General features: G+C 35.1%; 1 protein-coding gene across 2 annotated transcripts; it reads right to left on the reverse strand.

The window, feature by feature from the left end:
* Positions 1–9,438: 9,438 nt before the first annotated feature.
* Positions 9,439–79,906, reverse strand: IBTK (inhibitor of Bruton tyrosine kinase). Of its 2 annotated transcripts, none has more exons than XM_045543940.1 (29): positions 79,724–79,906; positions 73,270–73,960; positions 70,426–70,522; positions 69,196–69,320; positions 65,118–65,228; positions 63,725–63,895; positions 61,773–61,890; positions 61,506–61,686; positions 59,390–59,513; positions 57,355–57,532; positions 55,704–55,878; positions 53,925–54,527; positions 52,965–53,051; positions 52,035–52,117; positions 51,909–51,946; positions 51,350–51,446; positions 46,537–46,638; positions 44,258–44,375; positions 42,255–42,315; positions 37,906–38,027; positions 36,162–36,274; positions 32,487–32,635; positions 30,927–31,090; positions 29,165–29,257; positions 28,451–28,591; positions 22,082–22,231; positions 13,057–13,128; positions 12,000–12,132; positions 9,439–11,209 (listed from the first exon to the last, which is right to left on the reverse strand). In XM_045543940.1, the coding sequence occupies exons 2-29, from the start codon at positions 73,588–73,590 to the stop codon at positions 11,078–11,080; spliced, it is 4,059 nt and encodes a 1,352-aa protein (XP_045399896.1). In that variant the 5' UTR covers positions 73,591–73,960; positions 79,724–79,906; the 3' UTR covers positions 9,439–11,077. The 2 variants fall into 2 exon arrangements, with proteins under 2 accessions (XP_045399896.1, XP_045399895.1); XM_045543939.1 differs by having other exon boundaries at positions 55,704–55,881.
* Positions 79,907–144,179: the final 64,273 nt, after the last annotated feature.

Raw genomic sequence — 144,179 nt, forward strand, 5'->3', positions numbered from 1 at the left:
TTGCCATTCATTAAATCCCCGTTCCCCAAAGAAATAGAATGACTCCAGTCAACATTTGTGGTTTGATTCCATCTGAGTATAATCTTAACATTTCTTAGTAAATCAGTGTTTTAGTTCTATAAAAAGTACAGATAATCCTCAATTCGTGATGGGGTTACATCCTGACAAATATTGTAAGTTGAAAATGCATTTAATACACTTAACCTACTGAATATCATAGCTTAGCCTAGCCTACCTTAAAAGTGCTCAGAACACTTACATTAGCTTACAGTTTAACAAAACCATCTGGCAACACAATACACTGTAGAGTGTCATTTGTTTAAGTCTCAGGATGGCTGATCAGGAGCTGAGGCTCCCTGTTGCTGCCCAGCATCCCACAGGAGAGCATATCTCTAGCCCAGGAAAAGATTAAAATTCAAAATTCAATGTACAGTTTCTGCTGAATGTGTGTCACTTTTGCACCATCAGAAAACTTGAAAAATTGTAAGTAAAATCATTATAAGTTGGCGATTTCTGTATAGTACTTTGTAGTCATTTCTTAATTGAAAATATATGTTTATGAGATGCAATGGTTAAAAAAAAAAAAAGAGGTAAAAAAAAGTAGGATTCCTTGGGAAAAATAAAGTGCCTATTTTCTCTCTGTGCTTTGACCTTTGCCTGATTTCCATTGTGTGCATTCACTAACCCTTTACCATGACATCTTTTGTGAGCTATGGTCTGAACCAGTTCTAGAGATCTTGAGAGTCTGTACGTTTTATCTGCCTCTGAAGCCCACATTGTAGGATTTGGTAATAAGTCATACTGACCAACATAGGATTTACTGGTTCAGATTCCCCCTTCTGAGAGTACTTGCTGCCAAAACTCCTTGAGTCTGCCTAATCTCAATACAAAATATTGAAATAATTTTAAAATCAAACAAAAATCCCAGAACTGAGAAACATATTTGCTGAACTGAAAAAGGCATTTGAGGTTCTCAACAGCAGAATGGATTAAGCAGAGGAAAGAATCAGTGAGCTCAAAGATAGGATATTGGAAAATATAATGTTAGAGAAGAAAAGAAAATGAAAAAGAATGCAGAATAACTACAAGATATAGAAAATTATCTTAAAATAACAAATTTAAATATTATTGATGTTCAAGAGAAAGCTGAGCAAGAGCCAGAGGTGGGAAGTTTATTCAAAGAAAGAATAACAGAAAACTTCAAAACTTGAAAAAGATATAAAAATCCAGGTACAAGAAGTTCAGATTACCTGCCAACAATACTAAATGTAAATGGACTAAGTTCTCCAATTAAAAGACAGGGTGGCTGAATGGATAAAGAAATAAGACTAAACTATATGTTGCCTCCAAGAAACCCACTTTACCTATAAAGACACATAGACTAAAAGTGAAGGGAGGGAAAATGATATTCCACGCAAATGGAAACTAAAAAAGCAGAAGTAGCTATATGTATCTCAGATAAAACAGACTACAAGTTCCATACTGTAAAACAAGGAGACAAAGAAGGTTGGTCACTATATAAAAATAAAGGGGTCAATCCAGCAAGAGGATTTAACAATTATAAATATCTATGCACCCAAAAAAGGAGGACCCAAGTATATAAACTAAACATTAACAGATCTAAAGGAAGAAATAGACTGCAATATAGTAATATTAGGGGAATTCAATACCCTACTTGCAGTAGCGAACAGATTATCCAGATAGAAAATAAAAAAGAAACATCTAAACTACACACTAGATCAAATGGGCCTAACTGACATTTATAGAACATTTCACCCACTTGCTGCAGAATACAGACTTTTCTCATCAGCACATGGAACATTCTCTAGGACAGACTATAATTTAGGGCAAAAAACAAGAATCAACAAGTTCAAAAAAGTTGAAATCACATCAAACATCTTTTCTGACCACAATGAATTGAAACTAGGAATCAGTAACAAGAGGAACATTGGAATCTACACAAATGCATGGAAATTTAACAACATGCTCCTGAATGATCAATGGGTCATGGAAGAAATTAAGGAGGAAATTTAAAAATTTCTTGAAACAGAAGAAAATAGAAATAAAATACACCAAAATAGTGCTAAGAGGGAAACTGATAGCAATACATACCTACATCAATAAAGGAGAAAGACCTTAAATTACCAACCTAATGATGGACCTCAAGGAATTAGAAAAGCAAAACGAAACCAACCCAAATTTAATAGAAAGAAAGAAATAATAAAGATCAGAGTAGAAATTAATGAAATTCAGACTAAAAAAAATACAAAGATCAACAAAACAAAAAGTTGATTTGTTGAAAAGGTAAACGAAATCAACAAGCCTTTCATTATACTACAAAAGAGAAAAGACCCAAATAAAAAAAAAATCAGAAATGAAAAAGGAGACAAAACAATTGATACCACAGAAATACAAGCATCATTAGAGACTATTATAAACACCTATACACCAACATATTGGAAAACTTAGAAGAAACAGATAAATTCCTGGGCACATAAAACTTACCAAGATTGAATCTTGAAGAAATAAAAAAAACTTGAACAAGCCAATAACAAAAAAATAATAAAAAATCTCCCATCAAAGAAAAGTCCGGGATCTTATACCTTCACCTCAATCCTACCAAGCATTTAAAAAAGAATACCAATTCTACTCAAACTCTTCAAAAAAACTGACGAGGAAGAAATGCTTCCAAACTCATTCTACAAGGCCACCATCACCATGACACCAAAAACCGACAAGGGCAAAACAGAAAAAGAAAACTATAGGCTAATCAATATCCCTATGAAAATAGATGCAAAAATCCTCAACAAAATACTAGTAAATTGAATTCAACAACATATTAAAAAGATCATTCACCATGATGAAGTATTTATCCCAGGGATACAAGGATGGTTCAACATATACAAATCAGTAAATGTGATATGTAAAATTAACATAATTAAGACTAAAAACATATGATTAGTTTGATAGATGTTGAAAAAGCATTCAATAAAACTCAACATCCCTTTATGATAAAATCCTCAACAAACTGAGTATAGAAGAAACTTCATCTCCTTTGCTGGTGAGAATAGAGAAGTGGAAACCTAGGCATCTAACAACTACTTTAATATAGACTACCAAGTAAAAACCCTGTTTCTGACCCCCTGCCTTTATGACCCCCTCTAATTTCTGATTCTTTCTGGGGTTCTGTGAGGCCAGATCTGCTCATTTCTCCTTAGGACTCCTATTACATTCTGTGGGTACCTGCCTTGGCTTTACGAAGTGATTTTCATTCATCCATACACATTCTGTCTTATACTCTGGTTCAATCTTAAAGACATTTTCTATTTTGATCAAAGGTAAAGCTGTGTTTACTTCTTGTCTTTCTGTTGTTTTGAGGTGATTTTCAAGAGGAGGCTGAAGATGTCTTTTCTTTGCTATCTTAAAACTGGAAATCCTAATGCACAACTAAATTGTGCCTCCAAAGTCTCTACTAAGTGAAAAAAAGAAAAAGTTACATCGCCTCGAAACCTTTCTTTCGTTATTTCATGTGCAAAGTAAGGGACTGGGGGTTTCTTTTTTTCAGTTACCTTTTAAAAGGGTATGTTTATTTGCCATTTCAAATGCCATCTATTTTTAAAGGAGCATTATTTATTAGATTTTATCTTTTAGGAGCTCCAAATACAACCGAGGTTGAGCTCCACAGCTACAACACATTATAAATATTTTGAAAAATATTTGCATTATAAATTCATATTCACAAGAATTGTAAAATGTATCTAGTTCATTTTCTATGCAAATTAAACTCAAAGATAACTATACCAGGAATGGGATCTAAAAAGCACATACACACAATGTATAAAAGATGGGTGAAGGGAGAGATTATAAAACAGAATAATTACTTGGCAACTGATGGTTTATCTTGAATATTTGAAAATAACGTTGGTCCTATAATTTCTCCCATATCTTCTTAGTCTGAGCCATTTAATATTTATTTTCTAACAGACAATGTAGCTAAAAAAACTTATTTTCTTAACAGAATTTATAATTAAGATTAGTAAACTTAAGGGCACCCAAGGAAATCTCAAAATCTTTTTAAGCTTTAATAAATATTTGAGATTTTAAAAAAAGAGTAAGCAATTTACAAATATCCTTTGACTATTAATGCAAAGCCGCTCTCCTCCATTTGATCATAAATTTAAGGCTTTTAAATTTGTATAGCAAATATTTTCCACTCTCTTCATTACCAACCCTCATTGTGCTACTAAAAATATCTCTATCTAGACTATCAAGCTTGTGCATTATCTTCCCTTCTTTCACCTCAAAATATTCTACTTGCCATGCATCAGAATCAAAAGGGGGGCTTGTTTAAACACAGATTGCTGGGTTTCTGATTCAGTAGAACTGGGGTGGAGATTTCTCACAAGTTCCCAGAGGATGTTGATGTTGCTAATCTGGGAACCAAACTTTGAGAACCACTGATTTATGGTTATCCTCGATTTCTTTACCTCAATTTAAGAAAAATAAGTAGCATTTCTTTCCTTCTCAACAAGTTTTACTTTGTACTCTTGGTTCCATCTTCATCCACATTCTGCCATTATTTTCTCTATGTTCAGCTTCTTCAATCTTTCTACATGCATAGACCTTCTAGATGCAAAGACCTCCATTTATAAAAGAAATGTACACTAAGTGCCCCATCTAGCTACCATCTTATGTCTCTTATGCATCTATTCACTGCCAAATTTCTAGATAAAATATCCTTGAACCAAAACCTCTACATTCTCTTACTTCTCTCCATTAGTCAGATCATCTTTGAATCAAAGTTCTAGCAGGAAACAGATGGCACTCTCAACTTGGGCAAATTATTAATGAATTCTTTATAAAAGCATGGGCAGGATGTAGGGAAACCACAATGGATACTACAGTAAGCTGGGAACAATGGGAGATTCTTTGCCATTCTTAGGCCTGAATGGGTGAGGGGAAACGACATCATCAGAAGCTGGAGAGAGACAGTGCTGTGTGGAGAGGACTACCTGATAGGAGCAGTGATCTTTCCATAAGTATGGCTCACAGCATCATGGAGGTGGGAGACAAAAAAAAAATCTTCATTCTCTCCTGCCAATATGCTATGTTCTGCTACTGCTAGTGCTCCAAAACGGCTTATACAACTTGATGCCAGAGGGAAAATGAGCTGACTGATAAAGTCCTAGAGTTCAACCTCACCAGACAGAGCAGTGTGGAGAAGAATGGAGAAAGGATCTGAGAGGCAAATAGGAGATATCCAACTTGGTTACCTTTTTTGTTCCTTAGCATCTATTCTTGCTCTTTATATAGGTGACAAATTTGCATTCTCCACACAAGGAACATACAAAGTCCTATGACATATGATTTTATAAGAGATTAGTATAAATTCATATGCTTCTCCTGTATATATGGAACATTCTCCAGGACAAACCGTATGTTAGACTATAAAACACAACTCAGTAAATTTAAAAGGATTGAAACAATACAAAATACATTCTCCAAATTTAACAAAATTAAAAATCGACAAAGGGGTATTTGGGGGATATTCTCAAATATTTGGAAATTAAACAATACTTTTAAGTGATCTCCATAGTTCAAAAAAATCAAAAGGAAATTAGAAAACATTTTGGACTGAATGAAAATAAAAACACAGGCATATAAAAATTTATGGGATGCAGCTAAAGTTGTGCTTAGTGGGAAATTTATAGCTCTAAACTGCCTGTATTTGAAAACAGAGATCTTAAATCAATGATCTAAGCTTTAATATCTGGAAAAAGGATGGCAAATTAAAACTAAATCAAGCAGAAAAAGGAAATAATAAAGATCAGAACTGATGAAACAGAAAATAGAGAAAAATCAATGAACTTCAAAATTGACTCTCTGAGACACCTGTACCCGAATGTTTATAGCAGCACGATTCACAATTGCAAAAATATGGAAACAACCCAAATGCCCATCAATCCACGAATGGATTAGTAAACTGTGGTATATGTATACCATGGAGTATTACTCAGCTATAAGAAATAATGGTGATACGACATCTCTTTGGTTCTCCTGGAGAGAGTTGGAACCCATTATATTAAGTATCCAAAGAATGGAAAAAGAAGCATCACATGTACTCACCAGAAAATTGGTTTCCCTGATCATCACCTAAATGCACATCGGGGAAGGATACCAATTGGATATCAGACTGAGACGGGGGTGAGGGGAGGGGATGGGTGTATGCCTACATGATGAGTGCCTTGCACACCATCTGGGGAATGGTCATGCCTGAAGGTGCTGACTCGGGGAGGTGAGGGGTGGGAGGAGGGGATGGAGGTATGACTACATGGTGAGTGCCATGCACACTGTCTGGAGAATGGACATGCTTGAGGCTCTGACTCAGGGGGATGGGCGGGACATGGACAATGTATATAACCTGAGCTTTTGTACCCCCATGAAGAGCTGAAATTAAAAAAAAAAAATTGACTCTTTGAATAGATCAACACTGATATATGATCAAGGAAAAAAAAGAAGAAAATACAGATTACTAAAATCAAGAATGAAAGTGGGAGGGACATCACCACCAACCTTACAGAACTAAAAGAATTATAATGAAATAATAGGAACAACTTTATGCCAACAAATCAGACAACTTAGATGAACTGGAAAAATTCCTAGAAAGACATAAATTATTGAAACTGATTAAAGAAGATATACAAAACTTCCACTGGTCTGTAACACATAAATATAAAAAAAATCTTCCCACAAAGACCATACCCAGATGACTTCACTGGTTAATGCTATCAAATATTTAAATAAGAAACAATATCAATCATTATAAACACAGAGAAGAAGTATTTCTCAAGGTATTCTATAAGACCAGTATTACATTTATACCAAAGTCAGAAAAGCTACCAAAAAAAAAAGAAACCAGTGACCAATATCCCCAATAAATATAGATGCAAAAATCCTCAACAACCAAAAATCAAATCCAGTAACTCGTTCTGAGGTGCTGTTAATGGTCCATCACTTGACCTACCTACTGGTAAATCATTGAACTCAATATTTTGTATTGTACACTTACCTGTTTGTGTTATGGTTCAAAATTTCAAAAGCTTTAACTATACATATACAAGAAAGAAAACAATGCCTAGTCTATGTCCTCAAAGTATCAGTAATTTAATAAAAGACAAAGATTAATAGAGAAAGAATGGCAGAATATGACAAGTACCCTAAAAGGCATAGTGTTAACAAGGATATGAGAACATAGTCAATCCATGTATGCTGTTTTTATGTTGTTTCATTTTTGAGAGGGTAGGGCGGCAGGGGGGAACCAGAAAAACTTTATAAAGGAAATAGAATTTGGATTGCCTTAATCATGGATACGTAGAATTTCAAAAGTGAAAAGAAAAATTTCAGCAGAGATTGGCATAAGCAAAGCTTGAAGCATATTTGGGAGAAACATCAGGTCAAGTATGGCTCCACCACTGAATGTACAGATAAAAAGAAATCATTTGAACATCAATCTGAGAAAATACGAACTAACTCTAAGTGTAAAGGGAGTAACTTAAATTTTCAGAGCAGGGTAGACATGTTTGGGGAGTATTAGTTTGGAAACTAATTAATATAATGGATTGGACCAGGGAGACAAAGGAAGGGACAAAAGTTAAGGGACTAGGATAGAGATTCTCAAACAATTTCTCAAACCTTTCAGGAGCTGGTGAGATCAAAATTGTTTTCATAGTAATATATATGTCATTTGTCTTTTTCAATCTCAATATCTCAAGTTTTAAGAGGCTATGTGGTATGTGGCACTGCAACAGATTGAATTTGCAGAAGAGGATGAGAATTCAGGGGTCCTCTATCAATTCAGACGGTAAGGAACTAAATCTGAAACAGATATATATTTTTATCTGTAAAACAATCTTTCCTTACTGATTTTTTTATAAAAGTTATTTCTCAAAAAATGTTATTCATATTAGCATGTGACGGTTTATTATTTTTAAATGAATTAAATTTTAGAAGTTTGTTTTAATTTTGAATGGTATTAAATATGGATAGATAAAATCCATATAAATAAAAGCTCTTTGGAGTTCTCAATAATTTTTAAGTATATAGAGGGGTCCTGAGACGAAAAAATTTGAGAATTTCCAGAAAGAAATAAGGACATAAAACATAGGAGTAATGGTAATAAGAATGAAATGGAAAAGATTAAATGAAAGGTAAGAGACAGAGTTGATAGAAATTGAATAATCAATAAATGTGGGGAAAATAGGGGAAAAGGCAAAGAGGAATCCAAAAGTTCAGTGTGGGTGACTTGGGAGAATGACTGATTAAGATATAAGTAAATGAAAAAAGATGAGTTTGGGGGTGGCAAGAATTCAGTTTCAACACAAATTAAATACTGGTCAGGCAACCAAATAGAGACAGCTAAAAAAATGAAATACATAAAGCCTGAGATACAGTTTTGTGGTTACGTGTACAGGAATGACCAAGTGGTTTTGGTATCTTACGTAACAGCATCATCTCAAGCAAAAAGATATATAGGCATTACCATGAATATCTTGGATCACTTGCCCCCAGTTGCTTGGTCAAAGGTTGTTGCAGTTTGTTTTGAAAATGGTTCTTATACTGCCAATTCTGGAAGTTTTGGGGTTACATTTATTTTTAAATAGTCTTTTATACTTTCTTAGGCTTGGCTAAAGTGCTACAGACAATTAGTAATTTCAGAGAGGCAATCTAGTGTAGTTATAGGGAAATCATACTAAAAACATGACTTCATTCTCATTAGTCACTTTCTCAGGAGTTTACTTTCTTCAATTTATAAAACGAAGAGAATATAATCAATAAGCCTTCTTCAGATCTAAAATTTTATGAAACAGCTATCAATCCCCTTATTATGAACAAATAGATATACTCTAGCCTCCAAAAGAGTTATAGCCAACCAACTCAGATGTTAATTAGCAATATATTTTTCAACTGATTACATGTTGTTCTTGTATAAAGCAGAGGTTTCTTAAATTTATTTTAAAAAGCTCTTTAGGACTTGAAGAGGAGTCCTGAATCCTACTATCTTGTCAACAAATTTGACTTTACTTGACCGGCAGTCCTCTTGATTTTGCAAATTTTAAGCATATTCTGCCTCTGACAACTCCCTCATCCCAATGCCCTACCCAGTCATCACCTTTCTAGGCTTAGGAGTTCTAAGAGTAAGTTTTGGTTAATCTTAAAGACCTCTCTATCCATTGACCTTTGAAATTGGCCGTTTTTAGTTTTTCTTCAATTCTATTGGGTCTTTCTTGAAGTTATGAGATTACAGATGAATGAATCACTGCAGGCAGAATAATGTTATTTTTAAGGAAAAAACCCATAACCTTCCTGGGCTTTTTGGTAGCAATATATCAGGTTGCAATTTTAATGGAATAATTTATGAAGAAATACAGTATACAGCAGTACTTATCTTTCACTTTACTAGCAAAAGAGCTCCTTTTTGAACTCACAGACTCAGTCAGCCCTTACCCCTCCCCTTCACAACCTATCCAACAAATACCCATTAGGGTGCTTCCCAGGCAGCATGTATACAGCAAGAAAATTATCACTTTATAGCATCTTTAAATATTATAGATGTCAATTTGCACAGAAAAATCAAAGCTTCAAATGAAATAAATCAATTACTTCAGAAGGCCTCTTTACTGCAATAAAACATTATAAAATTCATTTCTTCTCAATTTACTCAAACACACATAATATAAAACTTTTCACAGGTTCAAATTTGGAAAACTTCTTTTGTAAGCAGTCTTAGAATGCATACAGCATCAACTTAAACATATTAGTGTAGCATATCAGGAGGAATAATTAGTAATTCTTCCTATAATAGATGTCAACATAGTACAAGGTATCAAACACATTAGTAGTAATAGTAAAATGGATCAAGATTATTGTTTTATTACACATTTCCTTACATGTCTGGTGCTTTTGGGTAGAGCTAAACCTGACATAATTGAGTCAGTTTCAGTCATCATTTCATCAACTGAATTATAGTCATGAATTGCCTAAAACATTCCCCTAGGTTTATCTTTCAGAAACTAGAATATTAAGCTTCGCAATTTGTCTATGTACTAGAGCACATATATAACATTTGTTTTTAAAAAATTTAAACACTCAAAAACAAAGCAAACATCATACTTTATATAAAGAAAACAATTTTTGCACTAGATGTATAACACAGGCTCACAAAACTTCTGTTATACAACATTGTAAAGGTAATCATAATCCAATCCTCTTCCTAACTATTCAATTCCTGTATGTATAATTAAGCATTTATTTTAGAAAATTTTAACACTGAGAAATTGATTCTCTTACAATTACACTTTTATAAGATTCTCCTTCCCCACCAAAAAAAACAACCCACTAGGACTCAAACTCTTATAAAGAAACTGTTATCTTGGACTAAACAGTCCAGAATAATTAGTGTTCTTATTCCCTCTCCACTGTACTTCATTGCTTAATGCAAACTGAAGAATGAGCCGTCCAAATTGAATATGGTGTTTGAGCAAGTCCAGCTTTAAATAGACCTAGAACACATTCACAGCCTGATGAAAAAAACAACAAGAATGGAGACACAATTATTGCGGCAAATACAAACTCTGGCCATTAAAGGATCAGAAGTAATGACTGCTCCTATTTTAAACTCATCAATGCCATATTAAAAAAGCAGAGTGACAACAGAGATTGGCAAAATCTTCTAAATTCTCAAATAAAAAAGTTACTTTTAATACACTGCACTTAAATTTTACAATTCACTCATATTTTTCTTTCCATGATTATTCAGAAAAATCAATTCTATTTAACCGTAGCCTAATACGTTTTTCTTCTCATACAGTTTTACATAAAAAGTTACTAAAATCACAATTCTGAGGAATTTTTTAATCATACAAGCTTAATCATATATGCTTAAACTGCATTAATTAGATCCTTCTTATTCTATCTAAACTGATCTGTTACCAAATCTGTAAGAACTCTTTCCACAGCTTTTCTGTATACTACTATAATAATCATAATTGTGAAAAATGCATCTCAACTCCATAGTGAACTAGCATCCATGCTTATTCCACATAGGTACTGCCAGTGGTCCCTGTGGTGTCCTTTCAACAATGACAAACTCATCAGGGTTGCCAAATGCTTCATAGAAAACCAGTAAATCTTGTATTGCACGTTCCTCAATCTGAAAAAAAGGAGGGGAAAAAAGAAGACTTCTTTACTCTTTTACTTATAAACTGAGCAGGAATATATTAGTTTTCCAATTTCCTTTTCCACGGATATAACACAGTGGAATTAAATCAGGTATTCTGCTATTTCCTTAGCAAGGAGAAAGCTTGAGGTCTAAGCTAGAATAATGAGATAACCATCCTCTCTTGAATTTGAATCTTAGCAGAAGGAAAAAGAAACTAAAAATCGTTGCTAGAATCCATTCATTCGAATAGATTTATTCTGTGAAACACTTTCTGTTATTGTACAAGTACTCTCAGCCTTGCTTCTGAACTCCATAGTGCTACTGTGGGTCCTCTCTGTTTCCAAACCTGGTTCTCTGGTCTTTTAGCTAAATCTGTGGAATCTTAAGAGCCCTCAAATGAACTCTCATTTCCTTAAGTTAGCCAGAGTTGGTATCTGTTGCTTACAATCTTAGAACTCGTACTAATACAGAAGCCAAGTGTAGCACTAGATATTGCCAAATTGTCTAATAGTCACTTTTAAAATCTAAAAGAGTCCAAAGCATCACAAAGCTAAAAATATAAGCTTTATAATAATTTATTAGTCATAAATTATCCTGAATACCTTCAATTAATATTTAAATTGCTAGGTGCTTCAGTTTATTATTACATGACATTTACTTTTTTATTTGGTGGCTACAGTCACCTGCCCAAAGCAAACAAAATATAATTTTCTTAAAATCTAAGAATGAAACGTAGTGTGAGTTCTTCCCTAAAGTAAACCCTAATAGGAAGGTTATTTACCTGAATCAGAGCCAACGGTTTTTCTCGACTTCTGATAAGAGCTGCTTCTTGTTGTAGTTCTTCTTCTACAATAGATGCAAAAGTGACCGGGGCTACCACAGAAGGAGCAGTCATCGAGGAAGATAGCCAGGGACTGAAAGAATAATATCGAGTTTCACTCATCTTCCTAAATTTTTGCATGCAAAATTTCCTCTGAAATACCAGTAACACTCTTTTGCAAGGCCACCTTTTTTTCCAGTGACCTACAATATAAGGGGGCCTGGAAGCTCTTGCAGAGATTACAGAATGATGAGGTGAGAAAGAGAGAAAAAGAGAACTAATATTTTATTTGGCTCAGAGTTACAGAGAAAATTTTAGAAAATGTCAGAAAATGGGGGTAGAGCAGAAACAATATAACTAAACAGAAGGGTAATTAAACTCAAACTGTGGAACAGACAGTATTCAGATAATTCATTCTACTCAACCCCATAAGTATACTTTTTTTTCTTTTCAAAGGATATTATTTATTTATTTTTTATTTCAGCTTATTATGGGGGTGCAAAAGTTCAGGTTATATATATTGCCCATGTCCCGTCCATCCCCCCGAGTCAGAGCTTCAAGCGTGTCCATTTAACTTTTCTTTCTTTCCTTCCTTCCTTTCCTTTCTCTCTCTCTCCTCTCCCCCCTCTCTCTCTTTCTTCCTCCCTTCCTCCTTTCTATCTATATTAAGACAGAGTCTCACTCTGTTGCCCAAGGCTAGAGTACCATGGCATCAGCCTAGCTCACAGCAACCTCAAACTACTGGGCTCAGGTGATCCTCCTGCCTCAGCCTCCTCACTAGGTGGTACTACAGGCGTGAGCCATCACGCTCGGCTAATTTTTTCTATTTTTAATAGAGATCGGGTCTCACTCTTGCTCAGGCTGGTCTCGAACTCCTGACGTCAAGAGATCCTCCCACCTTGGCCTCTCAGAATGCTAGGATTACAGGAATGAGCCACTGTGTCCAGCCTTAACATTCTCCTTTAATGCTTAACGACAACTTAGCTTTGGAGGCCCAAAATTAATCAATTAACCTTACTTGGGACTGTCTAGAAGTGGTAAATCTGAAACGTGGTTGCCTTCCGGTCCTGGGGTACCACGAGCAGAGCATCTGCAAAACAAATGTCAAAACTGGAGATTAAAGCTTCTATTACTGTTAGAAAAACTGCTTATTAATAGATATAGAGGAGGAACTATAAGCTCCTGACTCAGTAGACAAATGAGCACAATCAAGGTTACCTTTAAAATTGTAAATAAACAAAATAATCTTTAGATGTTTATAAAATCTTGTATACAAAATACCATGGAGGAAGATACTGCAAAATATGATTTTTCTAATAATATATAATATATACATAAACTAGACAAACCAAATATATAGAACCAGATAATTAACAGCCAAATTTTGTGGGCAACTATTAATAATAGACTTTGATAAGCTAGGGATTTTAGATAGGACAGAAAGACAAAACATGACCTCTATCTTCTAAGAGTTCAGAAGCTAGATGAGGAAACAACATAAAATGACATATAAAACAATGCAAAAGAATTTAAGATAGTAACAAATTGAGTTACAGTGACTATAAGGACCATAAAAATCAAAATGTTTAATTTAATCATTTGAGAGGGCCTCATGGAGAAGCACTTGAGAAGACAATAATAAAGGAGTATATGATGAGATGGATAGGAAGCATTCTAGTAAGGGGAAAAATTTTAAAAGGTATTATAGAGACTTTCCTAATTGTGGAATTTTAGAGGTAGAAAGGTCCCTAGAGATTATCTAGATTAATCCAATAGCCTCCTTCAGAAACGAGCAAACCGAGGCCTAGATGGATTTAACAATACAAAGTCAGAGAGAGAGAATAAACAGCCTAGAATACTGACTTCCTGATTCATTTGCGCACAGTTATAGAGTATGAGCCACGATTATGGTAGGTGCTAAAAATCAGGCTGCTTAAAACTCAATCTCGTCCCCTCAGAAAATTTTGGTGCAAGAGATTTTTAAAAATACTTAAAATAATAAAAAAACAATGTATGAGAGTATTGTAATTGATATCTATACTAATATGTACAAAGTAGTATGAATTCATAGAAGAAATTAACATAGTAACATTATTAACATAATAGGGAGGGTGGCAATATGCCGATAGTTTCACTGAGGAAATGACATTTAAGCTGAGGAGAGTGGCACTGAGATAGAATTTTGGTTGCACAAATATATGGAACTGCCAAAGATATTGGTGACTTAAGTAAAGTTAGACTGTTCTGTTCAATAAACAAAGAATGACTGGATTCAGTGTAAGAAATAGATTTAAAATAAAAATAAAGTTAAAAAGAAACAATAAGGCCAGAGTATAAAATACACTGAAAGCTAAAATGTTTAGACGTAATATGTGGGCAAACAAATTTACTAAGGGCCTAAGTACTTCATATATATAATTGCATTTAATCCTTGAAATACCCTGTGAAAAAAGCATATATTATTTCTATTATGCAGATTAGGAAAAAAACTCAAAGAACATTATGTAAGCTGCCTGATTCAAAAATTGGATAACAGAAAGATACCACCATCCAGGTCTTTTGATTCAGAGTACAGTGTTTTTTCCATTATCAAATAGCTGCCTTTATTTTTACTGTTCCCCCTTAGTCTGGAATACATGTCACTGCAAATGTCTTTTCATTCTTTAAGAATTGGCTCAAATATCACCTGCTCGCTCCTCCTATAGAACTTCAATCACTATTATAAAGTATCACACACTGTTATTATTGTTTATACAACTGTCTTAACTATTAAACTAGTCTCTCAGGGTACAGGACTGTGTTTCATTCATCTTTTTATCTCAGTGTCCAGCAGAATACCTGAAACATAGTTGTTTATGAAAAAGTAATTACAGAACAAATGATTGAAACAGAAATTCAAAGGCTTTTTTTTTTTTTTTAGTATGCGATAAAGAAAAGCAAAGTTTTGGGGTTTTGTTTTTATTTAGTTCCTTATTCCTTTAAATTACTGACAACTTATTCTTCCAGATCCAGGTACTAAATACAAAATAAAGTGAGAATAGGTCTAGTTATAGGGTTCTAAGTTTTAATGAAGTTCTATGGCTTGAAACTTGTTGAATCTTTACCTAACCTATGACACCCAAAATAAGAGAAATTCCCAGGGTAAAGTAGAAGATGACCTCAGGCCAGGGGGAAAATGAAGTCAAGGAAATGAACAAGAAAGCTTTTGGGATAGACTTGTTATGAGATGATAAGAATCTACGTGAGAATAACATTAAAATAAAGGGGAAAAAATCTACATTTTGATAGAACAGATAATCATCTTAGACAGAGACTAAATGCAAAGTCCTTTGGTTAAGTCCCCTTAAAAATGGTCTTAAAGTCAGTCCAAGGCTAGATATTAGAAGCCTTCTAGGGCATTAATACATAACATAGAATAAATACAGATAATGACTTTAATGGTGCTCCAAAATCATCCTGGTGTTCTAGAATCAACTAAACTGTTTTGACACTTTCAAAGAAATGCAAAAATATTGTAGAACCAATTACTTAATTGCTAAGTAATAGGCATACTATCTCATTTAATCCTAGCAATACCCTGGTATTCAAAAATGGTATGTCACTGGTTCACAAAACTGAATATTAAGACTAAAGTGTCTTATAAAGATAGGCCTTGTTAAATCAAAGTGAAGATGCCAAAGTTTAACAACTTATGTACGTAGCATTTTATAATTTATTTAATAGTTTCATATACACTATCTGATATAAGCCTACAGTAAACCTGTGTGATAGATATTACTACTCTCATTTCTCGTATGATGAAACTGAGGTACAGAAAGGTTCAGAAAAGGCTATGATATTAGAATGAAACTCAAATCTGTTTTATAAAACTATACTTCCAAAATTCTTTCCACTAATGGTTTTTCAATAGACAATTATAAATTTATTCTAACAACTTCAGAGTCCATCAAAATTTCACCTTAAAATGAAGCAAATTTATTAAATAAAATAGAGCTATGATGAAACAAATATCAAAAACATGCTAAGTTTTCAAATAATAAATATAGCATCGTTAAGCTTTAGATATTAACAACACAGAAACAGACATCTCAGGAGAATCTGTATAAAACTTTGCCTCATGAAAAGGTTAACTAAAATCTTCTTTTAAAGACTTGTTTAAAAAAAAAGACTTGTTCAAACTGAACAATATTAATATTGTCAAATTTAGACTTTAAGAGGACCAAATTACTTTTTACTTATACAGTTGGGCTTTTTTAAAAAAAATTTGTAATAGCTTAATTAAAGATTTTTATATAAGATTATAATCACAGATGATTTTTGTCTCACAAGTAGTTTTTCTTAATAATTAAAAACACAAGCTCACATTTTCCATCCAGAATTACATAAGGGGGCATTTAAGTGAAAGGAAAATGAAAGAAAACACATGAAATAAAAAAAAATGTAAGTAACAAACCAATATTATACAAATCCCTCTTTTACACTTTAACACCCTCAAATGACATTGTCATTCTTGCCCTAGTCTTTAAAAAAAAAAAAAAAAAAACATTTTCTACAATTAAAGCAAGAATTATGATTTGTGGAATTTTCTGAGATAAGCCCCCATACCCCTGCCATACTAACCCCCAAAGGATCATAAGTGCTCCTATCTTCTTGTTTTAACTCCCACTGTTTCCTGTTTACACTGCCCCTTCTCCTCTCTTATTTCTCCTTTTAAAACTCCCACCCTATGTTCAAAAGCTTGTGACAATGAAAAGGATTAATAATTAAGTGGCCTATTTTTTCTAATATTTACATGGTCATAAACATGATGATGAAATATTTAGAACTGAATACTCAAAGTGTTTATGAACTAAACCAGCTCAACTCCTTCTTCCTCAATGAGGTCTTCCTGACAACTCTAGCCCATTGTCATTTTCCCTTCTTTGAAACATTCATTTGGCATTTAATCATATGTTGCCTTGTGACCTCTTTATTACTGTTATATTGTATTGTAATTTCATTCTTGTTCTGTCATTTAAGTTTCATGTGTGCATATTTGTTACCAACTAGATTTCAAACACATTAAAGTATATTCTTCTTTTATATATACCCAACAGAGGCCAGTATCAGGTGTCCCATAATTTGCTGCATTAATGTTTTGCTTTTGTCTGTAACATTTTATATTTCCTTTTTTAAAAAACCTTACTTCTGATTACATATTTTCTATGCTTAAATAAAAACTGAAACTCATTATGTTTCTTTCCTCAGAATCACCATAAGTGATAGCCACAGGAATTTAAAACATAGCTATTTAAGAGCCCTGATGTTATAGCACACTCTAGTGATCAACTATGAAACTACAGCTCCTTAATATTTTAAGAGTTCTATAAGTTATTTATCCAAAGAAAATTTTACAATTCCAATAGATATTAATATTTAAAATGCAAAAATATTACAAAAATGATCTTAATTTTATCTTCAAATTTATATATATGTATGGAATGCAACATAACTCACTACATTAGCAACAAATTTTACTTGAAACAGCTACAGTTTTAATTCATTTATTCATTCAGTCATTCACCAGTACACTAAGCATCTACTATATGCTAGGAACCATTCTGAACATTGGTGAAACAATGATGAGTAAAGAGAGATACCTTCCTTGCTCTCATTGAACAGAGTTAAATACATAGACATGAAAATACTTGTACAAACATTAAAGAATCACACTAATAAATTACAATTGTGGAGAAGTACAATGAAGAAAAAGACCTATGAGAACATATAACAGGAAAACTGCTCCAGTAAGGTAAGTCAGACTTCTCTAAAGAATATGACTGAATAGAAATTGAAAGAAGAGTCAGAGTCAACTAGTCAAAGTTAGTAAGGAAGTGGAAAGAAGTGTATTTGAGAACTAAGAGAAGGCCAAGATGGCTAGAACACAGAGATTGTGTTACAAAATAAAGCTAAAGAAGGTTGGCAGGAACCAGATATGCCTTGAAGGTGATGTCAAAACTTCTAGCTTTTAATCTAAAAGCAGTAAGCCCTGTATTTTAAAAATACACTGGCTCAATATATTGGAGTAAAAGAAGAAAGGCTATGACAAGTCCAGTCAGGAGGACTCAGGTGAAAGCACACAGTACTCGGCATGAGGGTGATGGCATTGGAGATAAAGTTTGGATTTGAGAAATATTTAAGAAATAAACTGGAATGCCCTAATGATAGACTATTAGTAAGGAAGATGGATGTGTTAAAGACTTGAAAATGCTATTTATTGAAGAAGAAAATTCATTAAGAATGGGTTGTTTTATGTTTTGTTTATATTTTTGTTTGATTTTGGTTTTATGAGATTGGTATGAGGAAAACATTAAGTTTGGTTTTGGACATAAAGTTTGAGGTGTTTCTGAACATTCAAATAGGATGGAAAGATCAGGTAGACAGTTAAATATCTAAGTCTAAAGCTTAGATGATAGTTGTGGGCAGAAGATACAAATTTTGAGTCTTTAGTATACATCTGATAACTGAACATATGCTCATAAAATGGAAAGTGTAGAAAGAATATAAAGTGAAATGAGAAAATGACCTGTAACTGAACTTCAAGTGTGATAAGTCATATAAAAAGTCCATAGTGTTGGCAATATGAAGGTTACTGCTGAACTTAGCCTGGAGTATTTCAGTTTAGTAATGGCGCTGGAAGCCAGAATGTGTTAAGAAGTGAGTGGGAGTTAAGAGCTCTTTTGAGAAATCTGGCTGTGAAGGGGGTGAAGAATTGGTAATGATAAGGCAATGGCTAGAAGAAAGTATGCCCAGACCACATGAGAGAGACCTGAGCACATTCAAAACCAGATGGGAAGAATCTAGTTAAAAGGAAAAAGCTGAATAAATACAAGAAAGGAAAGGAACAATTAATAGTTTAAGGCTGCTAAAGTGGGAATGGTTACGATAAAAGCATTGGTATTGACCTAAGAAAGGAGAGATAACTTTTCTATCAAAAAACAAGAAAGGGGCCGGGCGCAGTGGCTCACGCCTGTAATCCTAGCACTCTGGGAGGCCGAGGTGGGTGGATCGCTCGAGGTCAGGAGTTCGAGACCAGCCTGAGCAAGAGCGAGACCCCGTCTCTACTAAAAATAGAAAGAAGTTCTACGGACATCTAAAAATATATATAGAAAAAAATTAGCCAGGCATGGTGGCACATGCCTGTAGTCCCAGCTACTCGGGAGGCTGAGGCAGAAGGATTGCTTGAGCCCAGGAGTTTGAGGTTGCTGTGAGCTAGGCTGATGCCACAGCACTCTAGCCAGGGTGACAGAGCAAGACTCTGTCTCAAAAAAAAAAAACAAAAACAAGAAAGGATAAGATGAATATAAATAGAGGCATATTTGTGTGTCTCACAGTAGGAAAACAAAGAAGTTACATGTATTTCTATTTAAAAACATGATCTATAGGATATCATTTATTATACAACTAATAGAACCAATGATATTCTTATATTTTTCTTATATCAAAAGGACTATATTCAGTTTTTTAAAATATAAATAATATGGAAAAATGAAACTAGGGTCATTACAGAGATACCAAATACCCAATTTTTTAAAAAGAATTTTTTTAATTTTTAAAAATGTAAAAGATTTTCATTTAATTAAAAAAAATTTGGGATAAAAAAACCCTACTAATGAGAGAAATATAATAGTGACTATTTCAAAATGTTTATTATAATTATGCATATTATGTATGTCTTAATGGAATATATGTATAAAATATATACGTATTATGTAAGACTATATGTTTGTATGTGTAAAAATGGCACTCAAATGTAGTAGGACATAAACATCACTTTTACCGTGAGAATTTAACAACCCTAGGAGATTACCTGTCACTTAGGAATGGAATAAATAATCTTACCTCAGCATCTTTTAAGAAAACAACTAATAAGACACTAGATAGTTTTAAATTGTTTCAGTTCAGTAGTTTTCAGTTTACCATAAAATGTTCAACAAACATTTGTCAGTATTTCATTTTTTTTCCCGAAATACATTTTTGAAGCTAATTTATTTAAAAGTATATATTCAAATACTGTTAATACATTGAAGATTATCAGCATATTAACTTCTATTGTCAGGTGTATTCATTTTAATAATTCAAGAATAAAGCTTCTTCTACCATCTCTTAAATGAAGAGTAATCCTAGAGAATGCCAAAAGGATTTGATTCAAAAAAATCATTTTTAACTACTTACTTAATTCAGTCAGGATTTCTTAGTATTAGATAATTAAAACAAAATGTAGAAATAAACTGTTGAGTCTAATATACTTTTTCTTCATAATGCTATATATACTTCTATTTATTTAATTACTTGTTTAAAGTTTTTCTTCTCTTTTAGACTGTAAATTCTATATAGGTAGGGGCTATGTTCATTTTATTCACCACTATAACTCTATTACTTAGCATAATGTCCAATGTAAAGCAGATAATCAATAAATATTTGTTTGCTAATTTTAAAACTACAAATGTCTTACATTGCACCTAATTTTATATTGATCAGCCTATCATAAACATTAAAATTTTATGTATAAATTAATATGTAAAAAGGCTTAATCTCTTTCTTATGTTAGAGCTCCACTTAAGATTTTTATTTTAAAATAGCATTCCACTGTTAAATGTGTTTGAAAAGTTAGGGAGGTGGACCAGATGACTTAAGATCCTTCCTAGTCTCCGATTTTCTATATTATATGAAAATGGCTCAAGAACTTTGCTCTTAAACATACATCTTGGTAATAAGGAAGCCAGTTATAGTATCAACAATAAAAATATGTCTAAACATTTCATCTAAACCAGTAGTTTCCAAACAATTGTCAGAAGACTTCTGACAGTTCCTCAGAGTTGCTTACAAGGCAAATAAGGTGAAGTTAAACTAGCATATTTCCCAGTCCCTTCTCTTTAAGTCAGAGAAGTTTATGTTATTGTTTGATACAACAGAATTGGACATAACATTTCATTTTTATTAATAAAAAGGGTTTAGGAGAAAAGAAAAAGGTTTGACAGTGAGTACAATAAAGGGTTTATCATTATACAAAACAGAACATCAGCCTGGTCATAACTGTATTTTTAATCACATTTTTGTTTTGTCTAAAACATTCTAGGGAGTAATATCTTTGGGAGTTGTCGTGTTAGCAGATATAAGAAAAAAAATCTCCATTCAGTTAAACAACTTGAAATTTTTTTTTTCTTCCAACATCAGCCCACCTAATGCCCCAAGATTGTTCCCTTTTGACCAACAATTAAGACAATTTATACACCATGCCGGGGAAGCTATTTTGTTTTTAAATATTGCTTTTAAATTATGGATAGATTTTCATGTTTCATGGAAGCATTTAAAATATCAAACATTTGTTTAAAGTACATTGAACTTTAAAACGCAATCTCAAAAAAAACAGCCAGAGAAACAACTGGAATACCCAAAAGTCTGTTGACAGATATACAGATAAACAAATTGTGGTAAACCCACACAATGAAATACTATTTTGCAATAAAATGGAATCAACTGATACATATCACAACATGAATGAATCTCGAAATAATTTTGCTGAGTAAAAGAAGATTTTAAAAGCGGTACATAACTGTATGATTCCGCTGATGTAAAACTCTAAAATATACACCCTATACTGACAGAAGCAGATTAGTATTTGCTTGCTGAGGGGTGGGGGAGGGGGTTCAGGGTAGGGGATAGGCAAGGGAGGAAGAGATTGCAAAGGAGCACTGAGGAAACTTCTGAGAATGATGATTATGTTCACTATCTTGAATGTGGTGATAGTTTCACAGATGTATACATATGCCAAAATTTCACAATGTATACTTCAAATATATGAAGTTTATTTTAAACCAATTATACCTCAATAACTGCTTCAATAAAAAAGAGGGGAAGGAAACACACATGTTAATTTTAATTATGAATGTAAAAGAATGTATAAAAATCTGACTCAAATCTTTAAAGATTATTTCAGACATAAAACTACCATAGACTGTTTTAACGTAGAAAATGTATTAGTTTTAAGTTTAGTTTATTACCTTACAACTTTTGGAGTCTGAGAACTTTCAATTCCTTTAAAACAAACTTTTTTTACATGATCTCCTGAACTATGACCAGTCACAGACTTTTTTTCTTCTACTAAAAAATCACGGAATGACTTGGATGATACTGAATGTTGAGAAGATGCCCTGCAACAGAAAGCAAGCATAGAGCATGTTAAAACATCCATTTTGTAAAACGACATTCCTAGAAGTTATAAGGGAACAATAATGTGTAACATTGAGAATGGATAACAAAAATTTTACAATGGTATTATATAATTACAGTGTCCACTGTGATGTCAGATCCTTGCTGCCAACTGTTAAACAATCAAAACTATGCCATAAGAAAAAGCAATCAACGGAAACCAACTCGAGATAATCTAGATGTTGAAATTAGCAATGATATTAAAATAGCTATTCAAACTATGCCACAGATAACAATAAAAGAAATGTTCAGAATGAATTAAAGAATAGGTAAGCTCAACAAAGAAAAAGAAACTATAAAAAAGAATAAAATGGAAATCAAGAATTTTTATCACAATATTTAAAAAACAAAATTCATTGAATGAACTGAAGAGTCAGTTCATTTTTTGAATATGAAGAACAGGGAGAAGAAAAGATTGATTGAAAAAAAAAATAAGCCAGCCATGGTGACTTATGGGATAATATCAAAAGGTCTATCATATGTATAATTGTCATCCCAGACGCAGAGAGAGATATGGGAAACAAAAATATTTAAGGAACAATGCCCAAAAATTCCCCAAATTTGGTGGAAAACATCAATTTAAAGATTCAAGAATTTTGGCAAACCCCGAAGAAGATAAATATAAAGAAAACCATACTTAGGCACATCATAAACAAACAGCTAAAAACCAAAGATCCTGAAAATCCTGAAAGCACCCACAGAAATACAACACAATATAAAAACAACTAGCTTGTTACTAGAAACAATGAAGGCCAAGAGACAATGGAAAGACATTTTTAATGTGATGAAAGGGGGAAATAAATGTTAATCCAGAATTCTGTGTCCATGTGAGTGAGCATGGAAAAGGATCCTCTCCAAGTCAAGCCCTGAAATAACTACAGCCCTGGCTGAACCTTGATTGCAGCATTGTGGAAAATCTTGAGCCACAGGCAGCCAGCTATGATTCCCGACCCAAAGAAATTATGAAATAAAAAATGTTGGTTGTTTCAAGCTGCTGTTTAGGGAAAATTTGTTATGAAGCAATAGATAATACAAGATCTAGAGGAATTAAAAAGCCAATAAGGAAATATAAACAACTTGATGCAAATAAATTTGACAATTTACGTGGAATGGACAAATACCTAAAAAAAAAAAAATTACCAAAGATAACAGAAAATCTATATATACCTATGCCTATTTTTAAACATTGAATTAATCTCACCAGTTTTTCTGAATTATAAAAATCACCATAGAAGATAAGGGGGTTTCCAATAAAAAAAAGACAAACTTTATATGGAAATACAAAGAACCTAGTGATTAGCCAAAGCATTCTTTAAAAAAAAAAAAACAAAAAACCCCACAAAGTTGTAAGAAGACAAAACAAATCACAGTAATCAAGACAGTGTGCCATGGTTTGAATGTTTGTTCCCTCCAAAACTCCTGTTGAAATTTAATTGCGATGTGATGGTATTGGGAGGTGGGACCTTTGAGAGGTGTTTAGGTTCTGAGGGCTCCTCACAAATGCATTAACGCCATTATCAGTGGGAGTGGGGTGGTCCCTCTCGCTCTCTCTCACCCTTCTGCCACATGACACCTTCTACCATGTTATAATGCAGCAAAGAAGCCCTTGCCAGATGCCACCGTGATATTGAACATCCCAGCCTCCAGAACTGAGCCAATAAATTTCTGTTCATTATAAATTACCCAGTCTGTGTTATTCTGCTATAGCCGCACAAAACGAACTAAAACAGTGTGATCCTGGCATGAGGACTGAGAAACAGATTTCTTTAAATAAGTTCTATTGTGCTTTCCACTGACTATGCCATAATTTGAAACAGTGTTTTATTTCCCACAATTTGACTGTCCTAACTCATGGGCTTTAGCTATTTTCCATTTTAACTGCCACAGAAACTTTATGGAGAAGCATTTGTAGACATTTGTATCTACACAAAAATTAACCAGGATTTTGTTCTTCAGCTAAAGCAGCCCTAAAATTTTGCTTTAAAAAATAAAATCTCTAGCTCTAAAAAGTTAAATAACTAAAATTATTTTATATAAGTTAGCTCTAAATGGAATTTGGAAGAACTTACATTCAGACGTCAAGCCAGGCCACAAAGACTGTGCATTCTTCCACACATGATGACTGGTAAGAAATGTTCTATTATTTCTCCAACTAAAACATCTGATATTGAAAAGTGGCCAAATCCCATATACACTTGCTGTTTTCACATTAAATTTAAAATTCAACTGGTTAGAATTTCATTTTAATGGAAAAACCAGTTATCTTTAATATTTTCCACTGCCACACCCAACTGCAGGCAGCAGTACAACTTTATACTGGGAGTTATATAGACCAGGTGAGTGATTTTGTGAATAGACTAGTGAAAATCCTACCACAAACACAAGCAGATTTAGAGAGCTAATTTGTGACTTGCTAATGAATTGCACATTAACCATAATATTGTCATAAACATAGTAAAAAAAATCTGCTAAAGAAATAAAATCTCACTGGATGATTCTTCAGATGATGAAGACGTATCTCTACATATTAAAAAATTTATAGATAAATCACCACAGTCATGAATACATTCTGTAAATAAATCTGTAAATCTGATTAAAATGTTAATTTCAGATTAATTTACTTTTTCAAGGCAGAGCAAAGTTTAAATTTTTTTAAACCAATATGTATAAGGGATGTTCTCAGGAAAATAATCAATTCCATTTTTACTTCAAGCATATATTATATATATTTATATCCTATGTGTATCTGATTAAAAATCAAGTGATATATTGAATAATGTGGTTACCTCATAATTTTAAAATTATACAAAGCAATGTATGACATTGTATTCACTCAATAATTAATATTATATCTAGAGCTCAATTTTAAATACCTTGTAGCCTTGTAAGAATTCAAGAAAGAAAATTATTCAACAAGGTTATTTATACTAAACATGTATCAAAGTTCCTAAATACTGAACATTAACTATTTTATGTAAATGTATTCTTTAAATTCTACAAATGTTTCTGATCTATGCCATTAACTTAGAATAAAATTCCTATGACCTAACAAATTATATGTATATATTTTACATATATATTTATTTTAAATATAGATGTATATTCATATAGCATATTTATATATATCATATATATTTTACAAAGCTCACTGTTTAATGAGTACAAATAAAAGCAGTACACATATGCAAAAGAAGTTCACAGAAATGAAAAGATCCTTAAGATAATAAAAATATAGTCATGCATCATTTCACTGTGCTTCACAAGTACTATGTTTTCACAAATTAAAGGTTTGTGGCAATCCTGCATCAAGCAAATCTATTAGCACCATTTTTCCAACAGCATGTAAATATATACCTCACAAGCAAAAAATTAAAAGGCTGCTCTTTAGAGAAACTGACAGACTAAGGAGACCAACAAGCAAAGATACGGAGATAACAGACATAGAGAATGAGGGTCTCCAAAGGATACAGCTAGGTCATTCCACAGTTACACCTATTAGTAGACCTGTTTCACATAGGCACACGGAGCTTCCAGTTATAACTTAAAAACAAAATAATCCATCAATAAACCAATAAAGTAAAACATGATAAAATAAAACATATAGAGAGAAGAATGAATAAAACAGGAATGTAAGTCAATCGCTATTTTTAACTTTCTATAAGTATGATTTTTTTTTGCTGCTTGGCTCCTTTTGTTCAATATTATATTGGTGAGATTTATCCACTTTGTTGTATTTAGTTATAATTTGTGCTTTTTTAATCCCCGTGTAGTATTCTACCATAAAAATAAACTGTAATTTATCCATTTACTGCTGATACTTAGGTTGTTTCCCATTTTGGCTATTACAAATAATGATGATATGAATATTCTTATACATGTTGCCTGGCATACATGTGCATATATTTCTCTGGGTATATACTAAAGAGTGAAAATGTTTAGAGTACAGAGACCTTCAAATATAAGAATGTTAAACAGAATATTTAAAAAGGTACCATCAACAAACAAGAAAAAACTCTTGACAATTAAAGATTTAGTAATTTTAAAAAGTTAGGGAAATGTTCCAGAAAGTAGAACAGGAAGACATATATGTGGACAATACAAGACAAAAAGAAAATTAGAGAAGTCCAGGAGGACCAATATCTGAGTAATGTGAACTGTAAACAGTGAAGAGAAAAAAAATATCAAAGTAATAGTACATATTTTCCTAGAACTTAAAGACATTCTTCCCCTCCCAATTAAAAGAGCCCAAGTACCCAGCACAATGTATCAAAAAAGACTTACTTCTTGATACATTACTGTGAAATTTCAGAACACCAGGGATAAAGACCCTATAAGTTTCTGGGGGGAGGGAGAGGAAAGGTGGGAGAAACAGGAGGTAACTTAAAAAGAATCAAGAATTAAATAGTATTCAATTTCCCAAAAGCAACAAGAAAAAAGGGGGAGGGGGGCGGGGGAATAAATTCTCCAAATGATTTCCAATTTAGAATTCTGTTCCAATCTATCAGTCAAGAATAAAGGAGAGAATTTCATGGATATAAGAACTCCAAAAATATATGTTCTATATACCTTTAATCAGAAAACTACTGAAGTTGTACTACCTCAAAACAAGCGGTAAACCAAGAAAACAGAAAAACACAGAATCTAGGAAACCGGGAATCAAACAATGGAGGGAAGAGAAGAAAATTTCTAAGATGACAAGGAAAGTACCAAGATGACAGATATTCAGTAGGCCTGGAAAAGACCCAGTTCAGACCACAGAATAACATATGGCACTAAGGAAGACACCTCCAAGAAAACAAGTGAAACTTCTTTTGTTCATTTACTTTTTGCTTTTAAATATGGAAACTGATTGATGGCATGGTTAAAACTATATTATTAAACCCAAAGCTTACTCACATGCTTATTAGTTAATTCTCCCAAAGTACAACATATTTAGTATTTTGACAGCTATTCCAAGAACTCTTTCTTCCTCTTGGTCTTTCCATACTTTTGTTTAAGGACAGCACTACTCAGTGTTGCAACAGTTACACCATAAACCCTACAAGGCCAGTGGCCAAATGTGTCTGTTTATTGCCTTATCATTAGAACCTAGCACAGTCCTTTACATAAAGAAGGTGGTTAACAAACACTGATAAATTTAAAAATTCTGCTAGGCCCATTCTCTCAAATTTTACCCTCTTTTCACTTTTACTTGGGTTTTCCCACATCTTGTTTTACTTTCTTTTCAGTGACCATGCTTTGGATCTACTAGTGGCCCTGACAGACACTGATTTAGTTCCAATAGTAGCACTCAGAATAAAACTAGTTAACCACTTTCTTCAAAATAATTTACATTTTAATTGAGAAAAATATTCCCTCTTACAAAGAGAACAATGTGGCATTAGAAACATCGAAGGGATTCCCCCAAACCAAGGGTACATGCCAAGATCTCCCAAATCCTTGTGAAAGAAGAGGGTTCTGATCACTTCCTTGCACTACACAGCATCCGCATACTTCTCTAAAACTGGTTTCCAGATATTATGATATAAATTATTACAAAGAACAAGGAAGGATGAAAGGGAAGCAGGAAGTACAACCTATTTGACACATCTCAAAACTGTTATCTCACCTCTTTGGAGATTATTCCTATTAATGCTGCCACTATGGGTAAATTCTAATAGCGTAAACTTGTATGACACAATGTTAAGTAAACAGCACTGTTTAAACAAGTAACAATAACAAGCTATGATTATAATCATGTAAAGATATTTATGATACTTACAGAAGGACCAAGAAATTACGGTAACATAAAGAAATTAGTTTTCTTTTATCAAATTTATCTATATTTTATTGCTCACAAGAAAATTTAAAAAATTCCTTTAAATCACTTTAGCAAGAGAAGCTAATTAGAACACCAAGAAGAAATTATATCCACATATGAAAAATATTTCCATATTTGAAAACCATGATGTATACATCAAAACATCCCATATTAAAATAAGACAAACAAGCAAAAAAATATTCTTTTGTTTCCCAAGTTCTAATTTAACTTAAAAGCAAGGGGTGGGGGGATGAAATATTTGAAAAGACTTTAGAAACGTGGGGGGAACTCAAAAGCCAAGAACTACCTTAAAAGCTAATGCACATATCTATACTAATTTTAATAACAAAAAGGAGCATACCATGCATTCACTGGTTTGGGCGCTTTTGAAGGAGTGGTTAAAACTGTTTCCACGCTATTCATTCCTGAATTTTCTTTGGTAGTCAATGCAATCATTTTTCGTTGCTTCTGAGAAAGTTTAACTCCATGCGAAATCATTTTGCTAGAAATTAAATCAATTAGTTTTCCTGGTTTCTTCTGAGAAAGTTTAATTCAATGAGAAATCATTTTGTTGGAAATTAAATTAAACAAATTAGCATTAATTTTTGATTAATAAAGGTTACAGATAATAATGTTTACTATTTATTTGATATAATTTTACTAGTATTGGATCAAAATTCTCACAAGTTTCAACAGTGATAATATCAGTTTGTACTAACAATGATTAATAACTATATGAACCATCCAACGTATCATACTTTTCAAGGGGAACTTGTATCACAAGTCTTAAATCTTTGGTTTTTCTTTAGAAATAGTCCACAATGATCATTTTAGAGGCAAGTTTTTGGCTGTAATACTGTATTCCACAAGAACTGGTCTATCAACTCAACGCTACCTTTAGCACATACTTAAGAAATAATATTATGGAGGCTAAATTAACAAGAAAAGAACTTATGATCAACTATAACATCAAATGCAGAAAAATAATAGGAAAGATCCAATAGGTCTTTCTAATTCTTAGGACAGAAATACAACACAAAATGATCTTTTCTTTTTTATGATTGTTTTAACCAACCCTAAATTTGACTTTGGTGTAGCTCCACGTTTTTGTCTACTTTCTTCTATTTCCATGATGGTTCTGAGATCCACAACAGGAGGACTGACAGGACTAAAAGACACAAAAAGTTACTTTATAAAACATTCATCTTCCTATAAAGCCCAACTTCCAAACTTCACTGAAACTGCAAATTATATTTAAGACTGATAATTACAGTATAATTTAGGTTATTTTGTCAGTTATGGCCAACCTTACAAAGGATACTTTGAAAAAAAGTTATTTTTACATATATATACATAAATAACAACTAAAATGCATCCAAAGTCATAAGGTTAAGTGATAAAACTGAAATTCTTATGTAAAAGAAGGAAAAAAAGTCAAACAATAGAAAGACTCTTAAGTTATCTAAATCAGGTAGAAGAATTCACCAAAGTTCTAATTATATTCTTATCCTTTATTTTCTTTTGCTAAAAAGAAATTCTACCTCTTATTCCCACTAGGCAATACATCAGAATGAATGTAGAAACGTTTGTCTATTTGTTAATATTGAGAACATTTATTTCACATTGCTGCGCATTTTGTCTATGGCATGGCACTGAAATAGACAGACAACCTATATTGTTAACTTTATACCAAGCTATTCTTAAAACATGTTTAACAAAATATTCTAACATTAGCAATAAGAAGAAGCTTCTAGATGTTCCCACAAATTAAGTATGCTCCTATTTACTTAGAAAGGCAAAAAAAATTTTGAAACTAATTTCTGAACTACTTTTATTTTATTGAGACAGAGTCTCGTGCTGTCACCTGGGCTAGAGTACAGTGGCATCATGATTGCTCACTCCAAACTCAAACTCTTAGGCTCAAGCGATTCTCCTGCCTCGGCCTCCCGAGTTGTTGGGACTACAGGTACACACCACTACACCTGGCTAATTTTTCTATTTTTTTGTAGAGACAGGGTCTTCTTGCTCCGGCTGGTCTCCAACTCCTGGTCTCAAGCAATCTCCTGCCTTGGCCTCCCAGAGAGCTAAGATTATAGCCATGAGCTACTACTGCACCTGGCCTGAACTACTATTAGACCATGAAGCAACGTAAACTAAAACATCATGATCTTTGTTGCAACTGTGCAAACTATAGTGTATTTCAAAAGAATTACACAAATGGTCCAGCTGATTATATATTTAATAAGTCAATTAACAATTTTAGCCTGTTAGCAACAGTAGGCATATACTGATGAAGCACAAGTGCAATAAGCACTTTGAAAGAATATTGCATTCTAATTATATCTAACTCCTTCATTTGACTTTTCTAAATAAAATAATGTATAAAATATAGGCAAATTAAAAGGATAACATAACAACATTAAACAAATAGCCTCTGAAAATTCATTGTAAATAACAATACATTTTGTGAGATTTTAAATACCCCTTACTGTGCTATAAAGATAACACAAGTCTGTGAATGACAAAATGGTCTTCCTGAGTAGGATTTTAACCAATATATATTATCAAAGAAAAAAATTGCTGATATTAAGTCTATATATATGTATATTACAGTACTTGCTACTATTCACTGATGATAATACAAAGGCAACTAAATTTTGCTTGGGAGAAAAAGCCTATTTATTATAGCTGGTTAGCAATTTATATATGCAGTTGGGCACTTTTTTGTGTACCAGAAATTTATATTAATATTTTTTAAATGTGTTTCATTAAAAATTTGACTAAAAATTAATGATATCTCTCAGAAAAACAGGTACAGAACAAAATGAAAATCATACCTGAAAGAGCCAGCAACCCAATTGGAAGAGCTGGTAGTATCAATTTTGTTACTGGGAATGAGCTGTGGAGCAGATATTTTAAGTATTGGTGACTTTTCCCAGGGTTTTAAATCTTCCTTAGAATATGTAGGAGGTATACCATTAACATATGGTTTAACTTTACCCTAGGGAGAGGGAAAAAAACATTAAAAAATGTTAACAATAGCAGGCACCTAGTATAGCAACTAAAACATAGTTAGTACTTAATAAATATTAGTTACGTTATACTGAAGAGTAAAATCTTATGACAATGAATCATCTAGCATTTTCAATTCATGTTCTTCTACATTTTTGTGCCTTAACCAATTCTCAAGCCACATCACTGACTACAATCCAATTATGTGAAAATAAGTTTTAGGGAAACAAGTTTGCATACTAAATCCCTATTTATACAAATAGTAAACAAAAATATTAATAAATAAAAATTACACAAATAAGACATGAAGCAATAACTTTAAAATTAACATCCATGACTTTAGTATAAAACAACATGGAAGTTTGGTATAAATATTGTATATAATTTACTCTGAATGTAATTTAAAGTAATTGAATAAAACTAAAGTCAAACAACATAGACATTTCAAAAGGAATCCTAAAACTATTGCTATTTTAATAGGTCAAAGAAGTTATTAAAATGGTATTTCTACTTCCAGGATAAATTCTTCTATTATTGCAAGACATTCACAATATGCCTTTGATCTTTCTTTAAACCTCAACTGTCTTCCAGACCAGCCTTACTGTGAGTATGAATTGCCCCCAAACTTCTACTCTATTTAAAACACACACACACACACACACACACACACACACACACACACACACAAATCACCCCTGAGGGCCTCTAAGAAGGGTAAATTTCTATTGTCTCACGAATTCCAAAAGCTTTAATGTTTTCTGGATGTGTAGGGGTTAGAGAAAAATGACTCTATCTCTGTTGAGTTAGACATTTTCCTTCCCAATAAACAACTGTGTAATAAAATTTTAAGGGATATCTAAAAAATGCCCTTTCCAGAATTGACCAGACTAGGAATCCTGCAGCTTAATGTCAACTGTGCTAGACTAAGAGAAGAACTCAATCATTCTAGTTTGTTTTGTTCTAGTTAATACCCTGGAGGAAATAGACTGCAAAATTTGAAATTATGCTTATTTTCAAAATCATTTTCCATGACAATTTTTAACCGGTGTCAACCGACATTTCACAAAATAAATTTCAATAATTTGCTATAAATATGTTTTTCAATATGTCTATGCAGTTTTATATCAATTTTATATTTTAGTTGTAGAAAGTAGATTAGAAATAACATTACAAAGGGCTCAAAACTGCAATTAAAACCTCTAAAACTAGAAATGTTACACAAATTTGAGAAAACTAACACTACGTATATTGTGTGATTAGTTATGCTTTCTTACATAACAAACAGGACAGTGTTTTAAAATTAGAGCAAAAACAAGGAAAAACAAGAGAAATTGTCTGTAGACCTAAAAATAAAAGGTAAAGAAGCAGTACTTTAAAAAACAAACCTCAATCTTATCTGAATGAAATCCTGTTGTAAAATCGGGGGACTGTAAATCTCTAGGACTACCTAGTCCTGCATAGCTTCCTTCTGAGTCTGATGTCAAGAGTTCTGGAAGAGATTCCACAGAATTGGTCTTACCAGACTTTAATAATCCTAAAATGTGAAATTAAAAAAATACATTTAAACACATACGCATTACATTCAATGAACCAAATAGAGAGCTAAAAGCTTCCATTTATCCAGGTTTGATAACATTTAAATTATATTCACTGCATCAAAAATCTTAATGATTGAAGGTAACTGGAGAAAGAAATCAGTTTAAGTGAAAAATTAAAATGAAGGAGACTCAAAACTACAGTTTTATTCATTACAATTACACATCAATTATGCAGAGAACCTGAGGAAGATAGTTCTTTGGGCTCTGCTTTAAAGAAGTGGTTGAGAACTGTAGTTTGTCCCCATAAAAAATACAGGAAGGAAAAATAATAAACTTCAGAACTTCCCCCTTTCTCTTTCTCATTTGTCTCCCTGTAGAGGTCTCTGCCCCCATACAAAGGGGGATGGATTCCATTCTGTGTGGGAGGAAGCACTGGGGCTTTCTGCCTCTCATATAGCCAGTAGGCTGGCCCAGCAGCAGAGGCTCCTGCAGAAGCTGATTGTGGACTATTTGAGGATTTTCTCCCTTGCAAAAAATCTCTGGCAACTGAGAGTTATTTTTAATCAGCTTGACAAGCAAGGGGGCTGTCATGAAATGGATTAATATATACCATTTTTTCTCTTAGGCAAGCTAAATGCCTGCCTCCATACCACAGCTGGTATCTAGGTTCATTAGCACAGCAGAGTCATTTCAAATATAAACAGTATAAACTTTTGCTTAGTTTCAGGTGTTTGTTTTCATACATTTTAAATTTACTCGAATCTAAATGAAGTATCAAAATATATTTTAAAATAAAGACATCTGAGTTCTAACTAAAAGTTATATAATTGATTTAAAAATAAATAAAACACCATCTCTTACACACTAAGTGTTGTTCTGTTGTTGCTGTTATCATTGCTAATATATAGTTTGGAGAGAACATTCAAACATTTTTTTCCCATATAATCTTTTGAATATTTTTAACACTGGCAAATTTACATCTAAGAAAATACATTTAATATTGGAACACTCTCAGAAGTCAATTAGAAATAAATCTAGAAAATAAAGAGGATGATTAAAGTGGCCAACAATTATTTTTGGTTGAAAACAGTTTCACAGAATGTCATCTGTCTAACTTTAAGGATCAATACATATGTTAAGCCTTTATATACTATCTTTGATGAAATTTGTCTCACAATCAAATTTCCTTCCATAATAGGTCTTTTTAACCCTCATTAAATTTAACCTTTTAATCATTATCAAAGAAAAAATAGTACACCAGGAGAATATGGAATTGGAATTGAGCGAGTAAATTTTATTTCTTTTTGTCACAAATTCAAATCACTTTAAATTTTCTGTGCTTGTTTCCTCAGGTTTAAAGTAAGAAACAAAAATTATTTCATTACTAATATCTCCTCCAGCTCTGAAATGCTAAGATTCTAACACATGTGCTAATAATAACATTATTAGTACCCGCTAACATTATTATTAACAATTACATTATTAACATCTGCATTTTCCCTAAGTTGTTTAGGTAACTGGAAAATCATTAGTTTCATGACCATCCATTTATTCATTCTTCCATCAATCCACCCATACCTCCTTCTAAGGACTAGAGGGAACTCATGTAACACAGAAAACACAAAATTTGAAAAAGTCCTAAGATGTCTTTCCTATTTACTAGGTCTCCCGATTCCTATCTTCAGTGTTTCATAAATCAATTTTATATATAACATCTATCCTTTTTATGTATTTTGTGTTATCTAAAACACCTAATTCTTGACATTATTTATTCCTTTGAGCTTTAGTGAACATGTCAATTACCTCATTTGTAGTATCTCATTAAACAATAACAAAATTCCTTCTTTGCCCTGAATAACTATTTTTTTCAAAGGGACACAAAACAATGTACTCTTCTATTTTTCAAAGTTGCTTGTATACGGCTGACTATGAAAGTACTGTAAATAGAAATGGTACCAGGTTATGTCTTACTGCTACAGACAAGAAACACCTACCATTTCTGAAAGCCATACTGCAATTTCATTATTTTATAATCACACTTCATGTTTTATCTGAAGAAACTATTAAAAATTTACAGTTTAAATCTGGATCAGACAAATCTAGAATGCAAGATAGTCTATAATACAACTGGCTTGAACTTTTGGAAAAAAAATACAAAACAAAAAGGTATGGAGGATACTATTCTAATTAAGAGACTAAAGAGATATTAATAAGCAAAGGCAATGAATGTCAATCTTGATAGAATACTAGATTTTTTTTTAAGGTTAAAGCAAAAAAGACTGCAAAAACATTTTCAAACAATTAGGGAAATCAGGATATAGAATGTAATATTATATAACATTAATTAACGTCAATTATCTTAGGTGTGATAATGGTACTATGGTTGTGAACATTCTTATTCTTAGGAGACTCATATTAAAGTATTTAGGGGAAAAGTATCACGTCCACAACTTATTTCCAGTGGATTAGTAAAAAAATAAAGTCTCTCTATATTAATATACATACACACATACATACATGTATGTGGCGTGCGTGTGCGTGTGTGTGTGTGTGTGTGTGTGTAGAATGCTTCGAAGGCGAGAGGAGACAGCAAGCAACAGAGAGCCTGAAAGAAAAAGCAAATGTTTTAAGAGGTTAATAATAAATCTGAATAAAGAGTATTTATAGGTGTTCATGAAATTTTTCTTTCATCTTTTTGGTAAAGATTTTCAAAATAAAAAATTAGGAAAAAATTTCAGAGAAACTACATAACCTTTACTTTCAAACAGGTTCACATAATGGCTTGTAAAACATTTTATATTTTACTACTAGAGTATAACTTCCTTATACACATGAATGGCATCTTGCTTGGAGCACTGACATATTTGAACTGAATCAACAAAATAATAGTATCTCTGTCATGTTTTACCAACCTCTAACCCTCTAAGCCATCGGACAGAGTGGTCTTTCTAAAAACATAAATCATATCCAGTCCTATTTTAAAAATTCCTCAACAGCAACCCACAACCTTTAGAATAATATATAAATTCCTTAGTTGGGCCTATAAGAGCCTTCAAAATCTGACCCTATTGAACCTATCCTCCTACCTGCACATACCCTATGCGGCTAAACTATAGCCATGCTATAAACTATATGAACAAAAAATGTGCAATTCTTTCTATTGCCTCCAGGTTTGGGAAAATATTGCCCTCTTTGTTTAGTACAACCATCTACCTCCTTTTCTTGGCTAACTTTTCTTTATCCTTCAAGATCCAGCTCAGCATTACTTTCCTCTAAAAGGTCTTCCCTGATCTTCTTAGACTAGTTGGAGTGCCTCTTTTGTGCTCCCAGAGGATACTTCAATTAGAGTACTTATCATAACACACTATCATTTTCTGTAGCTTACGTAAGGACTATTTTCTATTTTGGTGGCCCCAGCAGATGGCATATGATAGTATGTAATACATGTTAAATGAATTAGATAATGAATAGAGACACCAAACATAAGAACTGGAAATACATGCTGAAATACTTTCCACTAACCTGTAGATGGCGGACTCTGAATAATATCTGAAAGGTTATAACCTCCAGAACTATCTGAACGTTTACGTGGCTTCTTTTTTGCTTTTGTTTTTGCCTTTTTGAACATAGTTTCCCTAGGAAAAAAATAAACATAAAAGTCATTTTTTTAAATAAATTAAGTTAGAGTTGAAAAATAGTACTATGCTTTTTAATAAACAGAATATAGTATTTTGGTCAAACAGAAACCATGTAAGGAAATGCATGCTCTAGTCACATTTATCTATGTAAGACCTAGGCAAATTACTTAAATTTCTCTAGGCCTCAGTGCCATACTATTATCTGTTCTAACCCTAGCATTTTTCTGTGAAAGTTAAAAACAAGATGGTACAGAGGAAAATACTCTGAAAAGTAAAATACTGTACACATTTATATATAAGCTATTACAAACTATGATTTTGAATTAGAAATATTTATTGCTAATTTTTAAAGCATTTCAGAGAATGCTTAATTCCCTGAATAAAGTATTATTAGTCAGGAAAAGGAAAATAAAATACTAATATACTAATGGAGGCCACAACTGTCTTATTAATGTTTTACCTAAAATTATAGACTTAATTATATATTTTGTCCAGTTACATAGGCCAGCTGTGAATAATATTACAACATGAGTTATTTATATCAATGTTAATAATTTTATTACAATTTTTAATATAATAAAATGTCATACATCTAAAAACTTCAAGATTCACAAACAATACCAAACACTAAAGAAGGGGTTAAAAAAAGAACATCTCTGGAACACAAGAGTAGTTTTTCAGTGAGGTATAGTTGGTTATATATAGTAAATGAAAATAACCTGAGCATCCAAAGATTTCACTTTAACAGTTTATTTACCAAGTAGAAGGAAAGTAATTCTGTAACCAGTTGATAAGTAAGCTTACAATGCTGATTAGAGAGTCTATGCAGTGCTTGTCAAATTGCTAGCCCACTGTAGGGGGATTATGTAGAAACTGGGATATTTTGTTAGAGGACCCCCAAATGTCAATCACTGTAGGTCACAGTTTTTGATATAGATAGGTTCTCTAAAAAGGAATAGTGCTTCATTTGTGGCAGGTACCCTCCTCTCTGGAGTGTTGCTGGTTTAACCTCTCCAAAGGCAAATCTTGTCTTCTGCCAAGATAGAGAAGGGGCAATCACTTGATTGAATGGGGTTTAGGAAGGGATCAGGAATCTAATGCTCCTGAAGTCTAAGCACTCACCCTAGTCTTCATAAACCTGGTACCATTAAATTCTTAAGCATTTCCAGAATTGTTTTAGCTTTTTCTGTTTTAAGTCATCACCACTCAGCAACAACCTTCTAACTTCCAAAACTCTTAACATTTCCTGCCAGTTGCTTAGAACTATACTGTTCTCTCTGCTCTAATGCAATACACCTTTTTTTATTTCTTTATTGTAATCTTGGCAGAGTTTGGGAAGGAAGCTAAGATAAACGCACTTAGTTAACCCAACATGTTTAACCTGAAGTCTATGTTCTTTTTTTATTTATATTTTAAATTTGTCAGACCTGTAAATAATTATATTTACTTCATATTTTACCAAGGCTAATAAGAATGAACATAAATACCTACTACTTATGTCAGAAGTTCTCAATTTCTTCTTCCAATACCAATACAAAAGAATACAAAAGTGTTAAGTGTCCAAGATGGGGGAAGGAAGGGAGAAAGGATGGAAGGAAAGGAAGAAAAGAAATAAAATCTGAGCTTACGAATAATTTTGTTCTATATTTATTTCTTCTTTCAAAAAGATATCTCCATCTTCTACTTCCAAATAGCTAATATCTGGTCCATCTTGATATGGTGTAATGACTCTTCTATCCATGGCTGGAATCTGTAGAATTAAAGATGTTATTTTTTTTAAATAAAAAATTTGTAAAGATTAAAAAAAGTGTAAAATATTCCATTTGTTTTAATATATAGTGATATTAACTAGAAAAAGTCTAAAATGCCCAATAACTTCCCAAATATACAAGGGGGAGAAATTTGATTAGATTCATTAAAGAATAAAACTGTCAAAAAAAAAGAAACATGAAAAAAGCTCCACTTTATTATTAAATACAAGTTAATCCATTTCTTAGGGATCATGTGAATCCATGTTTTTGCACCGTCCTGACTTTTAGTAAATAATGAAAGACTGTCTGAAGCTTTCAGTAACTTTCATTTATATAGGAATTAAAGTAGATAATAATTTTATCATTAGGTCTATTCAAGTTTGATTATCATACTTATCTGTGGGATCTATAAAGAAATCCTATGTCCTCATTTTATTTATTTATTTTTTTTATATATATATATTTTTTTTATTTCAGCTCATCATGGGGGTACATAAGTTTAGGTTATATACATTTTCCATGTCCCACCCATCCCCCCGAGTCAGAGTCCCAAGCGCGTCCGTTCTCATTCTCCCGACAGTGCACCTGGCACTCATCATGTAGTCATACCTCCATCCCCTCCCCCCCCCACCTCCCCGGGTCTGCACCTTCAAGCATGACCATTCCCCAGAGGGTGTGCAACGCACTCATCATGTAGGCATACACCCATCCCCTCCCCCCACCCCCCATCCCAGTCTGATATCCAATTGGTATCCTTCCCTGATGTACATTTAGGTGATGATCAGGGAAACCAGTTTTCTGGTGAGTACATGTGATGCTTGTTTTTCCATTCTTTGGATACTTCACTTAGTATAATGGGTTCCAGCTCTCTCCAGGAGAACCAAAGAGATGTCGTATCATTGTTATTTCTTATAGCTGAGTAGTACTCCATGGTATACATATACCACAGTTTACTAATCCATTCGTGGATTGATGGGCACTTGGGTTGTTTCCACATCCTTGCGATTGTAAATTGTGCTGCTATAAACATTCGGGTACAGGTGTTTTTGTTAAAGAATGACTTTTGTTCTTCTGGGTATATGCCCAATAATGGGATTGCTGGATCAAATGGTAGGTCTACTTGAATCTGTTTAAGGTATCTCCATATTGCTTTCCATAGGGGTTGCACTAGTTTGCATTCCCACCAGCAGTGTATGAGTGTTCCTGTCTCTCCGCATCCACGCCAACATGTGTTGTTTTGGGATTTTTTGATAAAGGCCATTCTCACCGGAGTTAAGTGGTATCTCATTGTGGTTTTGATTTGCATTTCCCTGATGATTAGGGATGTTGAGCATTTTTTGATATGTTTTTTGGCCATTCTTATGTCTTCTTTTGAAAAATTTCTATTCATGTCCTTTGCCCATTTTTTGATAGGATTGTTTGATTTTTTCCTGCTGATTTTCCTGAGTTCTAAATAGATTCTTGTTATCAGTCTTTTATCTGATGTGTAGTATGCAAAAATTTTTTCCCATTCTGTAGGCTGTCTGTTTATTTTCATGACTATTTCTTTGGCTGTGCAGAAGCTTTTTAATTTAATCAGGTCCCAGTCGTTTATTTTTGTTGTTGCTGCGATTGCCTTAGGGGTTTTCTTCATAAATTCTTTGCCTAGACCAATGTCTGTAAGAGTCTTTCCTACATTTTCTTCTAGAATTCTAATTGTTTCCCATTTAAGGTTTAAATCTGTTATCCACCGTGATTTAATTTTTGTGAGAGGTGAAATCTGTGGGTCCTGTTTCAGTCTTCTACATGTGGCTATCCAGTTTTCCCAGCACCATTTATTGAATAGGGACTCTTGTCCCCAGAGTATGTTTTTGTCTATTTTGTCAAAGATTAGATAGTTATATGAGGATGATTTTATATTTGGGTTTTCTGTTCTGTTCCACTGGTCTGTGTCCCTGCCCTTGTGCCAATACCAAGCAGTTTTAAGAACCACAGCTTTGTAGTATAGTTTGAAGTCTGGCAAATCAATACCTCCCATTTTGTTTTTATTGCTTAAGATTGCTTTTGCTATACGGGGTCTTCTCTGATTCCATACAAAGTGTATAATTATTTTTTCTAAATCTGTGAAAAATGATGTTGGTATTTTAATAGGAATTGCATTGAATCTATAGATTACTTTGGGTAGTATAGACATTTTAACGATGTTAATTCTTCCAATCCATGAGCATGGTATGGATTTCCACTTATTTACGTGTTCTGCAATTTCCTTCCTTAGCGTTTCATAGTTCTCTTTATAGAGGTCCTTTACCTCTTTAGTTAAATATATTCCTAGATATTTTATTTTCTTTGTTGCTATTTTGAAAGGTATTGAGTCCTTAATTTGGTTCTCCGATTGAATGGTATTGGCATATATGAATGCCTCTGATTTGTGTGTATTGACTTTGTAACCTGAGACATTACTGAATTCGTTAATTAATTCCAGGAGTCTCTTGGTTGAGTCCTTGGGGTTTTCCAGATACAACATCATGTCATCAGCAAAGAGTGAGAGTTTGATCTCTTCTGTCCCTATTTGGACACCTTTGATTCTGCTCTCTTGTCTGATAGCTCTCGCAAGGACTTCCAATACTATGTTGAAAAGTAATGGGGACAGTGGGCAGCCTTGTCTGGTTCCAGTTCTGAGTGGGAATGCTTTCAGTTTTTCCCCATTCAGTATGATGTTGGCTGTGGGTTTGTCATATATGGCTTGTATTATTTTTAGGTAGGTCCCATTTATGCCTATGTTGTTAAGTGTTTTTATCATAAAAGGGTGTTGAATTTTGTCAAATGCTTTTTCTGCATCTATTGAGAGGATCATATGGTCTTTATTTTTGCTTCTATTTACGTGGTTAATTACATTTATAGATTTTCGTATGTTAAACCACCCCTGCATCTCTGGGATGAAGCCTACTTGGTCATGATGAATTATTTTTTTAATCAGCACTTGGATACGATTTGCTAGGATTTTATTGAGAATTTTTGCGTCTACGTTCATGAGAGAAATTGGTCTGTAGTTTTCTTTTTTTGTTGCATCCTTTCCTGGTTTTGGTATTAATGTTATATTGGCGTGGTAGAATGTGTTGGGAAGAATTCCATCCTTCTCAATATTGAAGAATAGTTTATGTAGGATGGGCACCAGTTCATCTTTGTATGTATGGTAAAATTCAGGTGTGAACCCATCTGGACCAGGGCTTTTCTTTTTGGGAAGGTTTTTTATTGCTGTTTCAATTTCAGTTGTTGATATTGGTCTATTCAGGAATTAAATGGGCCTGACTGACATCTACAGGACATTCTACCCGAAAACCACTGAATATACATTCTTCTCATCAGCTCACGGGACATTCTCTAAGATTGACCATATCCTAGGTCATAAAGCAAGTCTTAAAAAAATTAAAAAAATAGAAATCATACCCTGCATCTTCTCAGATCACAATGGAATAAAAATAATAATGAACCTTAACAGGAACTCTCATTCCTATGCAAAGTCATGGAAGCTAAACAACCTTCTCCTGAATAACAATTTTGTAAAGGAAGAAATTAAGTCAGAAATCAAAACATTCTTTGAATTAAATGACAAAGGTGACACAACTTATCAAAATCTATGGGATGCAGCTAAAGCAGTCCTGAGAGGAAAATTCATTTCCATAAATGCCTATTTCAAAAAGACAGACAATTTACAACTAGACAACTTAATGAATAGACTCAAAGAGCTGGAGAAAGAACAGACTGACCCCAAACCCAGCAGAAGGCGAGAAATTATTAAGATCAAATCAGAATTAAATGAAAAAGACAACAAAAATACTATAAGGGAAATTAATAAAACAAAAAGTTGGTTCTTTGAAAAGATAAATAAAATAGACACACCACTGGCTAGACTAACCAAGAGCAGAAAAGAAAAATCTTTAATAACTTCCATCAGGAACATGAAAGGAGAAATCACAACCGAAGCCACAGAGATACGTGACATTATCTATGAATATTACAAAAATCTTTATGCACACAAATTGGAGAATGAGGAGGAAATGGACAAATTTTTAGAATCACACAGCCTTCCCAAGCTCAATCAGGAAGAAATGTCCTCATTTTAAAAAGATCCTAATGTATTAGAATTCATTAGAAAACTATTCCATTGGGAAGTCTGATCTAAAATACTACTTAAGATGGTAACGTTATAGCCATCGAAATCTTCACTGAAAAAACATAAACCTTACCATTTTTCGATAAAATATAGAAAGATCCTTCAAAACACCATCACTTAAAACATCAAGAGACCTAAAATAGAGGATACAAAATTCTATCTTAAGACTCAAGTGACTTAACACCTGTCAAGATTTTCAAATATATAGACATTTCATGTTGCCAAATAAGTAACAAAGCTATTTTTTAAGCATTATATATACTAGCTGCTACAAATTATTTTTGGAAATTGGTGTATGTAGTTACCATATTTTTCATATTTCAAATAAACAGCAAACATATTAGACAAATATTTTGAATAAAACTCAAGGAACTCTTATGAATAAGTATACAAAGAATCTTTTCCATCATAATGAAATAGCAAGTATTTATTTCCCATATAATCTTTATAGAAGGAATACTACATTAATAGAAAATGGCCTAAGTATCAGAATATCTGAATTCTACCTAGAATTGTCACTGCTACTAATTACAAACATGACCTTGAACAACTTACTTTACTTCTCTGGGCCTTAAAATCTGCATGTGTAAAATGAGGTTTGGACTAAATTAGCCGTATTCAAGACAGATTTCAAGGATCTTTCAGGTTCCAAAGTGGTACTTTAAGACATCAGTGAAAATTTAAATCAAAGTTTATATTCTAAAATATATTTTAAACTATTTTTATAACTAATACAAAACAACCTGCACATTCAAATCTGTACCATATCAGTTTTCAATACTTTGGGGATAAGTGATGCATTAACTTGGCATGCTAAGTGAATTTTGGTGCTGCCCTCCTTTTCCTAACATCTCTGTGCATACTTATTTACACTTCTAGCAAACACATACTGGTTAAGTTTGTAGAAATCTTCATTTTAATACAAGTTGTGCATGTCTACTCATGTAAAATTATGCAGGTAGAGACACTGTCACAGCAAGTGCTATCTTTAATTAAATGGCTCAGCTGACGTACTTGTCACAACATAACAGTTGAACAACAGTAGTGTGACACATCATTTTCCAATATCACATTTTAGACAGAGTTGGTACTTGTTTTACTTTTTGGTTGATTTTTATCTGACAAATTAAATGAGCTTAATTTGGCAATACAGGGTCATAAAACTGCTATGAATAGAATTACTAATGGAATGTGAGCAATGAAATTAAATTTAGTCTGAAAATCTAGCCAGGTTTTGACAGTAAGTTATCAAAGGTATTTTAAAATGACATTGTCTAATATCTCATAACATTAATTTTCATTTAAAAGCATTTTTCACAAAATAACAAAGCCTTAAAGTACAAAGGACTTTTCTTTAAATTGAACCTAACTGGCATTAAGAATCTTGTTAGTGATTCACCTCCAAAAAATAGAACACTTTATTTCAATCACATTTTAGAATTAGTTTAAAGATCATCTTGACCTTGGAAAGGGTAAGTTATCAAAAACCTGTAACCATTTCTAACAATTATACAGATCGAGATTTTCTCAATTCTTTGCAAAGAAAGAAAAAATTTCCTGGGTTTTCTCATCTGTAATACAAGGATATTAACAGAATCTACTTCATAAGGTTTTCATGAAAGTTAACTGAATTAATCTATGTAATACTCTTAGAACACTGCCTAGCACACAGTAAGCATTAAGTATTAATTATAATTATTATTACTGAGATAAAATATAAAAATGAACTGGATGATAAAGGCTTAAACTGTAAACTGACACCAAGAACTCTAATATCAAAATTTCTGTTTTCATCAAAACAACCTCATCGTTTTCACCATTAACTCGATACTGAATAAATATTTTGACCGTCTATCAAAAAATAAATGTGTAAATTTACTTAATTTAAAAAAATCAGTGCTAAAAACATTTCAAAAGTTTCCAAGATCCCTCTGATTCTAAAATGTCAAATCACTAGCTTTTATCAAATTCTTTCCAGCAAGTAAAACATTGTTATTCACTTTTAAATTACTAACATATCTGCTATTATATATAAATATCTGTATTTGCAACACATAACATATGCACCTGACCTACCTTGCTTCAAGTAAAGCTGCCATATTCAGTCCTATAAACTGTAAACAAGACAGTTTCAATTGTTCAGCATTATACATTGCTGCAAATTCCAGTAGCATAGCAGCATTCTTAAGGGTTACTAAAAAGTAAGAAAAGATTTACAAAATTAGATGAAAGGCACGCTACCACAGCAAATGAAACATAGTTGTTTCTAAAGTTTTAAGAAACTTCTAGAACATCTAAAACATCTATAATAAGAAAAACTGAAGGTATTTTCTTGCCAAAAATAACATACTGGGGCAAATACAGAACTCTCCTATCCCAATATGTCAAAAGAATTTCAAAAGACTGGTTATGAGGAAAAATAAGCTCACAAATATTTTAAGCAAAACAAAAAGAAGGGCATTAGTGTCACCTAAAAGCAAACATACAAGAATTGGTAATCTTCCACCTAACATTTTCTGAATATTTTTAACTTTCATTGATGAACAACTTTCCTTTTAATATTTATATATAGCACAGACTAGCTATTCTCTCTTCTGTAAAACTAAAATGATATTCTTGAGACTAAGAAAAATTGATGAAATAATTCTATAAAATACATTAGTGTTGACTAATCTATCAGAATTGATGTGTATGTATTTATATATAAATAAATGATATCATTATTCATGCCAGTGCACAATCTGTTATACTCCACAAAAAATTCTGGATTTAGTTATAATGCAACCCTAGTAATTTTACATATTAAGTTTCCTGTTTTGCTAGAGACCCTCTCAGAATATTCTACCTACTTAGCAAGTAACTTTAGCTTCCCCAACACCTCCACTCTTTTTCTTACTTAAAGTCTCAGCCAATAAAGGAAGACAACTGTTTTCTAGAACTCACTTTCATTTTTTTTTCCTCCCCTGTAACTGTCAAAAGTTGCAAGTGTAGTCAATAATGGTCTCTACTCACTCCTGACTAACTAAAATTTCAACTAATGATGAACACCAAGTCTCACATCTCACAAAAATGATAATACCGGATCATACAAAACTACTTTAGAGTTGTTCAGTTGGGAACAAGTACCCACACAAATTGCCTACTAATCAGAGACCAAACTAGTATGGAAGCCTCCTTTTCTAGGTTCTAGGAACATCAAGGAATTCATAAATCAGGGGAACTATGCCAGCCAGAGCCAAGAAAGAATATCCAAGGAAAGTCAACTGAACAAGTAAAAATATCATCTATATGTATATTTCATACCTATTTTATGCTGTGTCATTTATTTTAATATATTTTTATTTTCTCATTTCAAAGGAGATTAGGGCCTTTGTTCTCTTTTTGATAACCAAGAAGATAGTCCACAGTGCTCAAGAAAAGTGAGAAATCAGACACCAAAGCTAAGTACAAATTAGGATACAAATACAAGAAATTAGGAAAATTTGACAGGGACTCTCGTCACACTTCCTGGAATATTAATAGCAATGAAGCAGAACATAAGATTAGAAAGCCAAAAAACTTTCGCATCAGCCTAAGGAAACTGAACCTTTATTCTAGAGTAAGCAATTAAAAATATTTAAAGAGGGGGAATACATAATTACTCCCTAGAAAGATTAAAGAAAGAGAAGTATAAAGGAGAAAAAGCATTTAAAAAGAATACTGTGAAACTACACAGAAGGTATAGGTAACAGTGACTTCAACTAGCCCTAGTGACAGTGAGAATCAAAAGATGGGGGAAATGTGACCATAGTTAAGATGAATCAGTTCTGACAGCTGAAAGTATTTGGGTAAAAGAGACAAAATAACAAAAAATAATTTTGGATTTCAAAGCTGAGTGTTCAGGAGGGCAGTCATGTAACTAACTGAAATAATAAAAAGAGGAAAAAAAATAAGAGTCTGAGAAAAAAGAGATGTGCTTTGTTCAGATATACTGAGAAAATTACATGAAGATTCCAGCAAATAGTAGAAAACTGGTAGCTAAAAACAGCTCTAATCAAGATCAGAGCAAGGGTTAAAACACATTCTGCTTTCAAATTCTCACCCTTGAAGTTTCCCAACAAATTTGACACCATCTTATTATTTAATGATATTTCCATAAAAATTAACATCATATTTCAATATGATGCTCACATATTTCTGAGATAAGAATGTGCTTACAAATGATGGCATGTAATAATTTAAATGTTTCAGCACTTTTCATGGTACAAAAAAAGGTGTATTTTACCATAAATGGCATCATAAAGTCAATAAAATACAGTAATCCTGGATCAACCTGAAAATATACTAATTAGTAATTCTAATTCAAAATTACTCACATTTTTCAGTTAATGCTACTTCACAAATCTCTTTCAATCGAGTTATGAGAAGTTGATCAGCCACCACAAGAACACTACAAATAAAATCCACATTTTGAGATTCTAAAATAAAAAAAAGAAAACAAGTATCACTCATTACTTTGTAAACATTATACCTAGAAAAAAAATTGAATTAATTAAGATACTAGCAAAGAGCGAATTATGATTAGTTTTTAAATGTATTGGAATGGTAACTATGATAAACAGTAAATATTTCGAAATATTTCTATCTTTCAGGTAGAAAGCTGAAAAAAATACACCAAATGCCTAGGCTCACACTAAGACCATAAAAATGGCCAACTTGAGTTGATCATTTCAGTCTAGAAGGCTACTAGAATGTCTGACTTGTTTACAATCTTCCCATGTTGTTAGAGAAACATTTCTCAACTAATGAACAGAGGGGAAAATCAAATCTCACCATTACACTAAATGCCCCCGAGCCACTGACAAAATAACAACATAAAATTAACAACAACATAGGAAGAGAAGAAAGGGAAAAAAGGCAGCTCAGAAGAAAAAAATCTGAAGCAGAGACAGTTTTAAAAAAATGAGGAAAAGATGAAGTCACTGAGAATGACAGATTAAGAACTTCTGAAAAATCGTCTCCTCCATAAGAATAATGACTGTTGAAAATTGTCCTAATGAACTTTTTCAGAACTCTGGAAATCAGCCAAAGGCTTGCAATAATCTGGGGAGTGTTTACTTAAGAAAAGTGGCTGAATCTTGGTAACAGTGAGATTTGAGACATTGTAGCCTTTCCTATTTAGATCCTCCTCTCCTTTGCTCCACAGAAGTATTGAAAACCAACAGTTCTACAATCACAATGAATCACAGTGGCAGCCTACTAGCCACTGGAGGAGACAGAACAGTTGTAGAGAAACATTATCAAAGAACTGTCATTACCTGACTTGTCTGGCAGGTCCCTGGAAATCCCACTAGAATGGCTTATCTTTATTTGACCTGACTCAAAGTTTGCCCAGTGAGAACAGCCTTTTCCCTGGGGGGCATTTATGGAAAAAATAAGAAGTAAAGAGACTGAATTAGTGACCAAAAAAACTTCCCACAAAGAAAAGTCTGGGACCAGATGGCTTAATTGGTGAATTTAACTGAACATTTAAAGAAGAATTAACACAATTCTTCATAAACTCTACAAAAAGTGGAAGATGAGGAACACTACCCTATATAATGAGGCCAATATTATTATACTATTAATAAAACCAGACAAAGACATCACAGAAAAATTAAAACCAATATCCCTTATAATTATAGATGCAAAAATCCTCAACCAAATGCTAACAAACAATCCATTGGCATATAAAAAGGAATTATACAACATGACCAAATGGAATATACCCAGAATGAAAGGATGATTCAACATATGAAAATCAGTTGATGTAATACACAAAAATAGAATAAGGGACAAAAAACACATGATCATCTCAAGAGATACCAAAAAGCAACTGACAAAATCCATACCCCTTTCATGATTAATAAAACACTCAATAAACTAGAAATGGAAAGAATCTTCCTCAACCTAATAAATGGCAACTACAAAAGACCCACGGCTAACATCATAATTAATGATGAAAGACTGAATGCTTTCCTCCTACGATCAGGAACAAGACAAAGATGGCCACTCTCACCACTTCTATTCAACAAAGTACTAGAGACTCTTCTAGTCAGGGCAATTAGGTAAGAAAAAGAAATAAAGGACATCCAGATGGAAAGGAATAAGTAAAACCATCTCTATTTGCAGATGACATGATCTTGCATATAGAAAATCCTAAGTTTAGCAAGGTTGCAGAATACAAGATCAATATACAAAAATCAATTGTAATTCTAAACACTAGGAAAGAACAGTCCAAAAATAAAATTAAGAGAATATTTCCATTTAAAGGAGCATAAAATATTCTTAAGAATAATTTTAACAAAGAAAGTGTAAGTCTTGTACACTGAAAACTACAAAAATCATTGAAAGAAATTAAAGATAAAGATACCCTATGTATATCGATTATAAGACTTCATATTAAATATTAAAATGGCAATAATCCCCAAATTGACCTACAGAGTCAATGCCATGCTATTAAAATCCCAGCTGCCTTTTTCGTAAAAATTGGCAAACTAGTTCTAAAGTTCATTTTAAAATGCAAGAGATCCAAAATGACCAAAACAATCTTGAAATATAAGAACCTAGTAGGACGACTCACATTTCCCAATTTCAAAAATTACTGTACAGCAATGGAAATCAAGACAGTGCTGTAGTGGCATAAAAAGAGACATATAGACCAATGGGATAGAATTGAGAATATAGAAAAAACCTTACGATTATTGTCAATTGATTTTTGACAGAGGTGCCAAAACAATTCAATGGGGAAATAAAAGTCTTTTCAACAAATAGTGCTGAAACAATAAGATATACACATGCAAATGAATGAAGTTGGACCCTTTCCTCACAGTATATACAAAATTTAACTCAAAGAGAAGGTTGGTTACCAGGGGTTGGAGTACGTGAAAAATGAAGTATGGGAATATTGGCCAAAGTGTACAAATGTGCAGTTCTAAGATGAGTAAGTTCTGGAGACCTCATATACAGCATGGTTACGGCAGTTAATAATAATGTACTGTATACTTGAGATTTGCTACTAGATACTTGAAATTTGCTAAAAGTAGATCCTAAGTATTCTAACTACAAAAAACAAAAAAACTATGTGAGGTGATAGATACGTTAATTAGCTTGACTGTGGTAATCATTTCACAATATATGTATATCAAAACACCACATTGTACATCTTGACTATATACAATTTTTCTTTGTCAATTATACCTCAGTAAAGCTGGGGGAAAAATTAACTTAAAATGGATCAAAGACCTAAATATGAGAGATAAAACTATAAAACTCAGAAGAAAACACAGGGGGTAATCATCATGACCTTGGATTTGGCAATGAATTCTCAAACGGGACACCAAAAACATGAGCAACATAAAAATAGGTAATTTGGACTTCATCAAAATTAAGCACTTCTGTGTTTTAAAGGACACTATCAAGAAATGAAAATGACTCAGAGAAAATATTTGCAAATCATATATCTGACAAGGGACCAGTATCCAGAATATATAAAGAACTCTTACAAGACAATAAAATGGCAAATAATTTAAATAAAAATGTCCAAAGGATGTATTTTTCCAAAGATAAACAAATGGCCAGAAAACACATGAAAAGATGCTAAACATCATTAATCATTAGAGAAATACAAATCAAAACCACATGTTATATAACTTCACACTCACTAGGATGGCTATAACAAAAAAGGCTGACATTAACAAGTGTTGATAAGAATGTGAAGAAACTAAAATCCTCATTCATACATTGCTGATGGAAAAGTTAAATGGTACAGACACTCTGCAGTTTGGCAATTCCTAAAACGTTACACAAAGAGTTACCATATGACCCAACATTTCTACTCCTAGGTATATGCTCAAGAGAAATGAAAACATATGCCTACTCATAAACTTGGGCATAACCACTCACAGCAGCATTATTCATCACAGCCAAAAAGTGAAAACAACCCAAACATCCACCAACTGACAAATGTATAAATAAAATGCAGTATATCCACACAATGGATATGATTTGGCAATAAAAAATAATGAAGTGCTGGTACATGCTACAACATAGATGAACCTTCACAACATTATGGTAAATAAAGGAAGTTAGACACAAAAGGCCACATGTTGTTTGATTCTTTTTATATGAAATGTCTAGAATAGGCAAATCTATAGAGACCAAAAGCAGATTAGGGATGGCCAGGGGCTGGGGATAAGGAAGAATAGCAAGTGTTTACTAATGAATACAGGGTTTTTTGGGGGGGTGATGAAAATATTCTAGAATTACATAGTGCTGATAACTGCACAAATTTGCAAATATACTAAAAAACCACTTAATTGTATGCTTTAAAAGTGTTAAGATTTATGGTGTGAATAATATCTCAATTTAAAAAAAGAATGAGAGTATAGAAAAAAAAAAAACCAATGTCTCAGCTTACTCCCAAATACACAAAAGCTTAAACACTATCTCCTTTACAGAGGATTTCCCCAGGCAGAATCAGAGGCTAGTTTCTCAAAAATGTATCTACTTTTTAAAGGATTACTCTGTTGAATTATACTTGCTTTCTCGTATGTTTGTCTTCTCCACTAGATTGTGACTTCCTTGAGAATAGAGTAAGGTCTATTTATTTTTTTAATCCACAATACATAGCTGGAGTTAAAAAACTAATGGTTAAATGAATACCACAGAAAACTCAGCACCACTCCAATGACAAAAGAGGACACCTGGTAACTAAAACTTGGTGTTTTGCTTGACATAGTAAATAAATGCACTTTTTTCATAAATTTTGGTTCAATTCTTAGCCTATTTCTTTTATTTCAGATATGTTATCATGAAGGGGAAAAGTAGGCAAGAAAAAACTTACATAGAATATTTGTCACAACTATACTCCCTGTTGTCAATTCATTAATCTCAATCACAGAAGTAGCTGGAAATGGAACTGCTAAATCTAATCTCAACCATTACATGTACTTCTTAAAGAGTTCATTTTCACAAGGGTAATGAAAACTTTCTTTTTCTGGTCCTTTACTGTTAATAATCACCCCTATTGATTATTCTAAATTAAGCCTCTACTGACAGCTTATTTCAAGTAGAAATGAAGATTCATGTTGTTTTATCATTATTTCATGACATCTGAAATATCTAAAATGTCCTAACTCTAATTAATACCTTTTATCACCACAGCTTCATCAGTATAGAGGTAGTCCAAAATAACTTTTAATATGTCAGAATGTATTGGCATTTCCAGAGCTGCACAACTGGAAGCCTAAATAAAGTAAGATAACATAAAGTAAAATAATTCATTTTAAACAATAAAATACTATTAAGTTCTAATTTAGGTTACTAGTACAAAAAATTTTAAACAAGAAGTCACATCAAATACAAAAGAACATAAAATTTATACGACACAATGCTAAAATAACTATATATTTAATTTTAAAACATAACATAAAAAAACAAAGAAATTTTCAGAAAACAAGAATCACATTAGTATTCCTACTGTATTTCTAAATAATAATAGAAAAATTTAAGTAGATTTTACAAATAATTTTAAATTCTAAATGTTGCTATTTTCCAGTAGCCTTAAGCATAAATAAAGTATTAGTACAAATGAAAAACTGAGTTAAAGTATCATCAATTTCCAATTTTGAACTTCTTTAGTGTATAATTTCCCCAAAATATAAAGAAGTGTAGTTACCAGCCTAGGTGCTTTTTACTTAAATCTTACCTCAATCCATGAGCTACTCAGCATACTATGAAAATATTCTAAAAGGAAAAAAAAAGTTCAAAGCAATTAAGAATAGTGAAACAATACTAAAACAAATAATCACTAGCTAACAAAAAGTGTACCTACCAAGTCTAGCACAAAGAACACATTTATGACAAGGAAATTCCTTTCCATCCACTGATTTCATGGTCACATCACACAGAAATGAACTGCAAGAAAAATATTTAATTGAAGCAAGAGCAATTTCTTTACATATTTAGTAAATAGGAAAATTTGTTATAAGATTTGGCTTAACTTTAGATTTTCTCTTAAAGGTGGCAGAGAACAAGCAACTTGCAGGAATATGTACAAATAAATACTTCAACTCCTTCCACCTCAGGGAAGATAATAAGGGCTTCACAATAAAGACAATACTTGAAAAAGCGAGCACAGAGAAATATTCAGAAAAGTCTTTTTTTTAATTTTCCTTTTTTTATTCTAGGCGAAATAACAACATAATAATATCATAGTGACACCATATTTAAAGCTCTTTAATTCACTTATTCACCTATTTTGTGCCAGGCACAGTCTAGACATGGCCACAGTTTCTCTTTCTCCAAAACTTTTCACCTACATAGACAGTACAAATATCTAAAAACAAAACTTTTAATAACATATTTAAAATAGTATATTTATTATCAAAAAAATTTTATACTAAAGAAAATAATCACAACGATGAAGATGCATAATTAATTTGGTTTGGGGATTAACATTAATAACATTTTCTAATTATAACAAGACACAAAATACAGGCAAGAAAAAATAAAAATTAAAAGTTCCTATCTTTATTACAAAGTAATAAGAAAGAAATGTACTCCTTCAATGTCTTACTCAGAAGTTAATATTTTATCCACTTACCTCAACAGCTCCCCAACATTTCCAGAAATGAAGAAGACTAGAAAAGGTAAGGGGATATCTACCTACACATTTTGGTTCACATGTCTGTAAGAAGAGTTCTATTTCCATTTATGTGCCAAAATCTAGAGATGAAAAATTTATCTTCCTTTCCTAACTTACCATTTTTTCTGATTTAGCTTCAGTTTATTACCAGTTTTCTTAGCAATAACATTAATTTTTTCATTTTCGAATCTGACTCCATCTAACCTATGAATAATAGATAAAAATTAACAATTAGTGGATATATTTCCCTGCCAAAATAAACAGGCAAGCATACAACAAAAAGCCAACAAATTAGCTAACATCTAAACAAAATTGTATCTCCTAGAAAACTATCTAAACAAACCCCACTCGGAGATAAACAAATACCGTACTTTTTCTTCAATTTAATTAGAATTCAAAAATATATTAAAAATCATTATTGACAAAAAGCAAATTAAAGCCATGATACAAAGTCCTTCATCATTTTTAAACAGAAAACATGACATACACTCCTCCCCTGCTCCCATTTCAAAAGTAAGGTTATACTGCCACAAGCAACATATTAATAAATACCTTAAAAAAAGAGAATTCCAAAGACTCTGATTTATAATGTGACAGATACTGGCACTTTACATATGCTATATGACAAAACTATCCTAACAATATGAAGTAAACATTATCCCTTCCATTTCATATACTGAGAAACTAAGGTTCAAAGAAACTAACAAATTTGTCCCAGCCAGTGACAAGAGAACTGAGACATGACATATAAGTCTTTCTAACTCCAAAGTTCTTTCTAGCACATACCACCACTCCAGATCCCTGTCTTACACACACCAACACACATAGAGAGTTCAACCCCACTAACGCCTTTCCTATCCTTTAATTTCCAGGGAGTGCCACAGAAATAGCTCTGCCAGAAAATGAAGGAAGGACCTATCAGTGTACCACCCCCAAAAAAAGAAAGGAAGGGAGGATGGGAAGGGAGGACGGAGAGCGGGAAGGAAAGAAAAACAAAGAAGGAAAAAAAGTGTGGGGGGGGGATTTTTAAAAGAACGACTTAATAAGGTACAAGAACAGATAAAGGAGGAATCGTACCTACTACTCAAATTACTGAAGCCAAATTTCTTTGCAACATTTTGCAACATTCTTACAGGATCATCTTCCCCAACACTTTTTCCTTTTTTACAAGATTTAGGTTTACTTTTCTGCCTTTCACTAATTGTATGAGCTTGATTACTCTTGTTAACTTCAAATGTTGATTTCTTATTATCATCTTCACAGCAATTCATTTTATTCAAATGAGAATTCAGAGTGCTCTGATATTCTTCTGGTTTTTTGTTTACGTGTATTCTTGGTTTGAAGCCATGAGTTAAAAAGTCACAAGTATCTGTGTATATAAATTGTAAAAGGTATTCAAACAAGTCAGGATGAACCTTCTCTACTACAAAGAGATGGCATCCTGTAGAATCTTCATCCTTCCGGTAAACATCTGTAAATTCTATAGCAGTACCATCTGAAAGAAACAATTTCTGAAAAAAGTCAGAACGTACTGCCAAAATATATTTATGTGCAGGGAAGATTCTATTTCCAACTTGAAATGTCACATCATGGATACTGTCCATTTCATCCGTTTCCCTCAACAGTTTGCCAAACTCTTCAAAAAAGGATGATGATGACACAGATGGAATTTCATAAAGGCTAGAAACAAAACAAAAATAATTTATATTTTCAAAAAAATAGAAAAAAAAGTATAACTAGCCAACTCTCCTTTTAAAATGCAATACTTTATTATTTATAAAACTTAGAAAATTTGGTATTTCCTAAAATATAAAATACTGCAAAGTCTTAGATACTATATCATCCTTTTCCTATTTGTTTTCTTCTCTCAAACTAAAATGATAAGAATTAAGTTTTCCTTTAGAAGAAATGTTCTCTATTTCTACAAGGAAATGCCGGAAAAATATAAATTCAAATGGCTGTTTCATAGAAATTTTTTAAATAATTAAAAATATAACTAAAAACATTCAAAAAAGGCATAGTTTCTCAACCTCTTCCTCTTTTACATCTTTTACAAGTGAAGAAAAACATACAGAGGACTGGGCAAATACTTCAGGTCCCAGACGCCAGCATAGGTCAGACACTCAAGTAAAGATAAATACTCAATCAGTCCATAACCCTTGTTCTTTTAGTACTGTGAGAATTCAATTATTAATATACTTTCCCAACCAAAATTTCACCATTCTGAACAGAGGGACCAAACCTCCTGGTTTACCTTGGACGGAGGGGTTTCCTAGGAGATGAGACTTTCAGTGCTAAAACTTGGGAAGACCTGGGCAAACCAGGATGGATGATTACTTTACTTCTAGAACTTCTTCCCTCATCAACAGTGCCCTTGATATTTACTATAACCTGATATCTCTCTAATAAAATGACTTAGGCGATTTGCACTGGGATTTATACCACCCTAGAGACCACCTCTTCTCCTGTCACTTCTCATCACATTCAAGGGTCAAATATTTTTGCCAATTGTGAAAGAAATATTTATAATACATTTTTCAGAATCTGAGAACACAGAGTACATCATAAAGACCAATTTTGTGGGTATATATATATATTTATATATATATTTTATGTATACATCTTCAATATTTTCAATAAATTTCAGTTTACAAACTAAAGGGAACATGCATAATTCCCAGTATAACAAATTCTACCTTTGGATTATCCTGGTAACATGATTATATGTCTAAGAATCTCTACGGGACTTGGCAATAGCTCTTCAATTACACTTGTACCAGAAGCTACTGAAAACAACAGAAAACGCACTGATTGTTCCTTCTAAAAATGAAATTTAATATATATATATAAGTATACCTTGTTTTAGGATCTGACTGCAGGATTGCAAAGTTGCATCCACTTGGATCTGTGCTGACACTAACAGCTCTATGGGCAAAAGTAAGTTTTTCAAGTCGAATTCTTTCATATACACTATTTATATCAGAGACACAAGACACATCTGATGAGGAATTATGAAGGTTTGATAAAATATCTGCTAAAGAGAAAAAAAATATCATTAACCATGGCTTTATAGAAACTATTAAAATGATCTGGGAATAAGTAGAATAGAAAAACAATTGGGAAAATAGGAAAACATCTTTTATATATATTAAGTCCTTTTGTAGAACTACATCCTCTCTTCAACATTTTGCACGAAATTTATTTGTTGTATTATATAGGAAATTTTTGGTGAGTCAATTCTCAATTCATGATTTTATCCCTTCCAACAAACACATCCTCCATACTGCAACCAGTTACCTTTCTAAAAAGCAAATCTAGTGTCATACTAGCTTTTAAAATTCCTCAACTTATACTAAAAATATATAAATTTAGTACCTTCATAATCTTGTTTATTTGCTTCCTCTATTTATTCAGAAAATATCTGAGTAACTATACTATACTACTGTTATACACATCAGTCTATTAATACAGTAGTGAACAATATAAACATGTCCCTACCCTTATGTAGGACACAATTCTGCAGAAAATCCACACATTAAATGATTATATCATTGCAAGTCAAATCACAGCTATAAAATCAAAGTATATACTGTTTCCACATAGACAAGAAATGTGCATATAAAGAAATGATTCTGGCTATAGTGTGAAAAAATGTAAATAAAGAATAGATACAAAGAGGCCATTTAAGGAGTTACTTTAAGTTCAGAAAAAGAAAAAAGATGATACAGACTGAGGCTGTAGCAATGAATATGGAGAAAAGTAGAAAGATGTAAGAAACATTTAGACAGATGTAATAAGACTTGGTGACTAATTGAATGTACAGGGTGAGGGAATCTGAGCGTCAGAGATAACCACTTACTAAAATAGCACCAAGAAGCACTTGTGGGAGCATGAGATCATGGATTTAATTTCAGATCACTAAACACGACTAAGACATACTTCCAAGGACTTCCAATATTTGCAAGTCAAACTTGAATTCTGGTTACTCTCTCACATTTACTCTGTATCAGTCTTAAGTGGCTTTACTAATATTCCCCTGACACTGGTTATTCCAATTTCTATGCTCTCAAGAAACTTAGTAAGTTCATATTAGCATTTGTCTCTGTGAATTTTAAGTATTTACATACATGTTTATTGTCCCTACAAGCTGAGGAATGCCTGAGAACAGAGGCCCATCTTATATATTTTTGTATCATTAAAATCTCACCCTATATCTGTCTGGCACATAGTAAATATATCTTAAATGTTTACAGACTTGAATAATCTATAAAGAAATAAAAGACATATAACAAATCAATAAATTATCCAAAAATCATTCCTTCGTAGCTTTATGATTTTGAAGAATAGTTTATAATTTTCTGAGTAATAGAAAATTATAGTAGGAAATTGGCATTAAACAAAGTAATCACAAAGATAAATACATAAATACATAAGGGTAAAACCTAATAATACTTGTTAAAGGTTAATTAAAAGGTACTTTTATGTGCTATCCACATATATAACTGACCTTTCTTTTCAGAACTCTTTCTTTTTTCTTCAAACCATTTCCCTCTAAATCCTTCTCCATCCTGTGTGACAAACAGAATTTCATTTCTACTTAAAGCAATATCAGAAATGAAGACCTGACGTGGATAGGCCCATCGGCACTGCCTCAGAGAACTGCTGGCTGATCTCCAGCAAAAAACCTAAAATAAATATAAATCACATTGAAATATAAAGCAATGTAGCATTTGAACCAAAACTGGAAATTAAGAGACAAAACTGTCAAAATACAAGCTCTAATTGGTAAGTTTCACTGTTCATTCTTCCACAGAAAAAGACAGATAGATACCATAAAAGTCAAGATGATTCTAAAGAAATAAGTCTTTTGGAAAAGCACATTAAGCAAACATGAAGCATTAAAAATTATTTCAAAGACACTCCTTTTAAGGAGAAGTAATTTTCAGTGCTATTAAATGCAATAATAAAGAAAAACAAAATCTTAAAGCTAAAATTTGGATGTCAGGTTTGCTGTAGTGCTGTATATTTATAAGAAAAATGAGTATCACCCTCTGAAATTCCAAACTTTACTCTCAAGGAAAAAAAACAGATATATGCATAACTCAATTATATAACTATAACAAAATCTTAGAGATAGAAAAATTGGAATAGAGTTCAATGGTTCCGAATGGTTCTGCAAACCTCAGAGTTCCTAAGAAGTGGCTTGAGGACTATTGCTAAAGGATAAGAAGATAAAACGAGGTGTCAGGCTTCCAAATCCAGCTTCACCCAGAGCAGCAACTCTTTTACCTGTTTCATATGTCAGTATTCCAAGTACAATTTCATTTGAAAATTTAGAACTGCTGATTTTTAAAAGTCCAACTCCCTCATAATCAAGTTAAGAAAACTAAAGTACAAAATGTTATCTGCCAAGATCACTCAAAACTTATTTACACACACAGAAAAAGACTATACTGATGGAGACTGATTCCTTCAGAGCTTGCTTTTCTTAGTGAGACTACTTTGCAGGAAGTAAATAACCAGAAGTATAAACTATATCCATGGATATTAGTATAAGTGAAAACACATCCCAAAGTCAAATATAAGTTTTTTATATTTAATTCTTTTATATAATCCCATTCCCTTATTTTCTTCCATTAGTACAAATTAGAGCTCTAACTCTTAAAACTAATTCCCTCTATGAATATTATCAACTGCAGAATTTATGCCTGTAACGAATCAGTAGGTAGAGCTTTATAATTAATTTTCCAATTTCTAAAATGTCAAGTTTTACAGCCCCTATAAACCTCAAAAATCATTTTTTTATTTTATAAGCAAAACCAGTAAGCTATTTTTCTAGCTGCAGTGTATAAGTTTTTCAGTGTTACTAATGTATAATATATATTTTTAAATATATATTTAAATTTAAATATTTTATATGTTATATGGTAAGTATATATTTAAATATATAATTTTAAAATAGACTTCAAATTAATTATTTTAGAGAAATATACTGATATGTTAGCACAAGGAGCCAAAATGAGAACTCTACTTAAAAGAAATATGGGATCTTTATATACTAGTGATTGAGAAGTAAATTATCTTTTATCTATAATGTGAATAGTTATAATCTCTAAATATAGATAATGTATACATTTGTATAAAACAAAATCTGAAAAAAATTTCCAATTCTGCATCAAATTTGTAATATTGCCTGCTTAATCTTTACTGTCAGAATAGTTACGTATTTCTATGCAATTCAATATCATTTATCAGTACTCAGTATTTATACCAAATAACTCAACAACTTTTTCATTTTAAGCACAATAAATGCAATTTTAAATTACGATTTAACAAATCAGTACTGTACAATATTAGATTAAATGTCGTCATACTTCCTCTGAAATAGAAGCTCCATACTAATTAGTACTGGATGTCAAAAATAAGTAACAAAGTCAATAGGTCATCACTAACATACCAGTGCATTTTCATATTATCAGGTCTCCCATAGCTATAAACTGGGAATAAGACTACTATACACCTTTACATAAATATATACTCACCCTTCCAGCTCCATCCATTGCAAGAATGCAAATATTTTGACCCCCATTTTCTTTCAAATGTTCAGGATCAACTTTGTATTCCATACAACCACCAGACACAAGAACCTTCTTTAAGTTCAGTTGTCTAGATGACAAAAAAAAAAAAAAATCCTAGATTAGTATGTTCTCTAAAATACACATGTTAAACTTTAAAGAAATTTCTATTCAAAAAATAATCTGTAGGTAATTATTGTAAAAGGTGAAGTAAACTGATTTGGTCTTTGGTATCCGTAGTCCTTTCGTTCCCTAAGTTTCCCCTACGAAGTGGCTGTTTTTTTCTATGGAAAGTCCTTTCCTCTCAAACATCTTTACCCACACAAACATACACATTAAATACCTAAAGACTTGCTTGCTAATGCACACATTCATTCTGGATTTTAAATAACTGGTAAGGCTATAAGCTCCTAAATGTATTTGCATATTAACAGAAAAGATAAGTTTTAAACCTAAAAATTAAATGGAAATTCTTAATTTCAAATATAGCCAATCTTAAATAGATACAGCTATCATGAAAGTTACCTCTACTGCTATTTGATAATTCACCCATTAGCCACACATTTCATTCTATCTGTACATCTGATGTGCACAGCATTGTGTAAAACCTGCCTGCTGCTACTCCAATGATTATACTCCCTTTCAAATAGTTTGCTTGCGTTAAAGAAAAAAATACTCTTCAAAATTACTATATTGTAACTTACTTAATCAGTAACAAAAGGATTTTCTTAGTGAAAACTTGGATATAACTCATATTTATGTGCTCTAATGTTATAAGGGCAAATTTTACAAATGTTAACTAAAAATACAACCTAACAGCTCACAAATTACCTCAAGCTGAGGAAAAAACCTATTTAGTCAGTTCTAAGAAACATGCATGTTTACATTTTCATGTTTCTATAACTGAAATATACCTACAAATGAAGTCAAAAGTAACTTTCCAGTTGTCATACAGAGAAGATAAGTTGTGAAAAATTGATGTTTGACATTTTCTGCTCAGGTAACTTCATAGATGGTATCTGTTTATTAAGTTACCATCTCTTTTACATCAGCAAAAGCACATTTTATTTCATTCAAATTTAAATTGCAAATTGCTTTCCAAGTTAGATGGCTATTTTCTAAAATTCCTCCACATAACTGTTTCCGCTAGTTGAACAATACTGTTTCAAAATCATTTGTATTGTGCAAAGACCTATTTCTGTACTTGTATTTATTAGCATAATTATATAATGAAATAGTATATAAACTAATGAAACATTAGCCTGAAAAACTTCTGTAAAAGTGGAATACTTTGGAATGACAATAAATATGAGCAGTAAAAAACTGCTATCCAATCAGATATGGATTAATCAACTACAAAAGACTGAAAATGTAATAAAAATATAGGATTCTGTACTATATGTCACAATTGTTTTTAAGCAATTGCTCATTAAATCATTCAAAATGAAATCACAGGTGACACATTATGAGTATGGTTTATACAAAAAGACAACGAACTCCAATTGGCAGACCCATCCATACTTAAAACTTTATGATCCTCCACTCTGACTTTTTGGTTAGCCAATTAATTGCTAGTTTACTGCATCCTACTGTAACGTGCTTTCAGATAACAAAAGGCTACATACACAAAGATAAAAAATATGACAGTTAGATATAAACAGAGTCTGGAGAGAAGGTTAAAATAAAGAAATAATTACTTTTTTAAAAATAAATAAGCATGATATAAAAAAGGCTACACATAAACCAAGGATGACAGTGTCACCAACCAAGAATTACGACTAATCTAGTTCTGTGCACCCAAAGCATAAAAAAGAAGAAAAAAAAAACCATATAATAGGCCATATTGAACCGTATGTTAAAAACATTATTCAGAAATACTATTTTACAAATAAAAAATTTTACATATATTCACTGAATCCTTGCCAAAAGACAAAGATCAAAGACAAAAATTACTGACATTTTCCCCCAATTTTTTCCATTTGACATTTACAGAGCATAACACAAAGTTGATACTCAGATTTTTGCTTGGAAAGTTAAAATACTATTAAAGTTATGTTTCTTTCACAGAAACACACACACATACTTAGAAGCCATCTTCTTGCACTGATAATCTGCAAGTAAGTAAATATCGCCCCTTGTAGTAACACAGACTGTGGCTCCATCACTTGCAGCAACCAAAGACAGGGTAATGTCCTTATGATGAAGGGCAGAGACTTGACGAGGAGCAGTTACACACTTTTCTCCATTAGGATCTAGTAAATAACCTAAAAAAATCACACAAATAAATCACAAAATATCTGTTTTAAGAGTCCAATTTATTTTCTAGATATTTTCATCAAAGATTTCTTACCTAGCTGTCCACCATTTAGTCCCAGGGTGTAAACGGCTTCTCTAGTCCATAGAACTGTATGAAACCTGCCTGCTGCTACTCCTATGATTGTTCTTCCTTTCAGGTATTTTGCCTGCATCTATTCAAAAAGGCAAATAAGACTGCAGTTTACTATGTATCTATGACCTAGTACAATTGTCAAAGATCCATTAGACTAGTATGTCAGTGCCCACCCTCAAGTTCTAATGGTGGTTGTCACTAACCTCAGCACTCATGCTGAGAACCAAACCCTTCACAGAACACAAAATGTAGCCACTTTCAGTCTGCAGTTTTAACATACATAAAATTGTCAGGTATTAACACCAAATCATTAAAATTTTTTGGCTATTCATTTTTTTCTTTTTTTTTTGAGACAGAGCGTCGCTTTGTTGCCCAGGCTATAGTGAGTGCCGTGGCATCATCCTAGCTCACAGCAACCTCAAACTCCTGGGCTTAAGCGATCCTACTGCCTCAGCCTCCCAAGTAGCTGGGACTACAGGCATGTGCCACCATGCCCAGCTAATTTTTTTTTTTTCTACATATATTTTAGTTGGCCAGATAATTTCTTTCTATTTTTAGTAGAGACGGGGTCTCATTCTTTCTTGCTCAGGCTGGTCTCGAACTCCTGACCTCGAGCAATCCACCAGCCTCGGCCTCCCAGAGTGCTAGGATTACAGGCGTGAGCCACCTCGCCCGGCCTTCATTTTTTTCTAATGAGCAACATGCACAACAGGCATTCTAATTCTTATTAGAAAACACGACACTTTCAAATTTGATATATCCAGGGTCTCTCAACAGTGGCACTATTGATATTTTGGGCCAGATAATTCTTGGTTCTGAGAGATTGCCTTGTGTACTACAGGATGTTTAGCAGAATCTCTGGACTATACCCACTAGAGCTGTCAGTAGCACCACCACCCACCTCCAGTTTTAACAACTAAAATGTCTCAAGACCTTGCCAAATGACCCGAGGGTCAAAACTGGCCCCAGTTGAGAATATCAAACATGTCCGTATCAACCCAGAGCTCCAAGGGTAGCCACATGATGAGAATTAAAATGGGAGTAAAATCTATTTGCCATTCCTAAAGAAGTCTATAGCACAATTAAATATCCATAAATTCCCCAGCTGCTTGCACAAAATTGATATTCTAAAAAAGTACCAGATTGGAGACTACCCCAAATTATTTTGGGGTAATTCCTAGTAGTCATCCAGAATACAAAGATGTTGGATTTAAATGCTTAATAAAAAATATAACAATAATTTTAAACCTAGAGGATTTAATCAATAAAGAGATTTCATATCTAAAATACAAAATTTTATGACCTGAAAACACATTTGTTATAGGTGATGATTCTAGTAATATTAATTTAGAGCACCAGCCCAGTTCTTTGTACTAGGTCCCTGAAGTAGGGGAAAGGGCATCTTCTGGTGGTGGCTGTGAGGAGGAGAGAAAGTAGAACAAAAAATGGTGACTTTTGAACCCATGTCCCTTCACATCAACTGGTGATGACATCTGTGCAGAGGCAGATTTAATGAAGCAAATAAAATTTATGTTTTTGGGTGCCTCACTTGCATTAGTCCCCTTTGTATCGATAAATTTCATATTTTTTCTCAAGGAGGGCCTAAAACCTATTTAAGTTTCAAACCAAAAATATCTGGACCTCCCAATGCTCATGGATACTTAGAAGTTGAATGTAGGACAGTTTGGTGGGTAATAATCTCCCGAGTATCTAATTTCCCAAGTGCTTTCTTTCTTACTCCAAATAAATACTAATGTGCACTATACTTAATTTCTCCTCTGGAAAATAAAGAAAATATATATCATTGAAGATGAAGTTAAAAAATGTAAGTAAAATAAGTAGCTTTGTCACATCTTTTTGTCCACGTAGGTTTTATAGCACATAGTCTCATTATTTAAAAAAGAGAACTTTACCTGTCTGGGTACATTACAACTGGAAGGTGGAGGAATAATTCCTAACTGATGAAAAATATTTAGACCAAATGTATAAACACATCCATCTTCAGTTAATACAACAGTATGATCCTTAGCGGCTGCCACTTGGGAACAATTATGTCCACTTAGTCCTTCCACAAGCCTAGGGATCTACAAAGTAAAATTAACTTTAGTATATTAACTGTTTATATAGAAATGCAAATAGACTATGAGGATACTACACCCAAAATGGCATGACTGATATATGGCTGTATCTATCATAAGTAAATTATACATTTCAGCAAAGGGCAGATGAGTTTAAAACGACATGGTCACTGGTTTATGTGCAAAATATGTAAGCCCAGTAAGACATTTCAATGAAATCATTCAACAAATGCTTTTTGACCCCTTATTATACACCAAGTGCAAATTTGTCTGCTATGAATAAAGGGAGCTCTTCAAAGTATTCATTGGTATCTTGAGGGGGAAAAAAATAATCAACGCTTTCCTTCAGTGAGTAACCAAACATACAATATTACATTCTTCTGAAGTCATCTGTCCTGGGTTCAAATCTTTCTTCTGCTACTTGCTAGCTATTTGATATCAATTAAATTTCTTAACTTCTCTGTACCTCATTTTCCTCATCAGAAAATAAAGCAAGCAATCTATATGATTGCTATTACTAGTATTATCATCAAGCATAAAATGAAGATAATAATGCCTTTACCTCACAGGGGTGTTGTGAGGCTTAAGTTAAAGTAATGATTATGTATGAAAAGCATAAACAATGCCTGGAATACAATAAACCCTCAAAACTAGAAGCTATTATTATAGTTTTCCCTCCTTTTTAAAGTAACCTTCAATAGATGATATATATATCAGATGTCCCCTCAAAAAAAAAAAAAATCAGAAAAATAACCTAGTGAGCCAATTTCTGATAGCTAATAAACTAGGTTTCTTCCAATTAGCACTAAGTTTCATTAGCATAAAAATCAATTTTGTGACTATACAATCAAAATATTGGCTCAATTTTTAGACCACAGATACTTTAACGAGAAGTTAAAAACAAATAAAAACCTGACTGTTTCAAGAAGAGTTTTACAGTCTGCCTCTTTAAATTTCAACTCTAGAAATATTGTAAAGCTTATTTATATACTCTTCTGATTCAATATTTGCTGTAAGCAAAATATTACTTTTCTTTAAAACTTTACACTGTATCTAAATCCTTAATTTGTACACAATATACCAGGAAAGTAATAGTTTTTTTAAATCTATTCTCAATAGGTGTATTATTTTCTCCTTACAGTTGGGAAAAAAAATTTATTTAACTGAAGCTTCCTGTTTATCAAAGTTTTACTTAAGTTACCAAACAGTATAATGATATTTCAATTACCAAGCATGTCTGTTCATCTCCATGACCTAATCGACCTCCAGGACCATGACCACAGGTATAAACCTGCCCTTTCTGAGACAGAAACACTGAGTGAAATTTACAAAGCACCACCTAAGGGAAAACAAGGAAATATTATTAAACTTCTCTAAATAACCTTTATTTTATAAAAAAGAAATAATGTTAATTGTTTAAACTGGATAATGCGTAAGGGGGATTCATTAGATTATTCTCTCTATACATATTTTCTGTAATAAAAATAAAAAGTACCTATGTTTTATTTTAAAATTATATCCAAAACCATTAACATATGGAAAAAGAATAAAAAAGGAATTCAGCATGTATTACCTACAGAAGGGATTAAACAAAGAAAAATGTAAATTTTAAGTCTTTAATTATAAATAGTAGCAGCCAGTTGTTTTCCCATTTCATGAAATACCAAACAGCAAGAATTGAACACAGTGCAATATGAAGCATAAAGATTACCAAACAGTGATGTATATTATTAATAAAAATAGTAGAAACACCTTAAGAGTATTTTTAAAAAACAACAATGCCATTTACACATGGGGTTGAGGGGCAGTATGTTCTTGTTTTATCTAACTTATCTGTAATACCATTATATGGCCTTAAATCATTTTATATTTATTTTCAAGTTCTCTCTTTCCTACTTCCTTTCTCCTTATCTGCCTCATTGCCAACATCTTCCCTGCCTCCTAACACACAAACTTATGTATTCATATACTCTAGAAGACAAAGATACTGAAGCAATAGAAGTGCATTAGCAGAAGGCAGTAACAGAAAATCATCAGCACTTTTAGATATATATATACTTATATATCTAACCCTTGGGCCGCATTTTGCTATTTTCTAAGCATTATACTCATTTTACCTTAATACTATTTTTTCTTACTTTTAAAAATTATTTGCATTTATATTTCTTATGTCTTCTATAAATATTTCTAACTTAGGATTATAAAAAGATGAGTAAGAAATACAGAATTCCTAGAATAATTTGCCAGAAAGTCAAGGTCCTTCAGAAAATACGAAAATCATAACCTGAACAACAAACTCTAAATATTTACACACATCCTTACACAACTCAGAGTTCTGTAAACACAATGAAACTATCAAAAAAAGTAACGCAGAGATCATTATCTCATTTAGCTGTACCACAAATACCTGAAAAGAAGTCTAAAATTAAAACTCAAATTTATTTTTTAAACTTATAGTTTGTCAGGAAAAAAGTCACTTTATAAAGTCAGAAACAATATATTTTGTTCAATTTTTCATTCAGTATTAGAATGCTATTCTATAATTTCTGATTTCTACTACTAAACCACCAGTGATACCAGACAGTTCAAGTCCTCCAACTTTAAAACCTCTAAATTTTTAAATGAGACAACTGAGCACAGTTTTTTACCTTAATTTTCTGAAATATATAATGTTAATATTCATAATCTCTGTCTTATGGTAGTTAATTCATTTGGTACCATACCACAGAATCAGCTGTTTTTCGGTGACTAATCGGGCATCTTCCCTGTGCTCCGACTCTAATCAATCATTACTGGCTGCTAATGGGTAGATAACCATTTTAAGAAGAATTCTGAGGAATTGCTCAAGCTTAGTGTAAAAAGAAATTTTTACCAGCAATAGTCCAAAGGCTTTGGACTAATGGGAGCAACACAACATTTGCTGCCCTGCTCTAATTGCTCACTATCTTGGTCACCTCCCTCACATTCACTAAAGATTCAGACACCAGTCTTTTAATTCCTGCTCACCCTGAGTCCTTTCGTCATCTTAAGTTCCTTCCAGGTCTATGTACATGGCCCACCAGAATCCTAGCTTTCATGACACCATTCTACTGCCTACTTCTCTAGTCACTTTTCATTCCTATATGGGCTTCTGTTCCTGACCTCCCAAAATTTAATATTCTCTAGAGTTTAATAGTTCCATTTCAGTTTTTCTTAAATTGCTCACTATGATCCATTAGGTTGTGACTTTCAGTTTAAAAAACAGTGTTCTCTGGAGCCCTAAATATGGTGGCCATATAATTTATAATCCAAATATTTTTGAGAATGAAAAGAGATATTAACAGTTACACCAGGAAAATAATCACAAACCAGAACTGTCCTAGGCAAACCAGGCATATGTAGTCAAAATAGACCTAAAAATTGAGAGTTCAATCTCAGAACTGAGCTAAGTGTTTGTTATGAATATCATATCTGAAAATTAGGTGAAAGTTGAGAAGAGCCAGTACTGTACGAATAAAACACTCTAACCTCATATTCTGGGTCAAAAGTAGCTTTATCAACTTCAAAATGCGGAAAGAATACAACGAGGAAGTTGCGCGAAACATAAGCTGAAATGGTAATTTAGGAAGATTGAAAAAGGCCTTACATTCCAAACCAATAGAGTCTGGATTTTATCCAAAGGTGAATTAGTAGGAAAAGACATAATTAGCTTGGCTTTTTTAAGACAATAATTCTAGAGAAGAATATTAATAGGGGTTGAAAATGGAGCTAAGGAGCCAAGTTAGGACATCCTGTTGTCACTGTCCAAGAAGGAACTAGAAAAAGACATGACAGTTCATGAGACAGAGATGAACTCAACAGACATACTGTGAGGTAAAATCTTCAGGATTTAGAAACTGAGATTTACAGCATTAAAAATTAAGTAAGAGGGGCAAAAATAATACTTCATACATGTTAAATTTAAATACTTTGAAAGAATGTCCAAAGCACAATTGAAATGGAACTCAAGAGAAAGGCTGAGGCTAGAGATATAAATTATACATATACACACACAGTGTTATAAAGAAAGAGAGTGTCATCAGTAGCAGAATCTATGGAAGTAGAAGATATCATCCAGTATAAGGATATAAAACCAAAGACCAAACCTTTACAATTATATCAAGTAAAATTCTACAATTTCTTACATTTAAGAACTCAAATTCATGAATGAGCATCACACATGCCTAGAATACCTGACAGCAAATTGCTGAACCCCACCTCCCCCAAAAATTGCCTGTCTTTGTAGGTGATGAAATTCTAGTTCTATCTACTGCCCAAGAACTTTGACTTAAATTTTTAATTATTTATTGCTCGTCCATGTGAAAACATTTAGAATGGCTGGCAGTCTACTCTACCTCGAGTTAAACATCCTACAGCCTGACCAGATTGCTGGGTAGCCAACTTCACATCTGACTGAACACATTCTCTTCATGATAAATAGCTTGGAAAATAAAAACTTGATTGTGTTACCAAAAAAATGCAGAAAGTGTGTTGTTTTCTAAATTAAAATTATTTTGTTTTACTACCACCAAAACAAAACAAAAAGTACCTCAGGTTCAGATTCACTTATCAAAAATAACAATGAAGGCTGGGCACAGTGGCTCACGCCTGTAATCCTAGCACTCTGGGAGGCCGAGGCGGGTGGATCGCTCGAGGTCAGGAGTTCGAGACCAGCCTGAGCGAGACCCCGTCTCTACTAAAAATAGAAACAAAAATTATCTGGACAACTAAAAATATATATAGAAAAAATTAGCCGGGCATGGTGGCACATGCCTGTAGTCCCAGCTACTCGGGAGGCTGAGGCAGTAGGATCACTTAAGCCCAGGAGTCTGAGGTTGCTGTGAGCTGAGCTGACACCACCGCACTCACTCTAGCAACAAAGTGAGACTTTCTCTAAAAAAAAAAAAAAAAACCAATGAGCTACAAAAACAAATTCACTTAAGAAACAACTTAAAGAATTCTAATTTTTGTTAAATAGAAACAAAAGCTAAAAAATTAATAGCAGCTCTACCTTCTTAAAATTAAATTAATATTTGTGTAGTATTTTATAATCTCTAACACTGCTTGCACAAACATCTCACATTTTTAGGGTATTTTATGCAGTCTAAATATGACTAAGGCTAACAGAATCTAAAATAGAATTACTAAAGTTCTGTTGATTGATTAGCTAATTAAATATGCTATTTGTACCTTAAACAAAGTTAACATAATCCAAATGAATAGCTGAACTATCAAATACAAAAGTGCTTTTTAATCTCTAAAAGTATGCAGATTATACTTCCAAATACCTGCTTTATATAAACTCCACTCCTGGAGAACAGATCCACCAACTCTGGATGATGTTTGCTATTCTGGCTTCCATGACCCAAGGTAAAGTTTGTATTATCACCCCAAGTGTAGACATCTGTAGGATCTACAACGAAAATTTGTCTTTATACTCTTTTATATCTTAAAACAATTACCAGTTTAATTCAACTACAGATATATTCTACTAATCAAGTTTACCTAAAAAATGACTCTTTACAGAAACTAACTTAACCACCATATTTAGAAGCTAATACTCTTTTAAAATCATGAATCCATTAATATGATATTAGATAATTCAAGAAATAGAAATCAGTAAATCCAAATCATAGTACAGGTATGTCTCAATGTAAGCAATCAAACATTTGTTCCTTGTTTCTTTAGCAGCTAAAGTTTAACTGCCAAATAAGAAAAAACCCCACCTGCCGTATCTACTTAGTTTCCATGAAAATAATATACATAGTTATTTTAAATGTAAGATGTTATCAATCCACACATATAAAAAGCTTCTAAATAAAGCAAACGTGATGCTGTTTCTACAGAAACATTAATTTTCAATAGTTTGTTAAGGTAATATCTCATTAAATTGGGATACAACTTAGTCACAACTAAGTTCATGATATAAATCTTCATTTTTATTTTGTAAGACTGATAAAGTCCTAGAATGAAATCACAATTGTTACCCTGTAATGCAGTGCCCAAGGTAGAAACAAAAATGAAATGTGCCCTAACTTAGCTTGCTCACTAGTTAAATGCAAACTATACAGTGCCCCATTTAAATCTCTTCTCCTTTTCTGCCAATTCACACTTCCAAAGCTCAAAGGACAAATTGAAGGAATAAGTGAAATTAGAAAGCATGGATAAAAGAATAATCATTTCCATTCCTTTTTCCTTCTATTCAAATGCTGATGTTACTTTCTGGATGGACATCAATTACTTTTAGTAGTTACAATTCTAACTGCCTTCCCATTTTAGCTTTCATTTTTACTCTTACAGACATAAATATGGATTGAAAATTAAAAACACAAAATAAAACAAAGTGTCCTGAATATAAAACTAAAAATATCACCCAACAAATACCAAAGTAAAAGTTCTTTGCAGATATCCACATATGAATAAATCTTAATTTTATTAAGCTATTTTAATAAGAATAAAATTTCATTAAAATTTTCTAAGCTGTATCTTAATGGAATACATTTGTGAAATTTTCTTACCAGTATTCTTGAATACTACATGAGTTGGTCTATCCTTCATTATAAGATCCAAAGCTGACAAACCTTCTCTATCTTGAATATACAGGCTAACACCGTGCTAAAAAAAGAAAAAAAATGCATCATCAATTTACCCATAATCACTAAAAGTCAGATGATCAAGCCCATAAATACACTGAAAAAAAATAAACATTTAATAACAAGCATTTCTCATACCCTCCACACTTTTCTCTCACACACAGAAGAGAACAACTAAGAGAAATCAAATATCCAATTCTTGATGGAATGAGGCAGGACCAGATAATGTGAAAAAATAAGTAGTATTTTAAATGAAAATTAACTAGATGTGAAAGTTTTCCACAGTAAGGCAGATCTGATTGCCTACAAGGCCCTAACTACATCTGTACCTGTAAACACATAACTTTTTGCATTTAAAGAGCCATACTCCGTATGTATCTTTACAGATAATATCTATAAAGATTTCAAGGCAATGGTAGTATAATATTTATATTAGGATTTACTCTTTATTATGTGATCATCTGTGTCCATCTCTTTGAATTCTATTATTGATATTAAACAATTACATTTTTTTATTTCCATTTGTGTGATATATATTTTATCTTTCTACTTAAATTTTTGTCTGTAATCTCTTATAAATCACATATAGATTGATTCTAAAAGAATTCTGAATATATGTGTATATGAGTGTTTTAAGTAGGAATTTAAAGTACTTTGTAATTTTTAATATCCACAATTCAAATTCAAACATGCCTTAGCACATCCCATCCCTATCCACATACTTTTCTGTCTTCTTCCTGTCTTTAAACATAACTGGGGGAGGGTGTGGGAGGGAGGGGAAGCAATGTTCAATTCAGATTATTGTTACGTCATTATAGTTGCTTAAACATAAAATTTGTTTCTTTTCAAGAATAACTTTTAATGTTTGCTGACTGTTTAATAAGACTTTCAACATTTATTTAGACTTATCTATTTTAACTGGTACAAGTCATCACTGCCTATCTACACATACAGTTTACTTGGGTAGCTATAGGCTGAAATGAACCATGAAGTTTTTAAATTCTAGCAGTTACATGCTAGAATACTCTGTCTGGGTTACTTAAGAGGAATCTCCTCTTGCCTCATGGGATTCCTAATAAACTAAAACCAATTCTAACCTCATTTTAAGATGGTTATAACAGCTCATGTCACAGGAGCCATCAAAACATAGTCAAGTTAGTGAGCTAACAAGTAAAACAAAAATCAGAAGTGATCATCTGGTCAGGCGTGGTGGGAGGCCACCTGTAATCCTCACAATCTGGGAGCCCAAGGTGGGAGGATTGCTTAAGCTCAGGAGTTCGAGACCAGCCTGAGCAAGAGCAAGACCCCATCTCTACTAAAAACAGAAAAAAATTAGCCAGATGTGGTGGCATGTGTCTGTAGTCCCAGCTACTTGGGAGGCTGAGGCAGGATTGCTTGAGCCCAGAAGTTTGAGGTTGCGGTGAGCTATAATGATGCCACTGATCACTACCCAGGCAAGGGGAGCTAGAGGGGGACAGAGCAAGACTCTGTCTCAAAAAAAAAAAAAAAGAAAAGTGATCTCCTAATATCTTAATAAATGTAAAATTGTACACTGCCTACTATTTTTTTAAAAGTTAGATATAATAATATCCATGTGAGAAGCCCTGAGCTTGGCCTTCATAAGAGTAAAAAGGATAGATTCTGGGGCAGAGTGATCCAAGATATGAATTTGACAAATGAAAACCTAGAAACTTAGATCCCTGGAGAGTTTATTTTGCCAGTTTTATAATTTGCCCTGAATTTTAAAATACTGACTGGGCCTTATTACAAAAAAGAAAATTGTTAAATTTAAAACTCATAGTCATGAGTTACAAAATTTGCATTCATTACTGAAATGACATTAGGGTATACCTTAAAACACTTCATTATTTGGCTATTCAGTACAACAAATCTAATCTATTGGATGGGAAATCTCATATCGATTAAGCTGACCTTAATCATCAATTTCTGTAGAACTCTAAATACTTTACCCTAGCTAAACAAGAAATGAATATATTATTCATAAATACAGTCCCTAAGTGATGTTCAAAAACTAGTGCCCTTTTAAAGCAGAGAATAATATAGTAACTTAAGAATAAACCATTTTTTAAAAAATACTAAAAGATATCGTTAAAAAATTTTTAACTGAGATGCCATTAGCCTGGGGCAGCTCTAGCACTTTAAGTTTCTACATAAGCAAACAGAAGCCAGCCCAACATAAAGAGTAAGATGACACTAGAGGCTTTATCAATCACAAACCGCCAACTAACCTCTAACTGGGGTCTTTCCACTCTAACCAATCATTTTCTTTGTCTTACCTCTGTGTCAGCCTATAAAAGCTTGCTGCCCAGGGTGCTAAGGCAGAGCTCTCCAAACCTCTTCCAGTTCTTAGTGTTGCCCAATTCATGAAGCATTCTTTGCTCAAATAAATTCTGTTAAATTTATTTTGTCTAAAGTTGTTCTTTCAACAACATATAGGACTGATTAAATGATAAAATGTCTGGGATTTACTTCAAAATAATATATGTACAAATAACACATTATTGGCCAATAGTTCACTGTATATGGTAAGCTTTGATATATGTTTAAAATTTTACATCATAAAAAGGTTAAATAAAAAGAATATATGGGATTTTAATTCCAAAGATGAGTTACAGTAGTAAAAGATGGCAAACAAGTGACAAGAACAAATGCAAATCTTTTCTGGAAAGTATGTGGGGTGTATGAAGAAGATTAAGAAAAACATATGCCTGACTAAATAACAGGTGTAAATAAACAAGTGACACTTACCTTTAATAGAGACCAAACACAATCAATATGTCCATAAAAAATGCTTCGGTGCAATGCTGTCCATCCTGACTCCTTGTCTTTCACCAACAAATCCACTCCTTTTTCAATAAGCCAATCTAACACTCTTTTCTTTCCACAGGAGGAAACAAGGTGTAGGGCATTCCTGCCAAAGACATCCTTGACAGTTGTAGCATTGTAACAATGACTGGAGAGAAAGGCCTTAATCTGGTTTTCACTCCCCTTCGTTACCACAGAAAGGACATCCAAAGCATGCTTCAGAGATTGACATTTTGATGTGCAGTCAGGGATGAGAGAATTCATCCTAATTTTCTTTATACTGCTTACTTCTTCAGAATAGTCAGTCAAGATTAATTTTTAAAAATGAAAAAGCCAGGACACAAAGGTGCTATTTAGGAAGAATTACAGAGAATAAATGACGTTTTTAGGATTATAATTTAAATCCTTATGACAATAGTACAAAACTAATATCTTTATACAATTTTTTGGCACTTAAATCAAAAAAATTATAAATAGTTCTATAAAGTTCATATCAAATACAAGCTCTTCATTTTAAAAAAAGTTCCACAGTTTTTAAATTATTCCTGGAGTCAAGCACCAAGGGGGAGTGAGGAGGGGAACTCCCCCTCCACACTGTCCGATCCTTTCAAATATCCATAATTGCAAGGGTGACCTATAAGAGAAGGAGAAAGGAAGAGAAAGTGAAAATACAAAAGTACTCTCCTCAAGTACTTTACAATACAATAACCTCCATATTTAAGTGCCTTTAATTCCTATTTTAAAAAAACAAGTCTATCATTTTTTCATGTTTATAGTATCTGTATCAGTCATCCTTACCTCCATTTTTCCACTCTCATGTTGAAACTTAACCTGTTTTTTGTACTGTGGAGTAGACCTTTTTCCTTTTGCCCTTTCATTCCTTCTCTCCTGTATTTTTACACTCTCCTAGCTATGTCTCCACAAGCTATAAACACACTAAAATCTACCATTTTTATAAGAATCCTATCCCAAACCTTTACCCCCTAAAACTATATTATCATCACCGCCACCACCACAACAGCAATAATCAACACTGTCATCAGTTATTCAGCTTTTACTAAGTGCCAGGCACCGTGCTATTATTCTCTCTGCCTGGAAGGTGCTTCACCACAGGAGGAGATAATAATTAAACAACAGGTATTAAAAGATACTGTACTTATTTTATACCTTATACCAAATAGTTTCTAGATTGTTCAAAGGCAAATAAAACAACTGAAACTATAAAAGTACTAGATGAAAACACAGGAGAATCTTTCATAATCACATGGTACAAAAGGCCTTTCTAAAGATGATCTGAAATCCAAAAGTCATAAAAGATTAATAATTTAAATATTTAAAAACCACATAAAAAATTTTAAAGACAAAAAAAAGAGAAAACCTTCCTTAATTTATAGTCTCTACAAAGCTTTCTTAATATATAGTCTTTGGGAGCAGAGAAAAATCATTATAAGGAGACTATTCAGAAGGTCATATATGCGTTTACTATACATGAAAGGGAAAGTTCTCTGCACAAGACATAGATATGAAATATTCCAAATCTGTATTTTCCACTCCCATTTCAAACCACACTAAGAGTCATAAGTCTTAGACCTAATGTTTTCTGTTCTTAACTATTCTGATATCTCCACTGGGAAATGAGAACACTGAACTAGATAATTCCTAATCCCTTCTAGCTCCAGGTCTGTTTCTACTCCATGCATTTTATAATTTGATGTAGTCTTGATAAAAATTATCCCCACTGGGCATTGTGGCTCACACTTATAATCCCAACACTTTGGGAAGCCGAGGTGAGAAGACAACTTGAGGCCAGAAATTCAAAACCAGTCTGGGCAACCCTTGCAAGACTCCGTATCTCTATGAAAAGAAAAAAGACAAAATTAGCCAGGCATGGTAGCACATGCCCATAGTCCTAGCTGCTCAGGAGGGTGAGGCAGGAGGATTGCTTGAGCCCAGGAGTTGGAGGCCACAGTGAGCCATGATCATGCCACTGTACTCCAGCCTGGGCAACAAGGAGAGATCCTCTCTCCCCCCAAAAAAAATTCTCCCTTAAAATGTTGATTTGAAACCCCCCCAAAAAGAAAAACTAAGAAAAAAGTGGAAATTGGCGGCAAAAAGAAAAAGGCATCAATGCCTCAAGTAGTTTAAAATATTAAAAATGGGAAACATGATACAGTAGTCCCCCATTATCTGCAGTTTTGTTTTCTGTGGTTTCAGTTACCCACAGTCAACCACAGTGCAAAAATAATATATTAAATGAAAAATTCCAGAAATAAACAATTCGTAAGTTTTAAACTGTGTGCCATTCTGAATAGTGTGATAAAATCTTGGTCCCATCCTACTCCATCCTGCCAGGGATGTGAATTATTCATATGTCCAGCATATCCACACTGCACACCCACCTGCCCATTAGTCACTTAGTAGCTATCTAGGTGTTAACAAATCAAAAAACATATATAGGGTTCAGTATATCAGAATTTTCAGGCATCCACTGGGTGTCTTGGAACTTCTCATGGGAGGATGGGAGGGGGTACTGTATTTGGCAGAATGGTCACATGTAGTTAATTTCATTCTTCAGAGGCTCTAAAATCCTACCATCTTCGTGTTTTCAGTCTATGCATAATACACTGAAAGGAACTATTTTTTAGTGAACCACTACAACCTTACATGAAAGAATTAAAGTAGAAGAGAATTTCTTCATTTATTAGTATGTATAATTTAAACACTGAAAGGGGGGGAAAGAATATTAAATATAAAAGTCATACTATCATATATAGAAACACATACAGAATACACATAAATATGGAAGTGATTAAGAGGTAGGGTTTCTTAGAGTTTTACATATTTGGATTTAAATATAGCAATGCCGGCTGTTACCAGTTATGTAATTCTAAAAAATTACATAATTTCTCTAAGTTCTCATTTCTTCATTTTAAAACAGAGATAATGTCACCAACTTTACAGGGTTACTGTAAGGATAAATGAAACAGCCTGGCATGGTGCCTGGCACTAAATATGCATTCAACAAATAGTAGTTTTCATTGCTATCATTTCTTTATTAACAAAAATGTACTAAATTTTAATCCCCAAATTCATGTTTGAGCATCAATATCACTGCTAATTGCATACTTCTCCAAGAAAACCATCCTTCACTGAAGTTACTAGTGATCTCCAAATTATCAAATACTTTCAGATATTCTCAATTCTTATCTTGTCTTCTCTACTTTTCTGTCTTTAACACCACATTCTCTCGAGGAGTCTAGAAAGGGATCCTGAAAGGGCAAGAAGTCACTCAGGGAAGCATTTAAGCATGGGATCTCTGTCTTACCAATTCTTCCTAGGGCACCATCCCTTCCCCTGACCTTCAAATGCTGCGCTTCTCAATGTTCCACCCTCAGTCCTCTTTTTCTCCCTGGATTCATATTCCTCCCTTCATATTCTCCCTGGATTCTTACCTAGTTTTACAACTATTGATTAAACAAAATTTATTATCTATTACACAATCTCTATCGTCAAAGGGTCATAGTTTGGTAAAAGAGACTGATTTTACGTTAATAAGTGACAAAAACATGTGATTATAAACCTATGTTCAAGATAAAACAAATGACATATAGGAATGGGGAGTAAAGAGAGGTATAGGGAAGATTTCCTAAAGGAGATGTATAAACTAAGATTTAAAAGATGAGTACTGTACGTACTTGCCTGATAAATTCAGGGTAGGAGTCATTCAATGCAGAGAGCATAGTAAAATATAAAAGCACGAGAATCATTGTGGTCCATTCTGAGAATTCTAAATAATTCACAAGACAGTAAGGAGGTCTAAAATATACACAACCAGATTTTGGACAGCCCTATGTGCCTTTCCTTAGAGATAACAAAAGTGGGCAACTGAGAGACATATTCAGGATCTTGAACTAATAAGACGTGGCAATAACTCCCAGGTTTCTGGTTTGGACTGATAGTGCAGCTAGGAAGAAGAGAAAGGGCTAAATACTTTGGAAAACAGAAAAGCGAAACAAACCTAAGCAAAGAAACAAAAATTATAGTGAAAATTTTTATTTTATACATGATAAATATGACATGTTGATGGGAAATTGAGTTGGAAGAATGTAGGTAGCTACAGGCAATTGTTCAACCCTGAAGACTGGCCCACCACAAAGGTTTTAGCCAAAGTTTAGCTATAAACAACGACTCACAATCCTTCTTCTTATCCTTGGTTAAGAGCTCAGTTATTTCCCAAAAACACAAATCTAACAATGGTATTTTCTAACACATCCAAGACCAAAATGAACCAATATCCATGTCTCACAGGTTAGAAATAGCCTTTCAACTTCAGGAAGAGGATTACAGGTAGGCCTACAGATTCATGCAGCATATAAAGTTCAGACTTTGAATTCAGAACACCTGAACTAGTAATCCAGGTACACCACTAACTGGCTAAGTTACCCTGGGCCTATCACTTAATTTCTCTGTGTTTCAATTCTGTCATTTGTAAAAAGGGTATAACAACTATGTACTTCCTAACTTTTTCTGAATATTAAAGAAGACAATTCATTCACATGGTAAGTACCCAAGAAAAATTTAGAAAAAAGAGGAGAAAGAGACATATTGGTAAAAAAGTAAAAAAAAAAAAAAAAAAAAAAAAAACTGTATTAAATAGAGTCCTTTCTGCTTGGAATGCTTTTCACCCAAATCTTTAGTCATAAGAATTGAGTTCCTACACTACTATCTAAAAAAGCCCTGAGCAAATCACTTAAGCTCCCTAATCCTCAATTTTTTCATCTGCAAATATAACAATAATCTGCCACATAGGTGTATACCTTGCCTATACATAAAGATTATAGGCTCCTAAGGGAGGTGACAGCAGAGAATGCCACACTTCTTCATATTTCTCATAAAATATAATATGTACTTAAGTAGGTTTAGTCCTCTCTGAACCCAAAATATCCTCCCTATAAAATCGTTTCTATGTTAAATTAAAGTAACTGTTATAAACTATAAATTATAGTGACTTATAAAGAATCTTAAAAATTTTGTCCTAAAAATAGTTTACAACAATTTTAAAACACAAGCACTTACTACTTTAGAAAATTGATAATTTAGCTTTATATTTTATTCTGTTTTCTCAGATATTTTATGGATACAAGATATAGAAACTGCAGTTCAATACTTTATCAGTGGAATACCCAGTTTTAAAATAGAGAAATTGTCCAAATTGTATGGGGCAAGGATATCTTTAGATGTGGAAAAGAATTACTGCCCTATTTATGATAGTAAGCTAATTCTGTATTATTTGTAATAATTAACCAAGTAATACAGAGTTCCTTTCTTTAATAGGTACATTCATTTATGGTCTATTGAATTTTACAGTCCAGAGCATTATGAGAGTTAAAAATATAGTAAGTTCTTTACTTGGAATTTACATAAGAAAAGTCCTTAACATAAATTATTTTTTAAAAAATGGAACACAGTCATTTAAAAAAATTTCTTGAAGTAAACTGTGGTGTGACTAAAGTTTCTGCAAATATCTGTAACAAAATTTTTTCTAGAAAACAGTTCCTTCCATCCTCACCTTCAGTTTCTAAAACAAATAAAAATCAAAGAATTCAAAATAGAAAAAGGAGGAAAATGATAAAGAAGAGGCTATGTAAGTCTTTGAAGTTGCAACACATTACGGGTATTGAAACACTACCACTCAAAAAAGTCACATCCTTTCAGTATTTCTGATAAATTCTTCAAGGCAGAATTGGAAAAAGGTGCTACATCAATCGCTGGCTAACACACACTGAAGTTTTACGAACTACAGTGGAAAACAGGAGTCAAGGATGGCCTGGGTTATCTCTCTCCCTCTCTCTCCCCACCGTCTCACACGTCCCCCCAAAAAGAACCAGTTCTCTTTTTACAAAGTGGTCAATTTCCACTTAACTTCCGAGTTTACAACCTGCTTCCCGACAGTCAGTATCCCCAGGGTGGACTCAAACTTGTGACTCCACGAAGGGGATGAGAGCCATCAGCGCCTGTACGAATGGCTTCAAATCCAAGACTCGAAGGGAAGTGACACCAGACAACCATCAGAAGCAGGAATGCAATATGGTTGGAGGGCGTGTCTTGCGGGACTGCAACGTAGCAAGTCGCCTGAACACGCCATTCATTAGCGGAGGGGGGCGGTAGGGAGGCGGCCGCAGGGACCCGGGCCACTTGGCTCGCCCCGCGCCTCCTCACGCGAAGCCTGGCAGCCTGCGCGCAGCAGGGTCCCCTCCCCATGGTCCACCAGAGCCACCGGCCTCGCAGTCACCGGCACCCTCCGGAAGGCGAACACTCTCTCGCCGCCCCCAGGCTAAAGGGACGCGTCCGTCTCTACCCGCTCCGCACGGTCGGGCAACGCCGGGCCCTCCCTCACCAGTCGCTAGATGAAACTGCGCCGGCGGTCTCCGCGAGGCCGATACACAGTCGCGCGAGGACTCATCCTCAGTGAAGACAACCGGAGAAAACGCAAGGCGCCAGCGGGCGGCTGGTCCCCAGGCCCGGTCAGCTCAGGAGGCGGCTGCAGCTACAGCCACGACTACCGGCATCGGGATGGGGGCAGGGAGAAAGACCCAGAGCGGGCGGTACGCAGGAATAAGGCGGGTGTTGATTGGCTGGAGCTCGTGTATGCTTTACGACGATTGGCTGGTACCAGCCCAGAAGGCCTCGCGTGGCAGCACCTCGGCTGTGGCCTTGCCCTGGCTCCCCAGAGGAACTTGACCTCGCCGGCCTTCGGGCCGCTGGCTCAGGTCAGGGGGCGGGGAAAGGCTGCAGCCGGGGAGTCTAGGCCAACAGCCGTCTCCCAGGTAGAAATGTCTCTTGGCAGCTGGAGACTCGGAAGGGAGGATAAACCCAGGGTGGGGAAGAGAGAGGGCTGGAGACCTGGCCGGATGCCGGCTTAGACACTCGGCCACCAAGCATCAGAAGCCAAATGCATAGGCATCTTGCACAGAAAAGTTTACTCCCGTAGCCCTGGTAGTGCGGTCACTGGAAGGCCAAAGGCGTCGTCTGGAGACCCAGCCTCGCCCCTCTCTGGCTCGCTATACCCCCGGATTAGCCGGGAGTCACTCCCTTGGTGGGAAGGCGTCACTGCCTTTGTAGATCGCCACCGTGGGACCAGCTGCGAGCCTGGTCACGCCACTCAGTGCCTGACACCGACCAAGCCTTTTCTACTTTAACTCTGAATCTAAAGGCCATTTAAAAAGTGGTCGAATGAAAAATATTAGGGAGGAAAGTAGCCAATAATCAATAATAGGCATACCGAATAGGTAACACACTGCTGCTGAATGCCTAATACAGTAGGCACTCAGTAAATATTTGTTCAAGGGGGGGGTAGTGTGACTGGGAACAAACAGCACTAGGAGTCAGGGGTTGGCCTTACAGCTCTGCCACGTTGTGAATTTTGCAAGCCAGTTTGTCTCTCTTATCTATAAAATGAAAGAGTAGCATTACATGTCTTCTTAGGGCCGATACAACTTACTCTCTTTGTAGCATTCTTTTAGAGAGGGTAGGTTACTAGCCCAAAGCCACAAAGCTGGTTAGTGAAGGAGCAGGAGGCTAACTAGTACCCAGCCCCACTGCTGCCCTTCCCAATACAACGTTCTGTTTCTTTGCTCTTTATTCTAAGTGCCCTACTTCCTACAAAACAAAAACCAGTGTGTAAGGTAAGAATTGAGTGATTTTGAAAATAAACTACATGTGATGACTTTCATATTCATGAACAAAGAAACCAATAATGGCAAATAAAGCTAATAATGTAAATAAATGCGTTGACCTGAGTTCAAATCTTTTATCTGCCTCTTACTTGTATCTGGAAAAGTTAATCGGCTTTTCCGAAGCCTCAATTTCCTCCTTTCCTTAGCAGCTGAATTATTCCAAGCAGTTGTTCATTCGTTTAAAAATTATCAGGTCTCAGGCACTCGTAGTAAGTACTTGGGGATCCAATATTGAACAAAAATACATGTGGAAAAAAAATACATGTAGACCCAGATAATTCCAAACATAAGAATAAATTGCACCTTTTACAATTATTACAAAGAATACTATGATAGATTTAATCTGACTTTTAAAAGAAGTGACACTTGAACTAAGATCTGAAGAATGAGTAGGAGGTAACTAGATGAAGCAGGGAAGAAAGTACATTCCAGGCAAAAGGTTAGAATTGCTCCCTTTTTCCCTGAAATATTAAGTGCCTTCAAGGTGCCTGGTTATTTGCAGGACAGGATATTGAAATAAATAGGAAGTACTACAAATGAAATACAATTAAATGAAAAATACAGATGTGGTTAGGGGAGGAAGAAATCAAAGTTAGCCATTTTGTTTGGTTTTTAAAAAAAATTGTGTTTGAACATGAAAGAGAATGGATTGAAATATATAAATAACACATTATTTCTGTGGTGGGATCATGGGTGATTCTTAATTTCTATCATTTTGAATTTTGTGATTTTCATTGTAATAATTAAATGTTACTGGAGTGATTAAAAAATCAAAGTTTGGAAAAATATTTGACTAGAATTTCTAAAGTAGGCTTAGAGGAAAAAATAAAACTAGGGATGGCTTTAGAAGATTGCAGTGATGGGGGAGGCGAAGTAAAAAAAAGAATAGTAGAAGCATCAGGAATGGAGAACTGCAGAAATGTTTTTAAGCCACACAGAACCTGTAATAATCTGCCTAAATGCCATTTTTCCAATCTAAATTAATAGCACTCTTCTTTCTAATTAAAAATGCTGCCTCATCATTATGTCTATTTTCCTGTCTTCCAGGTTGTACAGGGGTAAGGAATGACAGTGCTGCCCCTACTTCACCTGGTGGCAGAAAATACTAGAACTTGTATAGAAACCCAAACTTGATTAGGTTCAGTAAGAATGGTTATCATAGGAAGGTCAGCAGTGCAACTTATCTAGAAATTACTGGTACCTTATTTTTTGGCCGTATTCTCTTCTACTCCATGCTGTTTTCCACACAAGAACACTGGCCAGCCACAACTTTCTGGCACACACCTCAGCTTTACCATTAGAGAAGATAGCACTGAGCACTCTGTCTTCAGCACAAAAATTCCAGGGACCTGAGGGACTCATATTGGCTTGGACTAGGTGAGGAGTCGAGGATATCATGATTGACAACCTCTGTTAAAGTCATAATTGAAGCAGAGTGAAGAGTGGTTCCCCCAAAGACGGCAGAGTGTGACACCAAAAAAAAAAAAAAAAATAGGCCACAATAGAGTGTTTCTGTACTCTTGGATCTGGGGGGATATGGTCCCCCTGCATTCTTCCTAAAGAACAATTATCCTTCAAATTCTAACTCACAAATCTGAAGCCTTTCCTGATGGCTTTTTCTAATAATTATTCCCTTTATACTGATTCTATAACTTATTCATATTATGTATCACACTGTTTTATATTTAGATTTGTTAGTTTTATAAGAGTTCTGGAGGCAAGCTTCCTGGATATAAAATTTTACTCCTCTTCTTAGCCATGAAACTTCAGGCAAGTTACATAACCCCCTCTCTAGGCCTAGTTTTCTCATCTCTAAAATAGGGTTGATAGTACTTCCTTTTTAAAACTCTCAAGAAGTTTAAATGAGATTATATATGTAAAGCTTTTAGTACAGCTCTTAGCATTTAGTTGACTTAACCTGAACTCTTCTGGATGAATGTATTTCCGAGTTTGAAGGGTGGGATGGGGAGACAAGGAATGAGCCACAAGGTGGCAGTGTTTGAATATAACTTTAGAATTGTACACACTGAAAAGCACAATCTACCAACGAATTTTAGAAATTCAAGTAAAATACTGGGGGAAATTCAAGGCAAATTCAAAGCCTACATGAAATAAGCAAAACTTTGTGAGAAATCAAACCTATAAACTTGGCAGGCTTAGCATACCGTTATAATCAGAACATTGAACTCCCCAAACTCTCCCCTTTACTGTAACTGAAAATCTATCATCTTCCTTTCTCAGTCTACCTTCCTTAGAATTGCCTGTATTCCTTCTCTGCCTAGCTAAATAGTTAAATCTGGCTTTTATCACCATTGGAAAGAAAGAAATGAAACAATGAAAGAAAGAAGAAGAGAGGGAGGAATGAAAAAGAAAGAAGAAAGAAAGAAAGAAAGAAAGAAAGAAAGAAAGAAAGAAAGAAAGAAAGAAAGAAAGAAAGAAAGAAAGAAAGAAAGAAAGAAAGAAAAAGAGTGGGTTTGATATACATTGGAACCTCCTGTTCATGCCAAAAATCCCTAGAACTGATACAAAAAATATATACTTAAAATAATTAAACTCATTATTAGAGCCGGTTCCCCTCGGCCCCGGGAACAGAAAGACAGAGTCACTGAGGCTGCAAAAGGCAAAGGAGTTTATTGGCTGGCTCGAGCCAGGGTCCAAGTCCCAGAGCACCAACGCAGTGGTCTCTTTACGAACTAGGACCCCGCTCAGGGGTAAAAACTAAGCTTTTATGCTTTTCAGTAGGTTACATACGCTGTGCACACCATTCCCCCTCCCCGCTTAGTTCATTTGCTCCTTCAAAGGTGGCTTGATCGAGTTTTCTCCTGATTGGTTGGCTCCAAGGTGCTCCACGTCCCAATACTTTTCCAGCTGTTTTGCAGAGTCATTGGGCGGGAAGAGGAGGACCCATCCCAGGAACTCGTGACTTAGGCCCACCCGTCTTAGGGAAACCAAAACTTAGGCCTGTGTCAGGAGATTCAGCCTGTCATGGAGTCACTCCTGCTCCCCCTTCTGCCCTTCATCATAAGTGCATTGGAAAACAAGAAGCTTAGCCATTGATGGTCCAGAACTTATGAGGATTCCTTGAAAAATGGAGGCTGGATTGCAAGAATGGAGTAACAGTCCCAAACAAGAAGTCAGGACTGCTACAAAGGTAGTTGGCAGCACTGGGAGTGTTCTCCATCTAGTGGTGATAAGAAGGAATCCAGACTGAGCCTCAATTGGAGTATCACACCAAGAGCAGGTGAGCCAATTGAAGCTTCTTCATCCCCCATTCCACAACAGCACCAGGGATATCTGTCTCCATGTAGAATATAGGACTTTGGATTTAATAAATAGGACAGTGCCCATGTGGTTGGTGAAACCTGTAATAATCAGGAAACCCCTATACTCAGAACACTAGCCACTAATTCTTCCTGTTTAGCATCATGGCCGCACCCTTTTCCCACACCCCTGAAGAAAGACAGGTATTCAGGAAATGGTAGTAGGTCTTTTCCCTCTCCCAGGGAAAGTGTGCAATGAAGACAGCCTCCTCTACAAACAATTAAAAAAATAAAAAAGAACCTCAAATACATAGATGAGCACAAAACCAATAATTACCAAGTATTTGAGGAAATCCAACAGCCTGAGAGACATAAACTTACAGATCCAAGAAGGTCAGCAAACCTCAGGAAGAATAAATACAAAGATTATTTTACCTTGAAAAAATCATAGTCAAATTCCTGAAAACCAAAGATAAAGAGAAACCTGAAAGCATAGAGAGAAAAATAGCATAGTATGTAAAAGGAATAATGATTTAAATCACCACAGATTTCACATCATAAACTTTGAAAACAAGATGACAGGTCAATATCTTTAAAGAGCTAAAGAGAAAAACTGTCAACCCAGAAGATATCTCCAGAGAAACAAAAACTAAGAGAGTCAGTCACCATCAAAACTGCCTCATAAGAAATGCTAAAGAAAGTTCTTTAGCCTGAAGGGAATGCTTCCAGATAGAAACTCAAAATTTCAAGAAGAAAGGAATGACATGAAAAATGAAAATATTCGAGGAAATACAGTTGCTCTGATCTTTATTGTTCACAGATTCCATGTATGTGAATTCACATAACCACTAAAATTTATTTATAACCCCCAAATTAACACTCAGAATGCTTTCACAGCCATTCAGGGACATATGCAGAACACAAGGAACTTTGACTCACCCAGTGCACACATTCCCAGCAAGAGGTTGAGCAGGGCAGTGCTCTGGCTTCTTGTTTTAGCTCTCATGCTATAAACAATTGTCTTTTCATGGTCTGTTTAGTGCCATGCATGGTTTTTGCATTTTTGTGCTTTGTGTTGGTGATTTCACTGTTTAAAGTGGCCTTCAAGCATAGTGGTGAAGGGCTGTCTAATGTTCCCAAACATAGAAAATGATAATTTTTTTAAGAAAAGGACCAAAGTATATGTTGTCTAAAAGAGACTCACTTTAAATATAAAGAAGCAGATAAATTGAAGGTCAAGGATGGAAAAATATATACTATAAGCATAATAAAGCTGGAGTAGCTATTATGATAGCAGAAAAATGGACTTTGAGACAAGTATCACCAGAGATAAAGCAATATTTGATAATAATAAAAGGGTTAGTTTTTCAGGAAGAAATAATGTGTATATACCTAATCATAAATATTTATGTTCCTGGTAACAGAATTTCAAAACACATGAAGTAAAAATCAACTGAACTATCTTTTGTATGCTAATGATATGAAAGAAATCAACTGAACTAAAAGGAGAAATAGACAATTCCATGATCATGGTAGGGTATTTTAACACTTCTCTCTCAGCAATAAATAGAGGAACTAAACAAAAAATTCCGGAAGCCCATAGTGATTTGAACAATACTATCAACCACCTTGACCTCTGTGATGGTTAACTTCACCAGGCCACAGAGTGCCCAGAAATTTGGTCAAGCATTACTCTGGGTGTGTCTGTGAAGGTGTTAGTGGGTGTAATTAATATTTGCATTGGTGGACCAAGTAAAACAGACTGCTTTCCCTAATGTGGATGGGCCCCATCCAGTCAGAGGCCTGACTAGAACAACAAGGCTGAGTAACAGGAAACTCCTCCTGTTTGATTGCCTTATTCCTGGGACATCAGATTTTTTTCCTGCCTTCATGCTCAAACGTAAACATGGGCTCCTCCTGGGTCTTGAGCCTACTGGCTTTCGTACTGGTACTATACCATCAGTTCTCCTGCTTCTCGGGCCTTCAGACCAGCACTGGAACTACACATTGGCTCTCCTGGGTCTCCAGCTTAGTGACTGCAGATCTTGGACCTATCAGCCTCCATAATCACATGAACTGATACCTTATAATAAACCTCTCTATATATATACATATCTGTTTCTCTGACTAATACAACCTCATTGGTGTTTATAGATCACCACAACCAAAAACTGCAGAACACATATTCTTTTCAAGGGCACCTGATACACTGAGGAAGATAAACCATATTCTGGATCTTAAAATAAGTCTTAATAAATTTTAAAAGATTAGAATTATACAGAGTATGTTGTCTGATCAAAATGGAACTAAAAAAATCAGGAAAAATAAGATGTGGGAAAACTCCAAATATTTGTAAATAAATAAGATATTTAAAATAATCTGTTTGTCAAAGAAGAAATCACGAAGGAAGTTAGATGGTATTTCACACTGAATGAAAATAGAAATACAACATTTCAAAGTTTGTATGATGTAGCTAAAACAGTGCTTATTCAGAAATTTATAGTTATAAATGCTTATGTTAGTAAAGAAGGAAGGCCTAAAATCAATGATCGAAGCTTCCAAATTAAAAAACTAGAAAAGGAAGAACAAAGTAAGTCCAAACTAGATAGAAGCAAGGAAATAAGATAGCAGAAATCAATTAAATAGAATATAGAAAAACAATAGAGAAAATTAGCAAAGCTAAAAGTTGTGCCTTGAAAAGATGAAAAAAAAAGTGTTAAACTTCTTGCTAGAATTAGTTATCAAGAAAGGAAGGAAGGAAGGAAGGAAGGAAGGAAGGAAGGAAGGAAGGAAGGAAGGAAGGAAGGAAGGAAGGAAAGAAAGAAAGAAAGAAAGAAGAAAGAAAGAAAGAAAGAAAGAAAGAAAGAAAGAAAGAAAGGAAGGAAGGAAGGAAGGAAGGAAGGAAGGAAGGAAGGAAGGAAGGAAGGAAGGAAGGAAGGAAGGAAGGAAGGAAGGAAGGAAGGAAGGAAGAAAAGAAAGATTGAGAACGGTGAAGAATTTCAAGAGCCTGAGATTATACCATACTGGCAAAGCAAACAAGTTAATCTGCTACAATTTCATGGAATCTGTCAGACTAAATAGGATTCCTGGGTCAGGGACAAGGACTTTATTATTCATGGCATAACAAGCAGCAAGAGCTTCACATCTGCATCAGTTCCTTTTGGCCCTCAAATCCCATGAGAATGACACAGAGTGGCCCAGGTAGGTGTTATAAATATAGTGAGTTGGCATCTCTGTTAAGGAACTCCAAGCTTAGGGAAGCTTAACCTTTCATAACGGACTGCCAACAAACCTGCCTGACTTTTACCGCTGAGGTAGAAATTATCTTTATTGTACCAGAAAGTAAACAAATCTTCCCTCTGCTCTAGAAGGAGCTATTGTCACTATTTACCAAAGCTATTTGCTATACAAACATCTTGAAAATACAGTCCAGAACAAAGCCTGGCAGTGCCTCTGCTCACAAGATGTGCAGAAACATGAAGAGAACCATAGGTAATTGTTTTCCAACAAGAGCACCAATTACCAATATCAGGAATGAAAGAGTGGTTATCACTACAGATCCTACAGACATTAGAACAAAAATGGGAGAATGTTGTTAAGAACATTAGGTTAAAAAATCAGAATAGTGGTTGCCTTTGAGGAGTTGGGGATAGGGATTGACTGGAATGGGATATGAGGGAACTTTCTGAGGTTGTAGAAATATTCCATGTCTTGGTGGGGGTGTAGGTTACATAGGTATATGCATTTGTCACAACTTTACAAATGTACCCAAATTTGTGCATTTCATTGTAAATTTTTACCTTAAAAATTGTAAATTTTACCTTAAAACAAAAAAATAGTAAACAGTGTAAACTTTAGTAATGATTTTTACACTGATATGTTTAGGGGTAAATGTGTTTAGGCATAAATTGATACCTGCAATTTACTATGAAATGCATCAAGAAATTTAAGATGGATAAAGGGATGAATAGATGAGTAGATGTGTGATAAAGTATAGTCAAAATATTAATGGTATAATCTTGGTGGATATATGGTTTTTCATAATAATATTCTTCCAAGGTTATGGTATGTTTTAAAATATCAAAATAAAAACTTGAAAGAAAAAGAAAAAAAACCCATGTACAGTTATGTATCACTTAACAATGGGGATATGTTCTGGGAAATGTGTCTTTAGGCAATTTTGTTATGTGAGCATCATGAAGTGTACTTACACAAACCTAGTTGTTATGTGGTATAGCCTGTTGTTCCTAGGCTACAAACTGGTATAACATGCCTCTGTACTGAATACTGTGGGCAATTGTAACACTGTGGTAAGTGTTTGTGTAACTAAACATGGAAAAGGTACAGTAAAAATATGATTGTAATCTTATGGGACCATAATTGTATATGTGATCTGTCATTGACCAAAACATTGTTATACAGTGCATGACTGTAAATCAATTACAATGTGTAGCCCTATGATTTGGACACATAAACTGCAAAAAGTATATATGTTATGAGACACTAGGGGAAACTTGAACACTGACTGGTTATTTGTTAATTGTTTTTAGCCTGTGTAGAAGAAGCTATGTTCCTGGGCCCCATAGTTCCTGGCGTTTACCAGTTCAGTGCATGCTACCCAGAATTTAGCTGCCAATCCCTGCATTTCTTGGCCTGAAGATTTTCTCGGTCTTCTTTGCCTATTCATGTGGCTTTCTGCAACTGCTAAGGGTTAATACTTGCCAGAAGCAGCCCTCTGCAAGTCTCACTTACAAACTTCTTTTTTCTGCCTGACTTCCCTCTCTTCCCCCACCTCCCCACTGGTGTTTCCCTCTCTCAGACAGACTATTTGCACTCAAATCTTTGTCAGTTTCAGCTTCTGAAGGAAATCAAGGAATGACATTGAGATAATGACATGTAAATCATGTTAAAAAAAAGACTTCTTAATTGTTGGAGGTACATACTGAAATATTTACAGATAAAATTACATTGTCTGGGATTTGTTTTAAAATACAAATGTTGGTGGGGACAGTGGATGGAGGTATAGATTTTTAAAAAATGACGTAATGATAATTGTTGAAGCTCAGTGATAGACATAGTTGTTTATTATATTCTTCTCTCTACTTCGCATATGTCAGAAATTGTATTGCAAATGACCTGGAGGAACTAAGATCTGTTAGGAGGCTTGGGCAAAAACTATTGCCTGGGCCTTGCCAAACATACTCATCTGAGGAAGATAGTAATTTAAAATGTCTAAAATGACCAAAGAATTTACACAGGAATATTCATAGCTACTTTATTTGTAATAGCCAAAAACTGGAAACAACCAGAATATCCTTCAGTGGGTGAATGCATAAATAAGCTATAGTATATCTGCACCATGAAATGCTACTCAGCAATGAAAAGGAGCTCATTTTCTTACACACAACCTCAAGAGCAATATGTTAGTGAAAAAAATCCAATCTCAAGAAGTTACATTATTCCATTTATATAGCATTCTTGAAATGAAAAAAGTATAGCGATGGAGATGGATTAATGGTTGCCAGTGGTTAGGGAAGGGAAGAGGTAGGTATGACTATAAAGGAGTAGCATGAAGGAGATAATTGTGGTGACAGATCCACCTAGCAGCTTGATTGTAGGTGGTAGTTATACAAATCTACGCAATGGCATAGAACTGTGCACACAGACACATACCCACACACGTATACACACACACACACATACAAAATGAGTGCATATAAACGTGGTGAAATCTAAATGAAGTCAATGGGTTGTGCCAATGTCAATGTCCATCTTTTGAATTTGCACTGTATGTAGGATGTAACCATTGAGGGAAACTGGGTGAAGGATACAAGGAACCTCTCTAAACTATTTTTGCAACTTCTTGGGAATCTATAATTATTTCAAAATAAAAAAGTTTTTGAAAAGTAAAGAAATAGAATTAATTTTTTAAAAAGGGCATCCAGATTCAATTGAGTCCCATATCCAGTGCTGACAGTACAAAAGTGCAAGCTGCCTTTCCTCTATCCAGCAGCAGGAGCAGAACTGTCTTCACTTGAAGCCTAGTAGCCTAATCATTATAGGCCATGAACCCTCTAAACCTGATCATAAAGCCTGCTTGTAGATTTTATAAGTTTCCCAGCATCTTAATAAATTTCTTTTCTGATTAAACTAGACAATGTGTGTTCTGTTTTTTGCAGCTTTGAGTGCAGGCTGATTTTTATTCTGATAGTTTCTATTGCCTGTCTTTGTCTCCTGAGGGATTTGAGAGAGCGCTAAGCAAAGCTAAAATATCTCTCTACACACTGAAGCCACTGATGAAATTGGTATCAGGCTAGAAATTAATAAATGGATATTCAATATGCCTCCAGACTTTCTTTGTCATAAGGCTGATACAGCTGCTTGATTACCTCTACAAGCAGAGAGAACTGGAGTCTATGCTGCCTTATAATTATTGATGGTCCTTATTTTCTCAGGTTTTTTGTTGTTCTGGAATCCCCAGGAAACCAGAACTCTTATATATACTTCTGTGTCCAGAATATGGATTTCTCTTTGATACCTCACTAATGTAATGGTACACAGCACTGTCTTCCCTGAAACCCCCAAATAGTGGCCCATACTTGTTCTTAGATGGAAGGAAGACTGTGCATAGAGATCTGTCCTGATGCTAAGTCAGTTTCAATAAGGGCTCTGAAAGGGGGATGTTGAAGACAGCTTCACAATTACCCTATATTGTAAGAAGATCAGGAGTGGACAAGAGGACAGGCAAAGGACAGAGAAGAAATCAGGAGAAAAGAATGAAAAATATAGTTCAGTGAAAAGGAGTAAGATTTGTAGAAATTATTTTGGCCTAAGTAAAAGAAGAAGGAAGAGAGCCAGGGCAGGATCTTTTAGGACCTCACAGTCAGTATTTCCCCTATTACCTTTACTGTGGCTTTGTATTAAATGTGTATGTGTGTAGGAATCCCTGTTGGTATTGGGACTTTATGCCTAATCCATTCACTTAGAATATGAAGAAATTAATTTACAAAGTTTACAAAAGCAGAACCACATGAACAACTTCAATTGAATGGAATTTTACTTTGGGTCCAATCTAGAAATGGCCAGTTTTATTATACATCTTTCCCTTGATCCTAGTTTTATATTTGTGATTACAATGTATGATAGCTAAATAGGCACTTTGTAAAATATTACATAATTGCCCAATGGGGCTGCCCCACAATGGAGATGGCAGAGGGAATTGTTGGAGGTATGTACACATGCTATAACATGCACAACAGTTTTTCCTTCATAGTTTGGTCGTTGTTCCTTCTCTATCTTCAAAAATTGCTACCATTGAATATTAATGTTTTTGAGACAATGTCTCACTCTGTTGCCCAAAGTGGAGTGCAGTGGCAGGATCACAGCTCACTGCAATTTCCAACTCCTGAGCTCAGGCAATCTCCCTGCCTCAGCCTCTCAAGTAGCTGGCACTACAGGCACACATCATCACACCTGGCTAATTTTTAAATTTTTTTGTAGAGATGAGGTCTTGTTCTGTTGCTCAGGCTGGTCTCGAACTGGGCTCTACCGATCCTCCCACCTTGGACTCCCAAAGTGCTGGGATTACAGGCATGACCCACCATACTTGGCCTTGGATATTCATATTTTTGACAGAAAACAAAAACAAAAATCTCAGGGAAGTTGGGGTTAGCTCTGGGTCTGCCAAGGGTCACCATTAATTATCATTCCCTATTTTTCTTTCATACTTCCAGTTTGGAATCTACTTTAACATCCTTTGTTTTCCATTATGATTTTGATTCACCATAATACCTGAGAAAGAGGTAGGGACTCAAATTATTATCAAAAATTTTAAAATGAAAAAGATGAAACTTAAAGAGGTTAATTGACTTGTTCAAGGTCACAAGCAGTAAAAAGATCCCCCATTTCCCACATCAGAAACAGAGTAAACCTCCTGCCCTCTCTAATACTAACACATTAACTGAGAGAAAAGAGAGCCCTGGGGAATTTTCTCTAATCACCCCACATTAGTTGAGTAGCACAGATTGCCTTCTACTTCTTTTCAAATCCCATTGCACTTGCCATCTGCAAAATTCACTTGAGCTCTTCCTCATATTTTTCTTTGTCTTGCTTTTAAAGAGTTTAGTAAGTGAATCGGTGAATGGTGTGTGTGTGTGTGTAATTCCCTATTTGTATAGTACAAGCATTAGAAACAGGAATCTAGACTTGTATTCGCACAAAATTTAGCATAGTATCATGCTTATAAATAAATTAATTTTTATTTGAAAATTTAATTAGATTAATGATAACCAGCATGGAAAATACTGATTTTGGCCCTAAGAAGATAAGATAGAGAAAAGGAAAATTTTAGTGAAAGTAGGCCAGGTACTTTCTTGCCTGTTGAGAGCATCAACATCATTTTAACCATTCTTTTGTCAACACTTAATTCCTTTGTCCTTCTTGTTGCACTTGCCCACCTCAACCATAACCCTGGGTCAATCTAAAAGTCAGCCTTCTTCCCTCCTTACGTTGGTTAGTCTAGAGGCAAGGTTACAAGCAACAGAAAGATTAGCTTACACTTGCTTAAATGATAAAGTATATTTGGATTGAAAAGTCCATAGGTAAAACTCAGATGAGGCTTGATCTTGCAGCTCAAATAATGTGAGCAAGAGCAAGTTTCTTTTTGGCTTTCTACTATGCCTTCCCTCAGGCTTGGTTTCATTTTCAGGCAAGGCCCTGATGATCACAAGATGCCTGCTAGCAAATCTTTCTACATTCATACCCAGCAGAGAAAAGCAAAAATTCAACCCAGTGTTCACAGTAAAAGTCCTAGGTCCCCTGTCCACCATTTAACCAATTCCTTTGGCCAGGTAAGTGGGATAAACTGATATGTTTAAATTCTGTTATGTGTTGCACATTGGAGCTGGAAATGAAATCAATTTCTCTAGAATCGCATGGACCCCCAAATGGAAATTAGTAGCCACTGGAAAAAAGAATATAGGTACCATAGGTATGGTTAACACATGTCCTCTATATTCCTGTATCTCAGTGATAGGTGTTAATAGAAAAAAAAAAAACAGCCATGTGGAATTCACCAATGAAAATTCATGATCTCCAATGTCTACAGGATTCCTATTACATTAATTATTCTCCCTTTTCACTTTTCACTCTCTACTAGATGATTTTCTTCAGTTTATTAACTTGATCAAGTATCTCTCTCTTTATAAATATGAAAAAAATTTACTGAAACCAATGCAATTGAATTACTGCCCCATTTATTTCCTCGCACAGCCAAGCACTTGAAGTCTACATACAGTTATAAACCATGATAAAGTGAGACAAAAACAAGGTCACCGTGCACCCCACAAAACATTGAACATCCCCCTCCCAGCTAATTTAAGTGACTGGTGCTTCTTTACCAATCCTTCCTCTAGTCTGCCCTTCCTATAGAGAAGCTTTATTGAGATACTCAGTCATGGAATTGCTCTCACTTTTTGGTAGTAAGCCCCCATTTCCTTCACCTCTCCCCAAGATTATCCAGTAGGTCAAAGCCTATAAGTAGTTTTTTTCTATGCCTTCTTACTGAAACACCCCTCAGTTCCTTATTATGAGTGTTCTCCCCACCTACAACAAGTAATAAAACCAATTTGTTCAAATAAAGTTGTGTTCCTGGTGGTCTTTGGCTGGAAGGTGTTGGCAATCAATTACTGTATTCATTGAAGTCCATTGAAGTATCCTTCATCTCTCTTCTGAATTATTCCAACATCCTTGAAATTGTTTTCCCTGTCCCTAGTCTTATTTCCTCCCAATCAGTATCTCAGAGTCCTTGCCAGAGTGATCTTTCTGAAACTCAGATCTTATTGTGTCACTCTCTGCCTGCATATTCCAAAGAATAAAGTCCAGATATATTAGCCTGGCCTCTGACATCCTCCTTGATCTGTTCCCAAACCACATCTCCTGTCTTATCACTCACTGCTACCTCCCAAATTCCAGTTCTGTGCACCAGCCTTGAAGAACTTCCTTGCAGCTCTTCCAGAGCATTTTTCTGAACTCTGGAATGTCCTTTGGACCTCTCCTGATATCTAGAAGTAGTTTTAATCTAGCTAACTTCTACTTGTTCTCAAAGACTTGGCTCAAACTTTTCTGAAAAGCCTTCTTGAATATTCCCAGGAGTAACTATTAATAGTTTGTGTGTATTTCTCTCATAGTATATATCACACTGCACTATATTTACTTATTTGTTTTCCCTATGAAGTTCCGACTTCTTGAGGTTCAGAACCTTGTCTTATGCATCCTGATAGTCTCTGGCAGTAGACCTCATCCAAGGTTCTTCTCCTGGTGTGTTTGGAAATGGAAATTGTGGGGTGCGTAGCTCTTCTGCTATGCCTAAAAATGGAAGTGGGGGGCGGTTATCATGTTCAGGGATTGAGGACTGCTTTATGGATGTCTAGAGATAATAAATATCTTGCAATATACTGGACAGCCCTGCAAAAAAATTATTTTAAGGAATTAAGCCAAGCTGGTGCCTCACGCCTGTAATCTCAATGACTCAGAAGGCTGAGGCAACAGGATTGCTTGAGGCCAAGAATTTGAGGCTGTAGTGAGCGATGATTGCACCACTGCACTCCAGCCTGGGCGACAGAGTGACACCCAGTCTATTTAAAAAATATATTAAATATCTCACCCAAAAAATCCCAATAGCACATCCATTGAGAAACACCATAGGTTCTCAATAAGTGTTTGCTTAGGAATGAAATGAATAAATGAACATAAATGAATAAGTAAAATAAAGTCAAAATGAAAGACTAATGAATAAGTGAAGGAGGGAAATCATCATGTGCACTGTATTTGGAGAGGCACCATGGGAAATTCATGCTTTGACAACTTAAAATGTCATCCTGGTCATATTCTCTACCCTTGTCCCCTGGGGCTGTGAGTGTAAGGTGCAACCTGAATTGAAAGAACCAATTAAAGCTGCAGTGCCCAACCCCGGGGCTGCGGACAGATACCGGACCAGTCCGTGGTCGATAGGAATCAGGCTGCACAACAAGAGGTGAAAGGCAGGAGAGCAAGTGAGGCTTCATCTATATTTACAGCTGCTCCCCATCACTCGCCATCTCCCCCAAACCCCCACCCTACCCCCACCCCGGGTCTGTGGAAAATTGTCTTTCATGAAACCAGTTCCTGGCACCAAAAATGTTGGGGACCATTGAAAAAGATTCACATGAAGATATCTGGGGTGGGGGAAAATCAGGCTATCTAGATGTGAGAAGGGAGGCATTTCTTTAAGGCTTTCCAGACCATTTGGTCCATGACATTTACCTCACCTTTTTCAAGACAAGACCTTCTAGTTCTGACTTGAATTTTATATTCAACCATTTAACCTAAGGCCCATTACTTGCAGTTTATTGTTGCTGCAAATTAAAATCCACAGGGAGCAGACATGCACTATGGTTTTATTTGCCAATGTAAGTGCGGAGTGACTTACATCCTCCCTTTGGGGGAATCTTCGTTAGGTAAAACTTTTCCAGGGCTCAACTTTTCCTGGAACAACTTGGTCATTATAGACATAGGCACTGAATCAAAAGCTAATTGAATCAAAACTGTGGATAATTTAATCTGGAATTCTAGACCCATTTAGTGCATAAATAATTGACACCAAGTGTCTTTTATGCAAGGATGCCAACTGTTTCTGGATCCCACTGCAATCATTTCCAGTTTTAAAGGCAGTGTTTTAAACTACTTCAATCTGTTCACCCACCAATGACATAGAGATTTTAATGTAATACCAACCCATAAATGTTATTCATAGCTGATGATCTTGATCTAAACTATTTGAAAAAATAAGCAGCACCCTTATAAAAGTTTTAAATTTTTTTATTCATAATTTTCACGGAAATATTTTTCTAAACTTTTAATTTCACTGGAGAAAATACCAGTAAAGTCTTTTCATAAGGATGGCCATGAAGGACTTCTGTTCATCTTTAATAAATGTAGGATAATAAATGTAGGCCCAGCATATCCTAACTCCAGGTGTTTTAGTTCCTCATCTCCTATTTAAAAGAAGAATAAAAAAAAAAACCCACTTTCTTTTCTTTACCATTCTCTTGAGACCTATCAAACTGGTAAACTACTTCATAGTGATCTATTAATGGCAGCTAATGGCTAGTATGAGGTGCTGAAATGCCCTTTTAGCAATAATGCCTTGATTCACTAAATCCACTGGTAAATCCAGTGGCAGAAATGATTTCAGGCACTCATAGTAGTTCAAGAGAGAGAGATTTGAGAATTGAATGAATCTAAAGCAAACACTGCCTGCAGTTCTTCAATTTTTATTAATGCTGTGGAAGATGTTTCCATAAAAAGATCAGCTCCTCAGATCTTACTTTGCAGGAAGCTGGTATCGTTACCTATAAGCAAAGCTAATCAGGACTGGCTGAATAGATATAAGAAGCACATTAAATTCAATTAAACATATCTATTGAGCACATTACATATGTAGGCACTCTGATAGCCACTGCAGAGGATTAAAAAAAAGCAATTTAAAATCCAGTATGGGGAATAGGATAGATACGTAACTATCACTGATAGTAAAGTGAGATACTGCCATACAAGAGAGACAATGGAATTGTGGAGCTTCAAAAGAGAGAGATCACAATCAGTTGAGAGGATCAGGGAAAACTTCCACATGTGAAGGAATTGAGGCTGAATAGGAACACCTGAAAACAATCTATTATTTCCATGATTGTTAATGTGGAGAACTTATAGAAGACTTTGAAATGGACCAGAAGATTACTGATGACTTCAGTGGAAAATTAAGTGATTTAGCTTATTCTATGGGGTCATTGGGCCTTTCCTTGTCTTTGAGGTATTTTACCACTCTGAAAATTGTAGATAATGGATAACAATGTAAATAACTCTTATTCACAGAGATGCAAATTAATTTTGTCAGGTGGAATTACAACTGATTTCCCTACCTCCATTCCTGTAATGAGCAAGTTTTTAAAAACCTATTTATAAATTCATTTTTTTACTGCCATTATATATGTGGTATTTTGAATTCTCCTATGGATTGGTTGTTGCATCTTACCGCTTCCCTCATTAATCAATGAGCTACATAAAATCTTTAATGTGGTTAATTTTATATATGTATGAGAGTCACAATTATATCCTATTTTCAAAATTATTCTTGACTGGGCAAGGTGGCTCACACCTGTAATCACAGCACTTTGGGAGGCACAGGCGGGGGTGGGGGGGTGGGGTGGGGATCCTTACGCCCAGGAGTTCTAGGTTATAGTGAGCTATGATCGTGCCACTGCTCTCCAGTCTGGGTGACAGAGTGAGACTCCACCTCTGAAAAAAAAATTACTCTTTAAGACTAACACATTTCATCTACACATAATTCTTGAGTAACTATTTATTTATATATCTTTTCCAATTTTCCCTTTCGTGTATTTTAATATACACCTAAAGCTGTATGGTATGTATGGGAATTGAAGTTGGAAGCAAAGGATGAGAGTAATGTTGACACTCCCAGAACCTTTCCTTCCTAATAGTAAACCAAGGATGATTGAAAGAGAAGTTTTAAATCTGGATACTGTTCTTTAGTCCTTGGTTTCTATATGAAAATGAAGCCTTTACTTGAAAAATATATATATTATATATAGAATGTATAAGTATTTTATATTTATATTTCATGTAACACAAGTATTTTATATTTATTAATATCTTTATATATAACATAAAAATATATATACACACAAATATATGTAGAGCTTTATCTATCTACCTATTTATTTATAAACATCCCATTAGGGTATGAGTCTCCTTTGTCATTTGAAGACCCCTCCTCTATTCCAGAACCCTCATTGCTGAGGGTCACCACATTCCAAGTGGAGATGATCTTCGATGTTTTAGTCTATAGTTGCAGCCTTGGCATTGTTCATGATGTCACGTGATCTGTCAGTGCTAGTCCTTTGCTGTTCTGCCGTTGATACTAGATGAGATTATGGAATCTTCTGATCCAGCCCCTAGGCAAGCCTTACATACACCTTCCCCCAGAGGACTGTCTGCCGGCCGTCTGGTCCCTCCCTACTCCCTGTGTTCAGCCCAGACAATTCAGGCAGATTCCCTGTGCCACATAGCCCTAGTGCCCAGCTTGTCAGCAGCGCCTCCACACTGAGTTCTCTCCTCGCAGAGGCGTGATGTCCAAGCAGGCTCAGCTCTCTTTCCTGGTGGAGCCATAATGTCTGTCCTTCCTAGTTCCTGCCATGTACCTTCCTCACACCCCTGTCCATAACCCACAAGAATCATTCTGTCCCTATTTTTGAATCTAGTTATATTGCTTCTACAGACCTGGGTTCTAGACCATGGAGATACAAATGTCTGTTTATGTTCATCCCTTTCAGTCACCTTCTCTTTAGTACCTGAAGGATAAAAATTCCTGTGAAAATAAGGACTATAATACAAGAGATAATTGGTACCTTAGAGTTCTCAGAGTTTGAGTTTATCTCCTAAGATGGAATATGCTTCTGTCTCTTAATTGTGTTCATAAAACCCATGGAATTTTAATGAGAAGTCCAGATATTCTGTAAATAGTGTTTGGACATCATAGACATACTTTTGTTGTTGTTTTGAAGTGGGGCAAGGACATGAAGTCCAACCCCCAACATCTGTGCCTGCTCTATGTGTGTGACATTGACAAGAGCAGAGGCCAGACATGAGCAGACAGCGTCCAAGAGGAGGGTCCTCTCGTGTATGGCTGCTCTCTTGTCTTACTATTGGGTCTCATTATTCTACGTAAGAGCCGCACACAATAGTGTCCTCCCGGTTACGAGAAAGCTCAAGAATTAAAGAGAAACCAAAATAACATAGAAGGAAGGCTTTAAAACAAAAAGAAACAGAACTATATCCCCAGGAAAACTCAGAGTTAATGTCTACTCAAAAAGGAGGGGAAAAGAGAGAGATGCCAAAACAAGTTATATATTACTGTAATTGAATCTCTGTATATGATTTCATTAAGTTTTCTTTTCTTTCTTTCTTTTTTTTTTTTTTTTGCCAGACTTAAGGTTACGAGATAGCACAACTTTACATCCTATCATGTTCTGGTTACATAACTGTAAAATAATTAAACTGCCTTCATAAAATTATATGAAAATTAAATGATTACATTTTAGAAATGGGCCTCTTAATCCTTTTCAGTTTCTAACCCATAATAAAGTTGGCACTACTAGAGAAGGTTGGAAGTGAGACATAAATGAGCCTTGCTTGGCGTTCTTCCACAAAAATTCCTGCTGTGGAAGATTGGCCCTTTCAAATAACACCAAGTACTAAAGTGGTATTTAATTTAAAAATCTTTAATCAACAAAGATCCCAACAACCACTTAAACTTCACTGCATGTCAATTCTAACTACCAATTATGAAATCACTACTAATGCCATCAATAAAATAGGAGCTTTAACTTCAGGGTAAGGGGAGGGCACTGAAACCATAGAGATCAAGAGATCACGATCCTGTTTTTGAAAGGAAAATTCTATAGTAGTTTAGCTGAAATTAAAAACAGGTGTGGAGTCCTTGCTAACTAAAATTCTTTAGGCAGGTGTATCTCATTCAGTCACTCATTTTCTAATTAACATGGTAAAACCATAGTATCCTAAAATCTACCATCCTGAAAAATCATGTTTATTTTCATACCTTGATGATGAAAATATTATGACAAAAGAAACCCTCTCGTAAGCGTCATAGAACCATGAGAGGAAGATCAATTTATTGAAGGAAAAATTTTCAGGTGATGGATAGTATTGGGAAATTAGAGATTTGACCCTTTGACTCAGCAGATATGTGATATCTCAGCAGACATCATATGGGGTCTGAAAGTCATAACCTTCAATTACTTCCTATTATTCAAAGCATCATAGACTTGCCCCGCATGTTTTACATTTCAATTGATTTTCACATCTGTGAGTTTATCCACAAGATCATGACAGAAAGAAAGAATGCACAACAGTAAGAAATCCTGAGAAACATCAGAGGAAGAGGCCTCTGAGGTCGGCATGGTAAGAATCCACCTCTGTCCCCAGCCGGGAAGCAGGCCATGGTTGACGCAGGCAGAAACGACCACACTGTGAGTGCCTGTACAGGAGGAGAGCCCCACCAGGAAAGGCAGAGTGCTTTGGAAACAGAGCAGCTGGTAAGTAGGGACAGGCCAGAGACCTGATCTTGGAAGTTATCTCACAGTCAAAGCAAAGCCAGCTTCAACCATGGTTAGAGCTTAGCCTTTGAAAGGGCAAGCTGATTTGGGGAACCATGAATCATTTAAAATAGATAGTAGTTTCTGATTTGGCTATGATTTTTTAAATTTTTGTTTCCTTTCCACTTATGTAGGTGGAGAAAACAAAACTTTAAAAATTCATAGCCAAGTGACTATGAGCTAACAGTGGGCCAACGTCTAAAACTATGGTTATCATTCTCATAGATGTGTATCTCTTTAATAAATATAATTGAATGCCTTTGTTTTTCCATATCCATATATTTAACGTTTAAGAACCACAGATTTAAGTGAGGAGAGCTGGCAAAGGAGAGCAGTGTTATAGTTTAAGTGACAAGATCATTTCTGTCTTCTTAGATTATTAACATTTTCCTAATCTCAGCAGTATCAGTGTTTATTTTAGTGTGACAGACAGAAGTCAGTAGCAAGGAAAAGTCCAAAGTTAAAATACCAAGGCAATAATTTCTCTGGATATTGGAAGAGTTTTTATCGTTTTTAGCTCTCCACAAAACAAAGTAAAGCTTAAAACTCTCTTAGCTGGGTGTAGTGGTGTGTACCTATAGTCCCAGCTACTGGGGAGGCTGAGGCAGGAGCCCAGGAGTTTGAGGTTGCTGTGAGCTATGATGAGGACACTGCATTCCAGCCTGGGTGACAGAGCAAGGCCCTGTCTCAAAAAAAAAAAAAAAAGCTTAAAACTCTCAATGACACCAAAATGAGACCCAGGATTGGATTATCCCCATAGAAGGTAAAACAAAACTAAAATTAAACCTAGAGAGTCCAAAGCAGACCCTAATAACAGGATTTTGTTTTCTGTGCTCATTTAAGCAATCCCTAGATGACACAGAGCTTTTTTATGTATCTGTCACTAGATGGCACTATATAAACACCTTTCACTTTTCACTTTCGCATCTTCCCAAAGGCCAGGAAAGAGGCAAAATATTAGGTAAGGCAATCCTTTGAGTCTTTTTGAAATTGCTACTATTTATTAATTTAACTAAACCGTTAATTATAAGCCTAAACATCTTGTAACCAATTTGCCAATATCTTAATCCTCTATCAGCAAGTACAGTTCCACTGACAGCAGACTGGCTCAAAGGCAGCTTTCTTTAGGCTTGTTATTTGACAGATAGGAAACTGAATAATAAGAAGGCAAGAAAATTGATAATATTTGGGAGGGAAGACAGTAAAAAGAGATACATTTAAAAGAAAATGTATAATCTTGAATTTTCTTTGGTTTCCATTAAAACTGCCGGTGCCTCAGAAGATTGTCAGTTTAATGTTCTATCAGTAGTACCATAATTTATTCTTTTGTTGCACCATGAGGATTGAGGACGAAAAAGGCCCAGGCTAGCAGGCGGCACAAGAGGAGATTATATATGCAAATAATTTCGTAGCTCTTGTACCAGGAGAGGGTTTGTCTTGTAATATTTCTTTTAAGTCACACACAGAAATCTTTGATTGGTCTCCAAAAAGCAAAATTGTGAGGTTAAAAAGAAGAGGGAGAAAGGAAGAGAATATTTGAAACGGTATGCAAAGCTATGGTAAAAAGATGGATGATAATTGCAGCATCTGTGATTTTTTTTTTTTTTTATGAGCCAAGAATGGAGGGGATGAGGGGGTGGGTAAGGAATGAAAAGCAGTTTGGAGAAGCAAGGGTAAGTGTATTCAAGCCCAGGGAATTGAGGACATCTGGTCATATCCAGACAAAATGTTATCTGTGTGACTGGTATCAGGCAGGCAGGTCGGCTGCTTCTCAACTCCCCTTCCCAGGGACGGGGGGCTGTGTTCCACAGAGTTGGGTGGCATATGCTGCTTTCTGCCCCCAGGAAATGAGAAGGCACTGAGGGAGAATTTTAGAGACTTCAAAGAGCCTTAGTGGACTACCGCATCCCTGCAGCTGGCAATCCTACCAGGCTAGTCAGTTTGGGGAAGACCGTAGAGATGGACGAGTTGGAATGCTCAGGTAGGGGTGGGCATGGAAGAGAGCTGGTTTAAAGGAGCTCTCTCCTTCCAGCACACAGTCATTCAGTAAACTTTTCCCCTTCCTCTGTATATTAGCTTACAAACATTAGCTCCTATCTGAAAAGGTCACCCTGCTATACAGACAGAATTTGTGACTCTCAGCAGCTGGGAATACCTTGGAACGGAAGAGAACCTATTAAGAAAGAAAAAAAAAAAAACCGGAGTCATTGCTAAGCCAAAAAAAAAAAAAAAAAAAAAACGGGGAAAAGATTAACCTCTAAATTTTTTTTAATGACAATAAGAAAACACAACATTTCTCTTTGATTCATAACCTTAATAAATTCCAAGGTGTTCTAACGATACTATTATATTAGAAAAGAGTTTCATATTCGTTTGAATTACTTTAGGAAAGAAATGCCCTATTCCACCACTAAAAGTTATGGAAAAATCTATAGTGGAACATTTTTTACTCTCACTAATGAAGAAAGAACCTAATAAGGATTGCTGAATTTGGGAGATTCGGGTGTTATGTTTACACCTGCAATAAAATGTGAGGCTACTATATCAGAAAAGCCTTGGTTCATTTATTTTGACACAAGTATATGAAATTATTTAGTTTCCTTGGTAAATGATCTGTAGACTCTTCAAAGTGTTGTTAGCTAAAATATTATTAATGTGAATTCACTCAACACTTCATAATTTTGCAGAGAAATGAGACGTGAACGCTGCATTTTATGGTAGCTAGAGCTGGAGGAGGGGAACAGAGAGAGGAACAAGGATGAACAGTGTGGATGAATTTATAGGATTTTAGAATAAGAGACCAGGAGGCACCAGCAACTGGAAAAAGAAGTCATGAAATTAGGATTTTGCTATTGTAGGGGTGGAAAGTGGTGGTACCTTTGCTCACTCATTATGAAGGTCACAGCTGACATGCCACACTCTTATAACAAAAGACAGGTTAACAAGAGAAAAGCATAACAGATTTTTTAAATCAAAGTTTTAGGTGACACAGGAAGCTTCAGAAATGAAGACCCAAGGACACAGGGACAGCTGTCTGTTTTTATACTTAGGTTCTATGGAGAACGAACAGCTGTGCAGAAATGTGATTAGACAAAAGGGTGTGATCTAATGGAAATAGACTGAGAGGGGAAACCCAGCAAGGCCTGTCTGTTCAGATTCTTCTTGGCCTCTATGTGTAATGTAACTTCCTCCTGGGTGTGGGGCAGACCCCTCTGAAATGAGGGTCTTCAAGGGAGAAGGGAGAGACTGACCATTCTAGGTTTTCTAGCTTGCTTTGGAGGAGAGAGGTTCTAGTTTTTGTGACCCACCTTGGAGAAGAGGAATTCTGGTTTCTCTGACTCACTTCAGAGAAGAAAGAGGAGCGGGAGACAGGAGGGCAGGAAAGGGTCAGAGAGAGACTTTGTTTTTGAGGCTGCTTCTCAAGCCTTCCAATCTCCTTGAGTTGTAAGTACTCAGTACCATACTTTGGGGTATTGTTTTCTGAGCCCCAATGCTATCCATTATCATTCAGTTTAAGCTTGAAAAATAAACTCTGTGGTGAATGAATATTCTGGAGTAGGTACTAAAATGTCAACAGCCTGCTTAGCTAAACTCCTGTTAGCAATGTGAAGAAGGCTTTTGGGTAACAAAATATTGATACATTGACTTTAATTACAAAAAAAGTATAACCACAGTCCAACTCCAAATGAGCACATCACTGCAGAGTCCCTGGGTAATATTTTGCGGGAATAAAATTTTGAAGGAGAAAAATTCAAGGTTGGAATGAGTCCCTCTATCCCCCAACACCAACCGTTCTGCTAGAGCTGGGGGTGCCAGGTGTCCGGTTTGCTCTGCTTCTGTGAAAGAGCTCTTGCTTCCCACCTGAGCACCTTCTCTCCCCGCCTTTCTGGGATTCTCTTCTGTTTGTTCTCTCACATTGTTATTCCATAAAGTCAGCCCTGGGCCCTCCAAGATACTAAGCTTCCCCCGACCCAGAACAATAGCATCATCCTCTGAACCCCACTGCCCTTTATCTGAAGTAATTTCGCATTCCATAGCTTACTTCATGATGCTTTGTATATACCGCTTTATCCTTTATTGAAATATAAGTTCCTTGCAGGCAGTGACTTTGCCAAAATTATCTCTTCGGGTAACAGATGTGCAAATATATTTAAATCACTTAATCTTTATGCAGCTCTAGGAATAATGTTCCACTTGAACTGTGGGCACATTACTGGGATTTTCCCAATCACTCTATGTAATCTAGTCTACATGTGCTAAATTCATTCATGTAATGATTGTTCCCAATGTCCTCATCCATTACTATATCATTAAGTTTATGCCGGGTGCCGTCTCTAACATGATTATACTCCCACCCCCCCTCCCAGGCTGCATTAGGGGACCCTGCTCTGTGTCCCAGAGCTAGGCTGACCAATTGTCCAATTTTGTGCAGAACTGAAGGTTTTCCAAGGATGTGAAATTTTTAGAGCTAAAATGGGGACAGTGCCAGGTAAACTGGGATGGTTGGGTACCCTAACACTGCTCCCCAAACCCCCCTGAGTATTCTTCTGTTACAGCACTTAGAAACATGGTGATGGTGTCATCTTTGACTTTCTTGTTTATATGTCTCACTAGACTGCGTTTCTTATCTCTCTACATCCCTAAGCATCTAGCACAGTGCCTAGTACTTAACCAGTACTTTATGAATATCTGTTGACTGCATCAAGAATGAAGAAATATATGCATGAAGAAGTAGAGAGCACAACAGTTTTCCCTCTTATCCTTTCTGTGTCTCAATCCTGTTGCAGAGGGTTTTCAGAAACATGAGGCAATCGGAAGAAAGCAGGGTTTCAGCTGCAGCCCAGAGGCTCCTGGATAACTTTGGCACCCTCTTCAGAAGGAAGAGGCTCAAGGAGCATAACAGGAACAGCTCCACTCCCTCTTATCTAGCGCAACACAAGTGTTTTCCCTTTTAAGAAAGCTCTTTTCACCCTCCTCCCACTCCGGACAGAGTCAGTTACTTCACATTCCGGGCAGAGAAGACAGACTTCATAGCATCTGTCTTCTCTGCTATGCTGAGGGCATCTTGAACTATCTGTATCTTATTCATTTTTGGATCACAAGAAGCTAGCATTGTATTTGGTCCACAGCAGGCGCTCGATAAAGGAATAAAAAAGAATGCTGGAAGCAGAGGCAAATTCATTCACAAGTGTTCCATAAGACAGATACAGAAATGAGGGGGGCTAAATTTAAGGGGGAGATGCTCATATTAGCAACTTAGATTGAGTTAACACTCTGCCTTCATTATTTTATTTAATCCTCACAACAAACCTCTTATGGTATAAATTATTCTCATTTTATAAAGGAGGAAGTTAAAGGTCAGAGAGATTAAATAATTGCCCCAAATCATGTAGTTTATAAGTGGCATAGGCCAGTCTGACTTTATATTCCATTTTATCTGACTCAGTTTAATCCAGGGATAGAGGTTTTTGACTTGGACAGTAATAGTAACACATATGAAGAGAGCAGCAGTTTGGAAAACTGGCTCCAGGATACACTAGAGGTAGAGAGGGGTGTGGGCAGGAAATACTGAGAAGGGTATTATTAATATTATTATTAAAAGAGCTTGTAGAACAACCCACCCCCAAAGTTCCCTTTGGAATATGACAAGTACATATGACTTCCTTAAAGCTATCACTTGCTCAAATACTATAGGTTTTGAAATTTGTAGGAGGATAAGCCAATGGCCAGGCCTGCACTTAGTTTTCTTTTTATATTTATTAGTGAAATGCGGGTGAATATGATTATGTGATCTTTAGAGACTCAGGAGAAAAAAATTCTAGTCCTGGAACACACCAGAAATCCAAAACCCTGAAGGAACTCCACTCGTGAAAAGGAGAACCCTTAAAAGAAAAGGAAGTTTGGAAAGGATCTTAGGGCTGAAAGCCTTATACATTTTAACAGAAAGTATGTGTGTGTGTGTATGTGTGTGTGTGTGTGTGTGTGTGTGTGTGTATGTTATGGGGGGGGGTTCAAGTTTCAATTTTAATTATATCATAATTAAATGTACAAAGAAATATAGCTTCTTTACTTCCTATACCTGAAGTGGGAGGAAGGTGAAAGAACAAGAGATACTTTTTTAAAAAAATTGTGCTAAAATACACATTAACATCTTATTCATTTTTAGGTGCACAATTCAGTGGCAGAACAACAGACACTTTTAACTTGCCAATTAAAATAAACTCTGTATTAAACAGTTGTGTTCAGGTAAATATTTTGTCAATTCAAGGGTCAACTCCCTATTGGGGACATTCCTCTCCTCTTTATTTCTCTACTCAAGATAGTGTTTGTAGGGGAAAGTACTCTTGGCAATGCAGACACTGAGCATTCATAAATTATTTTCTTCTGGTCTTTGCTGTCTGGTGGACAGTCTGAAGTGGTCTCTGGACTAGTGTCCACTGAAGTGTAACTGGAAAGTCCATTGTGCCCACCTGGTTGTTTCCACCAGCATCTCCCTCAAAGCTCCATCCTAAGAGTTGCACATCCAGCTTCTCAGCATCTTCCTCTGAGAGGGGAGAGACTTTTTGTTTGTTTGTTTTCTTCTTCTCCAAAGGACTTCCTCTGTATTATGTCCTTCTTTTTCCTGATAGCTCTAGGCACAATGGCTCAGACTTAATGGTGCATGAGTTATGTTCTCCACACCTTGAAAGAAACTCTGATTTGAGGCTGCCAGGTACAGCTCTTGGTATGGGAGCCTTGTTGTAACTCAGAAATGGGAATTACTGAGGACCATCCAAAATATTATCCTTCTTATATATATAAATAAAACTTTGAAACTGGCAACCTTGGATCAATGCCTGTATAACATCTCTACTAGTTCTCATCTACATCCAATCTTAAAAGCAAAAAAAGAGTAGAAAACCAAGTTTTTTCAGAAAACAGATCGAAAGAAAACAGTTCAATTGTTTATATATTTAATGTGTCTTTTCTATGTCCTTGCCATGCATCTTGTTGGCTATATGTCCAAGAATTGGATTTAGGAAATGGGGGAAACCCAAAAGTGGGTTATGTCTTTAAGCACACACACACACACACACACACACACACACACACACAATTTTGTTTGAAATAACATGCAATTCTCCTACTTTTGACTTTGTTTTAATCAGAGAAACAATGGAAGCCTATAATTAAGTCTATAGTTTTTGATTGAGTACCATAAACTACATGTTCTTTATTTCTATAAGAAGAACTTTTAAGAGATGAAAGAAACATCTTACTCGTTAGTCTGTAGAATAATTTTGGAAGTTTTGCTCATTTCAGAAACAATATTCAATTATATTTTGAGTCTTTGCCTTTAGAAATTTCCATGAAAGTTTTCTCTCACTGTGCCATCATTATGTTCTAAGGTTTTTAGAAATTATTAGCTTTCTATACTTGATAATTACATATTGGGATATACTACATTAAGTATATTAATAAAAGCTTTCTTGATGTTTAATATCCACTTTTGACACTTTTTTCTTATTTTCTGGAATGAAATAATGTGAATGAAAGATAGCTATCAATTTAATTAAAACTGCAATATGGCTGAGTTTTTTATATTGAGATTAGTTGGACATGGATATCTCAGGCATAGCTATTTAATTTTCATTAATATTAGGACAAGAAAAATTTTTATAAACAACATTCCTATTTCTGATTTTCTGGAAGGCTTTTGATATGGAAAAGGAAGAATATCAAAAGATGATGGAAAGAAGATGATTTCTAACAGAAAGAATCTATCTGTAAAGGACTGAAAGTACAAAGACATGGCTAACCCTAGCTATACCAAACCACACTGGATGGAACAAATGTTAACTCGGACATTTACTTAAGTTTATGCATTTTTCCTGGTTGCTGTCATTTTCTCTGACGATAATATGGTTAATATATCATTTTTATTTAACCCAAGCTTATTCTATCCCTATTCAAGTAGCAGTATCAGTCAGGTGAGGAACTGGGCAGTGTAGCTTTCCAAGAACCATGTAGATTTTTGCGGTAGCTGCTTGTCAATTTCAAACTAAGCTGACCAAAGAACTTCAGTTTTCCTTTACCCCCTCACATTCTCTCCTGACCCTAGTTACTTTGCAATATACCACAGAAAACACAGTAAAGTCTCTGATCCTTTTCAAATCTATTTTAGGCTCATGGATCAATACATACTGAATACCAACTTTGAGAAACTACAGAGACCTTTACCTTCTTTTACATTTTTCCAAATATTGATCTTTCTTCATTTCCTACACTCAGGGACTGTGTGGGATGGAGAGAAGGCAGCAAGAGAAGTGGTCTTATGGGGTTAAGATAAAATGAAAAATAAACCCCCTGGTTGTTAGAACATGAAAGGAGAGTGCCTGCGACAGTAGGCATAAATAGTGTTGCCATCCAGAATTGAGGGAATTTCTATGATCCAAAGACCCTTTGGGACATGTGATTATGTTGTATGTACCCTAGTAAAATTGTGAAAGAAGAAAATTTAGGCAATGATAATAGCTAAGATTTATTAAATACTTCCTATGTATCAGCCACTTTCTAACAAGTTTTACTAAATCTTCACAATTCCATCCTGAGGGAGGTACTATCATTATTGCTGTTTTACAGGTAAGGAAAATGAGACATAGTAGGGCAAATTGTTAAAATCATACAGCCAGGAAATGGCAGAGTACTTATAGTCATTGAAACATTTAATAATACATAATTCTTTAATCCACATATATCTATATATGCACATGCATACACACACACATAGATATGTAAGGATATCCTCAAATAATAAAACTAAATCTGAAGAAGGAAATATACTCATGAAGGAAATGTTTTATTGGGAAGCAAGACAAGAAGGAAGGGAGTTTTTACCCCTCAAATAATTGAATGGCATCCCATTCAACAAAGAACAATACAGTAACCCCTTGGTATTGTCAGGGGGATTGGTTCCAGGACACACCCTCCCAGACCAAAATCCACAGACATTTAATTCCCTTATAGAAAATGGCTTAGTATTTGCATATAACCTATGTACATCCTCCCGTATACTTTAAGTAATCTCTATTACTTATGATACCTAATACAATGTAAATGCTATAATAGTTAAAATAGTTCTTATACTGTATTTTTAAATGTCCTTATTTTCATTTGTTGTATTGTCATTTTTTATTGTGGTTTTTTTTTTTCCAAATATTTTCCATCTGTTGGTTGAATCAAAGGATGCGGAATCCATGGATATGGATGGCCAACTATATTAGGCCAGTGAAGCAAAGCATCATTCTTGAAAGGGAAGAAAAACAAATTTAGGGATTCAAGGAAAACAGCAAAGATGGGAATCTTTCCAGGAAAGCTGAGAATAGAGTTTGGTTTTTGGTCAGTTCATTTGTGCCTCACTGATATTCAACATTGACTGGATTGTATTACTTGCTTTCTTCACTCGCATCAGGTTGTTATTGGAGCTGGGTTTTCCCTCCCATTTCCTCATGCCTCAGTACCTCTCCCAGATTGAGACTGTCATGCATGCAGGGATGTATTGTAAAGGGGCATTAGAAGAATGAGAAAGGTAGTAAGGCCACTGGAAGATCTTGCTCTGCCCAAGGTAAGACAATTATAGAAAGAAATAAGATGGTGATCACTAGCAAAGAGTTTAAGTTCCCTTCCCTTTAGAAACAGCAGAGAGCATTCTCATGACTGTTCAGATTCTTGTTAATGGCTTCCCAGCAGGTGATGAGTGAACAGATAACACTCAGAGAAATGGAGCAAGACCTTCTAGAGAGGAAAGAGGATGATCCCATAGGCCAAGAGCTAAAAGGAAATTCTTGATTACTTTCAAGATTCATTACATGAAGGAGAGTTCCAGAAAGCCCTGGAAAGTTGAATATAAAAGTGATTGCAAACCAAGATCTGCCACAGCTTCTCAGGAAGACAATGTGACAGAGATTGTGACTGAAGTGAATGGAATCTACAGACAGGCGTTTGTCAGGAATCCCTGGGACTTCTATGGAGAAGAATCTCTGTATTTAATAGACATACTATGCAGAATTTTCTATTAATTAAACCTTTTAATATAAATCTGTAGCAAGAATTTTAAATATTTCTTCATTCTAGGGAAGGGGAAGAGCAGGGAGGGAATTACAACACTGGACAATATTATATGAAATTAATTACCCACAGGGCATTTATAAAAGATTGATTACAAGGATGATTGTCCCACTCATGTTAATGATTTCCCTATTTTTTTTACTAAGTGTGTTTCTAGCTATTAAATCAATGTGATATTTCAGTACAGGCTCTGACAGTTTTTGAAGTTCTTCCTTTGTGTTAAATGCAGATCAACCATCAGTCTCTCTCTCTTGGTATTTTTAACCTAATACAAAGTTATATCATTCAATAACTAACAGATTTTTTTTTTCTGGTAAACTTTTATCCCTTTGACAGAATAGCAAGGTGGTAAGTTGTTAACATAATAAATAGTTATATTTGCGTGCATATGGAGACTACTTGGAAGTTATACACAAATGAGTTGGGTTCCAAAAGTTCACATTTGAATAAGTTGATTGAAATTTGGTACGATTGCAGGTATAAAAATATGGTTAGAATTTAGTGCTTTTAAAAATATGCTCCATGGAAACACTGGTGTCCCACAAGGAATTCTTACAGAAAATTACAAGAGAGTAATGCTATTTCCTCAATATTCAGGGTAATATAATTCATGGATATCATTTTTTTGGTTTTAAGGATGTTCCCCATCTATTAATATTTTCTCTAAATAAAAGGACGTTTGAAAGCTTATTGTGAGCTAAATGCTTTGCATATATCATATTATTTAATCTTTGCAAGGATCATATTTTACAGATAGGAAAACTCTAATGACTTATTTTCCCCTGGCTACTCAAATACTAGGTGGTAGAGCTAGTATGGTAAATTTAAAACATGTCCAGAAATGCTTTCTTATTTCTCCCACTGACAATCTACATCCCTTTACCCTTAAACCTGAGCTGGCCTTAATGACTCACTTGTAATTGATAGAATCCAATGGAAGTGACGTTTTTGTGATTTCTGAGGCTAGGTTAGAAAAGGTCATGTAGTTTCCACCTGGCTCTTTTGTGATGCTTGCTCTAGTAGAAACCAACTGACGTGTAAGAAATCTGACCACCCTGAGACGTTCATGCTACAGAGGCCATATGTAGGCACTCTGGTCAACAGCCCAGCATCAACTGTCAGTGAGTGAGCCAATTAAAGTCCAGCACAACAGCACAACCAAGCCTCAGATGCCTGCAGCTCCATGTCTGCTGAAACTGCATGAGAGACTCCAAGTGAGAACTACCTGATGATGGTTTTATATCACTAAGTATTGGGGTAATTACTTTTGCAATAATAACAACCAGAACAGTCAGTAATAGAACCTGGACCTGTTGGATTCTACAGCTGGTCTTAAGCTATACATTTTACTGCTTCCATACCTCTTTGATACTATTACTATTTTCCATAATAAAATCTAGTGTGAGATTCAATTTAGTATTCAAGTTTAGCATATCCATAGTCCTTTGGGTTGTACAAAAATTTCCCTGAATTGTATTCTGTTTGGCTCTTAACAAACCAGAGAATCACTATTTTATTAATACAAATAATGGTCAAGTTCTCATTCACTTAACCAACTATATTGAGTACCTACTATATGTTAGGCAATGTAAAAACTCCTATGGACACAAAAATGAATAAACAAGCTTCATCACCTTGTCAGTAACAGAGGACTAGGAGAAAATGGGGGAAGATGCACATGTAAATAAAAGGACAACAAAATAAGAAGAGTTCTATCATAGAGGAAAGCACAAAAGAAATGCTGGTTGAGCAAAGTTTAAAAGTTTAGTTTCTCAGGTAGTTGGAGGAAGGAGAGGAGGAGAATGGAGAAGGCAAAGTATTCCCTGGGCTAGTTAACCTGCAGTACTAACCTCAAGTTCTTAGTCCAAGACCCCCACACACTGAGGAGCCAGAGGGAGGAGGGTAGAGAGAAGAACCCAAAGGGTGAATGCTAAGATGACCCTCCTGGAAAAACAGCTCTGGAGAGATGTTAGGCTTGAGAGAATCAGGAGGTAGGTGCCCAGATGTTATTCTGCCAGTAGAGTTTTTAAGTTAAAGAATGCCTGTATTCAGTCTACCAGACATTAACTTCAGGTAAATACATTTTCTCTCTTTTTTTCCCCCTATAAAATCATGATAATGGTTCTTCCTCTTAAACCGATTTGTGTTTTCAGAGTAATGAGTGAGGTAATGTCTAGAAAGATCCCTGATTTCCTTGCTAGGAAAAAAAAATGCTTTTGTGAGGGAAGTTATCATTATTCCAGCAGTATTGGTCTACAGTTTAAGAAAAATAAAATCTTTCTCTCTTTGTTTAAGCAGTGTGGTCTACTCAAGGGAGCTATTTTGAAGATATTGTATTTCTTGCTCAATGAGGTAGCAAGGAATGTTTTCTCATATGCTTGTCTCTTGCTCGCATCCTTCATTTAGCCACCCACAAGGAAACACTGCCCTGTTTATTTATTTAGTTAGTGAGTTGGTAATTTTGTACCCATTTTTGTTTTTTTACCTTTCTTTTTTTATTTCTTCCCAGTCTCCTTTTGTTTTGGAAACTGTCTCTTTTGGGAACAGTGAAGGCTGTCAATCACATGCTTACCAATTCTGCTAGAGGTGAGCCTATGGCTCAGGTCAGGCTGGCCAATAAGAGTACTGCACTTCCCCTCAAATACAGTGATTAGTCCAAGGACGGGTATGTGAGCTACGTGGTGCCAGTACTTTTCAAAGATTAACATGGATGACTGGGGAGAGAACATTATTTATGCATTAGAGGTCCTGAACTACAAGGACTACGTATGCCGGGTGCTGTCAGGAGTCATTTTCTCCATCATATATGCACAGCCAGCCTACAAAACAAAATCAACACACACAAACACACACACACACACACACAAAAGCAGAATTAACAGATGAATATACCCAGACAACGATTCCTGAAACCTTCATTTAAGCACCTGGTTCTATACTGCCAACTTTTGGACTTTTATATTAAATAAGCCAATACATTTCTTCTTCTTCTTTTTTTTTCCTTCTGGCTTAAGGTAGTCTGAATTAGGTTTCTGTCACTTCCAACCAAAGGTCCTGGCTAATTAAATTCATTCTTGTATGCGGAGTCATAACTCTGGAAGCAACTTTCACCATCCATATGATATACCATCTCATTACCTTCCTTCCAACCCCCCTGACTTATTCGTACAGTGTGGTGTGGTTGTTAGGAACAAAGGATATGAAGTCAGATAGATCTGGGTTCTTGTATCAGCTCTATCAGGTACAAGTTGTGTGACTTTGAGCTAACCTATGACTTCTTTAAACCTGTTTTCTCTGTAAAGTAGGGATATAATAATGTATAGATTTATTTTGAGGTGACTTGTGTAAAGCACTCAGCTCAATCCTTAAGGGATTTTAGGGTCCAGCTGAATGATTGTTCAGTCAGTCACTTTACCATCCCTTCTACAGGCTATCCTGGACACCAAGAATGTGAAAGAAGGACTTGGGTGACATATATGTTCCAGGATACTTCTTTTTTTTTTTTTTTTTTTTTGAGACAGAGTCTCACTCTGTTGCCCGGGCTAGAGTGCCCTGGCGTCAGCCTAGCTCACAGCAGCCTCAAACTCCTGGGCTCAAGCAATCCTTCTGCCTCAGCCTCCCAAGTAGCTGGGACTACAGGTATGTGCCACCATGCCTGGCTAATTTTTTCTATATATTTTTAGTTGTCTGGCTAATTTCTTTCTATTTTTAGTAGAGACGGGATCTCGATCTTGTTCAAGCTGGTCTCGAACTCCTGAGCTCAAATGATCCGCCAGCCTCAGCCTCCCAGAGTGCTAGTATTACAGGTGTGAGCCACCGTGCCCGGCCAAGGATACTTCTTTATTTTAATACTCAAGTTACATCAGAGTTAATTTTACAGAAGATAGGATTCTCCCTTTAGAAATTTCATGAAATTCTCTCTTTGAAACCCCAGTAAACCTAAGGTACAAACAGGTCAGAGCTATATCCTCTACTACAATTGCTTCCAGGAGTTAAGGTAGTCACTGACTCATCTGGGGACCTGAGTAAAATAGAAGCCACTTCCAGAAATTCTTCCATCATCTCCTTGGCAACTGCAAACCCAACAAGGTGTAAGAGCCCCAGGAGGTAGGCCAAACTGGCTGTAAGTACCTACGGGTTTATATTGCAGCGCTCATTTTCTGCAACAAAATAAAAAACATCCCCTCAAATTAGTATTCAGCACTGAGGAAGAATCAGTCCTGTATCTTTCCTCTAGCTTTTGGGGATCTATTTGTGCCTCATATGCTTCGGTCTGAATGTTTGTGTCCTCTCCCTAATTTATGTGTTTGAAGTCTTAATCCTCAAGATGGTGGTATTAGTGGGTGGGACCTTTGGGAGGTGATTACATCATGAGGGCCCGGCCCTCATGATTAGGATTAGGGCCCTTATAAAAGGCCACAGGAAGCCTGGTAGCTCCTTCTACCATGTGAGCACACAACAAGAAGGCGCCATCTATGAATCAGGAAAAAGACCCTCACCAGACACATAATCTGCCAGTGCCTTCATCTTAGACTTCCCAGGTCCTCAAAAAATCCTCAAAGATGTTTGGAGTGGAAACAGGACTTTATGCACTTTGAGGAATATAAAATAAAATAGTCCCAGATGGCTGGAGACCTTACAGGTGTCTTGGTTGGAGCAGGTGCATTGTAGTTGCTTTGTATGTTTGATACTAAAACCCATTGTGTCGGACTTTCACTGTTACCTCTGGAAGGCAGGAATAAGGTCATGTGAAGCTTATATGAATCAGTCTAAACCAAAAAGAACAATATCATTAAGATTAGCTATCTATGAAAGCATGTTTCTGAGTTTGTGATTTTTAAAAAGAATTTTTCAAGTAGCAAGAGAATGTATAGGTGTTTACGCTGACAAATAAGAAATTGTATGTAAGAACTTAGTATGGTACCTGGCACAAACTAATTGCTATATGTACGTTTGGTGTTTTATTGTTATGATAGAGAAGCATCCATTCATAAATAATTTCTTAAAATAAGGGCATATATTTATAGTAGGATAGATATTAATATGTAGATAGATACATACATAGATGGATGGGTAGATAGGTAGAAGGGTGGATAGATAGATTTATAATAAAAGTATTAAATAAATAATAGTTACTATTACATTTTTGTTGTGCTCTGGATTCCATTGTCCAAAGAGTGGCTCACGTTTTATTCCTCCTTTGATTTTTTTGCACTCAAATTGTACCTTCTGATTCTTATAAGGGTCATGCAGCTATATATTTCAAGAAATGCAGATTTAGCTCAAGAACACAAAGGTAATTGTGTTCATGGTTTACTGAAAGCCCCATTCACAGAAAAGATAATTTTGTTATTCACAGGAAAACAACCACAACTAACATTATTCTTGTGTACTACGTGCAAGACCGCATTTCAGACACTTTGGATATGGTTGGCATACAGAACTACCTTCCTATTATTATCTCATTTCACACAGGAGGCAATTGAGGCACGGAGAAGTTAACTTACTGGAGATTTCACAGCCAGTAAGTAGCAGGACCATGATGCAAACTAACATAGTCCAATTCCAGAGGAGAAGCTCTCAATGACCAAGTAACATAATCTTTCATAAAGCCAGAAATAATCGGCCAGGTAAATATTCAACCTTGGTTCATCTCCCTGTGTACTTTATTTTCATCTTTGGGGGAACGATTCTAAAGCTACTTAAAATAGACAATTCTTCCTTTATCATTGAATGTGGGAAAGCAATAATCTAATAAGAGTTCACTCATTTTTTTAAACAAATATTTACCTACTAGGTGCCAGAAACTTCTAGATACTGGGCTATAGCAATGAACAATATGGACAGAAATCCATGCCTTCACAGAGCATATATTCTGGGGAAGTAGACATAGAAAATAAACTTTAAATAAGCATAATTATTATGAAGAAAAATAAAGTAGAGAAGAAGGTTGAGTAGACAGGGAAGGCTTTACCAAGAAAGCTCTTCATTTGTTTAGGAAACCATGGAGAAAGGAAATGAAATCTTGTGGTCACCTTTTCCCCTTTACTTGTAGTTCTCTCCACTAAGACAATGCTGGACTTAGCTAGGTTGCCACTGGCTGGCCGTGATTTTAGAAATTCATACTTCAATCAATGGAAACCCAGAAGTGTTGATGTTAATGTTTCTGTTCCCTGTCAAAACCCTTTTTGGGTTGCAGGCCCTTCCAATGCAATGGTACCCTGTTCTGAACAGCACTCACAAGTCTGTAGCTCTTTGAAAGATCCTTCTAAGCCAGAGCAGCTCCTATATCTGATTAATTTGTCTTTAAAGCAATGTGGGCATTTAAACTGAACCCAAATGCCTTGAGCAGGTCAGTATCCTTCCACACAGGACATTTACTTAGCCAAAAGATAAGTTGGATTCCCTGAGGCTTGATCTCAAACTTGTCTGAAGTTAAGACACTGCATGATGAGATTTTCCCTTTTCTATCTATTTTGCATGTATGTTTGTTCGTGCTAAAAAGGCAACATTGTCAGAGAACCTACAGAGATAATCACTATAGAAGTACAAAATCATGGTATGAAATCATGCTGATAAAGACTGTGTTTTCCCATGAATACTCATAAATGATCAGCCTAAACACTCCAGAATAATATACAGCCCCCAAAACAGGATAAAGAAAATTCAAACAAATCCCAAGCATGAAAAGAATATATTTTAATTTAACAAAGGGTTTATTTCCATTGTTTAAAAAACCTTCAGAAATCCAAAAAGATCATCATTTACTTCAGTTTTCTCACTGCTGCTTCAGGAATGCCATTTCCTCATTCATAAAACATAACCACAACTTGCTTGTGTGGTTTTCAATATCATACAAAACAAAAGCTGGAGACCCAAGACAGCAGTTGATGCTATGAATGCAGGGCATTTTTGCATAACCTGTTCTCATAGTCAGTGCTTGATTTCAGTCTGTTCAAACAAGGAACCCAGTGTGAGAAATATTAACATATGCATTCTCCAGGAGTGCCTCCCAACATGAATTGCTCCCCTCTTTCCTCTCCACCTGTTTCTTCCTCATCCAAAACTAGGTAGCAATTATCACTGTTTCTCTATCTCTGTCTCCTCCCCTCTTCTGAGGTTTACTCTTGGATTCTCAGTTGTTTCAAAACTTTGGAATAAATAGGGATTACCAAGGAACTTATATGAGAGAGAGATATATATGTATATATATTCTTTTTTATTCACAAATTATAATTGTTTATACTTATGGAGTACAACGTGATGCTTTGATACATGTATACATTGTGAAATAATCAAATTAGGCTAATTAACATTCATCACCTCAAATACTTATTATTTCCTTGTGGCAAGAACATTTAAAATCCATTCTTTTAGCTATTTTGAAATATACAATACATTATTATTAACTAGAGTCATCAAGCTTTATAATAGATTACCAGAACCTATTCCTCCTAACTGAAACTTTGTATCCCTTGTCTTAGTCTGTTTTGTGTTGCTATAAAGGAATATCTGAGGCTGGGTAATTTATAAAGAAAAAAGGTTTGTTTGGCTCACAATCTGATGGCTGGGAAGTTCAAGATTGGGCATCGGCATCTGGTGAGGTCCTCAGGCTGCTTCCACTCATGGTGGAAGGGAAAGGAGAGCTGGCATGTGCAGAGATCAGACGGTGAGAGAGGAAGCAAGGGGGTGGGAGGTGCCAGCCTCTTTTGAACAACCAGCTCTTGTACGAACTAATAGAGTGAGAACTCACTAACCCCCAAGGAAGGGCATTCATCTATTCATGAGGGATCTGCCTCCATGACCCAGACACCTCCCATTAGGCCACACCTCCAACATTGGGGATCAAATTTCAACATGAGGTTTGGAGGGGACAAACAGCAAAACTATACCACCCTTTGACCAACATCTCCCATTTCAATATGCACTCCTCCTCTCCCCAGCCTCTGGTAACCACCATTCTACTCCCTACTTCTTTGAGTTAAACTTTTTTAGATTCCACAAATAAGTGAGATCATGTGGTATTTGTCTCTCTGTGCCTGGCTTATTTCACTTAGCATAATGTCCTATAGTGTCATTCATGTTGCAAATAACAGACTTTCCTGCTTTTTTAAGGCTGAATAGTATTCTATTGTGTATATTCATGTATAGTATGATTTTTAAAATTCATTCATCCATTCATGGACACTTCAGTTGTTTTCACATCTTGGCTATTGTGAAAATGCTGCAATGAACATGGGAATGAAGACATCTCTTTGACATACTGATTTCAATTCCTTTGGATATATACCCAGAAGAGGAATTGTTGTGTCATATGGTAATTCTATTTTTAGTTTTTTGAAGAATCTCCATACTGTTTTCCAAAATGGCTGTACTAATTTACAATACTTTCAGTAGTGCACAAGGGTTCCCTTTTCTCTACATTCTCCCCAACACTTCTTATCTTTCATGTTTTCAGTAATAACCAATCTAATAGGTGTGAGGTGATATCTCATTGCGGTATTTATTTGCCTTTCTCTGATGATTGGAGATACTGAACATTATTTTATATATCTGTTGGCCATTTGTATGTATTCTTTTGAGAAATGTCATTAGACATATATATTCTTGAATCCTTCCTCCCATCCTAAAGATTTTGATTTAGTAGGCTTGGACAGGACCCTAGAAATCTGCATTTTAAATATGAATTCCAGGCGATTTTGTTATAGTGAAATTTGAAGATCATTTGAAAAACAATGTTAGTGGCAGCAAAATAATTTTTCAAGAGAGGATCTACATAAAATTTTAGATTTTAGATATTTTCACTGTAGAATGAAGATTAAACTTGAGAAATGTAGAAATGCAGCATTATGAAATGTTCAGGCTGGGAAGAAAGACCATTCATTTCTTTGCCTTATGCCTTCATTTCACAAATGAGGAAATACATGCTCTAAGAAGTACACAAGGATTATATTAATAACAAGTTTGTGACAGAAATGGATCTAGAAATAGGGTCTTAGTTCCTCATTCAGGCTCCCCACTCCCAACATTTCACATTCTAAAATGAAATGAAATGAAAAGAATTAATTAGGAAAGTTCTTATAGTTTTTAAATCTTTTGTAGGGCTCTACAGTTTCTTCTAATTGTCTCTCAAAATATAGCTCCAGTCTATTTAAACATTTTGGAAGGATAACAAAGGAGTTGATTTCCATAAAAGTAGAAAAGAGCATGGAAAAATACAGCTGGTAGGACATGCTTTTCTCTGTGAAGAGATTCTAAACAATGATTTTATGTTTTAGATACCTGTAATTAGACCCCTCTATATAACCACCCCAGTCTCCTTTTGGCTTTTCCACACAAATTCTTTCTTTATTTTGGCATATCAAGGTCAAATTGTGTCTCGTTGATGCATACATGATGAGCAAGCTGCATGTATCGTGAATGCTAACACCCGTTCCTGTTACTATTTCCAAGAACCGGGTTATTAAGTACCTACGAAGTCAACATGGAAAAACAATCCTTTGATAGGCTCTTCTCCGTTATTGTCACATTTTTCTGCATTTTATAGGATAAAAATCTATTTCAAAGTCATGATTCTGGCAGTTTTGCAGGAAATTTATAGATTTAAAACATGACCAGTATTTCCATATGGAAAATATACAAATATGAGTAACATAAAATTATTATACCAATTGTACTGGCCTGATTGCTTGGAATATACTCCAAATGTTCTCTCTTTTAAAAAGAAGTATTCATCAGAAATTAAATTGCATATTTAGAACTTAAAGTCTGACATACTTAAAAAAAGAAAAAGTTTCCACTTAGCTACAAAAGACAGGGAACATATTAGAGTAGAAAAAACATTGGTGTTTGAACCAGATGACAGAAGGCCCAGGGTACCTGCTCTGAACAAGTTTTAACTTCAGTTTGCCCATGTGCAAAAGGCTTCCATTAGGTAATTGTGAAATTATTAAATAAATTAGATATTTTTATTTAGTAACTGATATGTTTATAGTGAAAATGATATTACCAATATTATAATGTGATGTAAAGAATAAATGGTCACAATATTCACCATTAAATATTACCCATTTCTGGTGAATGGGCAATACAGACTTTTGGAGCCATAGCGTTACAAAAGCATTTCAGTAATGTTATTTTGTGTGTTTCCAGGGTCTTGGAACCAGCTCACAGGTGCTGAGTTGTTCATACCCCCAAATCTTCATTCTAGGCAGGAATTAAGCCAAGAGGAAGGAGGAGAGAGACATGCTGCAGGAAAGGGGAAGATAACTAGAGATAAATAATGATTCTATCCTCCTTATTGTTCATCAATTCCTTGTATACAAGTCCTAGGTGATTTTGATATCCAACCTGGTTGGGAACCAAAGCTATAGATAATCTAATCCAGTAGTTCTCAATCTCTGGTGTACATTAGAATCAAGAGGGGAATTTAAAAAAAAATTACCCAGTCTCCACTCCGAGTTTATTTTATTGAATTAGGCATAAGAATTATTTTTAAAAAGTACCCAATGATTCTAATATGCACCTAAATTAGATAAATTGTTTTTATCTAATAATATTTCCTTGTTCAGTTAGGAAACTGAGCTCCTCTCCTCTGGAAAGGAATAAATAATTAAATTTCTATAAGCATGTATAAATATGAATACTCACTTCAACTCAACATATCTTTTTTGAGTACCTACATGTATATGATATCAATGCCTATCCAATGGTCTTATCAACTCATAAGAGGAATGAAAGTAATTCACAATTATATAAAGCAGCATAAGGCAAATGCCAGAGGGTAAAAAAAGCAAGGTGTTTTGGTACTTCAGAGAGCTGAGCGGTAACTTGAGCGGTAAATTTATCAGGAATATGGCAGATGATCCCTTAAAACCAGAGGATGTTGACTTCTGAAAGGCAATGAGTTCTGAACCTGTGGATCTGAAGATAATAATATGACATGATACTGCAATTCCACCTCATGCTTCAGAAGTTGCGCTATGTGTACCAAACAATTGTAAAGACTGTTCATCCTGGACCCTAGAACTACAAACGTGTCTTGAAAGGAATATTGCAATAAATAAGGGTAATCTTTTATTTCTCTTAACTTGTATTTATTTTAAATTAAAAATTGCACTCATTATTTCCAAAGTCCTGAAAAATTATTTGAGAATGATGACTAATGTTGGCTATGGAATATGCAGTCTTTCCTGGGTATCTTTTTTAATTACTTTTTTAACTACTAAAGTGTATTCTAATATGTCACTACTTCTCCAATTTCAGGGACACCCATCCAACTCAGGACCTCATCATCTATCATCTGAATGATAGCTCAAAGTCTCGTTTCTGGTTCTTTCCCCTGATCTCTGACCTCATGCAATCCATTCTGCATCCTGTGAAGTGTTGCTAAGACACTACTGCAAAATGTTTTCAATGTAAAATGAACCTTCATTTTGCTATAAATAATCTTATAGCATCCATTTATATTTTTACCCTTTACAAAGTTTAATTATTTGCTTATCAAAGCAATACACATAAATAGTTTAAGAATTAAAAAATATTACAAGGCTTGACGTTCTCTCTTGAATCATCCTTGGCATTGCCAATTTTTGCTCCCCAGATGACATCACTTTCAACTATTTAAGTTAGCTGTTTCTAATAATATTATTTGAAATGGTGTGCCTGTACCACTCCTTCTAAATTTCTCAATATTGGACATTGACTATAGCTTTTCTAAAGAACGAGGATTTAGCTCAGTTATACACTCTGTGCCTTTTTCCTTCGGCACTGATGCATATATTGTACTACGATTACCTTTCATTTATTTTACAGCTATTAATATTTCTTCTGTCAGACACTGCAATTGCTTTGTTTTGGCATTTGATTCATTTTCCATGTACTGAGAACTAATTCATTCCTAAATGTGCTGCCAGAACTACGAAATTTCTATCAATATGGTCAAGCACACAACAAGCTAGTCTCTCTTCTTCCTCTCTTATTTCTTCCTCCTTTATCCTGCTCCAGTCTTTGCTAGCAGCTTCGCAGGCCTGCAGCACTGCTGCAGTGTGCAGGGACCCGTTTATCATCCTCCTAGGATTTCCCTCTGTCCTTCCCGGGTGAATCTCCTTTCCTAGTACATCTTCCTCTTTCTTGATTCCGCCCTCCAGTAGCTTCTAGAGAAGGGTACACAGGAAGTAAATTTTTTGCAACCTCGAGTGATTGAAAATGTTTTTATTCTACTCTCGCCCTTGATGGATAGTCTAGGTATAAGATTCTAGGTAGGAAATGATTTTTCCTCAGAAATGTGAAGGCATTGCTCCGTTGCCTTCTGCTTTTCAGTATTGCTGTTGAGAATTCTGACACCATTCTTGTTCCTAATCCTTGGTATGTGACCTGATTTTTTTTCCACTGGAAGTCTTAGGTTTCTAAAATTTCAAAACAATTTAGATTTCACAAGGCCTTTATTTATGGACAGGCAGGAATGTGTGGTGATTAAGAACACAGATTCTAGAGCCAGACTGCTGGGTTCATCACTTAAATAGCTCTATAACTTTGGGCAGGTTACTCAAATTCTCCGTGCTTCCGCTGGCTGTAAAATGATAATACTAAAACCCACTTCATAGGCTTTGGAGGAGGATAGCAGTAATACTTTAAAATGTCTAGAATAGTGCCTGGCATATAACAAGCCCTCTATAAACATTGGCTATCAAGATTATTATTATTATTTATTGTGTTGGTCATTTAGTAGATTCTTTCAACTTGGAAACTTCTCACAGCTGGGATATCTGCTTGTGTTATTTCTTTAATAATTTCCTCCCCTTCATTTTTTTGATACTTTATTTCTGTAATCCTTATTATTAGTTGAATTTCCTCAATGTTCTGTTTCAACCCATCATATTTTAAATATCCAATACTTTTATTTTCTGAATGTGTCTATATACATATGTACATACATATATTTATGTATGTACGTATATACACGTATATATAGAGAAGGACTTTTTAAAGTGGATGTAATCTTTTCTCTTTTTTTCTGAGGATATTTGTTACAGGATTTGTTATTTTGGAAGATTTTTTCACTGCCCCCCAACTATTATGTTAGAGGCTTTTCTCTGGTGATTCTTATCTGGCTATTCATAGTTAAATGGGAGAATTTTAAGTTATAGGATTTCTCAACTGGTGAGCCTCGCTGTAGGGTGATTGGGTCAGCGTAGGGATCCCCTGGAGAGACAGCTGGGCCTCTCTAAATGTCAGTTTCCATAGGTCTTTCACTTTGGGCTGATCAGTTATTTCCAGTCTCTTGCCTGGATCTACAAGTCAGGCTACCAGTGATTTGGGAGCTGAATTGTGGCAGGAATGGAGGGTAACTTTTTCTGGAAACTCTCATAATCCCCTTGTGTTCAGTATGGTGTCCCCTAGTCCAACCTCTCCACTCTGTCTAGGTTTGGTGGAGCCTAAAGATTGTATGGTTTTAGGGGCTCTCTTCCAGATAAAAAAAAATATGAATCCAAAACTAAATATAGGGTCTTGGAAGGGACCTGTGCAAGTGGAGCCTAAAGCCTGGACTTCTTCAGCTTCACGGGAAAGCTGACTCTTCATGGTGCTTCCTATCATGATGCCAGAGGGGTGGTGCCCGACTTTGTTAGTGAAAGAGGGTATCTGGGAGGTCCAAGTGATGCTTATTGTCCTTCTATTAATTCTCCTTTTCAGCCCTATCCCACACCCTGGTTCTTCAGGAGGGACCAGTGTCTTCAAGTCCTGAACCTTTATGACTCTTACAGTTCAATCAGTGTGCTTGATGTCGGGGCATCTCACACTGCAGGTTAGGCTTCCACTTTCTCTCCTGAGCTGTCTTTTACCACTAATTCGTCTACTTCCCATCTTCTAAAATCTATTGCAACCTCTTAGCTGCTGTTACTGCCCGGCCGGTTCTCTTTGTTCTCCTAGTGGTTTTCTTTCTTTCTTTCTTTTTTATTCCTTTGCTGCTATTTAAGTGGGGTTTTAGGAGAGCACAGAACTAAACAGATTCAATTTGCCATGTTTAATTGGAAGTCTCATTCTATCTTTGGATATTTTTATGCTTGTCATTAACTCCAAAATTTTATTGCCATTTAGATGAATTCATTATAAAACTAAGCATTTGTTGTGTCACATATTTAAAAAATAAGTACGGTACCTCAATGTTCTCATAATCTGGTGGTTTTTTTTTTTTTTTAGCTAATAAATCAAGACTTGTTAGCTCAACAATCTGGTATGCTCTCATATTAATCATATTTTGGAAAGGAGAATATACCAGAAGATGTCTACATTTTTTTAAAACAAAATTACAAAACAATGCATGCTAGTAGTTTCTAAAAAAAAAAAAAATCCTATTTTTTGTGGGAAAAATATTTTTCTAGTTTATTCTTCCAGATGGTGTTCAATAAATGTTTGTTAAATAAATAAATATGCCTAGAAATAGTCTTTTCTCATCCACTCAGCTGAGTGATGAATTTCATTTCTATGAAAACATCTCCTTTCTCAAACTCCTGGCAAATAAGATATAAAAGTATTTATTGTAATATTTCCTAAACTATGCTCCTTGGAACCCCAGATTTGCGAGAATACTTCAATAAGTTAAATGTAAGAAAGAGATCTGTAGCCAAGTAAGTTTCATAAACTCTGAGTTCAACAAATCAAATAAATTTATTTACATCAAGATTTCTTAGAGCATTAACTATGATAATATTCATTGTGAATCTTTAAGAAGGGAATAATTATTATGTTAGTGTTTTCCAAATTTATTTTACTACCATTCCTCTTTAGGAAGCATACTAGTAACTCCTTACAAAGCAAATTGCATCAAAATACAGTTTGGAAATTTTTTATCAAGAGTTTTTCCTAATTTTGTGCCAATGAAAGATCTAATTTTCATCCCTAAGGGTAGTTTTCTTTCTTCCATTACCAATTCCTTTCTATATCTTGACCTCTCATGATTACGTTCTCTTGAATCCCTTTGGAATATCAGGTTGACCATCTTACTACAGGATCTAAATGATTCAGGGGGAAATCAAAACCTATGTCAGAGAAATTTTCATAGTAGAGTTATTGGGGAGAAGCAGGGATGAATAAAGGGTAGCAGTGGGATGATGTGGCAAACGATAGGTCATCCAAGTAGTCCTGGACTGAAAGCTTGCTTATACATTCGCATCAGGGTTAATTTTAAGGCAGAGTTAGGTGCAGAAAGAGGTAACACCAAAGATTGTCATTAAGTGCTCTCTCCACTCTCTGTTCTCTCTCTGCTCTTGGTGTTTGCCAAACTTCCTCTCTGCGTGTATTACACGTTCAGATTTTGTAGCCAGGGCTTCAGATTGACCAAACCAGAATTTCCAGGGGAGGGGCCTAGGAATCTATATTCTGGAAAGATGATTCTTAGGACTGGCAGGTTTAGAAAATACTGCACAGTGAGACACCACTATGGGGCTTGCCTGGCCACTCCTGACCCTGGCCTCCACTTTGCCCTCTCACCCATGATAGTCCTATTGAAGAATCTGAATTCACCTTCTGTCATATGTTTCTGCTTATCTTCAGATTCTGATCACGTATTTCTGAGCCCAGTTTCTCATCTTGCTTCTGGTTTCTCTTTCTACTTAATATTTCAGACTTGCATTAAACCTAGCTAATTCCCTCTCTGATTAATCTTGCCAGAGCAGCACAGAAAAAGAGATCTGAATACTTTCTCCTAATATTTGAGAGAATTGGATGTTAAATAGATTCAAGATAACTGAAGAATCATTGTGGAAGGGGATTTTGAAAAATAGTTAACACAGAATTCAAAAAGTACAAAAAAGCAATAATTAAAAAGTATGATTCTCTTGTCTTGTTTCTACCAGCTATACAGTTCTCCTGCAAGGAGGCCACTAGTATTTTATGAATCCTTCTGGAGACGCTCTAACGAGTTTACAAAAACATATATATGTGAGTATATTTCTTTTGTAAAAATCATGCTATCCGCTCTGCATGTTGCTTTTTATCACCTAATTTATCTTGGAGATTGTCACAGGTTGAATCGTGTCTCCCCACAAAACGTGTTGGAGTCCTAACCTCCAGTACCTCAGAAAGTGACCTTACTTAGAAATAAAGTTGTTGCAAATGTAATTAGTTATGATGAGGTCATCCTGGAGTAGGATGGGCCCTCAATCCAATGTGACTGGTGTCCTTATCAGAAGAGGACACAGAGACACGCAGGGGGAATGTCATGTAACAACAGAGACAGAGGTTGGAATCAGGCAGCTGCAAGCCGAGGAATGCCAAGGCTTACTGGCAAACTACCAGAAGCTAGGAAGAGGCGAGGAAGGATTCTCTCCTACAGGTTTCAGAGGTAGCAAGGTACTACCAGTTCTTTGAACTTGGACGTCTAGCCTTCAGAACTGTGATACAATAAACTTCTGTTGTTTCAACCCTCACAGTTTGTCATATTTTGTTTCAGCAGTCTTAGGAAGTTAATCCAGAGATCTTTCCATATTAATAGAGAGCTGCTTCATTCTATTTGACAGCTGCCTAGTATTCTGCTGCATGGCTGGGCCACACCTTATTTACCCAATTCCTTATTGATAAACATTTAAGTTGTTTTGAAACTTTTGTCATTAAAAACAATGCAGAAATGAATAGCCTTATACATATGTCATTTCCCACACATGAGGTTATCCTGGGCTAAATACCTAGGAGTGGCTGAATACTCAAATTGGAATAAGATGTTCTGCATACCAACTAATGAAGAATTATTGTGACTTTAGTACCTGTAAGTTTCCAAAAACAGAGGCTATAATAAAATTGTGCACAAGCCAGTAATGATGCTAAATAGGATGACTGTGTCCTGACTCCTCTCCCGTTACTCCCCCTGACTGTCCATCTGCTGGGTAACCTTTTAGACAAGTCTCTCTTCTCTCTGAATCTCTGTTGCACTTGAATTTTTAGTGTTATAATACTTAAGGTCTTAGGACGGTTGCAAGGATCAAATGAAAAACACATTTGTGAAAGCAATTTCCGTACACAAAGACAGGGATTTGCTATTGCCTTTGCCTTAAAACAATGTTTAATAACTTTATTTTGCCTTTCATTCACATTCTAAACACACACACACACACACACACACACACTTGTATTGGGTTATATATCTGTCTCTGATATTTATGTTTTCAGGTACTTAGTAGTTAATTACTTGTTTCCTCCTTTATGTTTTCTCACAACAGTTAATATAGGATCTCTTCTACAAATGATACTACTACCTGTCTAATAAATATTTATTCAGTGCTATTGTAGGCTAAGTTTTCATCAATGAAAATTCTTTATTCCTGAAGATGGCCTGAGGATTTACTTTTATAGAATATGGTTTCTATGAACCACTTTCTTCCTTTTTCATCCTTGCTCAGATTAGAATAACTGTTGAGGATATATTTTTTAATCCATGGATTGAAAAAAAATCAACACAAGATCCATTTAAATGTCATAGCTAATCCATGATGAAGGATACACAAAGGAAGGAGTAAATGTCATCTTGTTTTCCTAGGTCATGAAGGCTTTTCTTTCTAGGCAGGATTTAGTATTGGGACCCTGGTCCCATGGTTATTATTCTTAGTATCCTCAAGTCTGTAGCCTGCCAAGAATTGTCAGGGCTAAGAGTAGGCTGTTGTTTATATGACATAATTGGTGAAATGCTTGCTGTAAGTCTTCATACATTTTTTTCTCTATCATTCCAATGTACTTAAACTTCCTACCTTCAGAGTCAATACTTCCGTGACTTCTCTCCTTCAAATGTAAATACCCCGATGGGATATCATAATAAACCATGCTCAGTCATCAGTAACTCAGTGTGAATTGGGCTATTAGATTCTTTTCCTGCTGACAGTGGATGGCCTAGAACAAAGTGAGAATTTAATAGAGAAGTTATTGCTGAAGTGAGCTGTGCCCAGCCTCTGCCATGAGAGGGCAAAATCTGGGGAGATACATTTCCCCCAATCTCTTCCTCTTTCCATTGACAGGAACCCTGGGCTCCTTTGGAGGGAGGAGTTCCTAGAATTGCAGAGGTCTAGAGGTCAAAAACGACCTTCTTCATTTGCCTGCAAGGTCAACTGTAGGCAAAATTGTGAAGAGGTGGCTGGTTGCTTTTTTTAAACTTTCAGTTTGACAAGCATAAGGATGGTTCTGGCAAAGCTCGAAATGATATCTGGCAGTCAAAATGTTTCATCACGCTTCTTTTAAAATATAATGTTGGGAGTGGCTGTTTTTTTGAACCAAGCCACTCACTGAAAGTATTCTGTTCTCTCTTGACATTTTTCCTTTTTCCCATTTCTGTGGCCATTGTGGGGCCACTGATCTCCATCCATTTTGGAAGAGGCTATTTGATTTTGCTGAATATTTTATGGCCAACAAGGTAGTCAGTATTCTCCAGGCTCCCTACTGGTAGACTGAAATCTGCTTGAGAGACTGATTGCCTGGTTTGTTTAGTCTGTCTGTCTCTGTCTCTCTCTTATCTTTCCAATTCTCACATGACTAGAAAAACGGTTGGAAAGAGGTAATATCCCATCATCCCATCCAGGTAAACCAGCCTGGACTCTTAGCCGTATCTTTCAAGAATTCACACTTATTTCAAAAGCAGTAAAGACTTGTAAATTGAAAGCACCCCATGGAGTAAATGCTCACTTTCCTTGAGAACAGCCAATAAAATGTAGGTGGTTGCATAAATTGGATTTACACAGAGATATTTCAATTCAAATATTACTCTGTCATTGATTTATTGAACTTGTCACATTATCTCTTTGTGAATTTTTTCCTTTATAAGAAAATTTTCTCTAAATAAAGAAGACTCCATTTCTTATAGTAATATTATTTTTATTCGATTATTGTCTCTTTCTCCTCTGCCTAAAAACATGCTCAAGCCTCTCCTAAAAAAAAAAAAAAAAAAAAAAGCTTCTTTGGATACTGCTTTCTACTCAAGTGAATGTTTTATGTTTTTCCTTTCCTTCCTTGTAGACTTCTTGAGAAACCTCCATGTCCTAACCTCCCATTTTCTCCTCAATTGACTGTAATAATATCTCTTTTTTTCGAGACAGAGTCTCACTCTCTTGCCCGGGCTAGAGTGCCATGGTGTTAGCCTAGCTCACAGCAACCTCCAACTCCTGGGCTTAAGCAATCCTTCTGCCTCAGCCTCCCGAGTAGCTGGGACTACAGACATGAGCCACCATGCCCAGCTAATTTTTCTATATATATATTTTTAGCTGTCCATATAATTTCTTTCTATTTTTAGTAGAGACAGGGTCTCACTCTTGCTCAGGCTGGTCTCGAACTCCTGATCTCAAGTGATCCTCCCGCCTCAGCCTCCCAGAGTGCTAGGATTACAGGCGTGAGCCACCGTGCCCGGCCTGTAGTAATATCTTTATTAATAATAGCTAATATGTGTGGAGTGAATAATGTGTGCTAACCACTATGCAGCTTATATTTCTTCCAAGAATCAAATGAGGTAGGTATCATTAGTGGCCTTGTTTATACAGATGAAAACACTGAGGCTTAGAGAGTATCAGTACATTGCCCAGCAAGTCAGACAGAGAATAAGTGGCAACATAAAAACTCCATCACTTAGGTGATGTCTAAGTCATTGCTATCATCCTGTCTCTACCAACTTACCACAACCAGCTCACTGAACCTTGAAATACAAGGGTCTATTTTCAATCTTCATCATACTTAATCTCCTGACATCAGTGGCCACTGTTGGGCATCTGAGACCTTCTTCCAGCTTTCATTTTCAGAATACCACACTCTTTTGGTGTCCCTACATTTCTAATTATTCTTTCTGACTTTGCTGATTTATCCTCTTAAGTTCTCCCTTAAATGTTAGTATAATCTGAATTTTCTTCTTCCTTTGAATACCTCCCTTGAGTGTTCTCAATGACTCCTTTGGCCTCGATAATCATCTCAACTCTAACTCCCAGGTCCTTCTTTCTTGAGCACCAGGCCCATCTCTACTTACAGGTACTACAAACTAGAACTCTCCAAATCAACCTCATTATCTTTCATTCAAGCCTGTTCCTCCCTCTGTGTTTCCTCCCTTATTCTAAAAACATATTTTATATAAATACACAAGCTGGAAGATGGGGGGGAAGAAAGACATTTTTATATCTCTTTTTCTTTCACTCTTACATTTAATCAGTCACCATATTCTGTGTATTTTACTTTATAAATTTGTCCATTCAGCTCCATTATCATTTCTGCTGCTGTAGCTCAGACCCTCAACCTATCACTTCCCTTTTGGGATCCAGTATTATGTATTGTACTTTATTGTATCCTCTATAACACTCAGCACAATTCTGCATACAGAAATAGACCATTAGATTTTTAAGTGAATCTAACAGCTAAACTTTGCAAAGATTCCTCTATTTTCTAATACTTACATAGTGCTTGCTATTCACCAGATATTATTCTAAACGCTTTAGCTATTTTATCTTATTTAATCTTCACAATCTTATTTTAAAGTAAAGTTATTGTTCACATTTTTATAGACGGCAAGACAGACATGCGGAAGTGACCTGACTTGCCCAAGTTAATGAAGCTAATAAATGGTAGAGCTAGAATTCGATCACAGACAGTTTGCCTTTAAATCCATGCTCCTAACTATGGCACTTCCTTATGTATTCTTTCACTCTGCCTCTATGTATTACACTCAGGTCATAATGATTTTCTCATTATAGCTATGAAAATACAATAGTTACTAAATTCACAAACTTACAGATGTGAATCTGGGACTAAATTCACATTCTCAGCCTCATCCAATACCTCATCTAATTCCAGAGCAGAACCAAAATTATCTCAGAGTTTGAGGGGAAACTGGAGATTAAAGTGGGGCCCAACAACATGTGAGATGCAACCCGGATGGCTCCTATAGCTCAAAGCAAAATTAGGCCTCCAGAGCAGGATCTGGATCACTGGTGATTATTAGCCCTGTCACTTTGTACCATAGGGAGTATTGAGTTGAAAAGACCAGGCTGTAAGGCAGGACAAAACATAATTTGGAGCTGCCATGTAGGACTAAGTGAGTAGATGGTCTAGACGCTGTGAGCAAACATCAAAAAGAGGTCCATGTGGAGGAATGGATTAAAGTCAGCAAATATAAAGGCATCAAGAATACAAAGAAACACAGTCAAGGCGGGTCATGAGAACAGACAGAAGCAGAGAATATGTTCCAGAAACAAAGACATCTTCCAAATCATGGTAAAGTCATTTCAGATGTCTTACACTCTGTGGTAGAGTGGAAAGGTTTTTGAATTGGATGTCAGAAGATCTGCATTGTAACTTGGTTCTACCATCAGTTGGAAGTATGATCCTGGAAAAGCTACTTAAAGTAAATGGAGCTCACTTTTCTCACCTGTGAGATTAGAGATTTCAATGGGGTAACCTCAACTGGTTATATAGTTACAAAGTCTATTATCCTTCATCCAGCAGCCTTTAAAAATTTTAATTATGGACTCATTAGTAAAGAAATCTCTACAAGTATGCCCATTTAGTAAAGTGCTACATGGACAAATTTATAAATTATTCACAAACGTAAAATTAGCACATGTACCACTTTACTAATATGTTATGAAATATAAAAGTGAAAAAAATAATAAAGTAAAATGAAACAATATATTTTAATTACTTTGTCAACTGTGATGGTATCCTATAATCATTAACTAGTATCTCAAGGTATAATATTCAGGTCGAGTGAGGCTTATCATTATAATCAATGTAAACATCTATTTCAAATAGTCTTTGACAATTTTTATTTTTTGCCCAGTTCTTGTCAGACCCAATTTGGTTATTATTTTTATATTGCAATTTGGCTGACAAAGAGATCTTACTTGGATTCAGAGAAGTGTCAGTAATACCATTTTCTTGTTCACTTGCTCTTATATTATCAGCATATGAAGTTTCTTTGAATTAATATTTTTAAAACATGTGTACATAATGTGAGTTTAGTAAACGAGGTAACACAGTACATAAATCCACTTACCCCGACTTGTTGGGTTCCCTCAACAGCAGACCCTGAATCAAAGACTTGAGTACAGGTCATTTTCTCGGAAGGTGGCCCTAGGAAGCGTTAGATAGGCGGCAGGAAAAGTGACATAAAGCATATGTTCAGGAGCATGTTGCTGTTGTGGGGCCAACCCCAACAGCCGCCCTCCGAGAAGCCATGTGGGGCACACCTCAAACCAGCCTTTCCTGGATGATGGGGAGGCTGGGGCATTTATCCATTGACTTTCCTTCCGCACCGACTGATGGTTATCCTTGGGGGCATTAACTCCCATTACTTCAGAGTTGCACCTGTTTTTGACAGAGCAAACTCCATAGTGTTGGAGAATCAGAAGAAGAGAGATGCTGGTGCTCGGGTGGGAATCTTTTAGCATGCTGCAAACTGTTCACTGCACCTGTTGGGTCGGCCTTGGCGTCCCTGGTCCTCGGTTCCCGGTGTCAGGAATGAGTACTGGTACTGAGTCAAGCCAATGACGGAGTGATCTCAAACACAAAACAACCCCACACGCGGCATATTGCCAAGTGAAAGTGCATCTCAGAGGGAGAGATGCGCCGCTGCCCGCTAGTGGAGAAGACCCTGAAGTCTCAGCGCACACTGTCTTTTATAGACTCCCTAGTTTGTCCCGCCTCTCTCCTGGGTGGGATTGGTTGCGGATTCCTTACCTTTGGGTGATTGACAGGTTGGGATTATATAACAGATTCCGTAACAGGTTGGGGTTATGTAACAGTTTCCTTTCTATGCATGCGTCTTTCAAGAAAAACCTACTAGGGTGGTCAAAACCATAATGCATTATAGATGGTAACGTGCCCCGGGTCAGTTAGGGGCATTAGGAGCTTCTCACTGCGCATGCTCCATGCAGGGAACTGTCTAGCCACAAATATCTGATAATTGCGGTTTCTTTTCTGCATTCTGATTGTTTCCCACTTTCCACCTTTAGCACTTCCTCTACCTGCCTTGCCACCTGTTGGCCCTCCACCCAGACTTAATACACCTAAGGTCAATTCAGGCGGGCCCTGCAGGTATGGGGCATGGTAGCCAAAGTGTCTGCTACACGTGTTTCACGTTAGGATTAGGGTCAGGATTAGTAAACGCTGATAGATTGCAGCATACAGAGAAAGGAGAGCATCAGCATCAATCTCTCCCACCGTTTCCTCAGCATATATTGAGAACCATATTTTGGCAATGTATGTATTAACCATTAATAAAGTATCACTTCTTTCACATTTTTTGACAAAATATGTATATAGAAGCTCTCATATTTTCTTTCCACACCTTGAAAGTCATTTTGTGTATCTCTTGGGAGCCTGCATCTCTGACTTATGATCAGCTTGCGATCAACTCAAGGGCCTGGAACCTCAGGCAGCAGAGATGCATGTTCTGACAAAGGCTGCCTCAGTCTCATGAAAACACACCATGTGCTGCAAGTCCTGGCAAACTGTCTCCAATGCAAAACTGTGGATTTCCGCCAAAAGTGCACCTGCCTTATTCTTCAAGGACAAGTTGTCAGAATACTCTGAAATCCTCTGGAGAGTGTGAAAACATCAAGCAGCTCACTTAAAGAAGTCCTTCAGTGAGCTGCAGGCTATTTAAAAAAATGAACTAGGAGGAGGAAGACAACAGCATCTGTCTATGAGTTGATCTATACAGCAAGCTCAATTGTTATATCAGTGATGTTTATAATTGTGGTGAATCCAAAATTTTCTCTAAACATATCTTTGGCATCATCACAATTTTATACTTGAATTGAGATGAATTAATAATTTGACATTCCAAAGGACATTGATTAAGTAACTCCTATATGCTAACCCACTGTAAAAAGTGGTATGGGTTATAAAAAGATGAGTAAAGCTTGGTCAGGTACTTACAATCTAATAGGGAGAATGAGTGCTGCATTCTCCTATTAAATAACCATTAGAAAAGGTGGACAGTGGTAAGAATCATAAGAAATATTATCATGGGCTGTGAAAATTCTAAGAAGAATTATTTCTGCAAGTAATTTTTTTAGTCATGTGATAATAGCTAAGACTAGTCCAAATTCCATGCCCTAGAAATTTCTTTAAACCTAGCCTACTTGGGAGCCCATCAACTTGAAGTTTAGTAATAAGCATATCTGGGCTTAGGAAAGACAATGAGGCCTGCAATAGGATTTTACCTCAGTGACATCTACACCGGGCTCTAAAAAGGCCCTCAAGAGACAAAGCAGAGTAATTCTTTAATGTCTTGTGGCCTATTTTTAAGCCATAAACTTTTTAAAATATATAAGCAAAATTTGAAAACAAAAATCTTGAAATAGACAACATATTGCAGTTTTCTTGAGAGTGGAAATATTTTCTCAATAAAGGTTTTATCATAAAATTGTACCCTTTGTTGTGACTTTTGCTTCCTAACAAAAAATCAATTTATAATGAGATAACACACATAGAAGAATTTAAAACAGAAATTAGAATAGAAAATCAAGCTCAGCAAAGCTATTGAGAATTATATTAATAGTAAATAATAATAAATAGTAATACTTCATGTTGAAGTAACGAGGCACTCTGTACTTTTCATATTAGGTACAACCTGTGATCTAATAATCACATTTCTTCATTCAGTTCAAAGACAAAAAAAAATTATAATGAATTGTTTATGATAAAAATCTATTTATCACATTGACCTACCACCTCACATATTTAGAACATATGTTAGACAACTCTTTAAAACATATTTTAGCCACAACCTTCAAATTAGTATTTATATATTTTTTTCTTTGTGTGAATTTTGTTAAGCTTTGTTTGAATTTTGGAACTTCTCATAACAGCAAGTTGCTGAAGTACCAAGCTAATTCCATTGCTTAATGCAGTGAACATCCCAGTCTTGAATCTACCTCACGGAAGTATATTATTATTTTCTTACTTTTTTTCTTTTGCAGAGAGTGTGTATTATAACCCTTTAAACCTCATATTTTCCTGCTGTCTCAACATCCCTACAAAGAGGTTGTGAGCACGCTGCCCAGGCAACCAGGTGCACCAGTGGGATAAGTGGGTCCTTGCCACAAGATGTCCAGCCTACCCTCCCCTGACTGTGACCTAGTAACAAACATAGCAATGAAATCCTCTCGTGCCTTTTCTTGTACCCCACCTTGAACCCCAATAAACGCACTTGCCCACAGGCCCTCCCCCTCTCTCTGCTTCCCACCTGGTTGGTTGAGTTTGCTCCCTTGACACTCCTTCCCAGGTGACCCTCTCTCAGCATGCAGTGACTGTCTCTCTGGAACCTGTAAGTATGATAAACTTTATTTTTTTCCCCAATCTCTCCTCTGTTTCTTCTTTTGGCCACATCTGAATGACCACCTCATAAAAGAAAGTAAAACAGAGTGATTCTTTTTTTCCACCCCTTTAGGAAAGACAGTAAGAGAAATATCAGTTTCCATTAAAAGTGCTATAATATCATTTCTAAACATTTTCTTGAAAAGTTCAAAAATTATTCTCAAATTGTACTATCTAGGAAGGCATCAGATTATTTAGGTATTTCAGATTGCACTAAGACTAAAGTAAATGACTAAGACTTTGTAATTAGTTTGTAATTTATTCATCCATCTGTCCTTGTATCCATCCATCCATCCATGGATCCATGCATGTAGTCCTTCAATAGGTGCTGTCCCTGGCACTGAAGATACAAAGAAGATAGAATTACCGTGTGATGTAGAAGTCAACCATGTAAACAAATAATTACCATACATGAGGTAAGTTCAGTAACAGAGGTACATAACTCCTAGCTCTCACGGGTAGGGCAGAGGATAGAGTGATGCACACTGTCTGACGTCAAAGCTTTCAAGCAGGTGATGTTAAGCTGAGTATTCTAGGATGAGTGTGAGTTTACCAGGCAGGCAAAGAAAATACGTTTCTGGAAGGCCCTCTGAGCAAAGTGTTGAATGTACAGAAAACCAAAAGAAAGAAAGAATTTGACAGGTGTAGAGAACCACAAACTGTCCAGTACTGTGGAAGCAAGGGTTACAAGGAGTGATTTGAGGCAAGTGGTGTGAGGGGCTGTGAATGTTACACTAAAAGATCTGGACCTTATCCTGGAGGTGATGAGGTGCCATTAGGGCTTTAAGGAGACAATGAACAGCTCAGAATTTTGCCTTAGATAGATCTCTCCAGAGAGTGTGGAGGATGAGTTAGAAAAAGGAGAGATTGAGAGTACTGAGTTTTGCACATATATTTCTATTCTCCCCATGGAATGTCTTCTGCCCTTCTATATCAGCCCATATGCATATCAAGCTCTTTAATCTGTGAGATTAAAAATTTAATAGTTCCAAAAATTTAATAGTTTAATAGCCTTGGAGAAAAGGCAAAAAAAAAAAAAAAAACCAAAAAAACACTAAGCTGGGCACAGTGGCACATCCCTACAGTTCCAGCTGCTCAGAAGGCTAAGGCAGGAGGATCACTTGAGCCCAGGAGTTTGGGGCTGTAGTGTACTATGATCACACCTGTGGTCACCGCACTCCAGCTGGGACAACATAGTGAGATCCCATTGCTTAAAAAAAAGGAGGAAAAACCCCCACTGGAACAAAACAGGCAAAAGATATGAACAAATGGATTAAAAAATGGAAATATAAAGGGCTTTTAAACATATGAAAAGATTATCAATATTATTTATAAAAAGAAAAATGCAAATCAGAACCATACAAAGATTACATTTAATGTACAAGAGTGGCAAAGATTTTTTAAAAATGATAACATAGTCCCAACTGTATGGGAATATAAATTGTTACAATCAATCATCTTTCAACAGTGCTTTGGCAATACCTATCAAAATTACAAAAATCCGTATCCTTTAGCCAAGAATTTCACTTCTAAGGATTTATCCTACAGATTTACTGGCATATGTGGAAGATGACACATGTACTTAGTTAGTTATTGTTGCATTGTTTGTAATAGCAAAAGGCTGAAAACATCCTATGGGAGGTTGTTTAAACAAATTGCGATACATCAGTTCATGGTAGATTGCATCAATAGCCCTTCAGGTCTTCCAACCTTTCCCCATGTCACTTTGCAAGGCTCTTCCACTCCGAGTGGGGTGTAATGCCCTTCTCCTTGGCTTTAGCATGTGATTTGCTCTGGCTTATAGCATGTTTACAGGTGTGATGCAAGCAGTATCCTAAAAAGGACTTATATGGATTAGGCTTGCTTGCTCTTATGTTTAAACTATTGCCATGAGAATAACATGCTTATGTTAGTCCACTGGTCTTGGGAGGAAGGTCAGAGCCATTTGGAGCAGAACTCCTATATCCATGCTATGGAATACTATTCAACAAAAGAATAAAAAACAGTGAATTACTGATACTTGTGACAATATGGATGATTTCAAATTAATTGTGCAGAGTGAAAGAAGCAAGGTAAAAAAGAGCATATAACTGTATGATTATATTTATATGAAATTCTAGAAAATTCAAATTAATCTATAGTGATAGAAATCAAATTAATGGTTGCCTAGAGATGGGATGAGTTAGATGTGACATGTGAATAGAGATTATAAAAGGGCATGAGAAAAGTTTTGAGGATGATGAATATGTTTATTTTCTTGATCATAATGATGGTTTCAAGGGTATATACTTAAGTCTAAACTTATCAAATTGTACACTTTAATTATATGCAAAAAGGGAAAAAAATGTTAGGATTTGTAAGGCTGAGTAATAGGTGCACAAGTTTTTATGCTATTCTCTGTTGCTATGTGTTTGCTACACTTAATGCAAAATATTTTAATTCAATTTAAAAAAAGAAAACTAGATTTCCACACTTGAGTTAATTGATTTAATAAAGTAGTGGAAACAAGTTTAATGAAAATAGAGCCCTTGTCTGTTTAGTCACTGTTGCTGCCTCAGTTCTCAGAATAGTGCCTAGAAGTATTCATCATATACTCCATAAATATTTATTTAATAAATAATGAATAAACTCGACTTATCCATAGCTACCAGTTATTTCTCATTTTAAAGAAGCTTCCAATTCCTTTCCATGAAGCTTGGAGGTTATCAACAATTTTAGAGTGACAGCCCACACAGGGTGGTTTTGATGATCAGAAACCTTGAAGTGTCTTCAGTATTTTTATGGAGATTTAGGGCTTGTAGTCAGCTAGCGTGCAGCAGGCAAACCTCTATTAGTTGTTGACAGGTGACACTCTCTTTGATTATTGCACACTGATTGGTCAGTGTTTGTGCCATGCTGGTTGTAAATTATTTTGAATATTATCCCTTGTAAATGTCACCACACTAATATTTTTTGGGTTAAAGTCTCGCCTGATGCCACACATTCCTCCAGCAGGCTTTTATGAAGTTCAGTATGGGCATCCTTTAGCATTAGTTCTGCACTTAACTCCTTTATTCTACCCTTACCCACACTGTGTCACTGGGTAAGACTTATAAGATAGATTAGAGAAGCCTGGGTCATGTATCCAAACTTTGGCCTAAGTCTATCTGCTGAACCTCTGCCATGGACATGCAATAGATGGCCTGTCAAAGTGCCAGGATTAGACTTTTTTTTAAGGGAAATTGCTGGCTTTGGAGGTGGCTCTGTTTGGAAGACAAAGTGAGTACTACAAAAAAGCACATTAATAAACATTTATTGAACTGTATTAAATTTAATTGAAATTAACTGAATTTGGATGGTGGCTACGATTGCAACTACTCCCACTTCTTGACTGAATTCCAGTTTTGGTTTAGAACCCATCTTGGGCAAGAACTAGAGAAATGGAAAATCTTCAATGTCACCTTCAAAGCTGAATTAACTTACATTAAAAAAATTATTGGGTAACATTGCTGATTAAATATTTGCCATAACTTCCTTTTAAAAGACAATAATTTCAACCAAATAAGACAGGTTCTGTTTATTTTTTGTTGTTTGTTTGTTTATTTTTTGTTTTTTTTTTTAGAGACAAGGTCTTGCTATCACCCAGGCTGCAAGTCAATGTAAACTGGAACTGCTGGGCTAGAGGTATCCTCAGGCCTCAGCCTCCAAATACCTAGGACTATAGGCATGTAACACCACACTCAGCTAACTTTTCTTAATTTTTAGAGACGAGGTCTCACAATGTTGCCCAGGCTGGTCTCAAACTCAGGCAATCCTCTGGCCTTGGCCTCCCAAAGCACTGGGATTATAGGCTTGAGCCACCATGCCTGGCCAACAGGTTCTTCTTTAAACAGGTAAGTTTATTCTATCCCTTCTCTGGGTATTTTTCAGTTTCCTCACAATCAAACTTTACTCTTCAATTCAGAATTATCAGAATTTTTCTTGGTCATTATTTAAAAGACAGAAGTTCTGTGTAATATTACAATTTTTGGAATTATAAATGTCTGTATTCTTATTTTCATAATGAATAAATCACAGATTTATAGATTCTCTTAAAAATTTATGTAAGTTGCTTTCAAACTTTCTAAAAACCAAAGTTGCCTTTTTAAAACAAATATTTTATAAAGCCCCTTTATTATATAAAATGTACCTTAACACAGAATTTTTAAAATATATAGTATGTTAACTAGAATATTAAACGAGAAATAAAAGTAATTAAATATTAGATAACAGATGGCACAATATATTGTGCATAACTACATTAGAAGACCTAATGAAGTGGTGACATTCTTCTACCTACTTATAAATAAACTATGATTTAAGGTAAGTTAGACCAATATTCAAATGACTTTTGAAATAGATTTTTAAATATGAGACATTTTGAAATAAGAATCACTGCAAATGCAACAACTACAAATGGAAACTGATACAAGTAGGTAGTATTGGTGATTCACATAGAATGAGTCCCACGGCTGTCAGAGACAAAATTTTGGTAAAGTTTTGAACAAAACAGTATATATTCTTTCTTTAACAAACAATGTACTTATAATCTTTGAAAATTCAGTGTGTAATAAAACCAGACTATAAGTATTTGGAGTTCAAATGTAAAATGGAGTTATTTCTAGGCTGAGAACTTCAAATTTTTGTCTACAAGAATGCCTAGATGGATATTTCAAAGTCATGTGGGATGTAGAACAATTCTGCATTGTATGGGATTGCCCTAATTACAGGATGTCTAATATCCCTGGCCTCTACCCACTAAATGCAAGTAGCTCTCCCCAACTATTGTGACAACAGAAAATGCCTCCAGAGATATCCCAAATGCCCACTGGGGGCAGTGCCATCCTGTTGAGAACCACTGGTCTGTATAATCTGTTCCTGCCTTGCCAATCTTACCTCTGCTTTAGTTTGGATCTTTGTCATCTCTCACTTGGACTTCCCAACTATTCTCTCTGTTCTCAGTTTTCTCTGCCTATAATTCATCCTTCAAACAAATAACAAATGTGATGTTTTTAAAATGCACTTGTGATCATGTCATTCCTAAACCTTGCCTAAAACCTTCATTGGCTCCCCAGCACTAAAGGGTAAGACAAACCTTTTAGACTGGAGGTTAGTAATCTGATCCCACCATATTTCAAATTTGACCTTGGACCACTTCTTCCAATGTATACTGTGTGTTCTTCCCTATGTAGTCTCTAGAACTAAACAAATACTGTTTTGTTTTGTTTTGTTTTAATCAACTTGACAATCCTTTGTCTGTCAAGCTCTTACTAATATAGTCATCCCTCAGTATCTGTGGGGGATTGGTTCCAGGGGCCCTGTGGACACCAAACTCTACAGATGCTCAACTCCCTTATATGACATAGTATTTGCATATAACCTACGCACATCCTCCCATATACTTTAAATCATGTCTAGATTATTACATACCTAATGCAACGTAAATGCTATATAAAATAGCTGTTTTACCGTATTTTTAATTGTATCATTTTTATTGTCATATTGTTATTTTTTTATTGGTTTGTTTCCAAATATTTTCAATCTGCAGTTGGTTGAATACATGGGTGTGGAACCTGAGGACACGGACTGACTGTACTTCAAAATGCAATTCAGGCATTGCTGCCCTAGTGAACCTTTCTGACAATCTCCCCACTCCATCTCAACATTGGCACCTACCATATGCTTTGTACCTAACTGTTAGTCTGCTCTCCCATTAGTCTGCAAGTTATTTGAGGGCAAGGATTTTTATCCTATCTCTGTATCCCACGTGCATCAAATGGTGGATGGCATACAGTGAAGTTTTAAAAAGTGTTTATGGTATTGAAGTTGAGTGATCCTGTAATGTTAGTTGAGAGTCATGCAGATTACTGTGTACAGCCATCCCTCAGTATTCTCAGGGGATTGGTTCCAGGATTCCCGTGGATACCAAAATCCAAGGATGCTCAAGTCCCCTTACATAAAATGGCTTTTTATACCTACCTCATTCTTTGCCTAATTAGGATTTAGCAGCAATATTTCAGTCATTTACTAATGGCTCTCCTTTGGGTCAGTAGAAGAAAAATGGTTCCTATAGAAACAATCTTCTAAATAAATGATAGTACAGAGACATTTTCCTGGAGGCTACAAAGTGACCTATTGAAATACACTAAATTGGTTCTTCTCTGTCAGGAGATTTAGATCCTTCCTTTATTTCATTTTGAAATAGAAGCATAAACAGGGAAAAATGTGCTCTGAAATCCTCTGCCATGCTTTAGAGCATGTAAATAGCATCAAGCACAAAAAAATTTCAAGCTGTCAAGAGTAAAGAAAGTATGATAATTTGGGATAATTAAATGCTTAAGACAATCAAAATAGAACTGATCCTAGTAAGTTTTTCTCACTTGAAGGAAACTTCTTTAAAAAGTAGTTACTGATCTAAATGTCTTTCAATAGGACTGTTAAAAAATTGTGATATAACAATCCACAGTTTGGAATATTTTGCAGTCTTTAAAAAAGAAGAAAGCATATCTATATGTACGGACATGGAAGGATATATGGTTGTTTTAAAAAAATAAAAATTGTGAATAATTCATATACTATGATCCCATTCATATAAAAATAGCAGAAACAGAAGCAAAATATATACAAAGAGAGAGGGCACTGAAAAGATGCACATACCAAACTGTATTCAATTCTGCACTGAAAGCTTTTGCTTCCATGTCTATTTCTTCTATCAGATTATAAATTGCCTTCTTGCCAGATCAAATATAGAACACTCAATTAAATTTGAATTTCAACTGTAAACAACTTTTTTAAAGTGTATTTCCCAAATGTTGCATGGGACATACTTATACTAAAAAAATTATTCATTGTTTATCTGAAATTCAAGTCTAACTGGGTGCCTCGTATTTTTATTTGCCAAATCTGGCAAGTACTTTAGGGAGACCTTAAATTATTCATCCCTGTAATCCTATCAATAATATAATTACAAAGATATAATGGGTCACAAGAAATGGCAGGAGGGAGAATAATTAAGAACAGAATGATAATAACAGGTGATTTTGCTAAGTGTGTTACACACATCATCTCAATTCTCATGGAAATGCTTTGGAATTTTATGAGTGGTCCTATTTTACAGATTAAGAAACAAAAGTATACAGAAGACACACAGCAAGCAAATATTGGTGCTGGAAATGACCCTAAGTTTCCGGGTCCCTTTCCAGCAGCCATAACCGGTTTCAAGCTGCAGGAAAGTAGAGAGGGCTAAGAAGCAAAAAGAGAAAGAACAAGGGGTGAGGCTTCCATTCTGCCTAAACGGAACAGAGCAGAACGTTGCACAAACCCCTTAATCTCGCCTAGAGGCAGAATGTGTGATGCACTGTATGGGAGGCAGGCAAATCTGGACCTAGTTCCCACCTCCATCACTCATTTGAACAAGTTATATAATTTAATTTTACATCAATTTTCTCATTTGTGAAGCTGGAGTGAGAGGATCTAACCTGAGTATTGATGTGGAGAATAAATGAGATAATTTCTGTAAAGTGATCAGCACAGGGCTTGGAAGAAGACAGTCAATGCTAGTTATTATTAGCTCAAGGCCCCAGTTTTTTCATTTGTAAAACAGAATGACAACAGCAACAACAAGACAATAATACTAATGATATCTATCTTGCCTCTGAGTTGTTTGGAGCATCAGATGAGTATATATATTAATTATCTGTCTAAATTTCTAAAGTACATCTCACCCTCCTAACAGCAGTTGCTCTTTTAGGTCAGAACCAGGGTTAGTATTACACCAGAACATTACTATAGTTTGTTCCAACGAGTAATTAATTTTATTTCTAAACTTATCCTACAGTAAAACTGACTCTTTTTGTTGTATAAAGTTCTGTGAGTTTTAACACTTGTATAGATTTATATAACCACCACCACAATCGGAATACAGAACATGACTACAGCTTTAGAGATTCTTTTTCCAAAGTGTTTCACATTCATGCTTCAAAACACTTTTAAAAATAAGAAGAGACTTAGATAAAAGTGCTGAAGATGCAAAGTAATGAAACTGGCTCTTTTGCACAAATCTCTGCAGCCTCCAGGACCCTCCAGCTTTTGTCTGGGCCATTTTTCGCTGTTGGCTCTGCAGACTATCTCTACAAAGGTAATCAGGCATCCATCCAACAGTTGGGGCC

This window comes from Lemur catta, chromosome 2, assembly GCF_020740605.2.
Source record: "Lemur catta isolate mLemCat1 chromosome 2, mLemCat1.pri, whole genome shotgun sequence".
In the NCBI taxonomy this organism is placed as follows: Eukaryota; Metazoa; Chordata; class Mammalia; order Primates; family Lemuridae; genus Lemur; species Lemur catta.

What these genes read in the sequence shown, in the direction of transcription:
- IBTK (XM_045543939.1), bottom strand. Translation starts at nt 73,590, where the DNA reads ATGAATTCTCTCATCCCTGACTGCACATCAAAATGTCAATCTCTGAAG. An exon ending in GTGGAGTTTATATAAAGCAG is followed by an intron (nt 65,229 to 69,195) that starts GTATTTGGAAGT and finishes GTTTTCCCTTAG; the next exon opens with GTGGTGCTTTGTAAATTTCA. An exon ending in GAGATGAACAGACATGCTTG is followed by an intron (nt 63,896 to 65,117) that starts GTAATTGAAATA and finishes TTTACTTTGTAG; the next exon opens with ATCCCTAGGCTTGTGGAAGG.